General features: G+C 38.6%; 1 protein-coding gene across 1 annotated transcript; it reads left to right on the top strand.

Annotated features, from left to right (window-relative positions):
- Positions 1-41,548: 41,548 nt before the first annotated feature.
- Zdhhc15 (zinc finger DHHC-type palmitoyltransferase 15) lies at positions 41,549-133,879 on the top strand. Its single transcript, XM_036175518.1, has 12 exons — positions 41,549-41,949; positions 60,240-60,266; positions 78,859-78,953; positions 85,777-85,897; positions 97,598-97,667; positions 99,257-99,289; positions 100,028-100,148; positions 105,011-105,143; positions 107,086-107,212; positions 110,375-110,478; positions 126,046-126,122; positions 129,716-133,879. The coding sequence occupies exons 1-11, from the start codon at positions 41,814-41,816 to the stop codon at positions 126,090-126,092; spliced, it is 1,014 nt and encodes a 337-aa protein (XP_036031411.1). The 5' UTR covers positions 41,549-41,813; the 3' UTR covers positions 126,093-126,122; positions 129,716-133,879.
- Positions 133,880-144,179: the final 10,300 nt, after the last annotated feature.

Here is a 144,179-nt window from a genome sequence, read left to right as displayed (position 1 = left end):
GTATTACATACACATGTATTATTACACTGAATGTCATTATATGTAGAATACATGTTCATAAAAATACTTTTTGAATGAGAACTTTCCCTAAAACAACTTGTGATTCCACAATTGTGGGGCATTTGCTGTGTCCTTAAATAAAATTTGCATATTCTCTTATTGGCTCCTTTAATTTGGTCTTTTTGTCTTCCATAATTATGTCCTTCCAGTCCATGATCACATCTAATCCTTGACATGAGGAATTTATGTCTTCCCTGAACTGACAATTTTATCACTTTCCTCCTGCACTGAAGGCTGTATTTCTCATAAGGTTTTTGTCATTGGCACAATATCTGACAATTATATGACTATGGATTGGGGGAACACCAAAGGGCAGAGTATATTAGACACTTTTCTCAATGCTATGATAAACTATCTGACAAAGCAAGTCAAGGAAAAGGTAGCTTATTTTAGCTCACAATTCAAGAGCACCGCCTATCATGGTAAAGAATCAAGAGGTTACATTGCATTCAAGGTCAGGAAGTGGGGGAGGGAGGATGGGTGCTGGTACTCTGCTGGCTTCCTCCTTTTGTGTTTGATCTGGGACAAAGGAGCCACTCACATTAGGGTCTGTGCTCCCACCTCCATTAACCCAAAGTAGAATCCCCCTTGCAGATATGTTCAGAGATTTATCTCCTAGGTGATTGTAGATCTTGTCAAGTTGATAATATTAGCCATCACACATGAGTTGTATTATTTGTTCAAATGAACATCTTGTAGATATAAAATATTGTAGTGCACAGAGACATGAGATACTTTGATTTTCATTTCACAGAGAAAATGTTGAAAGTAGACATGTTAAGAAATTTGTTCACAGATAACCAGTTTTTGATGGCAAAAGGAGGACCAGGATATAGGACAGTTAGACTTCCAGTGTAGCAGTCTCACTATTCTCTGGGGTTGTTCATTATACCAGAGAGAGATAAATAATATGGGTTCAAAAACAGAAACCAACACCATTTCTATTAATCAGTTCCCCTAGGAACTTGGTCTAATATAAACAGGGGGAGACTGACAGAAGCTCCACCACTCCTACCATCCCTGACATCCAATTCAAACCCTTTTCTTTGATCCTTTTCTACAGTCATATTGAATAGCTTTCTAGACCAGCAATTTCTTCCAAGACCACCAGATATTTCCCTTGTTTTCTCAATGATTTTCACTACAGGAAGTTAAATAATTCAGAACTGTGCCATAAGCATAAGCTTTTGATTGAGAAACTTTCCTTGTGCTAAATAATATACTAAGCTTTCACTAGTGAGTGTTCAATGTTTTTCAGAAAACAGTAGCACCACTAGCACACACCAGACATCCTCATATTTCTGCCCTCTGTCTGGTGCTCATTCTTTTGGGGGAAGGGCAGATTCCTCACTAGAAAGATCTTACCAAGTCTTTCAGTCCAACCTCAAATGTTACATGTCTCCCAGTATTAATAACCTCCAGATCAATTAAAGTCTGTTAAGTTTTGTCTCTGCTATTGGCTCCTAATGTGTCCTATACCATTTTCTTTACTCGATATTAAAAAATCCACACATTTTCTTGAACTTTGCAGACCTTCTATTTCTACAACCTTTGCACATGCCAAACCATACTGGAAAGTATATTATGTCTTTTCTCCTGTTGCCTGTGCAATAATTATTCATGGTTTAGGTTTCAGATTGGATGACACTTCCTTGAAGAAGCCTACATTGAAATACAAATCCTGATCAGGTGTCCCTTTTATGAGTTTCCAGTAAACGCAGTGTAAACATTCCACTTTTCTGATAACACAGATCATACTACATTACATTTTCAATTTCCTGTAGTTCCCACTAGAGTATATGATCCCTGAAAAAAAAAAAAGATTCTGCCCAGCATTTTCAACATCTTACATAGTGCCTAGATGGAATATGTAGGCTGTTTTAAAATAAATTAATGGTCAGAAAGACTGATAAATACGTGATAGAACTGTAGATGACAGTATAGTATTACAAACTCTTTATTTTGATCTATTTGAATCTTTAGTAAGTTTATTCAGAGCAGACCTTTCACACTCAGGACTTCACATTTGCATTCTATCTTTGATATATAAGATTATCTTGCCCAATTTTCCTATAGTTCACTGACTGGGACTTCTCTATCAGAAGACATTGGAATTCTTTATTGTCCACATTCTGAATAACCCAGAGCATTCAACAGTCAGAATCCTAGAAGGCTGATATAAGAATAGGAGCATGAGAGGGGATGTAGGTGGTGTTTGGGGGGGTGGACTAGTGAGGCTTAAAAATTAACAAAGCAGTGAACACCAGAATAACTTCTAAATCATGGATTAACCTTTAAGACCTGTCATGTGAATTCTAGCCTAGTCCAGTGTGTGATGTGGTTTGAAGTCAGAATATAAAGAAAGTGGAAAAGTCTGAAGACAGTTCTTTGTGGAATGGATAAGAGAACTTCTCAGGAAAGTGTGCTAGATCAGAAGACTTAGCTTTCCACAATGACCTGAAAAGAAGTGTCGGAGAGTTTGCCTACATCACACACACTTTAGAAGTTTAACTAAAAGTACAATCAGGATACTATGGCACTGATATTAGGAGCCATGGATGATTTAATATTATTTCTACATAGGAAATGTACCCAGCTGACTATGGGTCAGTATATGGGTTATATAGAAGAATGGAGTATGATTCAAACCTTATTAGAGAATGTGGACAACTTGCTGACTAGAGGCCAGTCAGGCAGAAATGTTTTGAGCTTAAAGGCTCCCCAATGTGTCTTTACTTATTTTCTTTGGAACATTTGGAGAATCAAAAGACACAAAGCCTAGATTAATGTGTGTTAATGTATATGGTCCAGTAAAGAGAGAAAAGAGAATAATGACCCACATTGACTATTCCCGAGACACCTCATTAGCTAGAACTTACTATATACACCAGACTGGTGATTCAAAGTAGGGGAGTAAAGAGATCTCATAGGATTATGAGTTTCAGAACGAATTTCCAAGTTTCTTCATGTTTATAGTCAAGGAAAAATGCACACTTGCCCTTTTTATACATTTATTTCCTTGGTGATAGAAAACAAAAAGCAGTGAAAAAATTGAAAAGCAGCATTTGGACTTATTATAGAGCTCTCATGTTCATGGTCCTTTGTGGGAGTCTACAAAGATTCCAACTTGTGCTTTGACTCAAGGTCAGAGAGTCAGAGTTTATGTTGCTCTCCAAGGCTGCATAATAGGGTACAAAGGTATGGTTACCAGGTGTGTTATACTTCAAGACCTAATCACAAGATGCTTTGCTGTGGGGCATGGTTACCAGGTGTTTTGAAGGTTGTACACTGTGGTTTGATCTTCAAAGGGAGAGGTCTTTTACCTCTCCCCTTGCTAGTGTATTAAAGGCCCATTAGAAATAAACTCAAGGCTGTTGGGCATTATTGACCCAGGGCCCTCCCAGAACTATCCTGTGTTTCTGTCTTTTTCTTCATCTATATTTCTATCTATCATTTCCCAGTTTCTCACTGCCCCCTTCAAGGGACCTTCTGATAGGTTGGGGCTGAACCCCAGCACTGGGCCCCAGCAGTCCTTGAAATCAGTAATGATAGGAAGAAGCCAAATTTGAATGATGCTTGGAATCCTGGACTAAATATTATGTTACAGAAATGGGCAGGGGAAAGCAGGTCCTTGTCTTGGAAGAGCATTTCACTGAGGTTGAGGACACAAATTGTCACTCATGGATGACTACAGTAAACAATAGGGAAAGTAAATCCAGCCTGACTCTGGAGAGGTCTTTTTCCCTTTAGCCCTATTCTATAGGACTTAATAGACATTTGGAATATTTATATAAAAAAGAATTTGAACTTAAAGAATAAGCAAATTTGAAAAATATCCAGTCAAATAATGAAACACCTGGAAATGGGCTTTTTTCCCCCCAAATGTAAAAGGACAAGTTTATTTAATACACTGCAAGGGAGCAGAGGGCACAGCAATGCTAAAATTGCCTGCAGCAACTGGTCGAATTAATTGCCTGTACCAAAGCCATGGATTGTGGTTGCATTTTTAAAATGTCATTGTGAATATTCATTGTGAATGTGCTGTGTTACATGGGAATATTTTCGTGTTTTAAAATAAAGATTTATTTTATTTTGGGGTTGGAGAGATGGCTCTGTTGTTAAGCACTTGCTGTTTTTGCAGAGGATACAGGTTGGATTCCTAGCACCCACATGGTGGCTCATAACCATCTATCTGATATGCATACAGTACACAAAAATGTGTACTGGCAAAAACACTCATACACACAATAAAAATAAATATTTTATTTTTAATGGTGTGTGTGTGTGTGTGTGTGTGTGTGTGTGTGTGTGTGTGTGTGTTTGTCTCTGTGTGGATATGGGAACATGGTGATTTCAAGTGTCCACAGAGGTCAGAAGATGACATCAGATCCCCTGGAGCTGGAGTTGCTGACAGTTGTGAGTCACCAGACTTGGATGCTGTGAACAGAACTTGTGTCCTCTGCAAAGAGCAATATGCGCTCTTAACAACTGAGCCATCTTTCCAGCCACATAAGGCCATTTTCATAAAGGAATATAGTACATATTGAGCATATTCCCCCATACATCCATACTCTCCCCTAACCTGTTCTTCTAGTACTATTTGTTCCCCTAGACAGTTTTCTTCTATTTTCACATCATATATATTTATATAAAGTCTAAGATCCACAAATAAAAGAAAACATATTTGTCTGAGACTGTCATAATTTGATTAATATGATTATCTTCATTTACATCAATTTTCCTGAAAATAACATAATTTCATTCTTTATAATGACTGACAAAGTTTCCATCACACACACACACACACACACACACACACACACACACACACGAGAGAGAGAGAGAGAGAATATATCATATCATATCATATCATATCATATCATATCATATAGCCATTCCTCTGTTGAAGAACACTTCCATTGGTTCTGTGCATTACAGATGTACAAAGTGCAGCAATACATATTGATGTGCAAGGATCTCTGTGATATGTTGGAGTCATTTGGGTAAATTTTCTGGAGTGGTACATGTAGGTTCTGTGATAGATCTATTTTTTTTTATCTGTTTGGGACAGCTCCACTGTTGTAGTGGAGCTCACTAGTTAATAGTCCCTCCAGCAGTATACAAAGGCTCTTTTTTGTCCTTTGTTTAACACATAATTTAGAAATTATGCTAGGGCTTGATGCTTTATTAGTGTTCAAGCCTCACTGGTCCACAAGCTTTTTTTTTTTCTAGGATCACCATCTACCTCCCCTCTCAAACACCTGTGCTTACATCAGCCTCTATGCTGATCAGTTTTGTTGTCAATTTGACAGAGGCTAGGATCATCTGGGAAGAGGGAAACTCAATTGAGAAAACACCTCCATAAGATTGTCCTATAGGCAAGTCTTTGGGGAATTTTCTTGATTAATGATTGATGTGGAAGTGATACCCCTGGGCAAGTGGTTCTGAAAGTATAAGGAGTAAGAAAGATAAATATGAACAGTTCCTTGCTCAACCATCATCAGAGAGGCTTCCTCTTGCAGCAGATAGAAACAAATACACTCTGACATTACACAGAGAGTGTGAGTGCTTGGAACACTTAGCCCTAAGTGGGATGCCTCCATCAAATCCCTCCCCTCGGGGCTCAGAAAATCCCACAAAAGAGGTAGAAAGAATGTAAGATACAGAGGGGACAGAGGACACCAAGAAAACAAGGCCCTCTAAATCAACATGACCAAAGCTCATAGGAACTCATAGAGACTGAGGCAGCATGCATAGGGCCTGCACAGGTCTGCACTAGGTCCTCTGCATATATATTATGAGCTGTAAAATATAATAAAGCATTTCTTCTTCAAATTGATAGTGATACTAGATAGATAGATAGATAGATAGATAGATAGATAGATAGATAGATAGAAGTGTGTGTGTGTTAAAATGGAGTCACCCTATAATGTGGCAGCAATGCAGTACTAGAAACCATAGGCTAATAAATAAGCCCAGTGCAAAAAATGGGTTACTTCTTTTGGAGTTGCTAGCCAGTGATGTCCCATAGACATTACAGGTTATTTCCATGCTCTTGGTTACCCTCCAGAGTTTAATAAGACCCTGTTGCTGGAAAAAAAATACATACTTGAGTCACAGAACATGTAGAAATCAAGCTGGTGCCCATCTAAAAGCTTCATTTTGTTAATTTTGTACTGTTTATTATTTTCCTGTTCCTTATTTGTTTAACTGCTGTTAGAGTATGGTTCATTCCTTCTTATAGCCTGATGATCTTTCTCTCTAATCTGAAGAATTCCTCCCAGTATCTTCTATAGAGCTGGCTTTTTGGTCATAAATTCCTTTAGCCTGCTTTTACCATGAAAAGTTTTCTTTCTCCTTCAATTATGACAGATGGTTTTGCTGATTTACTGATATTAGGTTGGGTTGGCAGCTGTCTCTTAGAACTTGAAATGCATCATCCCAAGACCTCTTAGCCCTTCATGTTTCTGTTGAGAAACCTATCTACTGCTATTCTGATCAAGCTGTCTTTACATATGACTTAGTGTTTGTCTCCTGCAGCTTTCAATATATTTTATTTGTTTTGTATATTTAGTGTTATAACTGTAATGTGACAAGGGGGATTTCTTTTCTGATTTTATCTGTTTGGTGTTCTAAATGCCTACTATATCTGAATGATTATCTCTTTTCTTAGATTTGGAGATTTTTATTCTACAGATTTACTAAAAATGGTTTTTGTCTTTAACATGGATTTCTCCTTTTATGCCCACAATCCACACATTTGCTCTCTTCATAGTATTCTACAGCATGTTCTGTTCATACTTTATTAGTTTATCTTTGCCAGTGTGTGAATGTTTCAATTAATCTACTTTGTCTTCAAGCCCTGCTTTTATGTTTTTTCTTATTCCAGTCTATTGTGTATCTTTCTATTTGACTTACTGAAATTTTCATTTTTCATTTCCAATATTTCAGTTTTGTTTAATAGCTGAGTATTTATCTTTTTACTGAATCCCATTTTCATGTCCTATATTGACTTCCATATTTTATTAAATTTGATCTCTTGGAATTTATTCAGGAGTTTGTCCATGTTCCTTGTGATTTCTTTACACACACTTTTAATCATTCTTTTCAATTCTTGCCTGAGATTTCATCTAATTCACTCATTATTGTGGGATTAGTAATTATTAATGGAGTCATGTTAACTTAGTTTTTCATGTTTCTTGTGTTTTTTTGCATTGGGACTTGTGTAATTCAGGTTAGGCCATTTTCGGATTTTTTAAATTATTCTTTTTCTATTTTTATTTAATCTTTTACTATTTAAGTTTGATTTTTGACAATTTGATGCAAGTACATAATGCATTCTGATTAGTCTCACCTTCAACTCTATAATCTCCCTCCCACTCCTACCAATCACCCCTCTTCCTTCAAACCTTTTTCCTATATTCGTGCTATTTGTCATGTTTTGTGAACAAATGATTTTTAATCAGGTCTACCTGTGTGACTACAGATATGAAATTATCCACTGGAGACTGGTGTGTTCACCAGTAGATAAACAACTGAACACAATTACTGCTGCTCCCAAGAATCCATCTATAGAGCAAATCCTAATTGGTCTTAATAATAAAATCCCAGAGCCAGTTATCGGGGTAAATGCTGAAAGATCAGAGAGACAAAGGAGCCAGCCACAGCCATCTCTTACCTCGCCAACTCCTCAGCCTGAAAGGGTGAGCTCCTGTCTCCTCCCACCTTATATTCCTCTCTCTGCTCAGTCATATCACTTCCTATGTCCACCTCCCTAGTACTGGGATTAAAGGCATGAGATCCCAAGTGTTGGGATTAAAGGTGTGTGTCACCACTGCCTAGCCTCTATGGTTAACTAGTGGCTAGCTCCACACTCTGATCTCCAGGCAAGCTTTTATTTGTTGGAGCACAAACAAATATCACAAAATCCATCCATATTTAACAATTCAGCAGGGCTATAGGGCCCCAGAAGCCCTTCCCTGCTCCACGATTAACTGTTGACTGGTTCAGTCTTGTATAGCACCAATACTGACAAACACAGCTGCTATGAGATCATGACTCCAGTGCTGCATCATATCCTGAAGATAGCATTTTACATACCTTCTTTTATTTTTTGGCTCTTGCATTTTTTTCACTCCCTCTTCTGTGAAGTCCCATGAGGAACAAAGAGGATAATATAAATACCTTCTTTAGAACTGAACACTCAACTGTCAATTATTCTCAGTACCTTGAGCATCTGAGTCTCTGCATCACCACTGTTGCCTGCAAAGAAGACTCTCCAACTTAGTCTGAAAGTAACATTTGTCTGTAAGTATAAGCATAAATATTTAGAGGGAAGTTTGATATTATGTAAATTTAGCTAAACAAAAGTAGTAAGCCTACCACTAGGGCCTATGATTTTTCTAGCTGTGGGTTTTCTTTTTAACCCAGTTTACAGTGCCAGGGATGAATTCCCCCCTCTATGTAGTATGCCTCAAGTTCAGTCAGAGAGCAGTTGGTTACTCCCTCTAATGGTTGTGATTGCACCAGTGGGCACATATTCCCCCCTCCCCCACCTCGGGGCTGAGGATCGAACCCAGGGTCTTGCACTTGCTAGGCAAGCACTCTACCACTGAGCTAAATCCTCAACCAGTGGGCACATCTTTCCTGGTAGGTTGATATTGTAGTTATTAGGGTTCATAGATGAGTAGGACTGTTGATATCTTTTATCCCTCAGTACCATGTGTAGCAGTCACTATGAAAGCTAGCCAGGCAAGAAGCTTCTAGTTCACTTGGAGATTCAAGCATCTTTATTCTTTCAGTAGAATTGTTTGCAGAGGTCATAAGGGACAAAGTTATCATAGGCTAGAGGTGTAATTTTTCTCTGAAATATTGATGTTTGGTTCACCAGGCTCAACACCTGGGACTACCCTGAAAGTAGAATACTGTCTGCCAAAGCACTAGTAAAGTATAGGCCCACTGTGAACATATAGTCATAGTCAGATAACAGTCACCACTTAAACCCCAATCATTTTAAGAAGAAAGGAAATCTGATAGTACTAAGATACTATTATGGAGTTCATATCCCCTGAGACAAAGACCATAGACTCAATTTGAATTATAACAAGTTAAATTCATTAAAGCTACTAGCAGAACAATAATCTCTGAGCCAAACAAGATTGCTGTGCAATGGGGAAAGATGGTAAGGGAAGGATTTTTAAAGGCCAAAAGACCCCCAGAAGACCTTGAGTATCTGTACAAGAAAGCCAAGAGCGGTTCTGCTCTGCCAAGATCAGGTAGTCAAGGCAACCTCAAAATAGTCCTTGAATGTCTGCATAAGCAGGTTACAGAAAACACAAAGCAGCTAGTCATATCATAACAAGTAGATGGTCATGGCTGTATATTTCTGGGTGGGAGGTCACTGAGTCAGGGTCACTGGGAATTAATCTTCCAGGGACTGGAGTCAGAGGCAAATGGCTAGTGGGTACTAAAATGGATGCCTAAAGTGCAGTTTCTTCTGTCATCACATTCCACACTGGCTCCAGATGATATGAATCGAATCATCAATTCACATTCATATAGGGGAAAATGTGGGAGACCAGCTCTTACCTATCAAAGGGTTCTTGGGAGAAGAGAGAGGAATGAAGAAAAATTAAATATAGGAGGAGACAACAAGAAAGATAGAGACACAGGATAGCTTCAGGAGGGCCCTGGGTCTACACCCAGCTGCCTCGAGATTTATTCTATTGGGTTTTTTATACACTGCCAAGGGCAGAGGCAAAAAACCTCCCCCTTTCAAAATCAAAGCACAACATACAGTCAAGTGTAGACCCTTCAAAACATCTTGTAAATATGCCCATGGCCAAATCATCCCATTATGCAGCCCTGCTGTGTAAAGCAAGCTCAGATTCTCTGACCTTGAGTAAGGTCTTACAAGGGAGTCTCTGCCCCTGTCACAGGAAAAAGTTGATATCTTATACTGTGTGTGTGTGTGTGTGTGTGTGTGTGTGTGTGTGTGTGTAAGTAGACAGTTTATTATACAAGGGCCTACGGTGACATCCAGAAGTAACAGGAGAGGATTTTAGTCCATTACATTCCCTATTGTCTCTAGGAGAATAACTTGAATTGAATTTTAGCACCCCTTGTATCTATAATGTTTGACATAGACATTTACAAATGAGCATTAGGCTACCTAAAGCAGAGAGACAGAGAAAATAAACATTTGCTCAACCATGAAGTAAGTCATAAAATCAGATACCAGCCCCCAATTTGAATAACGCTTTTAGTAAGTGCTTGTAACTCTATTTTAAAGGTATTTGTAATACTGAAGGAGCCTGGAGGCTGGCATGAGCTTTGGTGTACTAGTAGGTATCATAGACAGATATTTGTCCCTTTTGCTAGAAAGAAGGGAAGTGACTCCTTTTGGTAGAGGGGAACTAGTTTCCTCTGGATCTAACATCCCAGCCTTTTGTTAATGGTAAGGGACAATATAGTCTCTTTTGTAACTTCTCAGCTGAAATAGGATGTCATTGTCAGAGCCCAGGAATGCTGGAATGCTGGTCAAAGGCAGGGAGGGGGCAATGTACATTTGGTTTGCTGTCTAGGTTCTAATGGACCACCTGGAGCTAGAGAAGGGCGATAGATCTGGAGCAGTCTGAAATACTAATCTGAAGCAGATGCTCAAACTAGTAGGAAATTCCATCAGAGGCATCTGGTTTATATCTGTTTTCCAGCAAGTTCAAGGATTGCTGAAGGACTACCTGAGGTGGGTGTTTGGAGCATTTCACAATCTTTAGTTGATTGGCAATCTGCTAGGATAGTTATAGACTAAGGACAGAAGGTAAAGTTGAGGAGCTCAGGGGAAAATCTTTATCTTGGGTGTACATTTGAAACTTCTAGGCCTATGGTCCTGGTAGTTGGGGCCATGGAAGAAGTCTCAAGACCAGCAGAAGAAAAGCACCCACCCTCAGGAACAGGCAATAGGTGGGGAGGCTGCGTCTGGGCACTGACATGGAAGGAGGAACTTGTCTGGAATCTGTTTGATCTGCGACAGGTTGATATAAGTCACAACTCCCTGAAGCTTACATGAATTTTTTTAAGTTTACGAAAGACACAAAAGTTTTAGATATATATTAGCATTGCCATTGTTTGTAATCTGGACGGAAAGCCTCACTATATAAAAAGCAGTTAATAAGTGTTTGTAAACAGCTGGGGTAGACTCATGCCTTTGAGTAAGGCTTAGGGACCCAAAAGTTGATTCCTCTGTCCAGAAGGCTGGATGTATACAGATTGAACAGAGATGCTTTCGGCATAATGAGAAACACTTTTAAGTCTGTATTTTGAAAACAACCAAAGAAAATTTAAAATTGTGAGCTTGTGACTATGATAATAGTAGTCAGTGCTTTACCAGAGTTTGATTAATAGCTCCTCAGAACTCCAATGATTAATGTTAAAACTCTGAACTTTTAGGGCTGGAGAAATGGCTTAGAGGTTAAGAGCACTGGCTGCTCTTCCAGAGGTCCTGAGTTCAATTCCCAGCAACCACATGGTGACTCACAACCATCTGTAATGAGATCTGGCGCCCTCTTCTGGTATGCAGGAATACATACAGGCAAAATATTGTATACAAAATAAATAAATAAATCTTAAAAAAAAACTCTGAACTTTTGAAGTCTTTTTTTACAGTTAGTGTTATTAATATTTTAATTGTTTTACCCTGTTCTTATTTACAAAACACACACACACAGAACACATGTTCACACCATGACATAACATCACAGAATACAATATTTTGAATTTCACTGTTTCCACTTAACAATGTACTATTTCCCCACATTAAAATATTTTTTAAATGTTTCAACAGCTCCCTGATGTGTTAACATAACAATAGCATAGTGAGAGGGAATAATATAAAATATTTTTTACTTTTAATATACCTTAAGTTATTTTATCAGATATTTACAACTTGAATTTAAAAACCTGAAATCGCTTCCTTCAGACCCTTATAACTTATTTAAGCTTTTATATCCTCAGATCTTTATAACTTGCATACTAAATCATTTTCCTAGATGCTCATAATTTTTATAAACTCCAAATATTTTTATCAACTGTTTACCATAAGACATAGGTGCTTGATTGAGAGCAGTCATTGAAAAGAAAGGTTTTTTTTAAAATAAAAGAATAGTAAAAGTTACCTTGAAACCTGTTATGTGAATTTGTCTCTTAGTGAAAAGCATGTCAGTAAGGTAAACTGTATGTGTCTGCCTCTTTAGCAGGAAACCTAGTAGCTCTACAAAAAGCAAGTCCTTATGTTTGTGTATGAAATGGGCTGACCAGGCAGCTGCAACTAGGGGGCAGCAGAGCGTCCTGGGTGTGACAGAGCTACAGTTAGCCATCAACATCGTCAGATATTTGAGGATAAATTAGAGCAAAAAGTATAATCCAAAAGGCCTGTATGTCGATTAAAAGGCTACAGATACAGTTACCCTAGGCTCCTCCATGGCGATCTTGATGGTTTTCTTGGAGGGCAGAGGACAGGGTGGTGTCAGTCTTCAGCTGTCACACAGGAGAGCATCAGCTCTTGTACTGTCACACTGGGCAATATCAGTCTTCAGATGCCATGCCCACCAGGTCTGAGAGACTTTTCTGTGGATGAGGAAGTTGAGATACTAGTCTAGCTTGGTGAGGCAAAGGGACAGTCAATTCTCCAGTGTCCTGCTTGTCCATAGTTTGGAGAGGGACCTGGCAGTGGGTGAGGCACGGGGCAGTTCTTTTCCCAGTGGTTACCATTACTGCAATTCGCATGGAGTCTGTTGTTCCCGGCAGTCTTCTTTGGAGGAGACCTAAAGGCTGCCGCTAGGAGCTAGCAGTTTTATCTATCACAGGAAGCTTTTTCTTGAATATTTTAAATCTCATATTCAGCAGGTTGCTGAGGAGTTTGGGGGCCATTATTTAATTTATTAAGTATACCTTTTTTTGTTTGTTTGTTTTTCGAGACAGGGTTTCTCTGTGTAGCTTTGCGCCTTTCCTGGAACTCACTTGGTAGCCCAGGCTGGCCTCGAACTCACAGAGATCCACCTGCCTCTGCCTCCCGAGTGCTGGGATTAAAGGCGTGCGCCACCACTGCCCACATGGCGGCTCACAACTGTCTGTAATTCTAGTTCCAGAGGATCTGGCACCTTCACACCAATGCACATAAAATTAAATTTAAAAAATATTTTTTAAAAAAAGTATACCTTATTTTAAACAAATTTGTTTTTAGTTACTTGCTTTAGGCTTAACCTTGAAAATATATGTAGAAGACTATAGAAAGGGAACTATAAATTGGTTTCTTCCTCCAAGCTTGTTTCTGTAAATGAATTACATTTGTACTTAGCATGACTATAAGCATAGTTTTGAGCACGTTAACAAATGTGATCATTTATAAGGTGACTGACCATTAACTTGCATGTTTTAGTTATCTTTAACAATTTACAAGTTAGTAGCTTTTACAGGATTAGAATGTTATACTTTTATCTCTATTAAATTCTAGCCTTAAAAATTCCAATTTTTAAACTGAAGTCCTTTTAGTATCAAAATAAAACTTTAAATAATAAATGCAGTCCATAGAGAGACTGGGAATCTTTAAAAAAAAAAGCATAAACACAGTCCACAGAGATATTGGGACCCTTACTTTTCTTGATTCTTCTATATAATCAACATTACAGAATATTACAGATTGTTTACTCAAACAGCTGAAGTTTAAGAACGTTAGCAAAGACAAGGAGGCTAGACATAGATCTTTAAGTCAGTATTAACTGAGTAGACCTTATGAATTCATAAACTTTATTCATCAAATCTATTTTATTTATTAAACATACATTGTTTTTAATCTATTTTTTTTATTTTTAGGACAAAAATCATCACATAAAAATCCATTCTAATCCAAAATATCTTGGAGACTGTTGTTGCCACCTTAGTCTAAAAAGGAGATAACCAGAGTTGATTTCAGGATACATATAAGCATGCAGTTGCAAATTAAGACTACCTATGTGTAGATTTCTAACTATTAACATTTTTGTTACAAGTTTTAAGCTAACATTTTGCTTGGAATTTTAAAGGCTATCCTGTGGGCCCCCACCATGATCTTATAGACCCTGAGCGAAAGGAAGTTTACATTTCAGCAAGAACTTTGGATATCTATTGAATGGGGGAACATTTTGTAAACAAGAACCAAGAAATGGGGAACAAGTCAAGGGCTAGACAGCTGTAATTACATCTACACATCTTAATTTTTATATCAGGGGGCTAGAGAAATGCCTCAGTGTTTAAGAACATTGACTGCTCTTTCAGAGGACCCAGGTTCAATACCCAGCAACCACATAATAGCTCACAACTATCTGTAGCTCCAATTCTGGGGTCCAACACCCTCACACAGATATACATACAAGCAAAACACTAATGTATATAAAATAAATCATTAAAAATTAAAAAAAATATATAAGTCCTTTTGATTAAAAAGATTTAGATAACATGAGACACAATAGTAAAAAAGAATACCATTTTTTGTGAGAAAGTTTTCCTAAAGAATATGTTATCCAGTCTCTGGAGCTTTTAATATATATATGCTTTTCCATTGCTGTATAGGTGGATGACTTCACTATTCTTAGCTTTTAGCCTGTAAGCCCATAGTTTTTTTTTACAGCCTAATTGCATACAACCAGCTAGGAGGAGTGACTAGATGCTTAGCTGAAGGTCTAATGACCTTTTCTATCTCCTTCCTTTTTTAAAGAAATATTAACTTTTAATAAGCATAGATCTGATTATTTTAAGCAGGCATATCAAGAGTTATTACTGAAAGATTTTAGATGGAAGGTATTGTTTTATTTTATAACCACTTTGTGTGTGTCTGCAGATGGAGGCAGATAACCTGAAAAAGCTTAAGTATTTTTCTTATAAAGTCATCAAACTGCAGAATAATGTATCTGTAACCTAGAGGACGTTAAACAGAAAAGTATAAAAACGAGTTCTCTATGAGAACTCAGAAAATGTTAGCATCAGGTCGCTGGTTTTTTGTTTGGTTTGTTGATTTTTGTTGTTTTACAAATTTTTAACCACATTTAATAAGCTTATAAAGCAAAAGTCTTACAAATCTTGAGATAACTTTATATTTTAGCCAATGTTTTAGAGTTAAATTAAAACCAAGAAAAGTAGTATGAGATAAGCAGCAGTAATTCCTATTGAAATAGTCAAACTTTTTAGCTGTTTTAGAGCACACAGTGTCTTTTCCTGCGCTGTTTTCCTGGCCTTTCCCTATCAGACTCAGGTGGTCTGTCCAAACCAACACAGAGATGTAGCTAAAGTTTTTCTCTCCAGGTTCTGTCAAGCCCCGGCAGTCCTGTAGTCCACTTATAAAATAAACACACAGACGCTTATATTATTTAAACTGCTTGGCCATTAGCTCAGGCCTACCATTGTCTAGCTCTTACTCTTATACTCAGCCCATTTCTGTTCATCTATATGTCGCCACGTATTCCCTGGCTTTACCTGCTGCCTTTACATGATGCTCCCTGGATGGCAGGCTGGCGTCTCTTCCTCTCCGCCTTCCTGTTCTCTCAATTTTTCTCTCTGCTAGTCCCGCCTATACTTCCTGCCTGGCTACTGGCCAATCAGTGTTTTATTTATCAATCAATCATCCACAGCACAGAGATTTTGAAAAAGGCTTTTAAACAGGCATGCTTGAGGCAAGAAAAGGGAACTATAACCTAGCTTCAGAGCCAGCTTTTTTGCTTGTTTGTCTGTTTTTGTTTTTGTTTTTTTGAGACAGAGTTTCTCTGTGTAGCCCTGGCTGTCTGTATACTCTGTAGATCAGGCAGGACTCAAACTCAGAGATCTACCTGCCTCTGCCTCCTGAGTGCTGGGATTAGCTGACTTTTTAATAAAGTAGGAACAGCATAAAACAAAACAATATTTCAATATTATCCAGACCCAAAAGACACATGAATCCCTGCAAAACCAAACCCAGTGATCAGAGGGAGAGACCAGAGCAAGCAGAAATCAAAGAAGGTGTAGGCCAGCTACAGCAGGTCAGTGAGCAGCAGACAGCCGAACAGGGGACTTACAGTGTCCAGGAGGGCTGCACACCAGAGAGGAGGGGGTAGGTGGAGGTGAGAGGGATGTCTGCATCACCCCAGCCTAGCAGCACAAAGGGTGGTGCCAGCTAGAGTTCTATGGTCAGAAACAGGAGCCAGCTGGGAGATAAAACAAGCAAGTACAAAACATCCTTCAGAAACAGAGAAAGGAGAAAGGATCACAAACAGAAGAGCTTAGAGAAATGTCTGGGAAAACCAGAAGAACTCAGACATTTGGTGGCCACCTTCATTCATACACCAAAATCAGAAGGACAGTAGGATGTCTCCTCTGCCCCAGTAACTAGATGTACGATCACATCTGATCTCCCCTTTGTCTCTCCAAGTATCCAGAAGCTTCAGAAGCATATTGACCAGCAATTCTTACTTTTGTTTTGCTTTCAATTTGAAAATGTGTTGAGGTTGTAATCTGGGCTTATCAACTGTGTTTTGGACTTGTTCCCACTTGGAGCCTATTCCTGACCAATAATTTGTAGCAGCTGTGATCTTGGTATCCTTAGGGCACATAAATTCTGCCTTGGATTTTCTCCCACGAGCCTATCCTAGACCTCTGGCCCTGACTCTGGGGTCTCCCAGGGATCTCACTGGGGTCTCCAAATGTTGAGTTTGTGATCCCTGGGAAAAGACCATAGACTCAATCTGAATTATAATTAGTTAAATTTACTAGAGCTGCTATCAGAACAATAATCTCTGAGCCAAATTTGAGATAAGTGTGCAAAGGGGTGAGGGAAGGATTTATAGAGCCAAAAACCCCAAGAAGACCTTGAGTATCTGCACAAGAAAGCCAAGAGCTTTCTGATCTGTGTTATGATCTGCCAAGACTAGGTAGTCAAGGTGACGTCAAAATAGTCCTTGACTGTCTGCATAAGCAGGTTACAGAAGCCAAAAAAGCAGTTAGTCATATCACAACAGGTCGACAGTCATGTTTGTACATTTCTGTGTTGGGGTAACTGAGTCATTGAGAACTTATCTTACAGGGACTGGAGTCACAGACAAATGGCTAATGGGTACTAAGATGGATGCCTAGCATAAAATGGGGTTTCTTTAGTCATCACAATATTACCTACTGTGTGTATGAGTGGAAGGGGAAAATGTAGAGTAAGATGAAATGATACGTATTGGGTTGATAGACAAAATGTAGAAAAGAGAAATGTAATTAGAAGGGTGGGACAGTAGGAACAAGGTATGGAGACAATGTGGTTCTGACAAAAAGAAGAATAAAAATAGAGAGATAAAGGAATGCAATCAGACAATCAGAAACACTCCCAGCTCTCAGGAGGGACATAGAAGTCCCACGAATTAGGCCAACCTATAGTCTTTGGGAAAGCCTTTGAAAAGGAAATGAAAAGAAAAAGAATAGAGAAACTAGGTAAGAGAACAAAGGGAAGAAGGAAAGAGAGAAAGAACAAGCAAGAGAGAGGAGATAACAGAGTAGGACAGTGCTGTCTGGACAAGCTGACATTGAGTATTGAACAGAGAAGGAACAAATGTGAAAGGTAAGAGGTGAATGTGGTTTAGAATCTGAGTATAGTCTTTCCTGCTTGTTGGGACCAATCTCAACTTTCAGTATTCCTTCCCAGACACCCAGATGCCTGTCAAACCTCTGGACAATCTTTTGCCAGGTTGGGTCACAGATGCTGGTCCTGTCAATGATAGTCCCTCCATGGGTTGAGTTAAATGTGCTGATCACACCTCTAAGGTGTGGTTATAAATAGCAGACCTGCCCCTGGTGGTCCTTCCCATGCCTAGCATGTAACTTGGAAACTGTATCCGTATTCCCCTCCAGACTCTGGCTCCAACCAAGTTCCTTCCTTGATAAATACTGTGCAGTTATGATGCAGTTGATTCCCTGAATCTTTCTGGCAATATTTCAGCACATGGTCTGAATTTCACAAGGAGTCTGGGGCCACCAAACACCAACTCTTCTGTTTTTTTTTTTTTTTAATGGCATCTTGAAGCTGCTCTCATCTGGTGTAGAAAAAGGTTTTTTCTTATGCTTCTCTTTCCTCTGCTCCTGCTACATGCAACTTTTGTCTCCTTTTCTCCCCTTCTTTCTATTTGAAATGTCTGTCACTGAGAGTACAGTCAATTTTCTGAGACTCTGTCTTAAGTGTGGTTCTGGTTACTCCCTCTCACTGAGAAGGAGAAGCTCCCTGGACTTCTCCAACATGTCCAAAACAGAATCTGTAAGTTCTATTTGCTATCTGTGTGCCACAGACTCACCTCGTAAAGTAACCTTTGAAACATTAAATAATACCTTGATGCCAATAACCTAAGAAAACTTAGGACCACTTCTGATTGTGTGTATATTTGCTCAAGTGGTCTTTGGCTTTTTGTTTGAAGATTCCCATTGTGATGGTTGGAAGCAGTACAGTTAATGAATACAAAACCCAGAACCTGAAAGTCCTGGGAAAGTTTCTAGAATAGTCCTCTATTCATAGGTTTCACATTCCCAGTGTAATCCTTGATAGTGCCTCATCTAAATCTTAACATTCTCCCAAGTGACTGACATGACAGCAATCACTCTGTCCCTCAATCTTCAAGGTTTCATCATCTCCAGAGAAAATCACTTGTCTAGTACATAATCTTATTCAGTCACTTAATAAATTTATTTAGTGAATATATGTTTAGTGTATGCTGGGCCAGGCAGTTTTCTTGGCTTTAGAGAAAATTACTACTTTTCAACTTCTCTTCTTTAACATAAACTTTACAAAATAAATCTTGATTAAAAAGGCAAGGATCACCAAAGTCTGACTCTGAATTGTTTTCTAGCACAGAAAAGGTCTCTCCAGTATATTCTAGCTACAGCAGACTCTGAAACTCTAGTTTCCATCTTTAACATACCTACAGAAACTATTTATAGATAAGTTTACCTAGTCTCCTAGCATTTCTCTGTACAGATTCATTACTAACTCCCACACACTGTTCTAAGGCCTTTACATAATTAACACATTTAACTATAACAAATTATTATTATTATTGTATCTCCACTTTACATATGATGAAACTGAAGCTCAGAGAAATAACATTTCTAAATATCTAGGTGGTGGAGCTTGATTTAAGCCCAAGACGCTTAGCTTTAAAACTTTTTTCTTAATGGATTCAAGATTCCAGCTCAAGCCTCTAGCCTAAAGTCATGGTCTTCTACATTCAAAGTTTGCTCAATTCTTACTTTTCCCTGAAGGCTTCCATAGAAGCCATGAACTAAAATGCATTTCCTTTGTCTCTCCTCTCACTAAATGATCTCTACTTATCACCTCCATGCCCCCTCCCTTCTGTCCTTTCCTTTATTGTGAACTCATGAAAAATATCTATGTATTAAATGTATCTCAAACAGTTTTGAAGTTCTCTCTTCTGCTTTTTCCTCTTAGTTGTTTAGAATGGACACATTTGCTCTTTAATATGCAAGGCACAAAACACCCCATATGCTTCTTGATAACCTATCATCTCTGCTGTTGTCTCTGAAGGCCAGTCTCATTCACTTATTTACTTATTTGTACCAAGTCCTCTATTATACCATTTTGATAACTTCATCTCTGGCACTCACATCTAGATTCTTTTCAGTCCTTTTAAATGTCTTTATGTAAAATAGGAAAGATTCAAACTGTGCATTTACAGGCACAGAAATCTCCAGTCATATAAGATGCTCCATTTCATGTACCAAGGGTTGGTAAAATTTTTTGGTAAAGTGCTCAAACAGGAGATACCACAGATTGTAGGCCATAGTCTCTATTGTAGCTATCTAATGCTTGTCATAACACAAAAGCATCTTTAGACAATAGATAAATTAATGGGTCTGCTATGTCCCTTGACACTTTATAAAATTAGCAATGAGGTAGATTTGGTTTATTGGCTTTTTTTGGTCCACTATTAATAGACATAGCCTTTATTCAGCAAAACTATCTATTTCCTCCTAGATTCCTGGTATGTGCTTGAGTCTTAACCATTCTTCCTTTCTCCTCACACCTGTGAACTAACTCTAATGGAAAGGAAATCTTAGTTTAGTTCGACAGTCCATCAGTCCTGCTCATTTTCTAGCTCTGATACAAATAAGCACAGAGCTCCATATTAAGATAAACTAAGAAAGAGTTACCAAAAGGGTCACACAAGATACTTACAATGAGACATGAGGTCTACTAGGAAGATATTTGCTTCCAATTGGCTGTGAGGGAGTTGGTAACAAGATAGTATTTAACAATAGGTAAATGAGATTAAAAGTTAAAAGTAACAATCATTATAGCTGCAGGTAACATGGAAAAGAGAAGAAAATTGAAGAGAATTAGTCAAGTCAGAAGCCTCTACTAGAAGATGTTTCTTTTTACTTAAAAAACCTGCATTCAAGGAGTCATGGCCTCTAATGAGGTTGCACAACATAACATTCATAAGCTTGGACCATGGAGTTAGCTGCCTGAGATTTGAGTACCCAGACATTCTCTTTCTGTGTGAATGCAAGCAAGTCAATGTCAAGGTTTTGTATCTCAAAATAATTCTACAATCTGAGAGGTTTTGACACTGGACAAATAGTGCGCACAAAGCACATTCAAATGAAGCCTACCATATGTTAAGCAGTCCACGTGTGTCAAGTATTACTGTGGGTATCTGGCACATAGCCAGCATTAGCAGAATTCTCAGGTGGTTACAAATCTGAAAACTTTGACATAGCTAGTTCTGTCATTCTGTCCCAGGGCCTGCATTCCAGAACTTCCATTCTGACACAAGATAGAGTAGTTGCTAACAAATTTATTCAAAGGCCCAATGTGCTACATTTTTATGCAATTTGCAATTTATCTACAACAGAGAACAGAAAAATGCTTTCAAATAAAAAAACGTAGTAGCGATGTATTTTCTTCTGCCAATCAAATTAGTGTCTAATTCCTGCAAATTTGATAATAATGTCTAAAAATATCCAGTCTACATTAGGCAGCTCCTGTTCTCAGTCTTTTTGGCTCACTTTTAGGTGCTTTCTATCTTTCGATTACAATATTTCCTGTTCATTTTTACTCCATTACCTATCCTTCATTCTTTTCAGAGTGCTCTTTATACAAATGGTATCTCAGTACACTTTTTATCATCCAACTTACTAACTTTGGTTTCTTCCTCACTGCCAAATAAAAAAAAATCCCAAGTTGTTCTTCTGGGAATTCAAGGTACATTAACATTCTGGTTTCTTTCCATTATTTTTAGGCTAGTTAAATTCATACTTTATTAATGTTTATACTAATTTGTTTATTCTTTCCATTAGAATAAAATGGCATTTTAGGAATACAGTTCTATGACTCTACCTAGGCACAGATTCATATAATCAGTACAACAGTTATTAGAAAGGACAATTACATAATCTGAAAATATTCCTTCATCCTACTACTTTGTAATTATGCTCTAATCACTACCCTTAAGCTCTGGTAACCACTGCTATATTCTTTAATTCTTTAATTTTATATTATAAAATGTTATTTATTATTTTTAAATTACGTGCACATGTAGATGGGGGTTATGTACATGTGGATACCTTCCAGGTCCAAAAGAGAACATTGGATCCCCTGGTGCAAGGGTTACAGGTGATTGGGAGCCATCTGATATAGATGCTAGCAACTGAACTCAGGTCCTCTTGAAGAGCCTTGAGCTCTTAACCATTACACCATCTCTTCAATCCCATTTCAGTCCTTTTAAGAAGGACAAACAAACAGAATAATACTCTATCGGACATTTCAAGACTGGTTTTAAAAATACAGCACAATGCCTTTGGGAATTGTTCAATTACTTATATCTATAGTTCATTCCCATTTATTGCTGAACAATATTCTATAGTATGCATCACTATACTTTGTTTAGCCACTAATTTATTAAAGGGTTTCCACATTCTTGTCACTTTTTAGTTAATATGAAAAAAATCACTATGAACTTTCACATACAATTTAATGTTGGAGCATACATTTTCATTTATATGATATAAATGTCCCCAAACTCAATTTCTATGTCCTATGGTTTCTTAATCCATTTTCTTTTACTATAAAAGAAAACCACAACACTGATAACTTAGGATGAATGGAAGTTTACTTGGCTCATGGTTTAAGAGACTGAGACATTCAAAAGAATGGCACTCACATCTTATGAATACCTTTGTGCCTTCCTAACATGTTTCCTAACATGTTGGAATAATAAGAATCATGTAAAAGACATACAGAGAAAAAATATCAGGCTGTGCTTATCCTTTTTTCCCTTTAAATCAGGAACTCTCTCCTTCAATAACTAACCCAGTCCTGTGATGATGACATTAATCCATTCACCAGAACAGAGCCTCTTGGCCTAATCAGCAGTTAAAGGTCATACCTTTCAACACTGTTAGAATGACAATTAAATTTCAACATGAGTTTTTGAGAGGGGTTCAAAGTACAGCACACAGTAATTGCATGTTTAGTTTTTAAAGAAACTTCCAAACTGTCAAGAAGAAGGCAGCTATAGGCCATCAAAGGCCAGCCAAAAAATAATAATAGTGTAGGTTCATTCCAAAAGGAAAATTAATGAGGATTCCAGAAAGAACTTGACAGTAGAACATTTAAGAATGTATAAAAACAAAAGCATACAGATTTTCTTTCTTAAGCTGGATCTGCAGTCCAGGAAACAGAATAGTAATGTCCCTTCACTGCCTTCTAAAAAGTGACTATCAAAACGTGAAGTCTTAGTATCCCAAGAGGGCAATTCTGCCAATGTTTAGCATTGGGGGTGGTCAAAATGATTGTAAAATTGGGTTCTTCTCTTTGTAATGGAAGAGATGTGAAGAAAAATTCATAGTAGAGTCTTAAAAGCAAAGACTTTCCAAATTTACTAGGATAGTGCCTCTGGCTATTTCACTGACTTCCAGTCTCCTACTACTGGCTGAGCTCTATAAGAACATGGATATAAAAACATGATACTGTGATGGCAAATTTAAAGGATTTCTACTACATTCAAATATTTCTATAAGTATTTGAGTCATTTCTAATAATAAAGGAAAAATGGTGTTTAAATGGATAAAGTTCCAGAGTAGAGAAGCAATGGTGTAATAGATAAACATGGGTACTAACAGACAAGGGATGATATACCTAACACATAAAGTGAGATGATATTTTGTTTGTGCTTTAACAAATAAATCTTGCCTGGAGATCAGAGTTGGGAGCTAGTCACTAGAGGCCAAGCAGTGGTGGCACACACCTTTAATCCCAGCAATTGGGAGAAGGAAACAGGAAGTGACATGGCTGGGTGGAGAGAGGAAGTGATAAGGCAGGGTGGAGATAGGAGCTGGGCCCTTTCAGGCTGAAGATTCTGTAGAGGTAAGAAGTCTCTCTAGTGGCTGGCTCCTTTACTGATCTTTCAGCATTTATGCCGATATTTGGCTCCAGATTTTTATTATTAAGACCAATTAGAATTCATGCTACAATAAAGAACTCCTAAGAACTGAACAAATATAACAAAAAATCCAATAGAATAGTTAGGGAAAGGTATAAATAAATAATTCACAAAAGCCTATCCTCAAGCATGAAAAGATGTTCAAGCACATTCAAAATTTTGAAAATGCAAAGTAAAAAAATATATAGAGACACCATTTCTCACCTATCAGACTGGCAAAAAATATGACAACACATTCAGAGGCTGTGAGGAAATAGGCACACTCATACCCTGATGGCAGCAAGGCACACTGCCGCAGTCTTCAGGCAGTAAGTTGAAAAACGTAATAAATCCATGCCTGCCCTTACTTCTTAAAAAGTAACAGTTTTATATGGATATGACTCATACACCATACAATTTGACCATTGCAATATCATTTTGTAAATTCAGAGTAACTTGCACAGCACTACAGTCAAGTTTAGAACATCTCATTGTCCTTCCCCTAGTAACTCCACACATACTAATGGCCATTCCTCATTCCTCCTTATACTTCTGCCCAGTCTTAGCCTTAGACAACCACTAACATCTATTTTGGGTCTCTCCATAGCAAAGAGGCATATATGAAGATAGGATTGAACATTCAAGGAAATCATGAAAAGGATGCAGGGACTGCACAGGTCGTGAAATTGAGAAATCAGGCTATGTTTAATGAAATCCCCAAAGGCAGAGAAGCTCTAATTGACATCTGAGTGAAAAGTAAATCACACTCTTGATTTTAGACCAATTACAGCAACTACTGCCTCTCCATCAACCTTGAGGAATTGAAGAGCCTGAAATAATGGTCCTCGAGCTGTTTGTTGAGCAATATGATTGCACAGAAAATCTCAAAAATTACTCAGAAATATACTGAGAATTCCTCAAAATAATCGAGCAAGTTGAGAATTCTGGAGTTGCTGTTGTTACTGATAGTTTCTTCAACATCCTTTCCCAATGACCACACCATAAATGGTCCAGAGGAAGCAAGAGCTATAGAAGTGAAACTTCCTAGTATTGGCCTACCCAGATCCAACCATTCACTCCAGCCAACTCCTCCTCTTTTTTGTTCCCTCAGAATAAAATTATCATTTCAAATAAAATGCAACTCCATTAGTTACACGATAAATTCGGAACCAAATAGTTCTGTGAGAGCACAGAAAACCATACCATATCTTCCCCATGTCCAATCTGGACATATATCAATATATATACATGCCCAGAAAGGTATATCCTGAAATACCTTTCTCTTTTGATTTGCTCTATTTTGTAAAGTGTTTTATCCTTTGGTTATTGTGTAATTATATCTTTATAATCTCAAAAAATAAAAAAATTAAAAAGAGCCAGTGAGTAAATATCAGCTACCTCTCTAACATATTTGCACTGTGTGCCTACTTCTCAAAAAGGGCTGGCATGGTTAAAGGCAACAACTCAATGTGACAAAAAGAAACTAATTTTCAACGCAGGGATACATTACCTTGAAGGGTTCCTAACCTCATAGATCTAAAACCGTAACACTTTAGGATATCAAAAAAAACCCCAGTGTATTCTAATTGAGGTAGATTCCCTTTTAAAATACTGTAATGTTTCTTTTTCCTGTAATCTTGGAGTCAAAACAGGACCTAAATGTCTGGAAGTAACAGAAGAATCTTATCATGAGCGATTATCTGACCTGGGAACAACCTTATCATCAATATAAGTTCTAAGATAGAGAAAGAATGGTACATATTAATGAGTTAATACAGCAGCCCTGAAATTGCTCTCCTTAGAAGGGCATGATTATAAAGTTGGCTGTTGGCTGACATCTTGAGGACTTGGTTCTTGGAATACTCCCAGGCAACAGTTAACTGATTAGAGGAGCACACTGGGAATAGACTAGCTGCACAAGCAGTGTGGTTTATGCTGAACACCTGCCTTCCTTCTGGGAGTCTGGCATTTCGGTATGAACTAGGCAGAGCATTTATGTAATTAGTCACTAATAAAAAGCTGGGGTGCTGACTTTCTAATAGGCTTCCATGGTAGAAAACAGTTTGCATGTGTTGCTGCATTTTCACTGCTGGAGGAAAGTGTACTTTGCATAATCCTTCATAAAGGAAAGGAAGCACACAAAGCCTGTACAGGGAGTTCTCCAGAATCTAGCTGTGTTTTATTTCCCCTAAGATCCAACTTCACTAAGCCATTACAATAACTTGTATCCAGCAATAAAATGTTATGCTGAGTCCTGTGAGTCTAGCAAATAACCAAACCTATGGGTTGTCTTGGGGAATCTCTGACATAAGATACTTATTCACCTAGTCACTAACAGTTAAACCCATTATTCAATGAGCATTCTATGTCCTAGACAGAGTATCTTGAACTTCAGGAATGTGGTTCTGGCATACTATCTTAAAGAACTAGTATAGTCTTTTCAAAACTCTGAAAGTGACTGGTAAGTACAAAATTCATTATGTAGCAAATATATAATGTGTACATATTATACATCAGCAATGGTAATTTCAGAATGGCAGACTTGAAAGGCTCAAAGTACTACTCATCCTATCCTAACAACTAAATTCTTTATGAAATTTTATTTCACTGGACTTCATGAAAAAAAAAAAAAAAAAACATTTCAGGGCTGGATACTGATGGCACATCCCTTTAATCCCAGCACTCTGGAGGCAGAGGCAGGTGTATCTCTGTGAGTTGGAGGCCAGCCTGGTGTAAAGAGCAAGTTCCAGAACAGCCAAGACACAGAGAAACCTTATCTCAAAAACCCAACCCCCCCCCCCCAAAAAAAAACCCCAAAAGACAAGAAACAAAAACTATTTCATTGGAATTTCTCCTTCCTAAAGGTATAACACTATATTGGGAGTAGTACAACTCTCATAGATGATCTGATTTGGTTAAGAGATGTAGCTCAGTGGTAGAGCACATATCTACCATGTGGCAAGCCCTGGTTCCAATCTCAGCACTGAAAAAAATTATGTTTGTCTCTTTTTGTGGACTTTCACAACTAGCACTGCCACTTAATGTTCAAAAAGTAGTTTTCTATTTCTATGAACATAAAAAGCTGAAATTGATCAAGATTTCAAATACAGCTTCTGAAAAGCATTCTTCAGAGCACTCTATATTCTGCCTATATGCAGGTCCTATACATGTGAACCAATAGGTAAAGCAAAAATTGTGTTTTAAGTTCTGGAAACTCATCTGCAACGTTATAACTCCTTAAACAAAATGATTAGCTCTATTTTGCCACACTGATTTTGTTTACATTAATGTACTATACTATTTACCCAAATTGTGATTCCGAATAATGTCTTTCATTTCTATAATTTCTCCATTCTTGTAAGTAATACTATAATACTGTGATAGGACTCACAGTACTCAGAAAAGGTGCATACAGTCCAGTCAATAAGATCTACAAAACAGTTTGCTGAGCAGTTCCAGGGGAAATATAAGTGTGACATACTGTCTTCTCTTTCAGACATCACCATTATCTAACCGTGCAAATAATGTCCTTGACCACTGAAGGCAATGACAGCCTTCTGAGTTCCAATTGCTTCCCACTCAAGCAGTTTTAATATCTCTTCCAGTATATGCATCAAAGTCACCATATATCTCTCCATCTGCCGGGGAAACTTCATATGAGGAATCAAGATAAACAGTGAAAGAATTATTTGACTCCTACTTATACCAATAATATAATGCTTGGTAAAATTGGATAGGCATTAACTAGAAGAGCCGTTGTGGTAGTTTTCCTTCCACCATAACACACAGAATATGACAGAATTTTCCCTCAAGTAAATCTAACAGCAGTGTGCCCCTAATACACAAAAGGGCAAGATCTGTTCTCCCCTTGCTCCTTGGCTGTCTCTGACCTAAAAACTACATTGTCTGATTTATATAGAACCAAGCTGCAAACAATAGCCAGTATTTTAATAATTATCTCCAAGCTGCCTCACTGCTTGTATTTGTAAGAATACTCTCATTCTCATATTTCTCCACACATTCCAGTTGCTGATACTGATTCCAATCCTTTGCATTTGTTCTTTCTCCTACCCTTTAATCTCCTTGGCTCTCAGTTCCGGCTCTGTGCCTCAGATTCAAAGTCCTGCCTCTAGCCCCTTTGATTTGGAATAACCTTCACTAAATTCCTTCTCTTTCTTATCCACTATTTCCCCCTACATTTATGGCACATCTTGTTCTCAAGTTCTTGCACCCCAAGGTACATTTGATGAGAATTTTGTCCCCACCTCAAGCACAACATAATAAACTAGGATTTATCCCTGGGATCCAAGAATGGTTTGGTATAATTCAATAAATGTGACAATAAATTCAATAAATGCATTAACAATGAAGATAAAAATAATATAATAATCTCAATAAACACACAAAATGTTTCCATATATATATATATATAGCATTGTTCATGATTTTAAAAACTCAACAAATTAGCTATAGAAAAATATGCCTCCATATAAGAAAGGCTCTAATTAAACAGACATAATTAACATCATATTTACATCATATTAACATCATTGGAACCAGAAATAAGACAGGAATCCCTATTCTCATCAATTCTGTTCTATATAGTACTAAGAGTTACAGTCAAATCATGAAGGCAAGAAGAAGCGATAAGAAGCATTCAAAGAGCAATAAAATCCTGTCTTCAGCTACCATGATTTGATAAGTTAAAAACCTACAATGAATGTTCTCAAAATTGTTGGAACTAAGAATTCCAGCACTTGGGAGGTTGGAGGAGGACTGCCTTGAGTTCAAGGCCTCTGTGGGTTATATAGTGAGTACCAGCTCAGCTAGGCCTGTAGAAGAACCTATGAAAGAATACATAAATAGATGCATATATGTAAACAAATAATAAAAATCTAATTCTGCAAATTTTCAGGACATGAAATTAACATAAAAATCAGTTGTATGTTTATGTGCTTGCAATGAACCAGCTAAAACAGAAAACAATCCCATTTATAACAACATGAAAATAAAATACTTAAGAATAGCAACCAAGGACATGAGAAAAAAAACAGAAACTGAGAAAGAAACTAAACAAATAAATGATATGTCCTATGTCTGAAAATTATAAAAACGAATATTGCTAAAACAGCTATCCTACCTCAGAAGATCTATAGGTTCAATGTAGCCACTAAAAATTGCATTTTATATGTGCATTCTCAAAAATTATCCCTGAACACACAGAAAAATGTAGCTCTTACCCCTCATCAAAGAAGCATGTACAATGCAGCTCTTCCACTTAAGGCTCAGGGGACGTTGGGGAAGAAGGGAAGAAAGAGTGCAAGATCCAGAGGACGAGGATATCTGTTGCAAAATGGTATCTTCGAGGCATGACAGGGAAACTGTGAAATCTCAACAGTATAGTAACCTAAATAAGACATCCATAATGATAATACCAGTTGACATGACAACACATTTGTGGGGATCTCAAGAGCCCTACCCTAGATGAACAGCTACAGTCATTTAATGGCTGCCAAGAGCCGAGAATCAATCTTCTCCAGGGAAGAGGTTACACAATCTCAAATGGTCACCCTTAAACACATACATATATGAACAACACTAAATAGACTCATAGACTCAAGTGTGTGTGTGTGTGTGTGTGTGTGTGTGTGTGTGTGTGTGTGTTATAGCACACATGTGGCATTCAGAGTATAACTTGTGAGAGTTAGCCCTCATGTTCTACCATAACAATAGTAATTATAAAGGTCGTGAATTTGAGAAGGAGTCGGGGGAGGGTATGGATGGGAACTGGAAGGGGTAGAAATGATGTGAATATAGTACCTGTAGGAGATTCCTGAAAATTAAAAAACAAAAAACCCTGCTCCAGTGACATGCTTGCCTGCCTACTGCTATGCTCCCTGCCACGATGGCTGTGGGGGGCCAGCCCCCACCTTCCCCCCCCCCCGGGGGGGGGTATTCTTGAGGAGTGAGGGATAAGAGATTTAGATAGACATATAGAGGGGAGAGAAACAGATAGAAACACAGGATAGCCCTGGGAGGGTCTGGATCCTTATTCACCAGCTCCTTCTGTCTCTTCTAAAGGGCTTTTTAAAGGAATGCCAAGGGGCAGGGCAAAAGACCTTGCTAGATCAAAGCATACCGCACATCCAAGTGCAGACCCTTCCACACTCCTGTTAACCATGCACGTGGGCAAGCAATTCTCTAATGCAGCTCTGCTGGGTAAAGCAAGCTCAGATCTCACTAGGAAACCTTTGTGGGACTCCACAGATCACCATGGACTAACCCTCTGAAAGTGTAAGCAAGCCCCCAATTAAATGCTTTGGTTTTTTGTTTTTTTTTTTTTTAAATTAAAAGACATGAAGTTGAGGAAGAACAGGGGAGTTGGAAGGGGATGTGCAGTGTAGATAGGATCATAGTTCATTGTATACATGCATGAAATTTTCAAAATAAATTTTTAAAACAAAAATTACCAATGCAGAATAGGAATGTTAAACCAAATTCATATAGAAGCATAAGACTCAAAACAACCAAAACAATCACAAAAAAGCAGGAAAAATCATGAGCTCATAGTTTCTAGTTTCAAATTGATCACAAAACTACATAGATCAAAACAGCCATGCAGACCAATGGAACAAGAAAGAATCCAGAAACAAACTCATATATATATATATATATATAAAATCTCTCACAAGCATACTAAAAGTACATAATATGGAAAGGAGAGTCTTTTTCCATAAATCATAATGAGGAAATTCAATATCCACATGCATGAACCAGGAAACTATTCACAAGCATCAACTCAAGTGCAATACAGGCTTCACCACAATGAAACTATGCAACTCCTAGAAAAGGCTCCTAGAAAATTGGCTTTGTATAGAACATCAAAAGTAGAGGGAATAACAGGAAAATAAACAGGTGAAATTATAGCAAACAAAAAATGTTCTGAATAATAAAGGAAATGAAACTGTAGAAATGGTTCAATGCATAAAGACCAAGCCTGATGACCTGAGTTCCATTCCTGGAACCCATATAGTGAAGGGAGAAAACTGAATCTGGTAAGTTGTCCTCTGACTTCTACATGTGTATGCACATGTACACACACACACACACACACACACACACACACACACACACACCAGCAAATAAATGTTAAAAAGGAAATTATCAATAGAATGGAAAAAGCAACCTATAGAAAGAGAGATAATAGCCCAGCACTTGGGAGGCAGAGGCAGGTGGATCTCTTTGAGTTCGATGCCAGCCTGGGCTACAAAGCGAGTTCCAGGACAGGCACCAAAACTACACAGAGAAACCCTGTCTTGAAAAGCCAGAGAGAGGAGAGAGAGAGAGAGAGAGAGAGAGAGAGAGAGAGAGAGAGAGAGAATATTTGAAAAACATTTATCTGATAAGGCATTGATAATTAAAAAATAAAAGTAACTACAATTACTACATTATCTAAAAATCAATTGTTACATTTAAAAATGGCAGACTAGAATAGAATCTTTTTTCCAAAGAAAATTTACAAATTAGGCTTGGAGAGATGGCTCAGTGGTTAAGCATGCATACTGCTCTTGCACAGCACCTGAGTTCAGTTCCCATCACCCAAAGTTAGTCAGCTCACAAGCACCTGTGATTCCACATCCAGGGGATTCAACATCCTCATCTGGGCTCTGTCCACAGCTGCAGTCATGTGTACTGCCCTATCCCTGACACGCATACACCTAATTAAAAGTAAAAGAAATCTTTTAAAAACATATAAACAACAAATTGGGACACAAAAAGGCGCTCTGTATCACTAATAGTCATGGAAATGCAAATCAAACCATAAAGAGATATCACCTCATACAGGTGGAGGAGGATGGCCCTGAGATCTCAGGGTGAGGGGTTTTTAAAGGGAAAAACCACAAGCAGTGTGGTACAAGCTTTGGCATCATATGATTGGGAGAGTGTGTGTACACTTTGAATTTATTGGTTGGTGGGTTATAGTTATCATTTTTGGGCAGGCCTGAACAAGTCCCAGGCTTTGTCCTTGAGCTGCCATGGGGGCTGGCTGGCCTTGCACATACTGACTGTGGGGGCTGACTCAGTGGTTCAGGCTCTGTCCTTGAGCTTCCATGGAGCCTGGCTGGCCTCATGTTCACACTGACCCATGCATGTAGCTCTAAGTTGGTGAGGGGCCCCAGACAGTAAACAACTGGCTGAACCTTGAGCGGTCAGAGTACGTGCAAACAGGGAGCTACTGCAAGGACCATGTCTTTTGTTCACGGCCCTCCCAGAAGCTGCTTGCTCAAGTCTCAGGAAAGTGAAATTGAGGACTGATCTCTGAGAGAAGACTGAACAGCCTGTTAGGGCATCTGCTTGGTCCTTTCAAAAGCAGCTTAATGAAGAGTTTCTTTTGGCTCACCATTTGAGGGTACAGTCCATTATGGAGGGGAGGGCATGGTGACAGCAGCTTGGATTGCTTGTTCACATTGCACCTGCAGTCATGAAGAAAAGAGCCAGCTATCTTCCTCCATTTAGTCCAGTGTCCCACCCAGTTCAAGGAATTGCGCTGCTCACAATAGGTGGATTTTCCCATCTCAATGAACCTAATCAAGATAATCCCTCACAAATGTGCCTGAGGGCTTGTCTCCCAGGTAATTCTAGAAACTGTCAAGTTGATAATCAGCATTACATAGACAAATTTCTTGAAGGATACAACCTGCCAAAATTCTCACAAGAAATACAATTTGAATAAATCTATATTAATTAAAGAAATTCAATAAAAAATTGATAACATTTAAAACAACACTGGGACCAGATGAGTTCACTGATAAATTCTACAAAATATTTAAGGAAGGCATTGTATTTAACTCTCTATGATAGCTTTAAAATTCAGTCATAATAATTCCTAATTTATTCCACGAGGCTACCAGCTACATAATACTAAAATCAGAAGAGCTTTTTTCTTAAAAAAATTATGTCTCTCCTAAACCTAAATATGAAAATCCTTCATAAAATATTACCATGTTGAACTTCATAAAGTATAAAAACAATTATACACTTCAATAACATGAGATAATTCTGATATGCAAGGCTGAGAAAACATTTAACTATCAACTAAATTAATTCAACACATTGATAGATAGGCTGAGGAAAAAATTTGCACAATTGTATCAACAGATGAAGAAAATGCATTTGATAAAAATTCAATATCTATTCATTATGGAGAAAAAACACAAAAAGTAGGAATAGAGAACTTCCTTAATTTGATAGGATTATCTACTCCAAAATCTACACATTATATTAATAAGGAAAAATCTTTCCCAATAAGAAAAACATATTACATTAATAAGGAACTAAAAAATTTTCCCAATAAAAAATAATAGAAAAAAAATCAAAATACTGTACACTAATTGAGAATGATGTAATAAAACTGTCCTTGTTCAAATATGACATAATTATCTACATAGAAAATCTGAATGAATCAGCAAAATTAGAATAAGTAAGTATTGCAAAGCCAAAGGACTCAAAGTTAATATACAAAAGTCAAGTTAAAAACACAATACTAAACTTGTGGAGGTGCACACCTTTAATCCCAGCACTCCGGAGGCAGAGGTAGGTGGATCTCTGAATTTGAGGCCAGGTTGGTCTACAGAGCGAGTTCCAGGACAGCCAGGACTACACAGAGAAACCCTGCCTCAAACAACAACAACAACAACAACCTCACAATACTGTTAACCTTAGTGTTTTCCAAAATGAAATATTTAAGTATAAATCTAATAAAGTATATAAATGTATACACACTCTACATGAAAACCCTAAAACTGATGGAAAAAGCAAATTAGAACTAAATAAATGAAGAGGTATCACCATGTTCATATAAGAGACTAAGATGTCAGTCATTGCCAATTAAATCTATGCATTAAATGTGTTCTCAATCAAAACTGCAGCAAATTATTGAAAGGTATAAAAAGCAGTTATAAAGTTTAGAGAGACCCAGAATAGCCAAGACAATATTGAAGACCTGAAGTGGAGAAGACCCACTTTGGAAGAAAGACACTATCTAGCATCAAGACTTTCTCTGAAGCTACAGTAAGCAAGACAGGGTAGCACTGGCCAAAGAAGAGACTGAACAATTGAGCAGACCAAAGGACTCATATACAGGCTCACAAATATTGTCAACTGTTCTTGAACCAAAGAGTAAATACAATACAATGGAGAAAAGATTGTCTTTTTAACAAATGGAGCTAGAACAACAGGATACCGGTCCACATAAAAATGGTTCTATACATAAATCTTACAGAGTTCATAAAACATCAATGTTTGTTGCAGCGCTAGTCACAGTAGCTAAGTTATGAAGCCAATCTCAGTGTCTGTAAACAGAGAAATGGATAAAGTGTGGTATACATATACAGTGAAATTTTAATCAGTTATAAAGAAGAATGAAGTTTTTCCATTTGCAAGAAAATGGATGCAATTAGAAATACTAAAATTAAATGAATTTAGTCTCAAAAAACAAACTTTTTTTTCTCATTTGTAAATCTTAAATCCACAAAGATACAAAAAAATCATGTGACGTGAAAAGAGAAGCAAAACTGTCTAATGGAATGAAGGAAATAATGAAAGGAGTGAAGGGTGATAAAGGGTACGTGGGTATGAGAAGAAATGTGTGGAATATATATTTATATGGAAATGTCCTTATTAAATACTCCAAACAAATAAGAAAACTACTAGGTAACTCAATAAGAAAGTTCACAAACACAACATACACATAAAAATATGAAGAAATGCCTCCATTCAGAAGATCAGAACTTCTCAAATACTGAGCTCAAAGATGCTGAAACTGGTAAAGTGCTGCTTGAAGATTTCAAAAGTTTACTCATAAAAATGATCATTGACCTTGGAGAAGATATAAATGTGTACATGAATTCAATCTAAGACCTGGGGCAGAAAGTCAGCAATAGAGAAGAAAAAGTCAACAAAATCAGAATTATGCACAATAAATCCTGTAGCATGGAAGAAAAATTAAGCAAAGAAAAAGTTTTTTGAGACAGTCAATTAGCTTGAACTGTTTGGGAGGCACCCAGCCTGTGGGACCAGGACCTGTCCTTAGTGCATGAGCTGGCTGTTTGGAACCTTGGGCTTACACAGGGACACTTTGCTCAGCCTGGAAGGAGGGGACTGGACCTGCCTGTACTGAATCCACCAGGTTTAAATGAATCCCCAGGAGAGTCTTGGCCCTAGAGGAGATGGGAATAGGGCCTGGGCTGAGGGGGAGGGAGGAGGCGGGAGGAGGGAGGACAGGGGAATCCGTGGCTGATGTGTAAAATTAAATTAAATTATAAAAGAAAAAAAGAAAAAGTTTTTCACTGGAAAAAAGAAAGGTTAAAAATGAAAACCTCAATGAATCAAATTTAAATTAAAGTAGAGAGCATCACCAAAAGATTTGAACAAACTGAAGGAAGAATATGAAAGATAGAGAACAAAATCAACAAAATACTACATTTTACTCTAGACGACCAAGAAACCAAACTAAATAACCACACCAATTATATATAGGAAAGAGCAAAGATAAAAAAAATAAAGGCACAGAAATCATAGCAGAAAATTTAGAGAAAAAAATGGAAAACCAAACACAATATACATTTGGAAACTCAAATGTACATTAACAGTGAAGAATTTCTCATAGTCAAGATGTCAAAAGTACAAATGAGAGAAATAGTACTCATGTCTTTAAAGGGTAAATGCCAACTTGCCTACAAAGACAAACATGAGGATGACACCCAATCTTTCATTAGAAAAAAAAAATTGGAATGAAATATTTTGAGCCTTACAAGGAAATAATGGATCATTGAGGTGATTGATCATTCATCAGGGGAGGGAGATGAATCAGAACACAGTATAATGACACACATGTATTAGAAATCTGCTAGCTACACATGTAACAGGAGTAATAATCTAGAATATATAAAAAGCTCAAGTTGGGCAATGGCGGTGCACGTCTTTAATTCCAGCACCTGGGAGGCAGGCGCAGGCAGATCTCTGAGTTCGAGGCCAGCCTGGTCTGCAGAGTGAGCTTCAGGACAGAAAGGGCTACACTGAGAAACTCTATCTCAAAACAAAACAAAACCAAAAACCAAAAACCAAAAAGCTTAAAAAAAACCCCTAGGGGTTAGGGATTTAGCTCAGTGGTAGAGCACTAAGGGGTTCGATCCTTAGCTAAAAAAAAAAAAAAAAAAAAAAAAAAAAAAAAAAAAAAAAAAAAAAACCTAGACATCAAATGACCCAATCAATAAATGAGCTAGTGAAATCAACAGTCATCAAAAAATTAATTACAAATAGCCATTAAATATAAAAGGAATTAACACTTCTTATACTATTCTATAAAATAGAAAAGAAGGAAACATTACTAAGTTCATTTTGTAAAGTCAGTATTACTATAGCACCAAAGCCAAAAAAACACCCAACAAAAAAGAGACTTACAGACCAATTTCCCTGATGAACACAGATGAACAAAATTCTCAACAAAATACTTGCAAGTCAAATAAAGGAACACATCCTCAAGATCCCCAAACAACCATTATTCTTGGTTGTTCAAAGAAGCCTTTAGTTACAGGACTCACTTTGGATACAGGCTGGAACCTAGCTGAAAGCTTCCTCCATACTGGCTAGCATTCATAGTACTGGATAGTGTTTTGCAGACTGCTGTTGGGGGAAAGTTATAAATAGTCTTACCCAGCTATGGATCCTGTGTGCTGCAACACTGACCTGTCAGAAAAGATATTCCTATGGATACAATAGTGACATTGGTGTTCAGAAATCAATTTTTCTGACTGTATTGAGGGAAAATACATATCTGATACCATAAACCTGGTCAAAAGTCTATAGATAGGGAGGTAACAGGCTGTAGTGTGGCTGCACTCCTGCTGAGCTACTCCAGAGAGTAGCACCTAGCCCTAATCCATCCTTTGTTTAACCCATACCCTTTGTTTCTCTTATCGCCCTATGTGAATCTTGTCTCAGAGGCTCAAAAGATCAAAGGCCTATGCAAAACTTGGTTCAGGAAACCCAGAAAACCGGGGTACCTGAGAAATCGAGGAATTTGCACTTGGCATTGTACTTTGGGAGCTCCTTTCAGGTTGTTTTGAGCACAGGGAAGTCAACTGGCTAAACTGTAAATAGAGAAGAAATAAAAAATGCCCTGGGCGAAGGGAAAGGGCTTCAATCCTTTGAGGCTGGACCCCCCACCAGCTGAGAAAGGCTAAACTCATTCCTTTTTTTTTTTTTTTTAATTCAAACTCATTCTTAAGATGCCTCTGAATCTTTACACTGATCTGCAAGAACCCACACTCCCATGCCATGACAGTTGGAGACACTGTAGGGAGGCATCTACTACTGAATATTTTGTTAAATAGACATGCAGTCAAACTAATGTCAAAATATTTACATGTATGCCTATAGACTAGTGTTTCTCTCAGCCTTGGTCAGAAAAGCCTTTTTTAAAAATAGTGTACAATAGTTAAAGCAGATGCTCATAATTTGTCCAAATGCTGACAATAAGCAACAGGACATCTATACCATTCTCTCTCAGGAAACACTGAAGCAGAGGGGTTGGAAGGACTGTACAAGCCAGAGACTGAGGAATGTCATGAAACAGTGTCTTCTGGAAATGATAGGGATAGCTATTACAACCATGAACACATGGCAGCTCTGAGCACATGCTCACACTTGCTAAAAATGGAAAAGTAGGAGACAGACCAGTTGGAAAGAAGAAGTAGGTTAGTAGATGTTGAGGGATAAGAGAAACTAATGAGGGTCGGAATGATCATAATACATGATACAAATAAGAAATTGTCAAAAATAAGAAAATTCAAAATGTTCAACAACCCTTAGCTATAAGGAAAGTGCAAATTAAAACTACACTAAGATTCTACCCTACTCAATTCAAAGTGCCTACCATAAAAGAAAGTTCTGGTGAGACTATGGATAAAAGGAAACACAGATAGTTGGCAGGAATGTAAATTGGTCCAGCCCCTATGGAAGCCTATATTGATATCCCTCAAAAACTGAAAATAGAATTCCCTCCCATATAAGCCAGCTATACCCCCTCCTGGGTAGACAACCAAAGGACTCTAAGGAAACACTTGACCATCCTTTTGCATTACAATACTATTCACTACAGTGAAGTTATGGAATCAAGGTTGGGAAGATGGGTCATCCAGGGACGCTTTTGACTCAACTCTGTGAGTTCAGGTTGTTGAACCTGTTTCGCTAAACCCCCAGAGACCACCAAGGAGCTGGTTTCCGATGCAAGTACATAAGGGTCCTTTTATCCGCACGGCAGATGGAAGGAACCGTGTAGAGGGTTTTTATAGGAAAAAACCACAAGCCGGGAATTGGCAACTTGGGATTGGATAGAAGGGACAAGGTGATTTTTTTTTTGAAACTATTGGTCTAGACTTTGGGTGCGAAACCACATTTGAAACCATTGGGTTAGACTTTTGGTGGGGAACCACAACCCACTGAACAGGATTATCTGGACTGCTCAGCAGGATTATCTGGAAATCTTCAAGGGCCATAAACAGCAGACAGGATGTCTGCAGGAGAATACTGCTCTGTATCCATTCCAGTTGTCATGGCACATTCCTGAGCCTGTAAAGTTCAGTCTAGGCCTTCACAAGATCCTCAGAACACAGAAAACCCAGGTATGGAGATAACCAGAAGATGGCAAGATGGGAGGTGGAGACAGCCTTGTAGCTCACTTTCCAGCTAGCCTAGCCTACTTGATGATGTTCCAGGCCAACAAGAGATCCAGTCTTAAATAGAAAATGGAAGGTGCCTGAGGAATGACATCTGAGGTTGTCCTTCAAAGTCCACCCACATGCATGTGTGCGCCCACATACAGATATGAACACATAAGGAATCTGCCCCGGTATCAACCCACAGATTAATAAACAAAGAAAATGTGGTCTATATATACAAATGGAATTTTATTCGTTCACGAAGAGTGAAACAATTCCGTTTGCTAAAAAGACTGACAAAACTGGAAATAAGAGAAACGAAACCATGTGTATAAAGATAATGCCACATGCTTTTCCTCATTAGTAGATCCTAGAATTCCTTGTTGTTGTATAAATTAAAGTGAGGAAATCAGGAGAAGATAATATAGTCAAAGTACATTATGTCCTTGGAAGAAACTGTCTCTATGAAATATAACAGTGTGTCCAATTAGTATACATGAATAAATAGAGTAGGACCCGGGAGATGGCTCAGCAGGTAAAAACACATGCAGCCAAACCTGGCAACCTGAGTTTGATTTCCATATGATGTCCTAATGGAAAAAGAGAATGACTTCTGTATATTGCTCTCTGACCTCCACACACGTTGTATGGTATGTACACATGCACACATGTACATTCATACACACATACTAAATAAATGCAACTTTTAAAAAAATTTGAGGAACGGTCTCAAGTATGAATTCCCATGCCTCCTGCCTTCACCTGCTAAGTGTTAGGATTACACTCACGTGCCACCATGCTCATCAATAACTTAAAAATAAAACAGGAGGAAGCCACTGGAAAATGATTACGTCCTTGTGAATGAGATTAGTATTAAAGTAAGAGACACTCCCACCCCAGGAACTTCCCAGATACTTCATGTGAGGACAGTGAATTAATTGGAAACAGGTTTTCATGAGACACTAAATTGGCTGGCACCTTGATCTCCAGGCCTTCTCAGCCACCACTGTGCTTTACGGCTCAGTCTAAAAAGGAAGGAAAACAAACAGCAGAACAAGTCAGTGGTCTATATGTGGTCCATGAACATGCTTTGCTAAACCTTGCAATATATTCTGGAACTTGGTTTGTCTCTCTGGTTCTTAGTCATACATGCTCATCTGCATGTGAACTCTATCATAGGTCCTCACCCCCAAACTATTTGATTATAGTGCCCAGGCAACCCCAGAAAATGAAAATCTAGATAAAGCTCACCATGACAAAAAAAAGAAAAGTTTTCAATTTCTCTACTCAACCTACTCCTCTCACCATGGCCTCTGTGGTGGTGCCAGGCAACATTGTTCTAGTCAATGAAGTAATAAAACTGGTAGTTTAGCATTGACTTATCTCACTCCTCACTTGTTACAAGTGACTAACAAATTATATTGCTTATTCCTCCCAAACAGTTCCATGTGCCTCTTCTTCCTCTCCTCATCCCCTGCTTGTGCACATGCATGCACACACGCACGCATGCACGCACGCACGCATGCACGCATGCACACATGCACACTACAGGTGCAGGTGCTTACAGAGATCAGAAGAGAACATCAAAGCTCCAGGAGATACAGTTACAGGGAGGTAGGAGGCACCTGATGTGTGTACCAGGAACCAAATTCTGGAAGAGCTACAAGCACTCATAACCATGTAAGCACAGAGCCTGCTCTCCAACCCCTAATGCTCAAACTTGTTGTAGAATATTAGTTTAAGATATGTTACATTTGTTTCTGCTGTGGAACATTTGTAATGATGTGAAGATGTGTTGCTTTATTTTATGTTGCATTTGTTTAACTCTGTGAAGTTGTGTTACTTTGCCTGTCTAAAACACTTAATGGTCTAATAAAGAGCTGAACAGCCAATAGCGAGGCAAGAGAAAAGATAGGTGGGGCTGATAGACAGAGAGAATATATATGGAGAAATCTAGGAGAAAAAGAAGAAAGAGCAAGAGAACAAAGGAGAGAAGGATGATGCAGGGGCCAGCCTCCCAGCTACACAGCCAGTCACAAAGTAAGAATGAAAGTATGATATATAGAAGAAAAGGAAAAAGCCCAGAGGCAAAAGGTAGATGGGATAATTGAAGTTAAGGAAAGCTGGCATTATTGCATGGATAACCATACATTTAAAACACCAAACCTTCGAAAACCTCTTGCTCCTACACAGCAGTCCCACAGAATGTAAGTCAAAGCGGGTCTCAGCAAAATTATCTCTTCATGTACTAGTCCTTTGGAAATTATTTAAACAACGAGTGTGAAATACATGAATGCCTACCTACTATACTTCCTTTATTGTACTTGTATCAAAAACAACAACCTGTTGCCTTGGTGAGCTTGGTGGCAGTCTCATTTTGCCATTTTTTATTTATACTAAAGTTGACCTAAGAGAAAGCACCTACTCCAAAAATATTTGCTGAATGAAATAGCCTCCTAGTTGGTCTCCCTGCCCCAGGCCATCTTCTTTTCAGAAGTCCTGCCTTGCTTTACAAAAATACCACTGTGACATCACTCCATTGGCCCTAAACCTTTGCTGACTGTTCATCCTCTCCTTTACATAATAGTGTTTCCAGTTTCTGACAGGGCACACAGGAGCCTTCATAGAGGAGCTTCAGCCTCATTCCCACTCTGTCCTTTTCGCATAAACTCTCTGCAAGGTACACCAGATGTTCTTGGAACACATTGGAATTGTCATTGTGCCGTGCCTTTTCAAACACGTTTCTGGTTTGAAAGGTCATCCATCCTCTTCTGCCTGAAAAATGCCTTCATTAATAAAGCTTAAACAGCACTACCTTTATAGCTTTCTCTGAGCACAGAATCACTGTGGCCCTCGCTTGATTTCTGCACCATTGTGTTTATTGTGAAAATATACTAAGCTAATTCTGCAGGGAGGACAGAAAGGGAGGAAGGAGTGCCCTGTCAAGGGACTTACCCCAGCAGCGACTGCGGCACTACGTGTTAAGCATACTGTTCAGGCAGCAGTGAGAGGTTGGGATTGGATGACCTTTAATTCATGAGATGCTACTGTGCTGTGCGCATCTTTCACCCAGTTCTGTGTACTTGTGTGTCTGGGGGTTGAGACAGCAGAGAAAAGGAGAGACAGGGGAAGGAAAAGAGGGGAAAACGGAATTGAGAAGGTGGACGCAGTGCAGTAAGGGCAGATGGGCGGATCCACATTTCTTAGGCTTTACTGTTTTGCAGAAGTCCAGCCCTGCAAGCTGAGAAGAGCAAGGGGTTGGGGGTGGGGTGAAAAGGTGGAAAGGGGAGGGACTGGAGTCCCTCGGAGCCCGCCGGCCTGGACTGCCTGGCGACCACCTTCTGCCCCACCACGGCCGGTTCCTCCAGCCGTGACTCACGCCTACTGTGCCAGGCGGGGCGCGCTGGGCAGCGCAGCCCCACAGGTGGCAGCGGCTCGGGGACGGTTCCCGCCAGGCTAGGCAGTGGAGCGCCGCACAGCGCGCCTTCCCGCCTCCCAGCCGCCGCCCAGGCAGTTCCCGGCGGGCGCCAGCAGGCCTGCTCGGTCGATCTTCGAGCCGAAGATGCGGCGGGGCTGGAAGATGGCTCTGTCTGGGGGGCTGCGGTGTTGCCGCCGGGTACTGTCCTGGGTGCCAGTGCTCGTTATTGTCCTCGTCGTTCTCTGGTCCTACTATGCCTACGTCTTTGAACTCTGCCTGGGTAAGTGGGTCTGGGCACATAAAGTGGGGAAATTATGCTCCAGCATAAATCATCTGCTCTATCCTTCTCACTGATGTGCCCAGTGCGCTCAGCCCTCACTCTGCGGTTTTCCTTTCGCCAGTCTCCAACCTTGGGCTGCTCACAGTATCTCCCATGCGCCTTCCCACGAGGGTCCCACCACGTCGCCATTGCCCCTCCTCTGGGTTTTCTTATTTCTTTGCCCTACCCACGATAATTTCCTGGCTCTTCCCACTAGGACACCCCCCCCCCCCCCGCGCGCGCGCTTTCTCATACAGGGTAACCACTTAGGCTGCACTTTCTCCTTCTGAGCCCACCCAACCAGTTGAGGAAGCACCGTACCCTGTGTCCTTAAAGTGCCCGCTCCACCAATGCATCCAACTAAGAGTCTCACCATTTTCCCCTTCTACTAGGATTCCTTCCTTACTGGGGATTCCCTACTAGTAATCCAAAAATATTTCCTGTACTCTCATATTAGCTCGCCTTTTCTCCACACTGGGGCCCATACTTTCTCTCTGCAATCCTCACACACAGGCTGACATGTTTCACATCTCCACCCACTTATGATCCTCTCACATCAGAACATTGTGTTTTATTTCACTTTTCACACAGTGAAATCCCTCCATCCTTTCCCCGCGATCCCAGAGTGCACGCGTGTGTGCGTGCACACACAACACACACAGAGAGACAGAGACAGAGGAGAGAGAGAGAGAGAGATGCTTCAGATGTTCACCTTCTTAGGACTGCAGGATGCTCTGTTCTATCTCACATTTAACACAGTGATAATAAACTTTTCTCGTTCTTTCCCTGTGGGCTTTCCTCATTTCCAGAATTTTCAGACTTCTAGTGGTGTGGGGGTTCTACAAAACACTTTCTTCTCATATTAGAGCTCCTAATTGTACCACATTGGGGTGCCCTCCAGCCTCTTCCCTTTCCACTTTGGGAAGCGTTCAACTCCTTCCCATTAAAGGGCCCACATTATTTTTTGACACGTCGCACTAGTGACCTGCTTTGTCATATTATGATCATGTCTCATCCACTATAATCTCATACTAGAATGTTCTCTTTATACTACCGAGTCCCTACACTCGCTACCACATCCCACTGAAGAGCCACTCCTCTTTTTTCTTTTTTTCTTTTTTCTTCTTGTTTGTTTGTTTTGTTTTGTTTTGCTTTTTTTTGAGACAGGGTTTCTCTGTGTAGCCTTGTGCCTTTCCTGGAACTCACTTTGTAGCGCAGGCTAGCCTCGAACTCACAGAGATCCGCCTGGCTCTGTCTCCTGAATGCTGGGATTAAAGGCGTGCGCCACCACCACCGGGCTGCCACTCCTTTTCTAATCCCGATTTACCCTTGTTATCTTTTCTGAGAACCGCCCCCCCCCCCAGTGTTTTTCCACTGTCCCCACCACATTGTTTCTGGTGTTGGTCATTGTTCCCTCTAGGAGTGCACCTGCCCCTGCCTTCTCAGGCCTGGGAAATTCAGCTCTTGCTGAAGTTTGTAACACTTTCTGCCCTTTCCAATGGGAATATCACTTCCTGTTTCATCTTCGTAGACCACTTCTTTTAACGATGCTACTCTTTTCTTCTGTCCTGGCCTGCCACACCAAGAATCACTGTAGTCCCTTACTTAGAATATGGTTCTCACCATATGTCTTGTGCTTTCAAACTCAGAATTCTACATTATTTCACACCACAAAATCCAGGACCCTTCCTTGTATTTACCAGGCCCCTGAACTTAGATTCTCATGGCCCCCAGTCCTCTGTCTATTAAATATGGCCTTCTAAGATTCTCATAAACTCAATTAGTTCTCATATATATCCTGTCTCAACAGAAATTTCTTACAAGCCATTGAAGAGTCCCCATATCTTTCCAAATGAGATCCCATTAATACCTATTAACTTTTCAGTACTAGAATCCCATTACCAGCAGCACCCATACACGTGTGACCTGCAATACCCCCATTCATTCAATGTGGGGTTCTCATTGCCCCCCCCCCCCTAGTAGTATTCCTCCTTGTTCCACCAGACATCTCCTCAAATTTGCCTTCCCATGACTCATTTATTGCCTCATATCTTAACTTCTCACCTTAAATATTACAGTTATTGTGCCACTTTTCAGGCCCAGGACCCAACTACACTTACAATCTCCTTCTCTTACATATTTGGCAAAACTACACTCTACCCCTACACAGATTTGGGTGAAGTAGGGAGGCAAGAAATGACCCTGTTTTTCTGATAGAAACCTCCCTTCTCGTCAACTCTATACATCAAGGTTTGGCTTTTTTTCTGGCCTGCTTAACAGTGTTATAGAAATACAGAAAAGACTTTTAAAAATAAATTTTGTTTGTTGCTTTCATGGATAGATAGTCTGTTTTCCCTTTCTCAGTCTGATATTAAGGTATACTAAGTAGACTATACAGTGACTGGGAAGTTGTCCTGTTCTCAGACTGCTTTTGCTTTTTTGAATGATTAACTAAAGGATCAAAAGTTCAGCTCCATTGTTATTGTATGTACACTGTTCCTAGAAACAAAGCCACACTGTAAACACCATTAAACCTACTTTAAAGGCCTTTAGTACTGACTTACATGAGTTCACCAAGAAATCATGTTAAAAATCAGTAATGATGAGAGTTAACTCTTACATAGTACTTACTTTGTGCCAGGAGAAAAAAAAAAGTTCTCATTACTGTAGCTATATTAACAGTCCATACATCACCTCATTTAATCCTCAAAGCTATATAGGGTAGGTACCATTATTATCCCCGCTGTGCAGATATGTAAACTGAGTCAACAAACTGAGGTAAAACCAAGAATCAATGTAAATAGTCAGGTGTGGTGGCATACACTTGTAGTCTCAGTATTTGTGAAATAGAGGCAGGAGGATCAGGAGTCGAAGAACATCCTCAGCTACATGGAAAGTTTGAAGCCAGGCTGGGCTACATAAGACCTGTCTTATACCCCACCCCACACAAAAAAATCAGTGCATATAATTAGCTTGCTATAAGTTCTTAGTCATGTCATACTAAAAGCTGCAAGAAAGCTTAGGGCTTCTTTTGCTATAGTAAACACACTTGCACAGAACTTGCCATATGCCAGGCTTAATTTCTGATTGAGCACACACACACACACACACACACACACACACACACACACACACACACAGAGTATTCTTAACTTTTATGAGTTACATACTGTCATTATGCCCAGTTTGGAGACAAGTAAACTGAGGAATGGACTGATTACATAGTTTATCTGAGATTATAGAGCTAGTAAATTTTTAAACTTGGCTGGCAACACAGGCAGTATGGCCCCTCAGTCTATGCTAGCGAACATGCTGGTTCCTCTGAACTAGCACAGAGGTCAAAACTTGTAACCAATAGGCCCGGTATAACCTGAAAATGTGTTTTATTTGGCTCAGACAGTGGGTTTTGTTTGGTTTGGTATCAGTTACCATTATTTAAACGAGGCTAAGCCCAGCAAAGATTCTCAATCTGATATAGGAGGATCACATGAGCCTAGAAGTTCAAAACAAGCCTCTGTAACATATAGAACCCGTCTCAAAAAAAAAAAAAATCAGCAAAATAAGTGGCCTTGACTCCTGTGTCTGGCTCCACCATTATTCTGTGATGTCATCTTCACTTTACAATATTAAATGTTTTCTAAAATTTTAAATTGTGTATGTGTGTGTGTGTGTGTGTGTGTGTGTGTGTGTGTGTGTGTGTGGTGTTTGGAGGGATGTGCCACAGTATGAAGTGGAAGTCAGAGGAAGTGCAGGGCTTGATTATTTCCTTCCAATGTATGAAATCTGGGGATTGAACTCCGCCCTCAGACTTGGTGGCAAATGCCCTTGGTGAAATTGAGTCCTCTTGCTGGTCCTTCATTTTACAATCTTTTAACAAATGTATGACCTGGATTTCAGACATGTTGAGTCAAAATTTCCTAAAGTTATGTTTAGTATATAATTGAGAACTGGAAGTCTAGCCTGCCTGATCAAAAAAGCCATCCCTTTACCAATATAAAAAACAAACAAACCAGTAGATTATGGTTTTGATATGCCCTAAAAAATAATATTAAAGAACTAACTTCCTTCTAAAAAAACCCATCTCTCCTAAATATCAGGCTATAACTGAAACTAAAGGTGATCATTTTGTACTTTTATTTTATAATATTTTTAATTACAAAATAGTTACATCATTTCCTCCTTCCCTTTCTTCCCTCCAACCCCTCCCATGTACCTTCTTGCACTGTCTCAAACACACACACACACACACACACACAAACACATTACAACCTCGTCACTCTGTATCACATAGTTGTATGTATATCTGATTTCAGGGCTGTCCATTTGGTATTGCATAACCAACTAATGAGCTCCTCCCTGGGAAGACCATTTCCCCTGCTCTCAGCATTCCTTCCTTGTCTGTAGTTCTTTGTCTAGGGTCCAGGCCCCAGGAGATCTCCCCCTTCCATATTAGCATGTCTATTGTTGTCACCCTTGTTCTGGTCTTGTTGATAAGGATGTGTGGTTGTAGGACACATAATCTCACAGCAAACTTCCTATTCTCTGGCTGTTCCAGTCTTTCCACCCTCTCTTCTGTAATGATTTCTGAGCCTTGGGTGCAGGAATTGGTGTTGTAGGTATATCAGTTGGACTATAATTTTTTTTAATTAATTCTACTTTTACAAGCTGGAAGACTTAGGATAGATCATGTAATCTCTTTCAACCTCAGTTGTTTTCCTATGTAATTTACTAGTATGGTTGTTTATTAATACCACAAACACTTGCTCAGTAGTTACTACACACCAAGCATTGCTATTGTAAAGTTTAAATAATGTGATGCCTGAAAAGCATGAACTATAGTTTACAACACATTGTAAGAGTGTGTTAGATGTCAACTTACTACATTAATAAGAATATAAAGTATTCTACTTCCTTCAAGAAAAGAAGCTTACGTTTTTTGTATTGACCATTAATGTGTTTATTTGCCTTTTGTGTCAAACATTTTTAAAGCCTTGAAAAGTTTCAAGCTTGAAAATAAGACTTGATCTTAAAACCATCCCTTTCCCCCTTTGAATTTCAAATAGATAGTCATGAAGGATTTACAGTCAATTTCCCCCATAGGCTTACATATTTAATAAGAAAGAAAATAATAGTATCCATTTTATTAAGGTGTTATATGACAAAAGACAATCATTTTAAAATATTCAGTCATTTAGTACATTTACAATGTTGTGAAGCCATTACTTAAATGTAAGCCCCACATTATTATTGTTACCCCAAAAGAAAACCATGTAGACATTAAAAAATAACTCAATTTTCTATAAGGGTGTGGTACCTGGTAGTCCAACGACCCAGTGGGTACCCATGAGTGTGAGGGTAGCAAAAATTAGAGTCAGTGGGTTATTTAATAAAAGGATATTAAATTAGGATGATGGGGATGTATCTGGGAGGAGCTAAAGAGACATAACTCCCTGTTCCCTTTACCTCCAGTCCCTGTCAACCACTCATCTATATTCTATAATCTCTCTCTGTCACTCTGTTTCTCTCTGTCTCTGTTTCTCTCTGTCTCTGTCTCTCTGTCTCTGTGTGTGTGTGTGTGTGTGTGTGTGTGTGTGTATGTGTGTGTGTGTGTGTGTGTGTGTTTGTGTGTCTGTGTCTGTGTCCTTTTGTATCTGGCTTTTTTCAAATAACATTATGTTTCCAAAATCCACCTATGTTGCAACATCTAACAGTAAAGCATTCCTTTAATAGACCAATAATATTTTATTCTATGTCTTTGCCAGAGTTTGTCTATATATCTGTTCAAGGACATTTGGGATGTTTTCACCTTTCTTTCTGTTCTGAACAAGGCTGCTATGAACAATTGTATAGATATGATTTTATATACATATGTGTGTGTATTCCAGTTTTAAAATATATATTCTAGAGAGAAAGATGGGAATAATTGAACCGTGTGGTAACTTTTTGAGGAACCTCTAAACTGTTTTTCAATGTAACTAAACCATTTTACATTTCTACTAACAATGAAAGAGAAAGGGTTTCAATTTATGTGCATCATCACCAAATATCTTTTTCCATTAAAGAATGACTTACCTTGGTATAGTGTGTAACACAGTATCTGTTTGTGGCTTGATTTGCATTTTCTAAATAAGTAAACCTGTTGAGCATATTTTAGTCATTTGGCCAATTTTATATCTTCTTTGAAAAATATCTATACAGACTGAGCAGATTGTATTTATGTATTTAGGAATACACACAAACACATGCATGTAACTACAATTAATGGAAAAAGAAGCCATGAATTTGAAAGAGAGCAAGGGATGGGCATATTTGGAGGAAAGAAAGAGAAGAGGGAAATGATATAATTATAATCTCGAAAAATAAAGGACATATTAAAAAAGAAAAATATTGCCGGGCAGTGGTGGCGCACACCTTTAATCCCAGCACTCAGGAGGTAGAGGCAGGTGGATCTCTGTGAGTTCGAGGCCAGCCTGGTCTACAGAGTGAGTTCCAGGCTAGTCAGGACTGTTTCACAGAGAAACCCTGTCTCGAAAAACTAAAAAAGAAAAAGAAAAATATTCAATTTTTCCCATTTAAAAAAAGTGTCTTCATTTTCTTTCCTAAAAATGTCTTAGTATACAAACTGAGTTTCATTCTAGTATCTTCATATTTGTCTATAATTGTACCTTGTGCATAGTCACCTACATTGTCCTCTCTTGTCCTCTCTCTTGCTTGTTGCCTTCCTCTCTCCAAAAAGTCCCTCTTCTGCTTTTGTGTCATATACATACATACATACATACATACATACATACATACATACATATGTACGTACATACATGTGTGTGTGAGATATTTGCCTCATCACTCCCTCTTCCTTGCCTTCTGATCCCTTCTTCTCTCCCCCTGTACTTTCCTTCTCCATCCATGTAGATTTCCTATTCTTATGTAGATATCTTTGTTTTAATTCTAGAGTTGTCAAAGGAGAGAAAACATGCTAATTTTCTTCCTGAATCTACCCAAGTAGTCTGTTTTCATGCCTTCTATATGCATATATACATATGTAATCTGTAAGCACATGTAACTGATTCCACATATGAGAGAAAACATGGGGTATCTCTTTTCTCCCATTTCCACCTTTGTTTCCCCTGCATACTCCCTTTGATTTCTGTATCATATATAAGCAGAAATAGAAATACTGTTAAGTGTAGATATTGCGTATGAGTGAAATGTGTAGCTTTCTGATTCTAGCTTAATTCACTTAATATGATGATTTCAAGTTCCATCAGTTTCTCTGAAAACAACGTCCTTTCATTGTTTAAGTGAGATGTGCTAAAAATAGCAATTTTCGTGTGCAGTAAGATAGGTTCAAAAGCACAGACTTAAAAACTAACATCTGCAATGACATACAACCATGGATATATTTATTCAGATTTCACTTTGGTTCATTAAAGGACTAGACAGCTTGACTTAGTACTCCCCGTGCTTACACAACTTATTATAGAGATCTCCTAAACATTGATTCAGATGGAAATGGAAATGAAAACAGTTTCCTGGGAATTTTACCCCATGACAATAATAACCCCAAAGTTAACAAATGGCTATTCATGCCTTAGACAATGGAGATGGCTTATTTCACAAACTGGTGCTCAGCGACTGAGGTGAGTCCAAATGGTAATGTCTCAAAGGTGGAGAGAAATGATTACACCCAAATCTAAAGAGACCAATGTAAACTCAGGCAAAATAATCACTCTTGCCACCAGAGGCACGAACAAGCAAACAAGCAGACAGACTAAGCAGCAAGAGCACTCCTTCTGAGATGTAGTACAGGAGGCTAGTGTGAGGCTTGAGGAAGAGTTAGCTACTTGTCATGACAGGTGCCAGGTTTTCCTCAGGATCTTATCCATGGTGTTGGCTCTTCATGGGTAGCTTCTTCGGTCACTTTCTGTAAAGTGGTCTTTCCTGGATACCAAGAAGGCCTGTGTTACCTGAACTTCTGAGGTTCTTGTTCTGGCTGAAGCCTACCAAAGCTGTTGCCAGAACCTGTAGGCTCAGCTTCTCGTTGCTTTTCTGAAAACCAAAAGAAACAGATTAGCAGAGAAGACAGATTTTATTAAGCCTGGACCTGAGGGAACAAGGATAGACATTCCATCTCAGAGATAGCCTTCTTTTTGATTTCTAGTCTTTTGAAGAATTTCTGAACTGGTTTCTATAGTGGCTGCACTGGTTTACATTCCAACCAGTGATGTATGCATTTTTTTTTTCCCCCAGAATTCTTGTGAGCATTTGTTGGTATTTCCTTCCTTGCTGATACCCATTCTGCCAAAAGTCAGATGGACTTACAAAGTGGTTTAAATGTACATTTCTGTGGAGGCTAAGATATTTGAACACTTTTGAAATTATTTATTGATCTTTTTTTATTTCTTGTTTTGAGAACTATGTATTAAGTTTTCTGTCACATTTTTGATTGCATGATTTGGAGTTTTTGAGTCTGGCCTTGAACTCAGAGATCTGCACCTGACTCTGCCTCACGAGTGTGGGATTAAAGGCATACACCACCACACCTGGCTGTAGCAGTCTTTTCATATGCTTAGTTTATTCCTGGGTACTTTAAATTTTTGAAGCTGTTGTGAATGGAATCATTTGCCTTCTTTCCTATTTGTATCTCCTTTATTCTTTCTCTTGCCTTACTGTTCCGTCTAAGAAGTCAAGCACAATATCAACTAAGAGTGGAGAAAATAGGCACTCTTTTCTCATTTTAAAAGAAACACTTTCAAATTTTACCCCATTTAGTATTACACTGGCTATAGGTTTGTTGTATTATATTGAGGAATTTTCCTTCTATTCATAGTTTTTCTGGGGACTGTCATGAAAGCACACTGAATTTGTGAAAGGCCTTTCCATCATTTATTGATGTGATCATGATATTTATGGCCCTGGGTGTATTTATGCTGTGTATTACTCTTATTGGTTTGTATATGTTGCATCATCCTTTTATTAAGAATTTTTGTGTTCTGTTCCTTAGGTAAGTTCAGTGAGGGTGTGGGGGAGGGGTGTGATCTAGTTTTGTTACTAAGGTAATGGTAACATAATGAGATTGAGATTGGTAGGGTTTCTCCCTTTCCTATTTTATGGAGTAGTTTGAGCGTCATTGTTAATAGTTGATAGTTCATCTTTAAAGATCTGGCAGAACTTGGTGGTAAATGTGTCTTATCCTGTGCTTTTCTTTGTTAGAAGATTCTATTACTGTTTTAATCTCTTCTTATTCTAGATGTTTATATTCTTTATATATTATTGTTTTCAAATCTCTAGTTAATACTCCAACAATTTGGTTTCGTTGTGACATTTCACAAGTATGTCAGTACACTGTCTTTGTCCCTTGGCCACCCTCCCTGTACTCTCAATCTCTTACTCCTCTTGCATTCATGTCATCTTATTACAACCTATTGTTAGCTCCCTCCCTGTCCCTTTAGATTTCACTGTCCTCTCTCTTTGTCCTTGTTCTACTTTATGTCCTGCATACATATGTTGTTGTTGTTGTTTCCCTGAGACAGGATCTCATTATGTAGCTGTGCCTGTCCTGGATCTCGCTCTGTAGACCAGGCTGGCCCCAAACTCTCAGAGATCCACCTACTTCAGCCTCCTAAATGCTTGGATAAAAGAAGTGTGCCACTATGCCCAGATCCCACATATATATGTATACAGGAGTTCAAATCTAGATTCTGCATGTAAAAGAAAACATGCAACATTTGTCTTTCTTAGTTGGCTAGTTTCACTGAACATAATCATCTCCAGTTCATCTGTTTCCTATGAATATTTGTTTCTCTCTCTCTCTCTTTTATAGCTATTTGATTTCCATTTATCGGTTGATGGCACCTTTGGAAATGAGATTTTCTTTCTCTGGAATCTGTTATTGCCTGTTGAGTTGCTTCCTTCTTAATTACTTTACTAACTGTATTAGTTACATTTCTATTACTGTGAAAAACACCATGACCAAGGCAACTTAGAAGGAAAGGTTTATTTGGGCTTATGGTGGGGACCATGGCAGCAAACAGCAGAATACCAAGAGTTCACATTTTGATCTACAAGCAGGAAGTAGAGAGAGTGAACTGGAAATGGCACAAGTCATTTAACTCTCAAAGCCCACCCCCAGTGTCATTCTCCTCCAACAAGATCACATCTCCATAGCCTCCCCAACAACATCACCAACTGGGGACCAGGCATTCAAACCATCATACAAACCTATTTAAAGACTATATTCTTTGTCACGCATGGTCTATCAATTCTCTGTTCCTTAAATAGTGTTCAGCTAGTGGGGTAAGGGTTCCTAAAAAAGTTTACAGCCAGCACAGAAATGACCCATAAGAGGCAAGAAGGAAATCTGGCCCATTGTGACTGAGTTAACTGGTGTTGGATCAAACTTCTAGAGTCTGACACTAGGCAGTTTATTTTAGGCATATTCAAGCACAGCACAATTTTGGGAAAAAAGTTTCCTAATGATAACTGAATCCTGTGTGTACGTACAACAAAGCTTAAGACATGTTTACATTGAAACTCTTTGCAAAGTGCCATATGATTTCTTCCATGAAGATGGGTTCTGTTAACTCAGAAACAATGCTCAAGATAAGAGTCTATGGAGAATGACTGAGGTAAACATAACAGCCCAGGGGGTCAGGAGTGGCTTGGCTCTAAGATAACACAGAAATGACCTAGGCTGTTATAAAGTACAAGTGACATCTCTCAGAAGGATGAGTTTAAGGACTGGGAAACAATGCTCCAGATCTAGGGAGGAAGAGTCTGGGATAAACAAACATAATAGTCTGGAGGACTTCGGTGAAGCCTGGCCCTACAGATAGCAAAAGATTACCCGGTCATAAACTACATCCTTCCCCAGCATTCCATGTGGAAGGAACACAGGCAAACATCTACTTCCTTTGAAGAGATAAGCCTGCATGTTTAACTTTCCTGGTTTCCCTGGTGCTTATCTGTGTGCACAAGGACCTTGTACTCTCTACATAGTAGTTAAGCAGAGATTTTGTGGGTGCCTGGAGTAAAATATATATATTTGGAAAAGTGTTACGTCTCAGGCTTTGTGTTGGAATTTCCTTCAGCCATCATTAACTCAGCTGTTTACAACTATACCTAAGCTCTCTCTTCCTGTTGTTCACTTTCTGAAGTCCATCTGGAAGGAAAATCTTGGAGTTTTTGCAGGCCTTTTAAAGAACAGGCATCACATTTTGAATGTCTGCCTGCCCTTCTCGTTTCTGTGGTCCACATGGTAGCACTTAATTATCCTCATTCCACCGTCTGTTTTGTCGACCTTCTCTTGACCTAGCATCGAAAAGAGCAAAGTCGATGGGTGAGAGAAGATCACTTGTCAGTACTGGAATGAGACATGATTCATGTGCAGAAGGCAGAAGTCAAATAGGGATTAAAAGCTGCACATTAGCATCTCTTAGTTCAACACATGAAAAATAATGATGATAATGATGATGATGATGATGAAGAGGAGAGTGGGGAGGAACAGCAGCAGCAGAATGGTGAACAATGGCCACCAGCCTAGGGGAGGAGTGAGCTCTGTATTACAAATATTTGAATACATGGCAGAAGAGAAGGCACTCAGACATGAGTTTGACAATGAACTTGATTTTAAAAGTATTTTTACACCTGAAATTCTTTGTTTCCCTCTTTTAAATTTATTATATTTGTGTTTTACACATCAGCCATAGGTTCCCCTGTCCTCCCCCCTCCTGTCCCTATCCCCACCTTCCCCCCATCCCCTCCCCTCCATTCCCATCCATCTTCTCCAGGGCCAAGACTCCCCTGGGGATTCAGCTCAACCTGGTAGGTTCAGTACAGGCAGGTCCAGTCCCCTCCTTCCAGACTGAGCAAAGTGTCCCTATGTAAGCCCAAGGTTCCAAACAGCCAGCTCATGCACTAAGGACAGGTCCGGGTCCCACTGCCTGGGTGTCTCCCAAACAGATCAAGCTATTCAATTGTCTCACTTATCCAGAGGGCCTGATCCAGCTGGGGGCTCCACAGCCGTTGGCTCATAATTTATGTGCTTCCATTCGTTTGGCTATTTGTCCCTGTGATTTTTGCAATCTTGGATTCAACAATTCATGCTCTTACAGTCCCTCCTCTTTCTCGACAATTGGACTCCTGGAGCTCCGCCTGGGGCCTGGCCAAGGCTCTCTGCATCCACTTCCATCAGTTATTGGATGAGAGTTCCAGCACGACTGTTACACCTGAAATTCTTTAAAGAGCTAATCAATATAAGGGAAAAATCCTTTCTTGCAAAATTTCCAGTTGAGAGTTACAAACTTTTGATGAGAATATACCATATTTTAAAAGATCATGACATTTATTTTCACAGTTCTGAATTTTTCTTTATTTTTTAACACCATCTTTTGCATTATTAAAGAAAGAGACTAAAATATTCCGGTCAAAATTGAAATGAAGATGTTGTAAGAGTCATCTGAAACTTTTGCAAAATGAATCTCTTATGAGGAATCTCTTGGGTAAATGTACAGTTAGCTAATTCTATGACGAACTTGCTGTGCATGGTGATAAATGATGTGGTGATACCTGTTGCTTCTTCCATTTTAATTCACTACTAGGGAAGTAAAGGACTAGAGTTACCATTGAATAGCTTTTTATTGTCATTTCTCTTACATATTTACTGAATGTAACTAGACACAAAGACGGAAGTGGAGTACACGGGGCTTAATGGGGTAATCAACAAGTGAAGTAGAGAAAACATGGAAGACACTATATGGCATGACTGTCACATAGAAACAATAATAGTCATGAAACTTAAAATTTTGAAGGAATAAAGCTAAAAAGTACAAATGAAATTTATTTTAATGATTTATTAATCCAACATATGAAAATATTTCCATTTCAACATATCCATATAAAATTATTAATAATTAATAAGTATTTTTATTCATTTTTATATTCCATTTTCTGAAGCTAGTTTCTTTTTATTGAAATTTTTTTCTGGCAATGTATTTGGGTCAGTTTCCCTTCCGCCAATTTCTCCCAAATTCCCTACTTTTTCACCCCTCCCCCTTCACACCCTTTCCTTCTCTCTTTTGAAAACAAACAGGCAAACAAATGGGAAAAAAACTACAAATAAACCCAAAAAAGACACACACATACACACCAAAACCCGTTAAAAGCCCCAAATTGGAAAACATACAAGCAAAAGAAGAATCAGACTAAAATGCTATTGAGCTTGTTTTGTTCTGGCTGTCTACTTCCTTCAGCACCTGGATTGTATAGTCTCATCTCATTACATGGTAAGAGTCTTGCAGTTACTTTAAGCTGCTGTGCTCTGTCTGGAATTCTTCTGTATATACATTGCCTCATCCCAGTACCAACAAGTGATCTTCCCTCACCCACAGTCTTGGAGCAAATGGCCAAACAAATGAGAATTGGGGCCTCCAATTAACTTAACAGCAATTATGCATAAAGAATTCACAAATCTGTTTACCTGGACTTAAACAGAATGTAACATATATAAGCATTAAACATTGCATGGTGCCTCACTAATATGTACAACTTTGTTTATGAGTTTCACTTAAAAAGAAATAAGTAAATGAAAGCAAGAACATTCAGCCTGATGTACTAAAGAACAGGTACTCTTCATTCATGTTAGTCTCCAAGCAACTCAGCCTTTATTCACTTCATTTTTTAAATTTTTTACTTTTTTAGGGTGTGTTTGTATATGTGTGTGTTTGTGTGTGCTGTGTGTGCACTCATGCACATATTTGTGCACATGCCCATGGAGGCTAGAACATGTTGAATCCCCCTGGAACTGGTGTTACAGGCAGCTGCAGGCTGTGTGACCTGAGTACTTGGAACTAAACCAAAGCTGCAAGCTCTTTTGACCACTGAGCCATCTTACCCTACTTCATTTGAAAGAGATGTAATTAGCCCAGTTGGCATGTACAAAAGTCATGAAGTCCCAGGTTGACTCACCAACACTTCTTATTTACATTTCATTTGTAGTGTCAGAATATATGCCAATTTAATGAATTGGTTTTATTTTAATTTTAACTTTTTTGCGAATTTTGTATGTGAGTACACTATATTTACATCTTTTTTTACCTCTCCCTCTGACCCTCCAGCTCTTCCTGTGTTCCCTTCCCACACCCTCTATAATTCATGACCACTTCTATAATTATTGCTGTTAGGTACACAAAAAAACAAAAACAAAACAGTTGTGGAATATTAGTTGAAGATGTATTCCATTAGTTTATACTGTGGAATATTTAATGATGCAAAGATGTGTTGCATTCTTTTATGTTGCATTTGTTTAACTCTGTGAAGCTGTGTTACTGTGCCTGTCTAAAACACCTGATTGGCCTAAGCAAGAGAGAAATAGGCAGGGCTGGCAGGCAGAAAGAATAAATAGAAGGAGAGAGAGAAAAGAAAGGAGTGAGAAAGGGAGGAGAGGAGGACGCCAGGGGCCAGCCACACAGCCAGCCATAGAGTAAAAAGTAAAGCAAAGTATATAGACTAGAGAAAAATAAAAGCCCAGAGGCAATTGGTAGATGGGATAATTTAAGAAAAGCTGGCTAGAAATAAGCCAAGCTAAGGCCAGGCATTCATAAGTAAAAATAAGTCCTCCTGTATTTATCTGGGAGCTGGGTGACAGGCCCTCAAATATCAAAGAACAAAAAGAACCAACTACAAATAATGAGTCCAATTAGTGTTGCCTTCATGTACATGTGTATGTGTTAGGACTGACTGCCTAGGACTGGGAATTCTATCAGGGGTTCATCCCTGAAGAAAACAAATTCACTCTCTGTTAGCAGCTATTGACTGCTTGCAGCTCTTCATCTAGGTGTGCGACCTTGTGAAATTTTCCTCTGCCATATCTCCATGTCAGCTGAAACCATGTTGAGAGTGTATGGGTGCAGCTCCCCAGTCACGTCAGGAAGATGCTCTCTCTCAGCCATTTTTCTGATCCTCTGGGTCTTACAGTCTTAGTGCCCTCTCTTCTACAATGATCCCTGAACCTTAGGTGTGGGGTTCTATTGTAGATGTTCCAGCTAGAGGTGAGCATTCAACAGTCAGTTGTTCTCTGCTTTTTGGTCAGTTGTGGATCTCTGTAGTAACCCCTCTCTGCTGAAAGCAAAAAGCTCCATTGATGAGTGATGTGAGATGCACTCATCTATGAGTAGGACGCTAATCTTGAAGCTTTATTGATGTAGGAAAGTGGTACTAGTAGGTTCCCTTCTAGGGTTAGGACTTCTGTAGCCACAGTAACAGGAACGAGCTACCTCCTACTGAATGGGCCTTAAGTCCAATTAGACAACTGTTTGTTAATCCTCAAACATGAGTGCCATTTTTGCATCATTGGGATATCTTGTCAGTTCCGTCATTGTTTTAGTTCTCAGGTTTGATAGCTGAGAAAGACTGTTAATTTTTCTTCCTAGGTAGTTTGTGTAGCACCTTCTGATATGTTGAGAGCTAGCCAAAGTGCATGGTGTCTTCAGCAATAGGGCCATACTTTCAAGCTGTATGAGGTAGTTAAGGGAAATGACAATAACCTGTGTTGTTTTGAAGGCTCTCCTGACACTTCAGTTTTTGTTAGATACTCTGTGGCTCCTGGGAGCGCATTATCACTCCCATGTGTGGTAACTCTATCTCAAAAAGAATATACATATATGTCACATATTCAATATATATATTGGTTTTTCAAGACATGGTTTCTCTGTATATTCCTGGCTGTCCTGAAACTTGCTCTGTAGACCAGGCTGGCCTCGAACTCACACAGAACCACCTGCCTCTGCCTCCCAAGTGCTGGGAATAAAGGTGTGCGCCACCACCACCCAGCATATAATGTATTTTTAAGTAAGCTTATAAAATAATGTGTTTCCCTATGGCTTTTTCAAACATCCTTAGTGTTCTTTATCTCTCCTTTCTCTCTCTCCCTCTGTGTCACCCCCGCCCCCGTTTTCTCCACTCACCCCTCATTAGCACCTGTGCTGAACTCTCTCTCTAGTACTCCTCCCTTCCTCAACGGTCTATTTTACTTTCTTGGTTTTTTGTTACTCAAGTTATGTATGCAACTCTGAATTTTTCAGAACTAGGAACAAGAATTAAAAGAGCATGCAGTATTTGTCTCTCTGCTTCTGGGTTACCTCACTCAGTATATTTTCCAGTTCCCTCCATTTCCCTGTAAATTGCATGATTTCATTTTTCTTTTCAGCTGAATGGAATTCTATATTATATCTATTATTAGAAAAAGAGGAAATCAAGTTATCAGCTTTTTAACACAGACCAAATTTATCATTAAAAAACTCCATTCAAATGATCATTCAAAGAATAATTTAAACACACATACACACACACATCTGTGTGTAAAGGGAAGGAAAATGTTGTTCAAATTTTAGATGGTCTTTTAATAAAAAACCCAGGGCCAGATATTGGGGTGAAAGCTGAAAGATCAGAGAAGCAGAGCAAGCCACAGCCAACCTCACCTGGCCAACTCCTCAACTGATCCTGTTTCCATGAATCCTCTGACTGAAAGCCTGTAGTCCTCACACAAAAGGGTTTCAGCTGACTGCTTTAGTTCCTGTTTCCTCTCGCCTTATACCTTTCTCCACCCTGCTGTCACTTCCTGGGATTAAAGGCGTGTTTGCTTCCCAGTACTGGGATTAAAGGTGTGTGCCACCACTGTCTGGCTGCTATGCCTAATCTAGTGGCTGGCTCTGTCCTCTGATCCCCAGGCAAGCTTTATTTGAGTACACAATGTATCAGCACAGGAACAAGTATGACGGATGAAAGAACTGAAGAAATAGCACCTAAGATATATTTTCACTCACTGTTTTCACTCCATTTCTCCCACTCTCAACTGTTCTGACCAGATAGACAGACAGACAGACAGACAGACAGATTGATTTAAAACTGGAGTTCACCAGGTGGCAGTGGCACATGCCTTTCATCCCAGCACTCAGGAGGCGGAGTCCTCCCCATCAATCACTAATTAAGAAAATGACCTACAGGCTTGTCTACTGCCCTATCCTAAGTAAGTATTTTCTCAATGGAGAGTCCTTCTTCCCAAATGACTCTAGCTTATATCAAGTTGACAGAAAACTAGTCAGCACGAATGTGGGTGACAGTTGTGTGGCTTGATCTGTTTGTGGGGTCCCTGGCAGCAGGACCAGGACTTATCCCAGGTGCATGAACTGACTTTTTGGAGCCCATTCCCTGTGGTGGGATACCTTGCTCAGCCTTGATACAATGGGGAGGGGCTAGGCTCTCCTTCAACTTGGTATGTCAGACTTTGTTGACTACCATGGGAGGCCTTACCCACTCTGAGGAGTGGATGGGGGTAGAGTGGGAGGGAGGTGAGGAGGTGGGAGAAGGGGAGGGAGGGGGAACTGGGGTTGGTATGTAAAATGAAATAAATATATATATATATATATATATATATATTTAATAAAACAAAAACAAAACTATTCAGCATAGTAAGTCAAGCAGGCTAAGCTATGAGATTCAGTAAGATAGATGTCTTAGCATGATTTTCTTTCCCTTTATGTAGCTGTGGTGATCTTTAACATAACCCCTGTGCTTCCACCTCCTGGGCTCTGAGATTGCAGGCATGCAGCACCATTCCCAGTTTTGTGTGGTGCTGGGGCACACATTTTACCAGTTGTCCTAGGTCCCTAGTACAGCACTTTAAGTTTAAAGATCTTTTCAACAGTGGCTTAATTGGGATGTAACTTCATCATCACTTGAGGGACATCTGTAATAACTCCCTAATTTATCAGCTTTTAAGTGTTATTTATCTCATATTATTTGACTTGTTGGGCCTTTTAAAGGTTATTTCTAAATTTGTTAAATGAGTGATGTTTAAAAGAATGTTACATTATTTTGTGAAAGATTTGTGCTCATGAATCCCATGGCATGAGTGGGAGTCAGTTTTCCTTCCACCATATGAGGCCTGGGGATCAAACTCAGGTTTTCAGGCTTGGCAGCAAGCACCTTTAACCACTGAACCATCTCAACAGACTATGAATTCTAAATTACTAAAGATTTAAGAGAAGGAAGCTAGCAGAGGATGGAATTTAATCCTCCTTTCCATCCTTCATCTTAGGATTCTGGTTTTCTAAAATACCATTGTTGACTTGTTCAAAATACAATGCCGTGGAAAAATTAACTAGACAACACATTTTAAAATATCACTTCTCTCTCTCTCTCTCTCTCTCTCTCTCTCTCTCTCTCTCTCTCTCTCTCTCTCTCTCTTCTCTCCACAGTGACTGTTTTGAGCCCAGCAGAAAAAGGTAAGTGTATATTGTGAACTGTGTTGGTTAGGAATGCATCATATATCCTTTTCAAAAAGTAAATTATAAGAAGTCTATAAGCTGAGCAACTTTACAAAAAGTATGCTTTGTTCATTAGAACATTTAGGGTGATTTTTTAAAAAGGAAATTTACTTAAAAGTAGGTCAAATCATATTTTCAGTAGCCCTTTTAACTATAAGATAGCAATTAGAAATTATCAAGATTCATGGTGACATGGACATAGGTAATCACATTATCTTCCATAGTGACACCTAAGCTTTCTCTTGTTCTGCTATTATTGTCCTAGCTACCTGACCTTCTTCCCAACCCACACCCTCTTTAGATATAGGGTAAGGTTCCCACAGGACTTGACCATCACAGTTCCTATATGTTCTTGTGTTCTTGTCAACAGATCATCACCATCTTAGCTTGATCTACAATTTTTTGAAAACACTGAGGCACTTTGAATTTAAAATATTTAAGCTAATCATGAGTCTCCATGAACAATTAGCTTTACATTATTTTATCAGTAAGATCCAGAGTATGTAGAGTATACTTTATAGTGTCACTTTTAATTCTCATTTTATGCGAGTTCATTGTTCGAATTCATTGACCTGCCCAGCATTCAAGATGTGCTGTGTTACTGTTCTGCTCTGCTATTGCTCATTTTAACATGGATAACAGAGCAGTAGGAATGGGAGACAATGGACAATAGTACTTGAAAGTATGGGCTCTAGAGCCAGATGGAATTTACAGCTCAGCTCTTTTTTTTCCTAATAAAATATTTTACCCTCATCCTATTATTTGCATACATAATAGAAACAATAATACTACCTAATTTGTGAAGACATTACGAAGACAGTTTAATTGCACATAAAGCAGTTAGAACAAAGGTGAATAGAGCACATCCTAAAAGCTCAATAAACATGTACTGTTATTGTGACAGCAATAGAACACGTCTTAAGTTGCCATTTATTATTATGTATGGTTCTTAAAGGCAGAAATCATCTTGTATAAATACTAAATAATTATAAATATTTCCTGTTACAAACTTTCAAGATCAGCTGGATGGGGACTTAACTGATATTCTACCATTAGAGGCATAATAACAATGTTCTTATTATTCCAAATAATAATAATAACTTATTGTGCTGGGTATCCTGCTAATAGAAAGATGTATAATTTTATTGTCTCTTCTGATTCTAGGAGTCTTAAGTTCTTTTCCCATGACAATTCTTAAATTTATCCGCACAGTAAGCAATGGTATTAGGTTTTGCTTCTACATTCTGTAATGGGATGTAGTGGAATTTAGGAGACAGAAGGTATAGGTTGGAAATCTAGTTGTGTCGTTTGCTAGCTCTGTGACCTTCATCAGATAACTCACCTTCTTTGAACTTTAATTTCTATTAAAAAAAAATAGCCCTCTGACATCGCAAGGCTCTACTGTAAGCTAATAAATATCTGTAGCTAGTTTGCTTTGTTAGGAATCCTGACATAAAAAAGTAACAATAGAGATGTTAACACCCAACAAAGCAGACTTGCTACAGACAGTAAGCTAATGACTATCTGAGGTTCTTAATAACTGTGAATTTGTGATTTGTCTCCAACAACATTGAACCTTTAAAGTAGACTAAAATAAGTAACGCGACTGTCAGAAGGAAATGAAATCTCCAAATCACATGACTTTTCATTGTCTCCAATTTTTTTTTGTTTGCTTGTTTTTGTTTTTTCGAGACAGGGTTTCCCTGTGTAGCTTTGTGCCTTTCCTGGAGCTCACTCTGTAGCCCAAGCTGGCCTCAAACTCACAGAGATCCACCTGGCTCTGCCTCCAGAGTGCTGGGGTCTCCAAAATTTAAGAAAACTATAGTCAAACACACTGGAAAAGGTTTCTATTTTTGTCTAGTTTATGGCTCCTATACTGGGTCAAATAGTCTTCCACCTGAAACATTGGGATGTGTCCCTCTTTGTAACAGGACTTGGGGGCATGTATGTAATTATGTCAAGGTGAAGTCATACAAGACTAGGCTGAGTGTCAGTAACTTGTTGCTAAAGGAAATTTGGATATGTAGATAGAGAAAAGAGCCACAGGTAGGAGGAAGGGTGGTCCTGGTGCCTCGAATGAGTGCTGAAGATTACCTGCAACCAAAGGAAGCTAGGGGAAAGTGAAAAGGATTTGGTGCTGGAGTTCTGAGCAAAAGTACACTCCAGAACTGTGGGGGAATACGTTTCTGTTTTGTAAAGCACCCAGGTTTAGTTTCCTAAAGCCCTAGGAACTAATAGAGTGAATGGTAAATTTCAAATTTCAAAATTCTCTTAACGGTGCTTTAGAAATTAGGAGAGTAACAGTAACAGATAAGTAAGACTTTGGTGCCAGACCTATCTGGGATTAGTTGACTTTGCCACTTACCATATGCATGACATGGGGAAATTAAGCTAAGTTTCACTTTCCTCCTTTGTAAAATGGAGATAACACTTACCTTCTGTGGATATTTTGAGCAAATATTGTAGCATAGTGCCTGGTACACGATAAATAACAGTAGTAGTAGGTACTATTACCATCTGATAATGATACTTGCTGATACTAACATTAGAAAGAAACTGAAAGGTTCTTCTAACAAGTATGACATATTCCAGATCTATAATTTCTCATGATTACACTTATGAATAGATGGTCAAAGTTCATGTATTCATATTGAAGGACAGTTGAGATCCAAAGAAATAAAATATTTTACTTGGTCATATTGATTCTTATAGAAAAAGAATAGAGGCTAAAGTCCAGGTCGTCTGAAGTACATATCACAATGTACTGTATCTAACTTTGGTGATTCAGGACTCCAAAAAATTTTAAAAGTGTAACACCCTATCTTTTATACTAAAATATGATAATAATATGTTTATTTTGCTTTTATAAGTATATTGTAAAGATGATCTTCCTCAGCATGATACTATGTTAAAGATCTTGATGGCAGAAATTTTCCCTTTGTTGACCCTGAAATGAGGATTGTCTCAGTTAGGGTTTCTATTGCTTCAAATAAACACCATGACCAAAAAGCAAGTTGAGGAGGAAAGAGTTTATTTGGCTTGCACTTCCACAGCACTGTTGTTCATCACTGAAGGAAGACAGGACAGGAACTCAAACAGGGCAAGATTCTGGAGGCAGGAGTTGATGCAGAGCCCATGAAGGGGTGCTGCTTACTGGCTTGTTACCCATGGCTTACTCAGCCTGCTGCTTATAAAACCCAGGACCAGCAGCCCAGGGATGACTCTAGCCACCCACCATTGCCTGCCTGACACTCCTCCATCAATCACTAATTGAGAAAAAGCCCTAAGATAGATCCCATGGAGGCATTTCCTCAACTGAGGCTCCTTCCTCTCTGATGACTCCAGCTTGTGCCAAGTTGACACACAAAACTAGCCAGTATAAGGATCAGGGATGAGCTAACAATTGGAAATTTAATGAGAACCAGGAATGAGGTGAGGCTAAAAATAAACTTAAGAATGACATGGGCATCAGACATGATCCATCATTCAGTCCAAATATAATTAAGAGTAATACAGTGCTCACAGTTGCTCATCTTCCCAAAAGGCCATTAATCATTGTAAACAAAAGTTCAGCTCATCCTCTGCAGATTCATTAGATTTTTGATGGTTTACATTCTAAATTCTCTGGGTTCTTCCTTAAAGTTAAATGATTGTAATTACTTACCTTCTCAGGAATTGATGTACTTTATAAATATTAAAGCTATTATGAACTTGATAAGTGGTGTCTAGCTCCCTGTACTCCAGATTGTAACTTTATTTGGAGTTATTATGTTCAAATGAGATCACTGGAGTGGACTCCAGGTCAGTATGATTGGAGTTTGGATACGGATGGGTGTAGAAGGATGACCGTATTAAAGACAGAGGAAGAAGATGGCTGTGTACATGCCAAGGAAGAGGCCTGAGACAGAAGCAACACCTTTGATTCCTTATCTTGGCTAGTCTCCAGAATTGTGAGAAAACAAGTTTCTATTGTTTAAGGCACTTAGTCTGTAGTAAGATATAGCATGAATCTTAAATGGTCTTATTAATAAAATCAAACCTGGAGCCAGGTATTGGGGTCAATGCTGGAAGATCAGAGAAGCAGAACAAGCCACAGCTTCCTCACTTCACCAGTTCCTCAGCTGATCCTGTTTCCTCAGACTGGAAGCCTCTGAGTCCTCATCCAAATGGATCTCAGCTGAACTGCTGCTCAAAAGCCTAAAAGCTTAACCAGCCAAATGCTTCTAGTTTCTGGTCCTCATGCCTTATATACCTTTCTGCTTTCTGCTATCACTTCCTGGGATTGAAGGGTCACTTTCTGGGATTAAAGGTGTGAGTCACCATGCCTGATTGTTTCCAGTATGGCCTTGAACTCACAGAGATCCAGATGGATCTCTGCCTTTGGAATGCTAGGATTAAAGGCGTGTGCTACCAGTGCCTATCCTCTGTGTTTAATATTGTGGCTGTCCTATTCTCTGACCCCAGATAAGTTTATTAGCGAGCACAATATTTCGGGGAACACAATACTACCACAATAAGTACTTTATTGTGGCCTAAAAAAATGATACAAGAGCTTAATCATATGTCTTGAAAATCCAGAGAATAGAAATACCTGTTTTGTGTTAGCCTCACCTTAATTTACAACTGATATATTAAAAATATGCCAGGATTTTAAGAGAGAGCTAAGATAAATGACCCTCAGCTACAGTAAGATCTTTTATGGTCTTTTCCAGATTGTATAGGAAATCTTTAGTATGGTTTTGAGCAATTATCTCTGTGCTATTAGTCTTTTCTTTATTGTTTAATGTTTTATTTACTTATTCAAGACAGTCTTGGTTTGTAGCCCCTGCTGCCCTGGAATGTACAACCCTCCTGCCTCAGCCTCTCAAGTGTTGAGATCTTCAGTTATAAACCACTACACCCAGCAAACTGCATTTCTTTATGGCTTTGAGGATTAAATCCAGGACATGACAGGAAAGAACTCTGCCACTGAACTATGTCCCCAGCCAGTGATTTTTTTCTTTTTTCTTTTTTTTTGAAACAGGACTTCTCTGTGTGACAGCTCTGGCTATCCTGGAACTCCCTCTGTAGACCAGGCTGGCCTTGAACTCTTTAAGATTCACCTACCTTCCCAGTGCTGGGATTAAAGGTGTGCTCCACCACTTCGAAGCCAGTGTTCTTAATGATGCATGATTTTTGAAAGAGGCATGTTATGTATCTGCTCAATGCTTGATAGCTGTAATATATAAGAAATACTTTAAAAAAAGCAAAGCCTCAAATAAAATCAATTTGAAAATGGGAAATAGATCTAAATAGACATTTTCCCAAAGAAGACAGCCAAATGGTCATTGGGTACATTTTGTAAAGCTCAACGTGACTATTAGGGAAAACGAAAATGAAAATAAAACCAAAATGAAATTATTTCACTCCAATAAGAATTGCTGCTGTCTTCTTAAGGAGACAAAAAGAGGCTGTAGAGCACTGGCTGGTCTTTAGTTTGATATGTACTCTTATACGTTTTCCCCTTACACTTAGAAATAGAAGTATAAATGGATATATGTGTGTAGTCTTGACTTTTTTAAATTGGGTAACACTGTACCTATTATTCTATGACTTAGTTTTTTACTTACCAGTTTCTTCTCCCTAGTAATACATGCAAGTATTTTTAAAAACTTTTTATTGATTCTTTGTGGATTTCACATCATGCACCCCGATTCCATTCATCTCCCCCATCCCTTCATATCTGCCCTCTGCCCTTGTAACTCCCCCAAATAAAATAAAATTTAAAAGAAAGAAATCTTGTCGTAGAAGCTGTAGTGTGACATAGTGAGTCATGAAGGAAACCCTTTCGTCCATACAGCTTGCAAGTGCATTGCAAAGAGTCTTTGGTCTGCTTCGATGGTTTCTGCTACACCACCAATACTGGACCCACACTGGGATTCCTGTTGGACATCCTGTTGTTGCCTTGTGTCATGAAGATCCTGTAGCTTTGGATCTGCAGAACCAGCCTTTTCATATGCTCTAGCAGTTCATAGATGGAGTGGATGTTTAGGTGGGCCATCTCATAGCCCTGGTTCTGGGCCTGGGTGGTAGCTGAGTTGGTCAGCCCACCAGCTCTCCCCTATCCTCACCAGCAGGGGGCGCTCTCCAGCACTGCCCTGGCTAGTTCACCCTGTGCAGCAAGGAGCAAGAGACAGGGCCAGTTCTCCTGCTCTCATGCCTTCAGGGCTGATTCACCTGCACCCACACCACCAGGGCCATTTCTACTATGCTGCCCAGTCGAGAGTCAGGGTCTGCTGCAGCTGGTGAGGGGCAGGACCAGCTCTCCCACTCTCATGACTCCAGGGCCAGCTGTCATGCCTGCCACAGTGGGCAAAGGGGTGAGGGGAGTCATTTCTCCCTTGCTCGTGCCACTGCATGGCAGATGAGGGGTGGGGCCAGCTCTCACAGCCTTAGGGCTGGCTCTACTGTGCTGCCCAGTCAAGGTGCAGGGGCAGCTCTCCGGAGTTCTGCAGCCAGTGAGGGGATGGGACCAACTCGGTGCAGCCCTTGGATATCAACATGGTCCCAGGAGGCAGTCCAGATCAGAGACATCCTCATGACCTTTAGTGGTGACATTAACACAGACTCTTGCTGCTGTTTGGCCACAGACCCAGACATGGCCCTTAGAGGCAGCATGGGCTGGGACTTCACCATGGCCTCAGGTGGCTCCACAGGCTACTCACATCAGGCTGTTCCTTTCCACCTTGTGTCTCCTGATCCATCTCTCTTCATAGCGCTCAAGCTGTTCCATTTCTCTTTCTCTCCCATCTCTCCACCCCATACTTGTACATTGTAGCAGCTCATGCTGCAAGCAGAATCTCTGGGTGTTTTCTTCCTGCCCACTCTGTGTGTTGGCCGCCAGGCCCCTGGGAGTCTTCAAGTGTTTGTCCAACCCTAGAGCTTCCGAAGAAAATAAATCTCTGGGCAAAGTTAGACATCACACATTAAAACTGGAGTTCAACACAGAGTTATCCAGTCTCAAGGTTGAACCATCATCACAACCAACTGGAGAGATTAGCAGGTAGGCTACTGATGAAAAGTCAACACAGCAGGACATGACCAGGCAGTTGTGGGTCTCTGTTCTGCAGGCACTGCTCTTCTTCCTGGGCAAGGATGCGGCTCTGGGAGTCACAGTGAGTCGTATAGTGGTCGGTTTTCTCAAAGGAGGAAGGCACAGGCCCACTAGCACTTGTGTTTGTTACTGGCTCTATTGATGAGCAGTGTAATTCACCTTTTTCCAAGGAGCAAGAACAGTGACCACTGTTCTCCAGTTCTGTCTCCCTTCATAGCACACAAAACTACCCGCCTTCCATGTCTTCACCACCTATTTGCTCACTTCTTTCCCTTCCATCACTCAGTCACCTACTTATTCACTTCCCACAGCACTGTGTTGTCTTTGCTCTTCCCGGAGTGCCCAGGCAGAAGGCGTGACTAGATTCCCTGCACGTGTTTTCAATGATCTTTAGAGTAATACTTAATATGGATCTGTGATTCATTTGTTAAATACCCCCACAAGGAACTTAAAAATTAAACTTTATTGTTTTTCTCTATCACAACAAACACTAGAACCTCTGAAAGTACAAACAATATAGAAATGTTTGAAGTAGAAGGCATAAGACCTTAGTAATAATAGCAGGATTAAGGCTGGAACAAGGTTCAGCATTGTCTATTGTAGACCTAATACATTTAAAAGTTATATATTTTAAAATGTTTATGTGTGCGTGTGTGTGTGTGTGTGTGTGTGTGTGTGTGTGTGTGTGTGTGTTGCGAGGTGATGCACATGTTCCACAGCTCACATGTGGAAGTCAGAAGACAATGTGCAGGAGTTAATTCTCTTTTTTCACCATGTAAAGAGAGCAGGCAGGGATCAAACTCAGGTCATCAGGCTTGGTAGCAAGTACCTTTACCCACTGAGCCATCACATTGGCCCTTGCATATATTTCAAGGTAATTTTGGCCCTTGACATTTGGACATGTCTCTTGATTAGAGACATCTAAGTGTACCTAATTTCTAAAGCCTTGATTTCCTTATGCTTTGGCTCTTCTCTTCCTAGTCTGGAACTATTATATGCTCATGCCTTCTGAACATGCCCCTGTAATTATCTCCACTTACATGAGATTGCTTTCTGATGAAGGTATATATTGATTCAAGATGATGAATGTGGCTGGGCATGATGGTGCACACCTTTAATCCCAGTACTCAGTACTCAGGAGACAGAGTTCAAGGCCAGCCTCTTTTGCATAGTGAATTTCAGGTCAATCGGGGCTATATAGAGATTCTATCTCAACAAAAAAAAAAAAAAAAAAAAGAGAAGAGAAGAAAAAAAGAAACCATCTCATCAAAATAATGAGAGACAGAGAGACAGAGAGACAGAGAGACAAGTTGCCACAGTAAACCCAATGCTTCCCACCCTGGCCTGTGCACCCCTCAACACTGCTTGCAATTCTACAGTCTAGAGTGCTCAACATTTTTGAATATAGCTATTGAAAAAAATAAAAATATTAGTCTGGGAAATTAGAGTTGTTTTTTATTTTGCTTAATGTCAGAAAAGCTATGATTAAAAAATTCAAGAAAAAGCCTCATTTTTAGATCTCTTTGCTTTCTGGTTTTGTCAGGTTTATTGAGATATGATTTATGAAAACTGGGAGGAAGCAATTTTAAGTATTCAGGTTAATGACCTTTGACAAATATGGATAATGATGTAAACACCACCATAATTAAAAATATAAAATATTAACATTATTTCTCATTATTACATCTGCCCCATTAGCAAACAGTTCTCTCATCCATACCTCTGTACCACTTATTTTCCTTTTTGTCCCTTATAGTTTTATTTTTTTCATAATGTCATATAAATTGAATCATACAGTGTATAACCTTTTATATGTGACTTCGTAGTAGTATACAGTTTTAGGATTCCTCCACGTCACTGCACACATGAATAGTTTCTTGCTTTTGATTGTCAGTTAATGGTGCACATTGCAGTTGTACTACAATTTGGGCTTTCGTTCACTGGTTTAGGTGCATTTGGATTCTTTCCAGTTCTGAGCTACTTTGAATGAAGCTGAGCAAAATATACATGTATAGGGCTGAGGACATAACTCAGTGGTAGAGTGCTTGGCTGCCATGTGCTAAAATTTCCAGAACCAATTTTTTTAAGTGAAAGAAATATATATGCCTTTGTGGAAATGTGTCTTTATTTCACTTGGTAAATACTAAGGAGCAGGATTTGGGGCTCATGTATCCTGTTTAACTGGATAAAGAGCTGTCAAAGTGTTTACATCCATGTTCTGCCCTCTTTGTTTCCCTACCAGTGTATATGGCAATGCTGGTTGCTCTAAATCCTTGCTGTCACTGTTACTCATTTGTAGCTTTATTTTTATCCTTCATACTGTGTCTGAAGCAATGTCTCCTTGTGACTCTAACTTGTAGCTCTGTAATGACTACAGATGCCAAGCATCTTTCATGACTCATTGCCATCTAACTCTTCTTTGGGGAAGTATCTGGTTAAGTCTTTTGCCCATTTCATTGAGTTGTGAAACATTTAGTGTAGGTACAGGCCTCAGTTTTTTAAACAAATCTCTTTTTCTTTCCATGCAGCAAAATTAAGATCAATAGGAGGGTGTTGCCAGGAAACATTTTTCTGTATAAAAATAAGTCTGACAGAATATTCCAGCAATAAGTGCACTGACCCCCCTAGGAGTTGATTGATTCCATATTACTTCAAATATTGAAACAAAAGCTAGACAGCTGGTTATTAAGGGTGTTGTAAAGCAGGTGTGCGTGTCTTCTAGACTATTATGCCAAATAACATCCCAAATGCCTTAAAACTTTGACATTTTATGATATTAAAATCAAGTCAGCATCATGTTACTGAGATAGATTTATAGGTTGAATCAACCAAATATAATATATTCGAAGGGAGCCAGCCTCTGCTTGGTAGTAAGTGCTCCTGTCACTTCCCCAGCCAGAGAGAATCGATTCATAAATCCAGCCACCATATAGACAACAGGTAAGCTGCTTCCCTTTCAAGTCTGCTGTGAACATTCCTAACAGCGTGGAATCAACAGGATCCCTTAACTCAATTTGTACATACAGACTAATGATATCCCAGTTATCTCTTTTGAGCTATGAGGGAAGCCAAATACTGTTACCAAAAAGATTAGCCCCCGTTTACTTCTATATACCCAACATGAATGACTCAATGAGATATTGGCTAGACATCAAGTAGAGGACTACAAACAATTTTCTTCATTTTTAACAAACCCATGGTGTCTCTGCCCCCTAAAGTCTTATGTAATTTTTATTACCATTTCTTAGAATATAAACCACCAAGAGTTAAGAAAAAAAGGAGAATAAATGGTTTAATAAGTTATTCAAATATGTCAGATGTATGCATGCATTTTAAAAAATTAGTACTCATAAAAACTTTGTGAGACAAGCATTTTTGTGTATATTATAAATGTTGTTTATTGATACATTTAAACATATTTTGTACGTATTACATACATGTGTATTTGTATGTACATATTATGGCTAACTGGCTTCTCAAGAATACATAATTTGGAGGGAATGCTTTGTTTTGTGGTATATGTGTCTTATGGGTATATATGTATGTGGCTGTGGGCACATGCGTACCACAGCACACACGTTGGCATCAGAGGACAAATCTCAACTGCTGATCCTCACCTTTCCACATTGTTGAGACAGGGTCTCTTATGCTTCATTAACCATGCTTTAGCTAGTGGAATGGAGAGATTCCTCAGTGATAAAGAGCACTTGCTGCTATTACAGAGTGCTCAGGTTTGGTTCCCAGAACCCATATTTTGTCACTCACAGTAACTCCAGTTCTAGATGATCTCTTCTGGCCTCTGGGGGCGTCTACATGCATGTGGTGCACCTACATACATATACTTGAGCACATACATACATGTAAAATGAAATAAATCTTTAAAAAGAAACAGACTAGATTGCCCATGAACTGCTGGATGTCCTGTCTTAATCTCCCATACTGTAGGCATGCTGGGATTATAGGCATTTGTACTTGGGCAACTGCATTGGACCTCATTGTCAAGCACATTACCCACTGAGTCATCTCCCCAGTGCCCTTTTGTTTGATATTCGTTTTGCTTCTGGGAAAGAAACTCAGGGCCTTGAACAAGCCAGGCAAGGGCTCTGCTATAGAGCATCACCCCCACCCCAAGTATACACTGTTATTAAATTGTAACATGAATCTTAAAAGGTCTTATTAATAAAAAAAAAAACAACCCAGAGCCAGATATTGGAGTGAAAGCTGAAAGATCAGAGGAATAGAACCATCCAGCCACAAGTACTTACCGCTAGGAAATCCTCAGCCCAAGAGAGCTACTTCCTGTATACTCACACCTTATATACCTTTCTGTGCTCTGCCATCTTACTTTCTGTCTCTGCCCAGCTCTATCACTTCCTGTCTACTAGTGCTGGGATTAAAGGCATGTGCCACCACACCTGGCTCTGTTCCCAATGTGGCCTTGAACTCTCAGAGATCCAGATGAATCTCTGCCTCCTGAATGCTAGGATTAAAGGTGTGTGATACCATTGCCTGACTTAAATATAGCGGCTGGCTTTGTCCTCTGATCCCAAGGCAAGCTTTATTTGTTAGAGCACAAATAAAATATCACCACATATATCACAATATCACAAAGCCAGAGTACAAACCAATCGTCTGACTCCAAATCCATTATGATTTACCTGATACCTCAGTGCCAGATCTCTTTAACACAGAAAAAAAAACTGAAAAGGGGTATAGATTAGTTAGTTAGTTTTGATCTGACACAATTATCTGACAAAGGTAAATTAAAGAAGGATTTATTTCAGCCCATAAGTTGTTACAATCCATCATTTGGGGGAAGCATATTAGTGGAAGTATGAGGCAGCTAGTTACATTGCATTGATAATCAAGAAACAGATATAAATACTGGACCTCAATTGACTTATTTTCATTTTTTATTCAGTCTGGGACCCTAGTCCACAATATGGTACCTTCCACATATAGGATAGATTTTCTTTCTTCAGTTAAAACTCTCTGGAAACAGCCTCACAGATACACCCAACAGTGTGTCTCCTAGGCGATTCCAAATTCGAACACGTTGACAAAGATTAATACTATAATTCTCATCCATAAATGTATGTATTCTTTTGGCATTATGTACCAACTCCTAATGCATAGGAACCATAAAGCTCCTTGGAACTTGAAAATGCTAACATTCAGGATATTGGTATAGTTCAGTGGTTAAGTACTCTCCTAGTATATGTACAGTGCAAAGAGAGTGATCTAGTTCATGCCAACTAAAATGAAGCTCCATTTTGCATAATGGATGGTAAATTCATAATGTAATCTTCAAGAACTGGTAACATAGGTGGGGACCAGAGAGATTGTTCAGTGTTTAAGATTGCTTGCTGTTTATGTGGAGGACCCAGGTTCAATACCCACCACCCACTTGGTGGCTCACAACCACCAACTGTAAGTGCAGTTCCTGGAGATGAGATGTTTCCTTCTGGCCTCCTCAGGCACAGCACACATGTGGTGAACATACACATAAAATGAATTAATTTATAAACATAAATTAAATCTTTTTAGAAACTTTAAAAAGAGTTGGTAACAACCAGCTTTATAAAAAGTTTATATAAATTGATGAGCAGTAGATGCCTAGTGGGCAATTAGTATACTTTGGATGAAAGCCTAACTTTTGAAGTTGACATTAATAAGAAAGAAACTATGCTTTTCAAAATATAACGCCACATGCCACCAGAATGTTATACCACTATCAGAGAAACTCCTAGGGGTTAATTAGCTAAACCCTGGAACCAACTGATAAAAATTCAGATGCTAGGGTTAGATAAATCATGGAAATAACATGTGAGTAAGTCTTCAATTTTCATCAAATGTTCTCAGAACCTTGGACAAAAACTGTGGGTCTCTTTCCTCAGTCCCCTTCAACTCTCTGCCACACAAGCCCCGGCTCTGCTGGAGTTCCCACGGCAGTGCAAGTGAAGTGAGGAGTGTCAGGAGCAGCACCTCATCGTTAAGTGTTCCCCTCAAAGGAGCTCTAACTGCCTAGCTGGCAAATTTCCCCTCATCATAATCGGAGAACTTCTCTCCCGAGCCAAAATGGAGATTTTAATAAGGACTCTCAATGGCTAGATCTACGGCTGCTGTTCCTATTTGAATTACAGTGCATAATTGCAAGATACTCCTCTCTCCCAATTTTCCCTCACTACCAACACAAATGCTTTTAGTCATCAACTGGTTTGAAAGATGTTACAGAAAATAATCTCTTTTTAAACTAAAGAGCCTCTAACAATAGCTTTTAAAGAAGAAAAAAGAAAAGGTATGTTAGATAGTTGCCACAGTAACAGCCTTGGCATTTGTGTCTGGGAATGTGTAGGGAAGCTGCTTCACTTTCTCACTTTCTTGCCCCTCTTGCTGCACTCACAACAGTCTATAACATCCATTTCTAAGCCTACAGGAATGTATGCAAAAGTCTCCACCTCCCCCCCCCACACACACACATTTCCCACTGCCTCCTGAGAGCAAAACAGCAAAAGCGGCCTACCATCCAAAGATGTTGCTAATAACAACTTTGTAAAGCTCCTTCCAGCATGTCATTTTAGCTTGCATGATTTTTATCAAGGTGTTTATGAGGCATTATTTTAGGGAAAGTACTTAAGTAGTCATTCTCATTTCAGAAGCTATTCCATAATGGGCTGCCCACATTACAACACAGTGATGAAATGCAGAACAACTGCGTGCTTAGAGGAATTTTTTCCTTTGGCATTTGGCCTTGTTCTGGTCATCTTGCAAACCCCTGCATCTGGTGAAAGGAAAGAAAAAAGGCACTTGAAAGACTTGGGGTTTTCATGTTGTAACCCCAACTCCAGTAGCTTCTGATGCTCCACAACTAATCACTGCCAGATAAGCGAAGGCTCCACTGTGCCTGTTTTCTGAAGGTTAAAAAAAAAAGATGTTTTTCCATTTCATTTCAATGTCAGTGAGTAGTGACAGCTCAGGGTTACAGTTCATAAGCTATTTGATTTCTCTAGTGATTTGAAACCTCACTGGAGCATCATATTTTAAAAAGATTCAGTGTCCCTGTGGTTTACAAGGATGGTTATTCTAGACACAAAAATTAATTATACAAAAGTATGCCTACCAGGTGTGGTGACTTGTGTCTGTAATTCCAACACTTGTGAGATGGGAAAATTGAAAAGACCACTCTTGGCTACATAGTGAGTTTCAGGCCAGCTTGAACTACAATGTGAGAACCTGTCTCAAGGAATATCCAAGGAGAGAAGGGCACAGGGGAGAAATATGCTGCATGTTTTTAATGCAGGAAGAACTAGATTGCCACATATTTGAGAGCAAAGCTGGGGGCATTGTCTATACAGAGGAATGCACAAACATGAAACTCATGAGTTCTCTCTGTATTTCAAGAAGAGTCACTTCAAAGCATTGGCAGAGATAAAGTTCTTGTCTGCCAGGAATGTTGGAGCAATCTTCCTCCTTGAAATGGTAGGCTGGACAACAGATGGCCTAAAGGCACTGTTTTCCTCATTCTTCAGAACGACCTGAGGGTGGGTTGCTAAATTCTTGGGCTCTAAAAGTCAGATACTGTTTCAGTCTTTAGGAAAGGATATAGAGTGCATTTTTGTTATTTTTTTTAATGTAGTGAGTGCATGTGTGTGTGTGTGTGTGTTCACACACATGTGCCACACTGAGAATGTGGATATTGGGAGACAGCCTATAGGAGTTGGTTCTCCTCTACCACCTGGGTCCTAGGGATCCAATTCAAGACATTAGACTTGATAGATGCCTTTATCCACTGTGCCATCTCAACTCCCCTGCACACTGAAATTTGCTGTATGCTGCCCTAAGGAAAGGAGCTCGGAACTGGAAATGAGTAAACCTTGATTCTGATTCCATTGCTTCCACACCCTCCATAGGTAATCACTTACCTTCTCTGGACCTCAGGTATATCAAATTGAGAAGGCTGAACTGCACGGTTGGTATAGTCTCCTCCAACTCTGTAAGACTGTTACAAAATCTATAGAATATGGCCTACTTTATAAATCTACTGAATAACCATGACTTTGATATTTAGCCTCATGACCTCTCATTTTATATCTATCAAAACAAATCCACACCATATACATCATTGGCTAGAGGAATGAGATGCAGCTGTTTCCAGTTCCACAGCACAGCCAAGTATTAATGTGTAATAGAACTTGGGCCAAGTTAAAGTACCACATTTTCCATCTCAATCATTTGGAATAAAAGCTATGATAAATACCCTTAGGATACTTGCATCCATTCATGTAACCAAACTGATTGAATCTCATTACCATTGAAGTGCATGGTGACAATATAAACATAAAATTATCTTATTCTGATGCCTTTAAAACCAGAGTCCATACTCCCATTCCATTCTGAATTAACTTGAATGAATGCATCCCTTCTCCCTAAGAAAGGAACAAAATCATAATGCAAAGAATAACATATTAAGGAGAATATTTTAAAGTCTTGAGAAAGATAAAAATTATGAGAATTCTTTACAAAAGCTGTACTGTGAAGAGAGCACTCTCATTTATTAGTGATAAGAACATAAATAAAATTGTAAGTTTTAGTAATGGAAATTTGACGATATCTGTGGAGCCCAGTTTGAAGATCTACAAAACAGCTCCTGTAGCTAAGGCTTGGGGAACATTGCAGATGACAGGGCAGAAAGATGATAAGAGCCAGAGGACCAGGGAGTTTCATATGAGATTGTGTCTCCTGGTAATATCACAGAAGCTATACCCATAATGCCTCACTAGCATGAATCTTTAAAAATGAGCTGAACAAGGACAACAACTGACATGCCCAAGTGGACAGGGGAAAGCCCAGGAGGCCTCACGCCTACACGAAGAGCTGCAGCCAACTAAGGAATACTGAGACCAGGAGAAATAGTCTTCTCCATGGAAAAGCACACCAGTTGGTCACCCAGTACCAAATGATCAGCCCTGAGAGCATGCATACAAGTGACATTCTACACACTGAACAGTTATAGTCAGGAATATATGCATGTAACAACAATTAATGAAAAGGGGACCATGAATTGAAAGAGAGCAAGGAAGGGCATATGGTTTGGTGGGAGAAAGAGGAAAGTGCAAATTAATTATATTATAAGAATTAAAAGAAACAATCAGAAAAAGGCATACCTTTTGACCTGACAATTCCAATTGAGGAAATTGATTCTACAGATTTTTTGTTTTGTTTTTGTTTTTTGAGACAGGGTTCCTCTGTCTCCCTGGCTGCCCTGCAACTCACTATGTAGACCAGGCTGGCCTCAAACTCAGAGATCCACCTGCATCTGCCTCCCAAGTACTTGGATTAAAGGTGTGCGCCACCACTACCACCACCACCACCACTCAATTGATTCTACAGATGTTCTTTATACATGTGCTGATAACATGTATATAAAATATTAATGGAACCACTATTTGTATTAGCAAGAGAGAGCAAAATTGAAATTTATAATAAACACAGTCTGCTTCAATAGATTATATCTTCGCAACAGAATCCAATCCAATTTTTTATTGTTTGAGAATTTTATAATGTATACAATGTGTTTTGATAAAATCTGCCTCCTACTCCCTCCCCTCCAATTTTTTCTTCCTTCTTCATGTACTCTTTACCTGTGTGCTCATGTGTGTAGGACCACCAGTTGGAACATGAACAGGTCCACCAGGGACCATATTACTGAAGAAAACTGACTTCTGCTCTCTCAGCAGCCACCAACTGTCAGTAGCCCCCTCAGCTAGGGGGTGGGACCTGTTGGACCTCTTCCCAGTACATGCTGGCATTTTGGATGGCTTAATCATGTGCATGTCTTATGCAACCACAGCCTCTGTGAGTTCTCCTATTAAACAGCCCTTGTTGTGTTCAGAAAACAGTGTTTTGGAGAAGTCCTCCCCAACCTCTTGCTCTTACAATGTTTTTGCATGCCCCCCCCCCACCATGACAGTCCCTTAGCCTTGACAGGAAGGGGTGTATGATATAGATGTCACATTTAGGGCTGATCACTCCACTGAGACTTCTTAAGAAAATGAGAAAGTTCACTCTTTTCAAGTTTTATAAAGTGAAATAATCTCCAAATAAAGCAAGCAATAAAGAAATACATTACAAAACACTGTGTACAGACTACTTCTCTGTATGTGGCAAAGTACACTGGGTTATTTTAGAAACATAAAATCTGAAGTCATGGCTTATAACATTGGTTGTTTACAGAGAATGTAACTGAAAAAGACAACGATTTCACTATATGCTTTACCTCAAATTTTGAACCACTTGAATATTTAACTTTTCACAAGAAAGACAAAATTTTAGAAGTCATAGAGATAGATGTTATGTTTATTGTGTGCATGTATTTATATAAACATTTGAATGTGAGAAAATCTAGAATGATTCACATCCTTGACATGAACAGTTAAGAAGTGTGATGTACGTGTGGAGTACATATTTGTCTTTTACTCTGTGTTTCTTGAATTTTAAAATGAGATTTTATAATCTCACACCTAAAAGGTCTTGTATTAAGGGGCTTGGACTGAAAGAGTAGATATATGTGAGGCTGAACCTTGTTGACTTGGTCTTGAATCACATCATTCTCTTGAGTCTTTTTAACGGACTTGCACTAAAGTGACTTTCCATCTTGTAACCAGCTCTGTGGAGAATACCAACCCTGAGCTGTAGAAAAGGCAAAAATAGAAGACAGGTAGTGGAGAGTCATGTGTGCATCTGTCTCAAAGGCACAGCTTTTGCTTCCGAACCATATAGTCAATGAAGCTACTGAGAAGAACTTTGGATTTATTTAATGCTGGACTACATCACAGACTGTGTGACCTTGATTAATGAGCTATCTATCTTGGACAGATAAATTACCTGCCTTATGCCATTATCTTTCTCAACAAAGTTACTGAGAAAATAAAGTGAGGTGACATATATAAAAATATGTTTGGGGCTGGCCAGATGGCTCAGTAGGTAAAGATGCTTTGCATTCTGTCCCTGGAACCAATATGGTAGGAGGAGAGGACTGACTCTCAAGTTATCCTCTGAATGCCTCATGTGTGTCATAGCGCACACGCACACACAGAGGCTTAATTAATTCTTTTGAAAAAGCATGTTGTAAACTCTAGTGAAGTGGAAATTGTATCATAGCATTTGACAGAGATAAAATAGTGTCTCATATATTGTCATAAAGGGCAGTTCTTCTCTTTACTTGAAGAATCACATGACAGCTTTAAAAGGATATGATTTCCAGAAAGTCTCTGGTTCAAAATTTGGTGTTCTGCATGGGAAAATAGTAGCAATCAACATTTCATAGTAATACTAGAGAATATTATACTAGTGTAATACTAGTAGTAATAGGAGAAAAAGATAGACACTTGTCACTTAGTTTTGGTTTTTTGAACTCTGAAAAATGGATTAAAAGTTTAAATTTTTTTTTAATTTCAGTTATCTACCTCATACTCTATCATGCCATTTTTGTGTTCTTTGCATGGACCTACTGGAAGTCTATCTTTACACTCCCACAGCAGCCAAACCAGAAGGTAAGAATATTTGTTGCTTCACAAAATTAAGAACAAAAGAATCTAAAGATACCAACAAAATAAGAAGAGGACAAAAGGAGAAACAAATAACCTTCCCATTCAAAAGAAACTCAGGCTGTTTTGACTTTGGGTTTTTTTTTCCAAACAAGCTCTCACTGTCTTGCCCAAGATGGCCTTGAACTCCTAGCCTCCAGTGATCCTACCTCACCTCTCCCGAATAGCTGGGACGGTAGTGGTACACCACCTAGTCCAGCTAAGGATAAACTGAAAGGGATTCACTCCAAGGAATGGAGGGTAGAATTGGCTGTTGAAGGAGTTTGTGAATTCACAGCCTTGGGGATCTTTAAGACTAGGAAATCAATATCTGCAGTAGAGATCTGATTAAAACAAGAAGCCACATTGATTCTGAGACCTTATCTAATTCAATTCTATGAAACTAGAAGGCGAATCTAAGAAAAATTCAGTAGTTAATCCAACACGTTTTAGCTGTGTTCTCTTGAATCCATGTGTTTCTTGCAATATTTGAAAGAGTCAGAAAAATGATCATCTCAGGTATTTTATTGTCCATAACTGCTTTTAAAACAAATTAGATTTGAAGTAGAAAGAAACAATGGGAGAGATCTTACAAAAAATATTAACATGAGAAAAAATACTCTTCTAAATTGTCTCCTTCATGGCCAAAATATTACAAAATAAAAAAAAAAATTTTTAAAGATTTATTTATTTATTATGTATACAGTGTTCTGTCTGCATGTATGTCTGCCGGCCAGAAGAGGGTACCAGATCTCATTATAGATGGTTGTGAGCCACCATGTGGTTGCTGGGAATTGAACTCAGGACCTCTGGAAGAGCAGTCAGTGCTCTTAACCTCTGAGCCATCTCTCCAGCCCCCAAAATAAAAAATTTAAAGCACAGAGAAAGACAGCAATACAGAAAGAAAATAATGAGCAAAATAGCAAGTATCTTTTCTACTGAATGCTTAAAATATAAATGCATTAATTTATCCCCTTAAAAGGCTGAGTTTTCTGGACATGGTTGCTGCTCATGTAATCCCAGAATTCTAGAGGCTGAGTCAGGAGGGTTGCCACAAATATGAGGCCAGCCTGGGCTAGAGAGTGAGACTTTATCTCAAACAATAATAAAATAAATAACACTTAAAACATTATGGGACAAGGTGCAGTGTCATACACCTTTAATACCAGCACTCTAAAGGCAGAGGTAGATAGCTCTCTGTGAACTTGAGTCCAGCATGCTCTACATAGAGAGTTCCACAACTAGAGTTACGTAATGAGACCATTTCAAGAAAACATGTTATAAAAGCCTGAGCCTAATAAACTAGATTAAGATAATATATGTTTGATCTGTCTATAATAGAGTTAACATTAGTAAAAAAGACATGAATAGGTTGACAATAAATCATTTCTATTTGACTTCAGAGGGAAGAAAGGTGGGGAAGGAGGAAAGAGAGGGACTGGGGTTGTGGCTCAGATACAGTGCATGTGTGAGGCTCTGTGATCCATCATAGTACAAATATTTTTAAGAGAGTTAAGTCAAACATAAGAGAAGAAGAAATACAACATATATTGATAAAAAGGTCAATGTACTAAATATGGGTCTGTGGTAGAGCATTTGACAAGCGGGTTGTTGAATTCGATCTTGAGCACCACAAAAAAGGGTCAGTTCATCAATATGTTAAAGGTATTTTTAAAATGAACCTGAAAAATAGAAGCAAAACCTGGGAAAATTCAGTTCTGCAATATTGGTTAAAAAGACATCAGTTCTACATTTTCAATGGTGCATAGAATAAGTATACATACAGAAGATTGAAGGATCTGAAAAGACATATATAAAGCAATCTACCCCCAAACAGCAGAATATACATTTTTCCAAATTGCATATAGAACACTTTCCAGTATAGACAATCTATAATTAGGCCATCAAAGAAGTTAATACATTTAAAACATTGAAACCATACAAAGTATTTTCTCTAAGTACAGTGGGATAAAGCTAGAAATTTGCAAATTGAGGAAATTAAGTACTCTCATTTATTAATTCTTGCATTTTGATTGTATTTACTCCCACCCCAACTCCTTCCAAATCGAATCTCCTTCCCTACCCACCCAACTTTGTGTCCTCATACTTTCTCATACTTAGAAAAATAACAGCACTGGGTCCATTTGTGCTGCCCATGTAATACGCTTTAGTGCTTGGGCATCCACTAGAAGGTGGGTGACCTACCAGCAGCCACACCCTTAAAGAAAACTGATTTTTCCCTCTCTCAGAAAGCTATCAATTGCCTATATCTCCTCAGCTGGGATGTTGTCTGGCTTGAGATTGCATAGTCTTGTGTATGCTATAAGAGCTGTGAGTTCATATGTGCAATGACCTGTTGTATGTGAAAAAATAGTGCTTTAATGTGTACGTCTACTAGCACTGGCTCTTACAATCTCTCTGCCTTCTCTTTGGTGATCCCTGAGCCTTGGGAGAAGAGGGTGTAATATAGGTATCCCATTTAGGGCTGAGAATTCTGCCGTTTCTTATTCTCTGTACCTTGGTCATTAAGCACACTCTGAACCAATTGATCAAGTAAGAAATCACAGGAAAAATTAAAAATACTTTGATAGGAATGAAAATGAGACATGGCATAATAAAAATTATAAGATGCTATAAGCAGTGCTCTTAGAAAAATTTATAGTTGCAAACACATTTAAAGGAATAAATGTCTCATAATCTATTTTGATGCTTTAGAGAAAAGTAGAAAGCCAAACTTCAAAAAGAAAGAAAGGAAAGAAAATTTACAGAAGGTGAATAAACTAAATAGTAAGAAGACCACTCAAAGCATAAAAGAAAGTATTTTCATACATCTGTTGTGTCCAGTGCTCATAATACATAAAGAATTCTCATAATTCAGCAACTAAAGATAACCCAATTGTAAAATACAGAAAGGTCTTAAATAGATATTTCTTCTCCAAAGTATATATACAATTTTCTGTTAGAGGCATGAAAAAATCCATGAGCACCACTACTAATCTAAGGAGATACAAATCTAGACAGCAAAACCAGCAAGAAGGCAACCGTTAAGTGAATGTACAAATGAATGAATGAAAAATAGCATATATTGGTGAGGATGCAAACAATTCACAATTCTTCCAAATTTGACTAGGAATATAAAATTGTAGATTGTAGTTGGTTTTTTTTTTTTTTTCTTTTTCTTTTTTTTTCTTTTTTTACTCTTTGGGGGCCTACCACCCAGCTTCCAAATAAATACACGAAGACTTATTCTTACTTATGAATGCCCAGCCTTAGCTTGGCTTGTTTCTAGCCAGCTTTTCTAACTTAAATTATCTCATTTCTCTTTAACTATGTTTTGCTTCTGGGCTTTTTACCTTTCTTTAAACTATGTATCTTTCTTTCCTTCTTACTCTGTGTATCTCTGTGTCTGGCCCCTGGTATCCTCCTCTCCTTCTTTTCTTGCTCCTTAATCCTTCTCTTCCCAGATTTCTCCTCCTATTTATTCTCTCTGCCTAGCAGCCCCACCTATCCCTCTCCTGCCTAGCTACGACCATTCAGCTCTTTATTAGACAAGTCAGGTGTTTTTAAGGTAGGTAAAGAAACACAGCTTTACAAAGTTAAACAAATGCAATATAAAAGAATGCAACACATCTTTTCATCATTAAACAAATATTCCACAGCATAAATGAATGTAACACATCTTAAACTAATATTCCACAGCAGTAGATATACTATGTAAAACAGCTATGCTTTTCCTCATAAGGTTAAATATGGAGTTATCGTGTGACACAAAAGTTCCATTCATGGGTATATACTCAAAATATTTAAAAAGCAAGCATTCAAGTAAATATTTATTTTGAAATCTTTGTTGCAGCAGTACGTACTATAGGCAAAAGATTGAAACAACCCAAATATTCATCAGTGGAAAAAATAGACGGGGGAAGTATTATATGTCTGCATTGTATATCTGTATGTCTGTATATACATTGTATATGCACACATGCCAGAATACCATTGGCCATAGATGGGAATGCAGTACTGACATATGATATAACATAGATGAACCTTGCACAATATGGTAATTGAAAGACACAAAACACCAAAGGCCATATTGTTTTGAAGGCAAATTCATAGAGGTCCATACAGCAGATACTGGTTGTAGTCTGCCTAGTGATGAATCAAGAACAACAGCTTACTAAGTAAAAGATTTCCTCTTGGGGCAATGAAATGTTTTGGAACTAGGTAGTTTTGTTTGTATCACAGTACGAGGGCGCTAAATGCCACTATATTTGTTCACTATTAAATGTACCTTAGAAATAAAATACCATGTTATATTAATTTGAGCTTAATAAAAATCAAACATCCCCTTCATGTTGTGTATGAAAGCTTTTAGGTCAGTAGAAAGGCTAAGTAGTTAAGAATTTTGTAGACCTAAACTTGATGAAATAATGTTAGGTTTTAATCAAGTACTGCAAATGTCTAATGCTTATGACTACATTTTTATCATTTTCAATTTGTGAAAAAGGAAGGAGAGTTCTTTGGGTCTACTTAATAGCCACAATATTAATTTCTGTAATACTCACAACATTCCAATCTGTCACCAGTTGACTCATCCAAAATGCATTTATTAGCTCACTGCTTCATAATCCTTAATAAGGCTTAATTAGTGCCAGAAATATACTATCTGTGCCAGATGTCATGTTCTAAAGTATTTGTTGAGTGACCACAATGTGTTTGTCACATCTAAATAGAAACAACTCTTCTTATGCCCTTCAAGTAGCACAGGGTCCCATGAGAAAGCCAGTCACAAGGATACCTCAAAAATTAAAGCACTGCCACAAGGCACTACTTTGAATTATCAAAATTTAAATGAAAATCTAAAAATTTTATACTTTCATGTTAGTATAATTGTACTTGTAAAAACAAAACAACCAGATTGATTGTAAACAATTTACATGTTTAAGACATTCTTGGTAGGTTGTACCTACTTAGTACATAGCAAAACTCAGGGCTAAGAATTAAATGCTTGTAAATGTACCATATTTATTGTGACGGCCTCAGATGTCCCCTATGCCTTTCCACATATCCTCAGGAGGACATTTAATTTTCACTCTGATTAGAATGACATGACAATATAAAATGCACCATAGGTATAATTCTGTTTTTAATTTGCTTTTTTAAAACATTTATTTACTGTGTGTGTGTGTGTGTGTGTGTGTGTGTGTGTGTGCGCACACCTAGTCTGAGCATGCTTGTATATGACTTTTGGCATATACAAGTACATGTTTCACCCACACACATTTATTTGTCTTGGCTATGTAACTAGGAGTGAAATTGCTAGGTCATAGTGCAGACATGCATTTAACTTTAGATAGTACATAAGTTTTCCAAACTGCATGTATAAATCCACACTCCTACCAAGATCTTCTTTCTCTCAAAATGACTGAAAGAAAGGTACATATCATTAGAAAAAATACAAAAGAGTAGAATCTATAATATATAAAAGTTTGCCACAATCCATCATAAAGAGATAATAACCTAATTTTTTTCTCATTTTTGTAAGTTGTTGGAGAATTTCATCCAATTTTTATCCTATTTACCATCTCCCACATTCCTCTCAGATCCATCGTCCCTGACCTAACCACCCATTCACTCATGTCCTCCTTTTTCTTTAAACCTATCAAGTATAGTTTGTGTTACTCACACACTCTTGGATGTGTGGCCTTCACTGGAGCATGGCCAACCTACCAGAGACCTCATCCTCAAAGGAAACTGACTGAAAATCTAATTATTTTAGTGAACAAAATTCTCAAATAGGTATTACAAGAGAATACCCCAAACAGCCCAATGAAGTCATGAAAAGATGTTCATGATCACTAGTACCTGTGAAAGTACTGAGTGAAAGCACAATAAGGAACAACATGGTAAGTTAAAATTCAAGTGACTAGCAATATCAAGTAGACTTAAAAGATTAGTTAGAGTTCGAAATGATACTTTGAGTTACTTGTTATTACCCAGCAACTCTGCATCAATCTTCTGAACTAAGTCCTATTTTCTTTATTTTACAGGGATCAAGAAAATGTCTTAATTTTCCTAAGTGATTTTCTGTTTTATGTCCATGATAAGGTTTAAACCAGAAATTCCCACCATAGGTCCTTTCCTTTTTCACCTCTGTCTGCCCTTTTGTGTAGACTAAAGAAAACTTTTCAAATCTATATCCTTTGAAAAAAAATAATTGGGCTATCTTAGGCAAGATTAGCAAAATGGAGCATTAAATTGGCAAAAATTATGTATCAACTAGTGAGGATATTCGAATTTCTACCAATTTGCAAAATTATAATTATGCAGGCAATATCACAAGCCATTTCATCCAGCTTTTCTGAAAGTGTCATCAGCATTACGAACCTATGAAAAAGCAATTGGCACTCAATAAACCTGACTACTCATCGATGAGATCCTAGCAGCAATGTATTACACAACTGTGTATACCATGATGCGTGGTATAATAGAGTGGAAATGGTATAAGTCTTGGAATAACATGAAATGCATTTGGGACCAGCTTTGCTGTTTATGAGTTGATTGAGTACAACTGTGAACAAGATACTTAATCTGTCTAAGCATTATGTTTTTTTCATTATTTAAAAAAGAACACCACCTATTTCATAAGATACTTAGCCAAAGCAATGTATAAGATAAATTGGTATTTGGAGTTCAGGGGCAGATAATAAATATTTTCATTTAGATAGTTATGGTTTCTTTGAATCCTTTCTGGGGACCTGAGAAGGTAAAGCCTTGCCTATTGTGCTTCCAGTTCCACTTGTCCTATACAGACAAGGAGCGCTATGAAAATGAAGAGAGACCTGAGGTCCAGAAGCAGATGCTTGTGGATATGGCCAAGAAGCTACCAGTGTACACAAGAACTGGGAGTGGAGGTGAGTTCATCATCTCTATCGGAGAGTAAGCTAGCAGGAATGTAGGGAGCAATGAGTCATCTGTGTGGTCAGGCTAACGTCCTTTTCCTCCCGTCTTCTCAAACTCACATTTCATTAGGAAAAAATTCTACCACCTATCAAAGTTGGGAGAATTGTAAGTAACTGTCATAGCTTGGTGGGTTCTACCACTAACATTTTTATTATACTGCTTTATCATATTCCTGTCCTTATATCCAACCCTCTGTCTGTTTTTCATTGGATCATCTTATTTTTTTCTGATTCATTTAAAACAAATTTCTGACTCAAATAAAAACATCAATACATAGCCACCTAAATATGTATTCTTTTGTGAGTAAAATTTGTATATGAAACATGCAAAAATCTTAAGTGTACAGTTCAACATGTTTTGAAAAATATACACAGTTGGGGTTGGGGATTTAGCTCAGTGGTAGAGTGCTTGCCTAGCAAGCGCAAAGCCCTGGGTTCGGTCCTCAGCTCTGAAAATATATATATATATATATATATATATATATATATATATATATATATATACACACAGTTATAATCAAAGCTGCTAAAAAAATTACCATCACTTCAAGAAGGTTCTGCCATACCCCTTCCTATATATATATACAATGATTATTCTGATAGTTTTGCCTGCTCTAGAATTTTGTATAAGTGGAATCAATTGTGTACCCTTTTAGTCAGCATAATATTTGTGATATTCATTCATATTGTTGTGTATTTCATTCTTTGTATTGCTTAGTAGTATTACATCATATGAATATAACAGCTTGTTTATCTCCTTAGTGGTTGATACACATTTGTGTTGTTTCCAGTACTTTAGCCAGTATGAATTAGTTTGCTGTAAATGTCATAGTAATAATGAATGAAGATGTATCACCATTTCTGTGGTTACATACCCTTTGTGGAGTTTTACTCTGGCATTTCATTTGGATAAATGGAACAGTCGTTGCAGAGATGGTTCTCCACCTTTGAAAGTTTGAACACCGAGGTTCTGCTGCTGCATCATGCTTTGGAAAGGCTGCTTTCAGACACAGATTCATTTCTTCACCACTTGTTTATGCAGCAATATGACAGACAAGGAAATTTTAATTAGATAACATTAAAGACTTAGTGTTAATTTTGTGAGAGAGGCAATGTTATAGTACTTATTATTTTTCAAAGTATTCATACATACTAAAATGTCTGTGGTTCTTTCAATATTTGCTTTAAATGATGAAGTAAGAGAGCCAGTGGAAGAAACATAATGAAGAAAAATGGCACATTATTGAACTTGTTGAATCTGGGTATTGATACTTGTGGTTCATTGTACTCCTAACCCTATTTCAGTGGGTTTTTGGAAATAGTGATGATTAATTTTGATTGTCAACTTAATTGAGTTAAGAAAAGCATAGAGTAGAGTGTGGTGGTACACATCTTTAATCCTAGCACTTGGAAGGCAGAGGCAGGTGAATCTCTCTGAATTTGAGGCTAGCATGGTCTACAGAACAAGTTCCAAGCCAGCCAGGAGTACATAGTGAGACTAACTTGAAAAAAAAGGAGGGGGCAGGGAAAGGCACATTAATATTAATGAGGTGCACCTTTGGCGTGACTCAGGGGGCTCTTACAGACCTGTTCTGAATGTGAATAACACAATCCTATGAGCTGGTGTCCCAGACTGAATAAAAAGAGAAAGCCACTGTGGAATTCCTCTTTCTCTGTCCCCTGGCCCACCCACCATCACAGCCATGTCTTCCCTTCTTTGATGGACTATATCCTTTTAAGCCATAATCTATCCTAAATCTATCTTTCCTCAAGTTGTTTTATCCAGGTATTTTATCACATAGACAAGGAAAGTAGCTAATCAAAAACTTCCATTTTTAAGTGAATAATATGTGTGAGACACTGGTACAAGTAATAGGAATACAGAATTAGATAGGCCAGATCTTTTATGGAGTAGAAATTCTTTTTTTATTAAATTACATCATTTCCCCTTTTTCCATTCCTCCCTCTAACCATTCTCATGCAACCCCTCGCTTTCTCTCAAATTCGTGACTTTTCTTTAATTGTTTATGTGTGTGTGTGTGTGTGTGTGTGTGTGTGTGTGTGTGTGTGTGTGTCCCTAAATATGTAAATACAAAAAGCTCATTCCATGTAATGGTACTTGTGTGTGTATGACTTCAGGGCTGACTACTTGGCATCGAATAGCCAATTGGTGTTTCCTTTCCTGGGGGAGATTGTTTCTCCTATTCGCAGCACTCCTTAGTTGCCTATAGTTCTTTGCCTAGGGTTGAGGCTCCATGAAATTTCCTCCTTCCATGTTAGCATGCTGTCCTTGTTCGGGTTTTGTTTAGGCAGTCCCGTTGATGAGATTTCATGGACATAGCTGCTCTGACATTTCTAAGAGACACACAGTCTCACAGCAGACTTCCTTTTCCTCTGCATTACAGTCTTTCTGCCACCTCTTCTGTGAAGTCCCCTGAGCTTTAGGAGCAGGAATTGTATTAGAGATGTATCCATTGGGACTGGACTCCACTGCTCTGCATTTTGATCAGTTGTGCTTTTCTGTAATGCTCTCTGTCTGCTACACAGAGATGTTTTGTTGATGAGGGTTGAGAACTATGCAAATCTATGGGTATAAGAATAAATATTTAGGATGTAGCTCAGGACTATGCTGGTTTAGTAAAGTGGAAGTTTGTAGGTTCTCCTTCATGATCCATGATGTCACCAGCCCTGAGTTGGTGGGTAGGTTCCCAGTACCATGATTTCCCTCTTGTTGAGCAGGTCTTAAGTTTAATTAGGGAGCTACTGGTTACTGCCAAGGTATGCATGCCACTACTGCACCCTTAGGATTTTTATGGCATGCTGGTCATTATTGTAGTTCGTAGATGTCATAGCAGACTAGGACTCTTGATTACTTCCCTCCCTTGGAAACTTGCATGGTACCTTCTGATACCATGAAAGCTGGTCTTCAGGCAGGAGGAAGAGACTTTCAGGTCAGAACCAGCTTGAATCTTCCGAGTCCTATATCCGAAGTATATGGCTTCTTCAGCAATAGGGACTTACCTTAAACCCCTGGGAGGCAACTAAGGGCAAGATCAATAGCCTGTATGTTTGGGGAGTCTCTTGGACAACTCTGACCAACAACTCAAAAGAGGGCTTCTTATGCTTAGCAATGAAGTTTTTAGTAGGTAATCTATGGCTCTATGGGTGCATTATATGCCCAGGTGGAAGATTTTTCATTTAAACCCTATACATATATATACACGTTTACATATATATTTCTATGTATTATATGTAATGTTAGGTAAATAGATAATAATATAATTCTTTATGACTTTTTCAGACAACCTTAATATCATTTTACCCTCCTGCCTCTCTCTCCTTCTGTATTGACCTCCTTCCTTATTAGAATTATGTTGGCTGTGACTTTCTCATATAGCTTTTATTATGCTCTTGTATATTCCCTCTAGTCCTACCCTCTCTGGGACTTTTATCATGAAGAAATGTTAGAATTTGTCAAAGACCTTTTCTTCATCTAATGAAATGATAATGTGATTTTTATTTTTAAGTCCACTTATGTGGTTTATCACATTTATTGACTTGTGTATATTATACCATACCTTCATCTGGAGGATAAAATCAACTTGGTCAGGGTGGGTAATCTCTCTGATGTATGTCTGTGTTCTGTTTGCAAATATTTTATTTATGATTTTTGAATCTGCATTCATCAGGGAATTTGGCCTGTAGTTTTTTTGTTGTGCCTTTACTTAGGTTTTGTTTTGTTTTTGTTTTTCGAGACAGGGTTTCTCTAAGTAGCTTTGAGCCTTTCCTGGAACTCACTTGGTAAGCCAGGTTGGCCTCGAACTCACAGAGATCCACGTGCCTCTGCCTCCCGAGTGCTGGGATTAAAGGCGTGTACCACCACCGCCCAGCTACTTAGTATTTTTTGTTGTTGTTTGTTTGTTTGTTTTGTTTGTTTGTTTGTTTTTTGGAGCAAGCACTCTACCACTGAGCTAAACCCCCAACCCCTTAGTTTTTATAATATATAAATACTGGCTTCCTAATGGGGGAATGTCTTTCTGTATACTGTGAAAATATGTTGCTCTTGTGGGTTAATAAATAAAGCCATTTGGCCTATGGCAAGGCAGCTTAGAGGCAGGTGGAAAATCCAAACAGATAGACAGGAAGAGAAAAGGAGAGGCAAAGCAGATGCCAGCTGCCACCAAAGAAACAACATGCCAGAAGACTGGTAAGCCACAGCCACGTGGCAACTTATAGATGAATAGAAATGGATTAATTTAAGATATAAGAGCTAGCTAGCAAGAAAATTGAGCCATAGGTCATGGCCATGCAGTTTGTAATTGATGTAAGTCTCTGTGTGTTTACTTGGGTCTGAGCGGTTGCAGGACCAGGTGGGACACAGGAATTTCATTTTATTTTATTAAGAAAATTTTTTCATTCATTTTACACACCAATCAAAGGTCCCCCTCTTCCCTCCTCCCATCCCACCTAGCCTCCTCCTCCAAACCTACCCCCACTCCTGCCCACAAGAAGGCAAGGCCTCCCATGGGGAGATACATTCAGTAGATGTAAGCCCAAGCCCTTCCCCCTGCCACAGGGCTGTAAGAGGGGGACACAGGAATTTTACAAATGGCTGTGGGACGTTGGTGCCAGGCAAGACCAGGAAAACTTCTAGCTACAGCTTCCTAAAAGGAGCTTCTTTCTGTTTATCTTTTAAAAATATTTTTAAAAATACTGGCTATGGATCTTTGAAAATCTGGTAGAATTCTACTGTGAATCCTTCTAGGTCTGGATGTTTTTTTAAGTCAGAAGGCTTGCTATTACTGTTTCAATCTCCTTGTTTATTATAGATCTGTTTAGGTTGTTGATCTCTTCTTGATTTAATTTTGGTAATTTAGATGAATCAAGAAATTCATCCTTTTATTTAAAATTTCCTAACTTAATGGAATACAGGTTTTTTTAAGTATTCCTTTATAATATTCTGAATTTATTTGTGTATATTATACTTTTTCCCTGTTTGTTTCTAATTTGGGTCATATCTTTCTTCCTTTTGATTAGTTGGACCAAGGGTCTGTCAATCTTGTCTATGTTCTCAAAGAACCAGCTCTTAGATTCATTGATTCTTTTTGTAATTTTTGCTTTTATTTTATTAATTTCTGCTCTAAATTTTATTATCTCTACATAGACTAGGTTTGGGTTTGGTTTGTTCTTGTTTTTCCAAATGTGTGAGTTGTATCAGCAAGTCATTTCTTTGTGTTCTTTCTGAATTTTTTAAATTGGGGTTTCCTTTTATTTTTATAAAGATTTTTTAATATAGTCACTTAGAGCTACAAATTTTCCTTTTAAGGTTACTTTTTAAGTGTCTCAGAGGTTTTTATGTTGTGTTTTCATTTTCATTTAGTCCAAGGAATTTTTTTTTCTTTCTCCATTGGCCCACTCTTTCAGTACTGAGTTGTTTAATCTCTGTGAGTTTGTGTATTTACTAGAGGTTTGTTTGCTGTCAATTTGAAGTTTTCTTGTATTATGGTTAGATAAGATACATGAAGTTTATTCAGTCTTTATGAATTAGTTAAGATATGTTTTGTGCTTTGTGATGTGATCTGTTTTAGAGAGGTTTCCATGGGCTGCTGAATAGAATGTATATCCTCTGGTGTTTGGGTAGATATCTGTTAAGTGCATTTAATATATGACTAATTCTGTGTCTTTAATTTCAGTAGTATGCTTTTTATGAAATTAGATGTACCAGAATTTGTTGGGGACATACTTAAGGTAGTAATATCTTCTTGTTTAATTGTTCCTTTGATTAAACTGAGATGCCCTTTTTTCTAACTTCTGATGAGTTTTAGTTGAAAGTCTATTTCGTCAGCTATCAGGATGCAATGCTTGCTTGCTTCCTGGTCCCATTTCATTGAAGTACTTTTGTTCATCCTTTCCTTTTCCATTGGTGCCTATCTTTAAAGCTACGATGAGTTTCTTTAAAACAACAGAAAGATAGATTTTGTTTCTTGATCCATTCAGCCAGCATATGTCTTTTGATTGGAGAATTGAGGCCATTGATATTTAAAGTTTTTATTGAAAGATGTGTGTTGATTGCAACCATTGTGTTTTTGTTTCTTTGTTGTTATTTGTGTTCTAAGTGGTACTTCATGTTTCCATAATTACAGCTTTGTTTGTTTTCTTTCTATAGTCTCTTGGCTATGTTTATTCTTCAGCTGAAGAACTGCTTCCTGTATTTTATTTAGGGTTAGTCTGCTGGTTATAAAAATTTTGTGGCTCTTTGTATCATGTGAAGTTTTTCTTTTTTCCTTCAACTATGACAGATAATTTTTCTGGGTACATTAGTCTAGGTTGACAGTCAAGGTCCTTTAGAACTTGGAATGCATTGCTCCAAGCACTTCTAGCTTTCAGAGTTTCCATGGAGAAATCAGCTATTGTTCTCATGGGCTTCCCTGACATGTGTCTTGTGTCTTTTCTCTTGCAGCTTTCCATATTCTTTCTTTGTTCTGTATGCTTAGTATTTTAACTATGATATGCCGTGGGGATAGTTTTTCTGGTCTTGTCAATTTGGTGTTCTGTGTACTTCTTGTATCTGTATGGGTATGTTTTTCCTTAGTTTGGGGGTTTTATTCTATGACCTTATTGAAGATCCTTCTATGCCATTGACGATATTCTTCTCCCTCATCCATTCCATGGGTGTGAGAAGGGGATTTGGAGGGAATGATCAAGTAGACTCCCCTGGCTAGTCTCTGGCAGAAGATTGCAGCACTTGGCTGGGAAGAGAGGTTGGATATAGTTCTTGGGGCTTATGGTTTGTGGGCGGTGAAATCAGGGCTGTCCCAAATAGGCCTAGACACTGGATGTGGGGCCCAGGATAGATCTGGGGATATGGGGATGCTTAGGCAAACTCACCTGGCTAGACCCTAGACCCTGTGCAAGTTTTGCAGGGCCTGGCTGGGAGGAAAGGCTAGATGGGCACATGAGGGGTCTATAGGTTGGTGATAGATGACACAAGTCCTGGCAAGAGCCTAGAGGTTGGGGGTGGCTCAAGCCACATTGACTAGAATAGGCCAGGGCATTGGGTGTGGGACCCAGGCTCCATTTGGAGGTTGGGGAGTATGTGAAGGGATGGATCTGATGAACTCAGGTGGCTAGACTCTGGGTGGGTAGAGACATTGGTTGGGTGTGGAAATTCTTATCAAAACCATATAGAAAAGTATATAATTTTAAGTAGTAGTATAGAAAATATGATTTAAAAACAGAGAATTTGAACTAATGCATATGTGGTAAATTATACTCAGAGATATATTTTGTTTAATTTCTAATGTCTTATTTTTTTATTATCGAGAGAGACTAATTGTTCATATTTATGGGGCACAATATGGTATTTGAAACAAATATACAGTGTGTAATAGTAAATCAGAATAATTAGAATTTTCATCTTCTTAAGCATTTATCATTTTTTTGTACATTGAGAAACTTTCAGTTCCTTTCTTCACATTCTTTATAAAATACACAACAAATCACTGCAACCCTCTTATGCTATGGAGCATTAGAAATTATTCCTCCTGCTGTGACTGTGTTTTGATGCCCATTATCCATCACATAACCTTTTTGTGATGGTTTGAATAAGATATCCCTTGTAGTCTTGAGAATTTGAATATTTGATCCCCAGTCGGTGGTGCTGTCTGGGAAGGCTGAAGAGATGTGTCCTTGCTGGAGGAAGTATGTCCCTGAAGTTTGTTGTCTCTGCTTCAGTCTAGTGGTTGAAAACACATGCCTTTTGCTCCACCATCATGGACTCTAACCTTTTGGAACCATAAGCCCAAAAGAACTCTTCAATTGATCATAGTGTTCTATTGAAGCAATAGAAAAGTATCTATGCACCCCTTCTATCCTGCTCCCACAACTCTGCCTCACTTCTAGTGACTACTGTTCTACATTCTTCATCGATGAACATTTTTAATTTCCACATGGAGACAAGAATGTGTAGTACTTAACCTTCCTAATCTTCAACCTTAGTGCAGAATCTCTATTTATACTTCATTAAATTTCACCCATATCTAACTTTATATTCCTTCCAACATGGCCCTATATCTTTAATATCTGTTCCCATACATTTCCTCTGGATTTATGTGTTTATATCACAAAACTCAAGTAGTTCTTTTCAGATGTATTGTACATCCTCATGGGTCACACTGTGCACCTCACCTTTATGTGCATGCTGATGCTTTGGTCTAATTGTAGATCTAGAGTCAAAGAAGAGTGAGTCCTTGAGAGAATCAGCATTGTATTGTATGGTAGTCACAGTTTCCTGGTGCATCCCTTCATTCAGGGATGGAAAAGCTAACGTCATTGATAATGAAGAGGCTGCTTCCCCCTGGTAATAGGGAAGCATCTTCCTCTGGCAAAGAAGAGTCAACAGAATTTAGGAGCTTGATATCCCTGGCTTCAACAGGTCTTCTCACAGAATCCTACTGTTTCACACTCAGTGCCCCCAGTTTAGCAGTTAACATCCTACAAGACCAGGAGTTCAACTTGCATTGTAATTTAAGTGGTCTCAAGATGAAATTCTGTATTTGATTTTCACTAATCCCTGTTCTGTGGCTATGAGATAAGCATCTCCTTCAGGAGAAGCATAGACACTTTCAGGTCATTTATATAGTACGTGCACAGGAAATTTGAAACCCATATCTCATCCCTTTCTTTCATTACTTTCCCAGTGCTGTTAGGAGCAACAAGCCAACCTCATATTTGTCAGTTTTCTTAAAATGTTCAAAAATATATATACAATCACCTATCTCCTTGCTTCTTTTGGTGACTGATAGCATTTATTGGAGATACTTTACACATCCTCACTGCCAGAGCATGTCATGGATTACCAGAACCCTTTTTAATACTGAAATGTAATAATTAGTTTAATTTAATTAAATCATATTTTAAAAATTTAGTTTGAATAACACAAGCAGCCCACTTGCAGAAAGTCAAACTGGAGACAAATTCAAAAAATCATTTCAATTTTTTCCCCTCTAGAATCAGTCTCAGTACCAAAAGCTATATTACTTATGGTACTCTGAAGAAAGATAACCAGTAGATTAGATAAGATAGAAAGATGACTAGATGATAGATAGATAGATAGATAGATAGATAGATAGATAGATAGATAGATAGATAGATGATAGATATATACATGATAGATAGATAGATAGAATTTAATTCAGGCAACTACAAAAGCTGAAAACTCCTACTATCCACATATGAAAGCTGCAGTCCCAGAAAAGGTGATAGTATAACTCCAGTTTGAGGTAAAAGGCCTAAGCATGAGGAAAACCAAGAGTGTACATCCTAGGCTAAATCCAAAACCTTGAGAACTAGAGGGCTGATGATGTAATTTTCAGTTCATGTCTGAAGACCTGAGGAAAAAGGAATCCAAATTGCTTAAGATCTAGTCAAAGAGAAGCAGGAAAATAATGTCCCAGCTAATGCAGTCAGGAAGAGAGCAGAATCTCCCTTTCTCTGCCCCCCCTTTTCCTATTAAAGTCCTCATAATCCCAGCACTCAGGAGGCAGAGGCAGGTGGATATTTGTGAGTTGGAGGCCAGCCTGGTCTACAGAGCTAGTCCAAGACAGACTCCAAAGCTACAGAGAAACCCTGTCTCGAAAAACAAAACAATGAAGCCAACCTACACTGCAGATGATCTGCTTTTTTAAAATTTTTTTATTTTTATTTTTATTTTTTTTTGGTTTTTCGAGACAGGGTTTCTCTGTGCAGTTTGCTCCTTTCCTGGAACTCAACGCCCGGTGATGATCTGCTTTTCTGACTCTACCAATTCAAAGGCCACTTTCCTCTGGAAATACCCTCATAGACACACAGATATAAATCTTATTCAAATATGTGGGCACCCAATTTCTTGGTTCATTTCTCTGTTGCTGTGATAAAACATTGACCAAAAGCTACTCAGAGAGGAAAGGGTTTATTTCATCTTACACTTTTAGGTAACATTCCATCACTTAGGGAGTCAAGGCAGTGACTCAACATAGGAACACAAACATAGATACCCAGTTGTCTTCTCTGTCGCTAAGATAAAACACTGTACAGAAGCAACTTGACTCAAGGCAGGAACCCAAGCAGAGACCTTGGAGGAATGCTACTTACTGGATTGCTCTCCATGGCTTGCTCAGCATGCTTTCTTTATAACCCAGGACTAGTGCCCAAGGATGGCACCATCTACAATAGCTGGGCCCTCACACATCTATCATCAGTCAAGAAAATACTCCACAGACATGCCCACAGGCCAATCTAATGGAAGTCATTTCTCAGCTCAGGTTCCCTCTTCCCAGTTGATTCCAGTTTGTATGCAGCTGACAGAAACTAACCAGCACACCAATTAAGTGGACAAAACTAGCTATCAAGCCATTCAAAGAGCACAGAGATAATCACTAAAGACATAAAGAACTGTAAAGGCCACGAGATAGGCAATTTTACAAGGGCATAGAAGTAGCCTATGTCACTAGAGCATAGAGAATAGACAGTGGTACAAAGGATGTTTGAAAAGTTAGGCAGAGGCCTCAAGCTATGATACAGAATTTGGATTTTATTCTTGACATCTTGGAACTTCACTGAGTGTCAAGTAGATAATAATATGATTTGATTTACTTTTTAATAAATCATCTAGCAACTCTGTATATTAAGTACTGTATGGAAGCAACAATGAAGGGCGAATGATCAATTATAGAACTATTGCAGGCATATACTGAGAAATGATACGCTGTTTTTCTTCCTCTCCTTCCCTTCCCCCATTCACACGTACACACAAACACTCATTAGCAGAAATGAACACAGGATTCTGCTGAATTTGCAGCCTATTATGTTACATCACTTATATGTGCCTAATGCACACTTTAGATAGAATTATTATATTTCTCAAATTATCTGTACTTTTAGGTTTTAGACAGTAACAATACTATTATACAATTATACATAGCAGCACTGTATCAGTAAATGTAGAGAAAACTGAGAAGAATAATAAATGCCTTTAATTGGGAAAGAAAGAAAGGAAGGAGGAAGAGGATTCACATATATATGTATGAATAGAACCTAAAACTAAGAAGTCAGAAAAACAACTGTCTAGGTTAGAGCCCTGCCATTCATTTGCTGTGTCATGGGCTTGATCATGGCACTTGATGTGGCACGGGTTTCTATTTCTTTATCTGTAAAATGAGAAATTCAACAAATTGTTCTAGCTAAAATGTCTCTTCTGTCCTCCAAATTATCCTGAGAACCACATTCTTTATCATGTAGGAATTGTATCTATCTTATACAATCTAACCTCTGGAAATAGGAGATTCTTATTTTGAGAGAGGAAAGTTGAAATAAACAGACTAAATGAATTTGCAGATCACTGAAACAGTTGATAGTAGTTAGTTTATAATACAAAACCTTGTGGTCAGTTATCCAACTATGAAACTTTCCTCCTCCTTAAAGGTGCTCTTAAGACTGGTCCAACACACACACACAAATTGCCTGCCACAATTTGCTATCTTTTTCCCTTTTGCTTGGTAGCTTGAGATACATAAGACATTCTGTAGTCTGTAACAACGTATATCCACAAACTAGTAAACGGTAGGGTCTTATATTGACCCTGCACTCTCACTAACTACCTTCTGTTTCCTATAGCTGTACGGTTCTGTGACCGGTGCCATCTAATCAAGCCAGACCGCTGCCATCACTGTTCTGTCTGTGCTATGTAAGTGACAACTATACTTTCTCTGGGCTGATGCTGGCCACTGATGGTTGCCTAGACAACAAAATGACTGATCCTCACATGTAACCATGCCTAGATAAGAGCATTTCTTTTCAGGCATAATGAACACATGCCAAACACTTTCACAGGGGTGATAATCATTCCAGTCTAAAAATAGAAAACTAATACTGCATTTTCAAAAGAAACATTTTGTTTAAATGATTTCAGATTTATAGATTTATTGTGAAGAGCGTTCTCATATGTCCAACACCCACTTTCCCCTATTATAAATATGTTCCATTAGTATGATGTATTTGTAAAATTATTAAACCAATAACAGGACATTTGTTTTTCTTTGTATTCTATTGTAATATAGCTTAATTATAGAATGTGAAATATTCTATTAGTGAACCTTCATGTAATTTACAGCTTTTGCTATTTAAACCAATGCTATATAAATATCTTTGTCTAGATGTCATTATATATATATATATGTATATATACATTATATATATATATATATATATATATATATATATATGTTGGATGATTTATATATAACTTTTAAGTAGAATATACTTTTTAGATATCCTCACTTTCCCCCTAATACTCTTTTTCTGTTCCAAGATTCCATCCAGTATAGCACATTCCATTAAGTGGTCATGTCTCTATAGGTCCTCTAATCCATGACAATTTCTCAGACTTTACTTGGCTTTGATAACCTTTACAGTTTGGAGGATTAAGGATCAGATGATTTACACATTCTTCTTTAGTTAACATTTGTTCACTCTTTCCTCATGATCATTATAATAGAGGAATGTGGAGCAGACCATGGAGCTGAAGTACTATTCTCATTACATGGTATCAAGGATACATATAAACCTGACTTTTAACTACAGTGTTAATATTGAACATCTCTCTCAACTGATGTTTGTCAGGTGTTTCCAATGTAAAATTATTCTGTCCTCTTCTCATTTCTGAATTATACTCTTTGGATGGAAGTCACTGTACATAACTCCACACTGAAGTAATAGGAAGTTATAATTCCTCTCCCTGAAGGGAAATATATGCATAAATTATTTGGAATACATCTGTGTTAGGAGATGTGTCCCTTCTGCCACACTTACTTGTTTATTCATTGTTTGAATCAATGCAGAGGAAGAGATACTTATTTTCTATTTTGTGTTATTAACCAACATTGTATTTTATTTTGTCTCTCAAATTGTTCCAGGTTTGTAAAAACCCATTTTTGTGTTAAGTGCCTATTCCACCCATATTTCTCTTACCTTTGATTCAAACACGGGCATGCATTTCCCTTGTATTATTCTCGATCCTCTGGAGTCCCCTATCTCTTCCAGGATTGTATTTCTAGAGTTGTCACTTGCTGCAAGCATAATCCCAGAACGTTGCTGTGACGTGATCATCCCAGGAGTAATTTAGGAGGCAGTAATTTTGGAGTAACCATAGTGGAAGTCTGTAGATAGTTTTGCTGGAACCATGTAAAAATACTGCTAACACATTGAATTCAATTTTGAAGTGTTTCTTCATTTCCGTAGCCACACTTATCACACTGTATTTTGTCCTCTTTGCAGGTGTGTTTTAAAAATGGACCATCACTGCCCATGGTATGTCCTTTTGATTAATTTCTATCCTCTAAAAGGGTCAGAGTTGTTTAATATACCTACTTTCCTAAGCAGAGTTGCAACATGTCCATTTTTTGCTGCCATAATTCAATGTACTTTGTACTTAGACACACACACCCCGGGAGGGGGGGGGATAACATTTTAAAACAAGGATGAAAATATCAGTAAAGGTATGGTAGTGAGTTCCCTGAGGTCACAAAGCTAATAGTCTCCTGTCAGTTAACTTTAGCAATTGAGCACAGTAATGAAATACAGCACAAGTATTTCTCTTCTTCAACATCATGCAATTTGTTTCTGTTTATAGCTGACTTGATTTTGAAATGTTAGAGATAGTTAAGTTCAGCGATTCTTCTATAAAAGTTGGGTGTCTGACCTAAAAAAACCAATGTGGAATCACCCAATTATAAAGAGAGCGCACCAAAGTGCAGCTACTAACATGTTTTTAGCAATGAAAATCTAGGTTTGCTTGGGTGTTTCAGGAGCCATTCTAAAGCTATTAGGTCGTTCAGGTGACTCTGTGCTGGTAAATAAAAAGAGAAACAAGTGAGGTGTGAACTTGTTTTTACAGTCTGTTTCTATTAAGGAACCTCTGTGTCTGTTGGGTGTCTACACGACATGTAATGAAGCAGCAGGAATCATGTGCCTCCTTTCGTTAGTCCACTTAAGTGTGTTCTCAGTCAATAGGTCCTGATTTCAAATTAGTTTTCTCTTCTTTTTTAGGGTTAATAACTGCATTGGATTTTCCAACTACAAATTTTTCCTTCAATTCTTAGCTTATTCCGTTCTCTATTGCCTGTACATTGCGACAACAGTCTTCAGCTATTTCATCAAATACTGGAGAGTAAGTTTTTAAAAATTCTGATTGGTTCCCCCCAAAGTAAATGCATAGTCGCTCTAATGAAGCATTCCTTACACTATATCCATTTGCATTTTGAAATACCTACTAATGAAGTTATCGGAAGGCAAGGCAGTAAAAACTAGTTTTCCATGTTGAATATTCTGAAGTTTAAGAAACTGTTGAGCAAAGATTCCAGTTTAAAAAAGTTTTGTGTCATCTGTGACTATCTTGCTAATGCTCAGGGAGAGTAACCTCTCTGCTGACCCACTCTTTAAAATCTATGTCTGTGGTTGAGTTTTAAAAAACCTTTCTTACCAGCTATATATTTGAAAAATAGTGTTGAAACTAATTACAAATCAATAGTTTCTTAAAGCAAGAGAGAGGAAAGAGAGAGAGTTAACGAATTAGGAAATACTTAGTAATTTCACATTTAAATGGGAGCTGCAAAGTTTTTGTTGGGAAGAAACAGAATCTGACTTGCACAAAAGCACAAAATGAAACAAGGAGTCTCTTTTGCACTTTATGGGGGGTGGCTTTTAAAGTTTTCTGAGACAGGGTTTCTCTGTATAGCCCTGGCTGTTCTGGAACTCTCTCTGTAGACCAGTCTGGCCTGTCTCTGTCTTGAGTGTTGGGACTGACTAAAGGCATCTGCCAGCACACCCACCCTCTCTTTTGAAAATGTCTGACAAACGGTGGGTTGGGAATTGAGAGAAGCAGGGCTAATACTGGCTAAGATCCAACGAAATAGATATTGATTCTAATAATTATCACAAAATCTCAAAAACAAAAAGCAACTTACTTTCATCTTTCTCCTACTTGGAGATATCAGTCATATCCCATCTGTTTTAAAAGATAAAGGTAGATTTTCCATTTGAATATGTATATAGGTAAAATATCAAGAAATATGTCCTTTGTCAACTTCAGCCAGTTAGACTCTCAAAGAAATCCCTTTCCTCTACTATTGTACAGTTATGAAGGTATCCACAGTGAGAGTTGTCTAAGCTGATGTGAATAGGAAAACACAAATGTGAGCAGAGCTACTGGTTATTACTTTAGAAAATTTGCAAGAGCCTTATATAACAGGGATATCCCATCTAAGCTGGAGCAGTAAACCAGCAGGGAAAGAACAAAATCACATGGTCAGAATACAAATTAGAAGGAACTAGAGAAAAGAAAAAGACAAGGCACTGAGAGGCTAAGTAGCTAAAAATATTTAAATTATGAATCAGTGCTTTATTCCTAGTAGTATATAAAATGATACTTTCTATTCAACTTGATTAATCAGTTCAGATATTTAATAGCTGTAAGAATCAGGAGCTACATAATGGATATCAAAATCCCTAATTCAAACAAACTACAAGCAGAATGATGAGGTGTTCTCATGCATTTTCTTCAAATAGGAAATATTTCACCAAGCTACACTTCTTGATATCTCTTCTTTGGCCCCTTTCCACAGCACAAGATCTATTCCCTATTCCTCAGGTTTCCATGACCTATTTGGCATTCCATCTGCATGCTGAGCTACTTCTATAAATATGAAGAAAATCTGCTGCATCCAATCAGCAGGGAAGTGTGAGCCTTGATCTTTCTTACATACCTTTCTTGATCCTTAACACAGTGGGCTACCATTTAATTGTGACTCTTTACCTTTATCACAAAGTAAACAACATTGTATTTCACACATTTTGCCTTAGCTTCCCTAGCCAGCCCATAATCAAATACCAAAACTGAAGCCCACTGCTGTATGCTTTACTTCACTGTTAAAAGATGAGAACTGAATATAAATTCATCACAAGAAATGTGCCGGAAGCACAAGCAAATCCACGACGAGCATGGCCTTGTTCTTTTCCTATCCCTCCATTGTTTCTCCTCCTCACTAACCTAGCTTATGCCTGTCATTTGAGAGGGCATGAGGCCTGTCACAGCTTGTCCTTATACTGAAAAGGGCATTGACAGTTGGGGAAATGGTTCTTTGCAGTCTCTCTGGCCTTAGGACCGCATTAGTATGGCTTAGGGATTGATGGCTTTCTGAGTTTAAATTGATCCTCTTTTTAAAATAAAAAGTAAATACTGCCATATATTTTTAAAGCCATATCAAAGAAACAAGTTGTGCTCCCAGGAACAGCAACATCTATTGTATGATACCTTATGTTTCTTGAAGTATTTTTAGATCTATGATTTCATCTGATCCTCACTGCAACCCTGTGAAGTAGCCAAAGCAAAAACTATTTGTCACATTCAAAGATGACAAAAGTAAGGTTTACAGCAGTTAAGTGACATGTCAAGATCACCTGGCTTGTAAATTTCGAAGGGAGAACTTGAACATAATTCTGCCCCTAAGCCTCTGTGATCTTACATGTACTGTGCTTATGATGGTTCTGCTATAGATAGGCTTGAACTCTTTTAGAATAAAGGATTCAGAAGACCATCGCATCATTTCTTGCCTTTCAGTATTAAACAAATTCTGCTCTCAATGGAGAGATTAATCTTTGCCTTTTGCAAAATTAACAATGCACACCTACCGTGCTAGGCTATGGACCTCTTTACAAAGGTGACAAATTCCTATTTTAGAAACATAGTAATTATTATTTTACAAATGTTCATCTGAACTGTCTCTGTTGATCATTGCTCTGAGGGGTTTAGCTTGGTTATCTCCTGGAAACGCATTTTTGAACATAGGGCTGCTTGCACAAGAGAAGTTGATATTGTGAACCCTATCAAAGAACAACACAGCAGATATTCTAAAGCAGACAGATGAGTTCTGAAAGAGGGATGAGGAAAGGCTGGGGGCACAGCTACATAAGATGTGAGCAGACTTTCCTAACAACCTCACTTGCTCAGCCATTTCCTATTGCCCATTTTAATGTCAAAAAAATAAAAGCAATGTAAATTCTAAGAACTTTAAACACATGCTCAGAAAGTAGAGATCATGAAATCAAAGTCTCAGTGAAGGTGAGAAGCACTACATAGTACTATTTGATATCTTACCTAAGAACAGCAAAAACAAAAACAAAAATAGAAGGAAAAAATAACTATGAATCAAAACAACCATGAACCAAACCAATCCAATTTGGTGCTTAGGTAAATATTTCATGGAGGGAATATTTCAAGATGGAGAGATTCAGATAAAGGCTCCTAAAAGTTGAAGTCCTTAAGGCAGCTGTTTCCTGTAGTGTTCTGCCCTGTGCAAACCTCACCCCCCCCCCCCCCCCCCCCCCCCCCCCCCCCCCCCCCCGGCTGAGAGCATCTGATGCGCTTGCTTCCCCTTATCTTTACACTGCAAACATATCCGGCCTGGAAGAGGTCTAGCATTTCCTTATGTAGAAATGAATAAAAATAGCCTATAAGGAAAAAAGGAAATCTATAGTGTTTGAACTTAGCAAGTGTTGCCTAGCACTGACCTTCTGTAGCTGCAGTAGAATAGGATCGTGTGGAAGTTGAGTTTCACTTCACTTACGAATCGCTTTAACTTTATCACTGGAGGGCATCTGGAAATATTTCAAGCCAATTCGTCATGCCAAAACAATGGTCATTAAGGGAAAGGAGGAAATAAGCCATAATCATTCCTCCAGATGTTCATTCTAAAATTCAAAATGCTTTCCAAGGTTCTTTTCTGAAGACAAAATGTCATGTTATGCATGCTATAGAACTTTAGAATATTCCTTCTTCTATAGAATTGCATATCAAATATAAGCTGGTGCCACATGGAAAATATGTCCAAGTTAACTATAACAATCTTTAACTTCCTACTTTTACAATTACCTGTAAAATCCTGCTTGATCTTTACTGTCCCAACAGCTACTCCACAGGATGTAGTATAACAGCACATTCTACATCAGCTGTTAAAAAAACATAAAATTTTCAACAGCTTTTAATTCAGGTCATGACTTCAGGTAAGACATTTCTTATATTCACCAGTCTTCCATTTTCAACACACATATGGCCAGAGAAACATGATGTATAAAGAATACTAGTATAAAGAGCTGGAGAAATGACTCAGTAATTAAGAGCACTGACTGCCCTTGCAAGGGACCCAGATTCAGTTCTCAGCTCCCACATGGCAGTTCACAGCCATCTACAACCCCAGTTCCACGGGATCGTATGCCCTCTTCTGGCCTCTGTGGGCTCCAGACAAACATGTAGTACACAGACATACATGAGGGCAACACACACACACACACACACACACACACACACACACACACACACTACAGCAAATATTTAAAAATAGCTCTTTCTCGTATGAGGTTTTATTAAAAAAATAAAAGAATTCTATTATAGCCACCCTCAGACAATAGGATGAACAGAATTAACCTTATGATTCCCTAGACAGTGATTCGTAATTCTCAAGCTAAATGGAATATGGGCTTCACACCAATTATAACCTGAGCATGCATATCCATTTCATATTATTCTATTCTAATTATTACATTTTAAACTTTGTAAGCTAAGAACATACCTATAATAAGATATGATGATCAACAATTTTGTAAAAATAAAGAAGTAATAATCAGGACCTGCAAGTGGCTTGCCAGACCAAAGCACTTGCCAACAAGTCTGCCAAGTTGAGTTCAATACCTTGAGTCTGCATAGCAGAGGGAGAGGACTGACTTCACAAGTTATCTTCTGACCTCCATACCTGCACATTTTGGCATGTGCATACACACACATACACACACACACACACACACACACACACACACACACACACACAGAGTAAATGTATGTAATAAAATTTAAGCTTACAAAATCTGTTTTTAAAATTGGAGCTGGATTTTTCATGTGAAAAACTACTAATTTCTATAGCAAAAGTAGCCCGCCATTCCCAGTTTAATGTTTTGTTTTGTTTCTTGTTTCTTTTCCAGGGGGAACTGCCCAGTGTTCGCTCTAAGTTCCATGTCCTCTTTCTCCTCTTTGTGGCCTGCATGTTTTTGGTGAGCCTTGTGATTCTCTTTGGTTACCACTGTTGGCTTGTCAGCAGAAACAAAACTACCTTAGGTAAGACTGAATGTTAAGACTGGAAAATGCATATTAGTGTATGTTACTGTGCCCTACTGGCTGTGCCCTAAGGAGAAAAACTAATAGTAAAGTATTTTAGTTTTAGTGACACCCATTTGCCTCCAAACTGAGACAGATGGAAATACATTTTCCTAAACTGGAAAATAGTGAACAAAGCTTAGGGACTACACAGAGCATTCCTGAATCAAATGCCATAGAGCACCCAAAATGACCATAGTTCTTATAGCGCACATTGGGCAATACATCCCCAAACTCACATGTCTGACTTCTAAAAAGTATTCACATGAATAAATGAATTTCAGAAGGAAGAAGAAACACTAAATAATGACAATATAATTGATGACGCACATCCCAAAACAGAGTCCTTAGAAATAGTCCAAATGAATAACAAAAATGAATGCAAAAATCCAGGCCATCAAGATTTCTCAGCATGTAAGGGTGCTTGCCAGGAGCCTGATAAACCTGAGTTCAAGCTCCAAAACCCACATGGTAGAAAAAGAGAATTGATTCCCATGAGTTGTCCTCTGACTTCCACACTCACACCATGACATGCATACATAGGTGTGCGCACATAAACACACACAAAATATATAAATTTTAAAATGGAAATTTATCTTTATAAAGAATCAAATGGGCCAGGCGGTGGTGGCTCATGCCTTTAATCCCAGCACTCGGGAGGCAGAGGCAGGCGGATCTCTGTGAGTTCGAGGCCAGTCTGGTCTACAAAGCAAGTTCCAGGAAAGGTGCAAAGCTACACAGAGAAACCCTGTCTCGAAAAACCAAAAAACAAACAATAACAAGAATCAAATGAGGATATAAAAGGACCATACAAATGAGATATGCATATTAAATCTGCAGAAAATTAGGACACTAAATTAATTGTTCTTTTTTGCTGTCAATTAGTACTCTTAAGCTTATTATTATATACAGAACGAAGGGATATATATATATATATATCTCAATAATTACTTCATCTATGGTGACTGTTTACATGGTCTATAAGTCAGTACACAAGGAATAAGAAGAAAGTGTTCAAGTGTTAAACGCTCAACTAGGATGGATTAGATTCGAGAGGAATTTAGTGTAAAAGCCACTGCACTTTAAGAATTCATTTGCTAGGGAAGTCTTTGCACCCATTTTTCTAAATCAAATATATGTGTAGCACTTAGTACTTAGAGTAGTAAATTAGCACATTTGGTTGAGATAGCTACAAAAGTAGAAAAGTACTAAAAGCTTCATGATAACAGGGTCTGAAAACAAAGGACAAATGGGAAATGGTGAGATGCAGCCAGAGCCCAACAGTGAAAGTGTTTGCTTAATGGGATAAATGTGTGTCTAAAAATAATATGCACTAATGTGGCCCAATTCCTCATAGTCTTTGAGGTGATTACAGTTCACCCGTTGACATTTCATCTGGAGTAAAACTAGGTTTTTTACATTGGAGGTTTCATTGTGAACATCTTCATTGCTGAAATGTTTCAAAACCAAATCAATGTCATTACCATCTCTTATGTGTCATTACTTTGGTCTCAGATCTACAGATGGAGACCATTTGGCTGTTGTTGCCACTTTGATTCAAATAAAGTACATTTAAATCTAGTCCTGCACTCCTTAAATTCAGCAGTCCAAAGACATGCCCCTTGTGAATGCTGTATTATTTTTGTCATTGTGTATTTACCCTGCCTTAAAAAATAAGAGTACAAATTCCTCATTTTCAATAACAATTTTACTTTTTATTAAATAATTAAACTGAGTTTTACTAGGTAATTTAGTGATAATTAAGAATGTGTATCTATGCTAAAACAGCAAAAAGATATCATAAATGCAGGCCATGCTTTTGGAGAGATGTAAAATCACTATAGTGATGAAATGTATTCCTTTCTTTCTCTTCCTCTTTTACAACTCTTCTGGACTGTCTTAGAAGCCTTTTGCACTCCAGTATTTACAAGTGGACCAGAGAAAAATGGGTTTAACCTTGGCTTCATCAAGAATATCAAGCAGGTGTTTGGTGATAATAAGAAGTTCTGGTTAATACCTATTGGGTCCAGGTAGGTAATTATTACCACTGAAAGCAGCTAATGCTGAGCCGTGCATTAAAGCAGCAAATTTATTTTTGAATGATTTTATTTGAGAGTTTCACACATTTATGATGAATTTTAATAACTTTCACACTCCACCCCCCTCGCTCATGCCCTCCTCTCTCCTGTTGGAACCCTTCTTCTCAACAAGTGTTCTACTTTCCCATCTTTTCGTGGTTCTCACTCACTTAAATGGGAGCAAGGACAATTTTTCAGTGGCTCCACCACTGAAGAAAACAATACTCCTTCCCCCAACAACTGTTAATTACCGATAGTCCCACAGAGAGGGATAGGACCTTCTAAGTTCATCCCCTATCTATGATGAAGTGGTAATGGGTTTAATATTGCACAAGTCTTGTATAGATAGCCATACTTTCAGTGAGTTCATGGGTGTAATGGCCGTGTCATGTTCAGAAGATAGCTTTCTCTACCCTCTAGCTCTGACCTCCTTCCTACCATTTCTTCCATGATGTTCCCTAAGCTTTGGAGGGGTAATAGAGCTGTCTAATTTAGGGCGCAGTATGCTGCCATCACTTATTCTCACCCTCTTTACCAGTTATGGGTTTTTGCATTAACTACGTCCCATCTCAGAAGAAGCTTCTCTGATGAAGGCTGAGCATTCTCAATACCAAATTAGACTCAATTTATTTTTTCCTTTTAATTAAGAAATATTTTATCCATTTTACACACCAATCACAGATCCCCCTCTTCCCTCCTCCCACCCCTCCAGCCTTCCTCCCCAACCCACCCCTCATTCCCTCCTACAAGAAGGTAAGGTCTCCCATGGAGAGTCAGCAGAGCCTGGTCCATTCAATAGAGGCAGGTCAAGACAAGGTCTCACTATGTATCCCTGGTTGGTCTGGACTCACTATGTAGACCAAACTGGCCATGAACTTATTGCAATCCTCCTGATTCGTCTCCTTCACTATTACATTAAAGGCATGTGTCACCATAGCCATCTGTAAATGCAGATTTGGTATCAGTCTAGTAGTACAATATTCCCCAAGTTTCTCACTTCTGTTTGTATAAAGACAAATGAACAAATGAACAAATAAATACTTTCATGATTTGTTTGTAGAAAGGAAAACTGGCACCAATTTTTAGTAAATTTGATAATACATATTAAAAACATAATAATAAATATATCAGCTGGGTGGTGGTAATGCATGCCTTTAATCCCAGCACTTGGGAGGCAGAGGCAGGTGGATCTCTGTGAGTTCCAGGAAAGGCTCCAAAGCTACACACAACACACACACACACACACACACACACACACACACACACACACACACACACAGAATAAACATATCCATTATCCTAGTGGTTATATTTCTTGGGATGTACCCTAAAAATAGAGAATAAACTATACACAAAATGTTCTTCACAGTCTGGGCATGGTAATTCATACTTGTAACTTCAACATTTGGAAGCTTAAGGAAAGAAAATCATGAATTTGACATCAGCCTTTGTCTACAGAGGGAGTTCCAGGACAGCCAGGGCTACACAGAGAAACCCTGTCTCAAAAAAAATGTATAGAGCTAGACTTCTATCCTCTGAGTGACTTTGTGACCTCAATGAAACCACCACAAACCACAGGAGCTCTAGAGCGGAGAATGTCTCAACCTTTTTATATCCTTTATGTTCACAGCAATATATTAATATTCTCTTGTTGGAAAAAAAAACTTTGCTGGAGTCAGGTAATAATGAAGGTTAAATTTTCTCCTTCCCTCCCTTGCTGTATCAATACTTCCTCTATGCTAGTTAATGTTTTATAGGGTTGTTTGTTAAAGGTGGGGTATAGTCAACTCTTCTAGCTATAAATGCCAAGACAAAATTTGTCAATGGTAACATTGATTAATAACTGTTAGCAGGAATTAGCTATATATACTCTGATCACACACTGAGACACATAGATATTCAAACTCCATAACCACATCACTCTAGTATAAAACAAAACCAAAAATCAAAGCCCATTCACTTACATAATTAGTATTCTACCATTTTCTGAAGGGCACTATTAATAAAATCTATAAACTTTTTATTGGCAGCATTCAAAAACAGGAGAAAAAGTATATATAGTATCAAATAAATAACATAAAAGTCATTCAAAATTAAAGTCAGAATGCATTTAGCTATATAGACTCAATTGTTGAAACTGTAATAGTATCTTGTTAGGGCCACCATGATTCACGCCATAGTCTCCTATCTGTGAGTGGCCAGAAATTAATTAGGGGAATGTTCTAGATTACCATAGAGATCCACAAAGTAGCCTCACATGTAGATAATTGTCCCTAAAATCTACACTGCAGAGATACCTTGCCATTTCTCCTTCCTATTCTATGTTACAAGTCAAATAAGTAACAGGGTGTAGGAGCATCACCCTTCACAGCAGCTCTTCCCACTGTATTTAGTGATTGTGAGTCTTCTCATGTCACTTGAAAATTTAGACTCAGAACAGTTTGATAATGGGATATAAGTGGAGCTATGATAGTTAAATGATATTTATGAAACTGTATATGCATATTACTATATTGGGCATTGTGGAAAGCAAGTTAAAGAATGCTTACAAACAAAAATAGTCAGCGTTGATACAGGCAAACAAGACATGGAAATGGAGAGTAATTCAGCAAGTAGATGATAATATTTGGATGATGATAAGAGCTTATTTGATCATGGCTGTAGACAAAAGAACTAAGAATCCCCAAGTCTTGTGGTGTATAGCTCAGTGGTAGAATCCGTAAAACAACACAACTCCAAAGCCATGATTATAATTCACTTCTAAGAAGATTATTACTGTCTCAAAAGTTTATAGTAGACAGACATGATGACACACACCCATATCCCAGCCCCGAGGATACTGAGACAGGAAAGTACAAGTTCTGGATCAGCCTAGGCCACAAAATAAGACCTTGCCTGAGCTGGTGAGATGGTTCAGTAGATAGAAATGTGCTTAGCACCAAACCTAACAACCTGAATTAAATCCCCAGGATCCACATGGTGAAAGAGGAGAACTTATTTCCATATTGTCGCTCTCTCGCTCTCTCTCACCCCTCCCTCCTTCTGTGTGTGATTGAATTGGAGTAAAAGAAAGTTTGTGTCAGCTGTAAACTCGATACCTTTCCTTCCCACCAGCCCTGGTGATGGACACTCCTTCCCTATGAGGTCAATAAATGAGTCACAGAACCCACTGCTGGCAAATGAAGAACCCTGGGAAGACAACGAGGATGACAATCGAGGTGAGTAGGCTCAGAAGAAACCCTTTTCTCTGCATGGCACACTCAACACTACATGATCTAGCTTAATAAAACCATGCAGAGGCAGGCAGTGGTGGCTCATGCCTTTAATCCACTCAGGAAGTAGAGGCAGGTGGATCTCTGTAAGGTCAAGGCCAGTCTAGTCTACAGAGAGAGTTCCAGGATAGTCAGGGCTGTTACACAAAGAAACCCTGTCTCAAGGAAAAAAATATCCAAAGAGGTTTTTATAAGAATGACAACTTCATGAGTGCCCTCTGGGTTGAGGAGGATAAGTATGGCCAGATTTGCTTAACCAATATGGGTGGCTAAGGTCGCTATGTTAAGCAATGTTCTCTAGAAGAACAGAACCAATAAAATATATGTGTATGTTACATATTATAAAGAGGATTTACTAGAATGGCTTATATGACAGGGCCTGGGCCGTCCAATGATGGCCATCCATATGATGGAGATGTGGGAGATCCCAGTAGCTGCTCAGTCCACAAAGCTGAAAGCTCAGCAGTCCCAGGCTGGTGCTGGAAGCCTGAAGATCCCTGCAGAGTCTCTGGTGTTGAGTCCACATGGGAGGGACAAGGAAGCTGCAGGCTGATGTCAAGGGAGGATGGAAGCAGCAGTGATAGATGTTCTCACTCAGAAGGAAGAGAGTGTAGTCGGGTAACACTGCTGCACATCTTTGCAGCTGGGCCGCCCCTTCAGAAGGTGCCATCCATTTTGAGAGCAAGTCTTCCCTCCTCAGCGCATCATCTCTGCAAACACCTTCCCAGATGTACCCAGAAGAAGGTGGTTCTAAATTCCATCAAGTTGACAAATAAGACAAAGCAGTGGATCTGAAGAGAAAGCTCAGCAGATAAAGTACTTGTCACACAGTATGAGAATTGGGAGTTCAGATCCCCAGATCCAGTAAAAGCCAGGTGGGCTGGTTTGTGACCCACCTATAATCCCAGTGCAGGAGGCAGAGACAGGAAATATCTGGAGTGAGCTGGCTAGAAAGATTAGCAGAAACATTGAGGTCCAGGTTCCGTGAGAGATCCTGCATCAATATATATGGTAGAGAGTGATCAAGAAGGACACTGAACATCAGTCTCTGCCCTACACACAGGCATACACTCCTGCACACACATGCACTTTCACAATGCATACATGCATACCCACTTTAATACATACATACACATCCAAAAAGAACTCACCTTTACAGAGGCATTAGATGGGAGCTTAAGGAGTTCTTTACCAGCTTCAATATACCATGACTTCCAACTCTACAGATAAATCAGGGGACATAATGAACAGTACTGTGATATGAGTAAACAATCTTTCCACATAATCACTCATGGTATTTTACTTGACTGCAAAGTTTTACTTCCATCAATGGGCAACAGTTCATCTTTCTCTACACTTCTTCATTTTGGTTCGGTTTTCTTTAAAATCATATACACTTTAGAATGGTATAAATACACTACAAAGTGAAAGGTGTGTAGGAGCAAACTTGTACATGCCTCTAATAAGGGCAAAGGAAAAATTTCAAAAGAGAACTTTGCCCTCCCAATTTCTTCCATCAGATCACTGGGTCATCTTGAGACATTTTAGGACGTTCTAAAGATAATATTCTTTTGTCATACATTTTTCTATTCTTTGTCTCTATCTGCTGTGTCTTCCATCTTTGCAAATGTCATTGATACCAGCCATCAGAGAGTAGATTTTAACAATCGTTGAAATAGAGCAGTAGCCGACAGCAATTTTCAAGTTGGGAATTTTAATAGTCACCATGAAGTGAACCTGGAGTAAATAAAGCTGAATGAAGACATGAGAATCTTTCAAGTGAGGGCCAGATTCTAAACGTTCGCACAGTTACATTATCCAGGCCTGGGTTCTCTCCCTGAAAATACTATCTTAAAAGAAAGCATGTTTGGGGTTGAAAAATGTCAAATCAGCCCTAAGCTTATAATTACAAAAGAAGATAATTCTTTTTTAATTTTTTTTATTCATATTACATGCCAATCACAGATTCCCCCCTCATCCCTCCTCCTGCTCCCCCGACCCCCACTTCCCTAACCTGTTCTACCCCTCAGCCCCTCCCCCAACAGAACAAGTTCTCCCATAGTGGGAACAGCTAATCCTGGTGCATTCAACTGAGGTAGGACCAAGCCCCTCTCCGCTTTCTCAGGGTGGAGCAAGCTATCCAACCACAGGTAATGGGATCCAGAAAGCCAGCTCATGCACCAGGGATAGATCTTGATCCTATTGCCAGGGCCCCTCAAACAGACCAAGCTACACAACTGACAACTGTCTCCCTGCAAAGGGTCTAGTCCAGTCCCATGCAGGTTCCACAGCTGTCAACCTAAATTTCGTGAGTTCCTATGAGCTTGGTTCAGTTGTCTCTGTAGATTTCCCCATCATGAGCTACACACACACACACACACACACACACACACACACACACACACACACACCCTCTTGCTCCTATAATCCCTTTTCCCTTTGTTCAACTGGACACCCAGAGCTTGGCCTGGTGATTGGTTGTGGATCTCTGCATCTGCTCCCAACAGTTACTGGATGAAGGCTCTATGATGACAGTTAGGATATTCACCAATCCGATTACCAGGGTAGGCCTCCTCAACTGAAGAATGGATAAAAAAAAAAACGTGGTACATATACACAATGGAGTATTATTCAGCTGTTAAAAAAAAAAAACAAGGACATCATGAAATTTGCAGGCAAATGGATGGAACTAGAAAATATCCAGAGTGAGGTAACCCAGACTCAGAAACACAACTATGGTATGTACTCACTCATAAATGATGTAAATCAAAGGATAATCAGACTACAATCCACAGCTCCAGAGTAGCTAGGAAACAAGGAGAATCCTAAGAGGGATGCATGGATCACTTTGGAAGGGGAAACAGAGGAGATCCTGATGGATAAACCGGGGATGAGGTGGGTGGGCAATAGAGGGGAGGGGATGAGGGATGAGAATATGAGGGAATGGGATGGATGATCTGGGGAAGGGATGGAGTAGGAGAGCAATGAAAGAGATATCTTGATAGAGGGAGATATTATGGGGATATTAGGGAAAAGCCTGGTCCTAGGGAAATTCCCAGGAATCCATAAGGATGACCCCATGATTAGACTACTAGCAATACTGATGAGGGTGCTTGAAGAAGGTAATTCTTGCCCAGCCAAATAATTTCTCACACACACACACACACACACACACACACACACACACACACACACACACACACACTTCTTCTACTCCCCTGCTTACTATGAGAAGCTGGCTATGTTTTGATGTGCCATCTTCCTGCCATTAGTCCCTCTGAACAGACATTAACTTTTAGCAATCTCAGAAGATGGGAATTCTTATTTTGGTATTGACTCTTTCCAACAGAAATTAAAAACATACCTAATCTCAAAGTTGCTTGAAATAATTCCATAATAAAAAACAGTTCATATGTGAGCCTTATATTGTCAAGCAGAACACTTAAAAGATATATATAGTGCCATATCACATGGAAATTACTTTGGAGGGGATCAAGTAGATGGCTCAGTTGGTAAAGTGCTTTCCACATAAGCATGAAAACCTGAGTTCCAATCTCCAGCATCCACCTAAAAACACATTTTACTTGATTATGTGGACGTAGGTGTGCTAACCATAGTGTTTGCACAGAAATCAGAAACTGCCATGAATTTGGTTCTCTTTCCACTTTGGCATGAGTTCCAGGGGTTGTACACAGGTCGCCTGGTTTGTACCACTGTCTTTACCCACCAAACCATCTCCCCACCTGAGACATTACCTTTTTAAAGCAGCCTCTAATTCTGGTCTTTTTCAAAAATATTCGGTTATACTTTTTTATATATTTTCATCCTTTGACTTTAATAATCATGTTGTATAGACACTAATATTTTATAATTAATGAAAGTGAGGATGGGAGATATTAACTAACTCATCCAATATCACATAACATGAATCAGAAGGTGCTTGGAATCAAATGAAGTTATTCTGATTCTAAATCCTGAGATTTTTGCAATATCATGGTATGTCTGTCTTTTGGAAGAATAAATATGAGACATGGTGCTGTGTTTTAGTGCCATCTTGTTATCTGAAGTATCCAACTTATTCTAAAGTCAGAAAATACACCACAGACCACAAGCCTCTTTAACTTTCTAAAGACCACTATGGCAACTTACATAAATGATATTTGAACCCATTCTTATGTCTAAGAACTTTATTATATAATGGTACTTTTCTGTAGTACAAGTTTTCAAGCTGCACTGTTTGTTCGGTTAACTGTGTGTTATCCTCAGTCTTCTGTGTGTGGTCATATACAAACTGTGTATTTTTTTTTTAACAATGCTTTAATCAATTCCTTGGATTTTTTTTCTTATTTTAGTTTTTCAAGACAAGGTTTCCCTGTGTAGCCCTGGCTGTCCTGGTCCTGGAACTCACTCTGTAGACCAGGCTAGGCTTGAACTCAGAGATCCACCTGTCTCTACCTCCCAAGTGCTGGGATTAAAGGCATGTATCACGACCACCCAGAAAATTCTTTGATAATTTCATGCAGTGTATTTTAAGAACACTTACCCCCAGTTCCATAATGGCCCTATCTACCCTCCTATCCTTTCCTACCTAACTTTGAGTCCATGTTCTTTTAACAATTACATTCCAAGAAAGGTGCTGTAAGTTAAAATTACATTTTAGTTCCCTTTACAAATTATGCCAGGATTAATTACTAACCAATAATATAGTGTTTGCTATACATTATATATTTATTAATAGCATAATGTAAAATACTCAATGTATAAATGTATAAAATAATAAAATCCGGCAACAGCAACTTGGTAAGTGAAAGATGTTAAAGCCAGGAAAAGTTTATCTTCTTTGAAATCCCTACCCTAATTCATACAGGAAAGTACTAGGTTCAAAAGACACATGGGTGAAATCAAAGCATTTAAATAGGTTTCTCTGGAGAGGGGTTTTAAAATAAAGTATTTAATTAATGCACAAATACACAGAAGATGCACAAATGAGTATGCATATCTGTGTAGTTTTCTGCAAAGATTAAACAGGCATCTTTGAAAAAGATTGTTGAGAGACTTGGAGCTGCATTTTAGCTTTTTGAGGAAGTGATCCAGAAATGTCTGTTACATTACTGCTTTTTCTCATTATAAAATTTCCCCTAGCTTACATTAAAAAATTAGAGATGACAATAAAAGTCTTTATACTAATCTGTTCCAAATGGAACCATTTCCTCCAAATTGGATGGATGGCGTCTACAGCGCTGCCTATTGTGTCATGAATGATAAAGTGGGCAAACCACTGTAAGGCAGCACCAACCTGAGTGTAAAAATGATATTGAAAACACTCCGTGGCTTTCTCAAAGGACGGAAGTCTAACCTCTTAGTAGTTTCTGATGGAACTGATTTCTTAATATGTTTTTTCTTTATGGCTCTGGTGCCTTTCCAAATGTTCTCTGTTCTTTGTTCGTTTCAGTAAGTAACAAAGCCTGTGCCATTTTCCAACACTCGCCTTTTCACATTAGTAGCTGAGCACTTTGAGCATGAATGTTTGTTGGAGGTGCCGCATCTGTGGAAATTCAGGGAAAATAGCTCCAATCAATATTCTGTAGATAGTGAAGTTAACGAAGATGTTGGCAGAGACTTCAGCAGCAGAGCTATAGTTGTTTCTACCTGTGAAGTCCAATAGTTTTCTGTCACTGTAAGAAAATATCTGAGATAATCAACTTTTAAAGAGAACAGGTATATGGAAGGCTCCACTCTATGATCATTTGGTTCTATTGCTTTAGACTGCTAACAAGGACATCTATAATGATGGCAGTCTGTCATTGAGAAATACCACTCCCTTCATAGCCCTGAAGCAAAATAAAGAGTAATGAACTGGGACCCACATACTCCCTCAAAGGTATGCCCCACCCAGTAACCTAAAAACTTCCCAATGGGCCTCAGCTCTATAAGATTCTGGCACCTCCCCATAGTGCCACCCTATGGGCTAAGACTTTTAGCACATGACCCTTTAGGGGACATTAAAGATTCAAACTATAGCACAAAAGAATAAGTTACTTTGTCATTTTTACTGTAAAAATGTGAGGTATTCAAAACAATGCTTTGCACACATGCATGCAGTGGCGTGGTGATTGTAGCATACATCATCCCCAAACACCGTTGTGCTGCATGGTCTAGTAGTGTGCATGCTGCCCTTTCAGTCTCCACATTTCTCTCTACACTGGCCACTCTGTGCTTCGGTCTATACCTCTTCATGCCATCTCACCTTCCGCTCCTCGGGCAACTGCTGTTCCATTCTGTTGGCATATATGTGACTCCTTTTTCAAATTCCTCCCTGCCAGAAAGATCATCCAGTACTGTTTTTCTGTGTCGGCCTTAATGGAATCCATTTTAATCCATTTTGTTGTAAATGGGAGAAGTCATTTCTGTCTTAAAGATGAATAATAATATGGAGTGTGTGTGTGTGTGTGTGTGTGTGTGTGTGTGTGTGTGTGTGTTCCATTTTGAATTTTTAAAGAAACCTCTATAGCAGTTGTAACAATTTGCATTCCAAGCAACAAGGAATGGAGGTAGCCTTTTCTCTACATTCGCACCAATAGTCTTTATTTTTGACATATTTGTGGGTCTGGGAGTAAATATAGGGTCATGGCCATGCTAGGCAAGCATTCTGCCACTGAAGTATACCATAGCCCTGTTGTTTGACTTTTTCTATGTGCTTTTGTTTTTTTAAACTTTTTTATTCATTTTAGATACCAACCACAGATTCCCCTCTCATCCTTCCTCCTGTTTCCCCTCCCCCCTCCACCCCTCATCCCCTCCTCCAACAAGGTAAGTTCTCCCATAGGGCGACAGCTCAGCCTGGTACATTCAGTTGAGGCAGCCCTTCCCCACTGCGCCAAGGCTGTACAAGGCATCCCACCATAGGTGGAGCAAGCTATCCAACCATAGGTAATGAGATCCAGAAAGCCGACTCATGCACCAGGGGTAGATCCTGATCCCACTGCCAGGGACCCTGCAAACAGACCCAGCTACACAACTGTCTCCTGTATGCAGAGGGTCTAGTCCAGTTCCATGCAGGTTCCACAGCTGTTGGTCTAAAGTTCTTGAGTTCCTTTGAGCTTGGTTCAGTTGTGTTTATAGATTTCCCCATCATGATCTTGACACCCCTTGCTCACGTAATTCCACTTCCCTCCCTTCAACTGGACTCCTGGAGCTTAGCCTGGTGCTTGGCTGTGGATCTCTGCATCTGCTTCCATCAGTTACTGGAGGAAGGCTCTATGATAACAGCTAGGATATTCACCAATCCGATTACCAGGGTAGACCTGTTCAGGCACCCTCTCCTTATTGCTAATAATCTAATCTTGTGGATTCCCTAGCACCAGGGTTCTCCCTTACCTCATAATGGCTCCCTCTATCAAGGTATCTCTTTCATTGCTCTCCCTCTCTGTCCCTCCCCTAGTTCGACCATTGAGCATGACTTTTTTTATAACAGCCATCCTAACAGATATGAGGTGGCCTCGCATGGTGCTTTTGATTTTCATGCTCATGACCATTAAGGATTTTAGCACTTTTTCAAATACTTGTGTCATCTTGGGGAAAATGTCTATTTATATAGTTGAATCATTTTAAGTTCAGATATTTGTTGGCATTGGTTACTGGTCTGAATTTCTTAATACAGTTTGCTTATTGAATACTTGTCAGATTTGTGGTTCACAGTTATTTTCTCCTGTTCTATAGGTTGCTTTTCCATTTTGTTGTTACTTTTGCTGTGAACAGGCTTTTTGGTTTGATAAACTCCCTTTTATGTATTGTTTATTTGTTTCTAGTGTCATATTTAAAAATAATTATTAAGACATTTCCCGCTGGGCGGTGGTGGCACAAGCCTTTAATTCCAGCACTTGGGAGGCAGAGCCAGGCAGATCTCTGTGAGTTAGAGGCCAGCCTGGTCTGCAAAGCTAGTTCCAGGAAAGGCGCAAAGCTACACAGAGGAACCCTGTCTCGAAAAACAAAACAAAACAAAACAAAAAGACATTTCCCCTGTGATTTTTTTTGTAGTAGTTTTATAATTCCAGATATAGTTATGACACCCTGTTTAAAAGAATTGATAGTATATGCTTAGAATTCTTTCTGGACTGTTCTTTTGTTCCATTGTCCTATGTGTCTGCCTTTATGTGAGTTCTATTTTGTTTTTTATTATCATTGGTTTGTAATACAGTTTAAGATGCAGTAGTATGATGCCTTCAATTTTGTTTATCTTTATTAGGATTTTCTGGCCTTTTATGATCTTTTGTAGTTCTTTATAATTTTTTATTTATGCAAAAAACCCATTGTAATATTGATCTAGATTGTGTTAAATATATAAGTTAATTTTGGTAGCATGAACATGTTAACCATGTTGATTCTTCCAAATTATGAACACAAGATATATTTCCATTTATTTGTGTCCTCCTCAGTTTCTATTGTCATTTTTTATAGGGTTTTGTATGTGTCTTCTACTTTCTTGGTTAAGTTTATTCTATCTCTCTGTTGAGCTTGGGCACTTTAGAGTATGAGGGAATACAGGCAAAATGAAACTGTCCTTCTTCCTTTGGGTTGCTTCTTTAACAGTATGACTACAGCTTTTAATTGGATTCATGAGCTCTTACAGCGTTATTTTAATTAATGGCTGGATTCCAAATGTTTGCTCTTTGTGGGAGGAAAGAAGGCCAAGATCTCTTACTTCACCATCTGGCTAAAATCACCTGGAAATAACTCTTAGATTAGCATCCATGATTGACTAATGGTATTAGCTGCTCTAGAAATGTTCTTAGAAATATTTTGAAAGAAATCAGAATTCAACCTATTTGTTAGGAAGATTTACTCTGAAGATCTTCCACAGAGGTTTCCTTTCAAAGTTGCAAATAAGCAACTTCACATGACCTGTAGTTTCCATGTTGGGGTGCTTGCTCTCAGAAAAACCTAAAATGAATTACATAGTGTGTATTGTGATGGATCATCTAACATCTTCCTTAACCCTGCCTCCATAAAGTTGCTATCCTAGGTATGGATTTTCCAGGGTCTTAGGAAGTGAATCGCCTAAGTCCTGAGTAGTGCTGAACCTGTGAGGCTTCTTCAGAGCCTAGGCATAAGCCTCAAGTTGTTCCAGGGTTTATAAGAACTTCCAAGTTCCTATTTTCTATGCTAAATCTAAACAAATAGTAATTGGCCTTTGCCTAGACCCTCAAATTTCAGTCTTCAAAACCAGATTAGGTATTAAACTCAATTTTGACTTTGATAATGAGTTAGTATTTGCCAATTGTAATTACATGGTTTGTATCCATTAGGCCTAGTTTTTTTTATTTCCTAGTAAAGAAGATAAATCTAGTTCAAAAGGACTTGTCGCACAGGTCTTCCATGATTCTGCTGGAGAATCCAATAGAGAGCTCCAGGCCAAGGAACATGGTAATTCTGCACTCTAATCAATGCACTAACTGTAATAAGAAAAAATATTTCCAAAGAATCCATCAGTAAAAAACCCAAATTTTCCTTAAAACTGATTCTTAACTCTAACTAACAAGACTAGGAATGAAACTTTAATTTCATTTGATAACTTTTACTTAAAGTTATATACTCAGGGTATTTTTATTAAGTGAAAAAAGCCTATAGTATGAAACCAAAAATTTGCTTGAATCTGCAACTATAACTTTCTGGTGTTAATGATCAATACTTGGATCAATCTATCTCCTGCCTTCCAATTGTTGAACAGTTATCTCAAAAAGAATGGATTTTTGTCCCCAGTATATGAAGTGTTTCACATATAGGCTCTCAGGAATAAGTCAACCAAGTCCTGAATGGTCTTGAGTCTTTCTAATTTCCCAGTCCTTTGCTTGTACAAACTTTCTTTATATGATATCCATTAGTACTGCTCAAAGTAGAGCATGTTTCTGACTGACTTGTTTTTAATCTTTTAGTTCCTACTATGATGATAAGTCCTCTGTTGGAAAGAATAGCAAAAGAAAATAAACTAGCATGTGTTGAAAGTGTCCTGAAGTTGGAACATTGGATTTGTAATGTCATTAAATACTATCTCATCTTTGTACTGAAGGGTCTTGTAATATTGGAGTGAGATAAGATACATACATGAGAAGTTTCCCACCAAAACACAATACAGAGTGTTATTGACCAAGTGAGTAGATTATTATATCAAGTCAGCAGGTAAATTGGCATCAAATTGGACGAACCCATAAAGACCAAAAATCTTTATTCTATCAGTGGTCAGGAACTACTGAAAATTTTTGGTCAGAAGAGTTATGTGAGGAAACTGTTTTCTTCAGAAGATGATGAAGTGATACTCCTAAAAAATATGTCGTCATCCTATAGCAGAAATTGTTCTAAAGCCTGGACTTTCTAAGAGGACTGGTGAGAGCCCTTCTCTTCATCAGAACTCAAACTCTCCAAGCACTCTGTATACAAGAGCTCTAGTTCAGAGACAAGAGATCTTTTGATCAAGAGCTGTGTTACTTGGAAGATGCCTCTCTGGTGAATTTCTGTTCAGTCATCTTCCAGGCAGAGATAGCCATTGACTCTTGCTTGAAGAAAACATTACTTCACCACTTACCTCTTCAGGTCTAACTGTACCTATCTGGTCATGCCTGTAGACCTTTAAACATCACCATAGAAGGTGGATATAGTCTCATAAAATCCATGCAATCTTCCTAAAAAAAAATCTACTTTCTTCAAACAGTCAGTATTTGATATGTGGAGTCAAATGGGAATTCTGGACACATTGATGTATACTAACACCTTCGAAATTAGTCTTCACATGACTCATATCCTTATTATATAGATATTTGGTATGGCTAGGTAAGTAGATCTTTTCCAGCAGGATATTTTGTTTCTCATTCTTACATGCAAGAGGCATTGTGATTCTAGGGTAGGATGTCTGTATAGCTGATGAGGAATACTACAGAAAAAAAGCAGAGTGAAGAAGAAACTAATATTCCTTCCATTTATTTGGAAGATAAGACATTATAAAAATTTGCTTAAAATTACAGATATTACAATACAATACTTTTCTGAGCATGGTGGAGAATGCTTATAAACACAATACTCTGTAGGCTGAGACAGGAAGATTGCAAGTTTAAGACTGTCCTGGGCTACACAATGAATCAATCTCTCTCTCTCTCTCTCTGTCTCTCTCTCTGTCTCTCTCTCTCTCTCTCTCTCTCTCTCACACACACACACACACACACACACACACACACACACACACACACTGTTTTATGAACTATATGTTATTGACTAAATAAGCAGAATAATGAAATTTGTGCTATAATAAATAAAGATAAGGGGGTGGGAGGAGGGAAGAAGGGGATCTGTGCATAGTATGTGTAGTGAGTAGAAAATTTCTTAATAAAGAATTTTTTTAAAAGATAGGAGTGATTTTCTATGGGTTATCTAAACAGGTAAAGCTTCATAATATATAGAGAATTCAAACTATCTAACACCAGCAAGAAGAAAACAACCTAGTTACAGTTACAGTAAAGAGTTTTGGCAGTTGGGTACTAGATAAGAATTCACTGAAGTCAGAGACTTACCATCTGCCTGTTACATGTCAGGTGACTTATAGTCTCTCTCACATTTAATAATCATAGTCAATTTTGTGAGTTGGAAATATTCAGTAACCCATTTTATAGATGAAAATGAAACTCAGGTTCAGATGAACTCAATGTCACACAGCAGAGTAATAGATCCTGTCTCCAAATCACATTCTTAATTACTGCACCACTCAACACCTCTCCCTTTTTTCCATCCAGTTTATACATTTTAAGGATTCATTTAGAAAAAACACTACCTATGCCTCATTTGCCAGAAATAGAAGGATGAAGAAACATGAGCAAAGTTCTGGCATGGGAAACAGTTCCCAGTTGTTTGTTTCAATGTGTGACTTTTGGAAAAGTCCCTTCTCTCTGGACCTCAGTTTCAATTCCATTCTCTCCAGGCTCTCTTCAGCTCTGAGCCCACCTGATACTGAGGGATCAAAAGTTAAGCTGAATAACAGAACTGAAATTTCTTTTGCCAAATAGTTTCTAGCTCCCTTTTTACAAGAATGCTATTATGTACTAAAGGCCATGGTAAACTTACAATAGTAACATAGCTTCCTTATTCGGGGGCCAAATTTCTTTCTCTGCATATTCTCTCTATACTTACTTGCTTTCTCCTTACCATCTCTACCTAGTATTTTGACTATTGGCCTCCAAACAACATCTTGTTATGCTTGTTATTTTCCTTTTCTGAAGAGTTGAAGTAACTATATTGATAAAGGGGGAAGTAGTACTAGTGATACATAGAGGGAAGAAGCACAACACAAGAAATGTTATAAGACTACTAGGAAGAAATAAATGACAGATAGGTAACAGGTACGAGTCATAATGGAGGTAACATGGTAGAGGATTTGGTATCAGTTAGTATTGATATAATGAAAGAAACATTTTAGAAAGCTCAGTGGAGCACTGGTACACAGAATGAATTGGAGTTTTGAAATAAGAAATGGGAAAAGGAGCAGAAAGCTGGGCATGTGTCATAATAGCTTCATGGCAGGCAGTAACTACAGAAAGGGAGAAAAAAGATCAAGGCTAAGAGCCCTTTATATAGCTAGGGATAGTCCACTGGCTAGAGATATGTGGGAGTTATTTGTGTAGACATGGCATTTCAAGCAATGCAAGGTAGAGGAGATGATCAAGTAAAAGAATAAAACTAGAGAGAGGAAATAAAGTGCATTGAAATACATCTGTGTGGACAAGGAAATGGTGAAAGAGAAAGTAGAGGGCCCTGGTTAGAATGTCAGAAAACAAAGCTCAGGAGAGACTACCCAATGATACTGTCAGTGCCCACCTCTACTTTACAATTGAAAACACTGAGGCTGGAGGAAATGGATAATATGATGTGACATGAGTAATATGTCAGGAAGCAATCATGACTCAAGCCCCTGGATTCTCTACATTGTACTCTTTCCCTACTCTATTAATTTCTGAGAACTAGTGGCTAAAACTACACACACACACACACAGACACACACACACACACACACACACACACACACAGACACACACACACACACAAAACCAAGTCGCTTCATAGAGTAAGGGTTCACGTGGTGGATTTTAAGGAAAGCGGGGAGAGATCTTGGATAATATAAGAAAACTAAGCTGAGCAGTAAGACTGAATTGGCATGCATTTGATTGGATAATAGGGAAATCACTACTGCATAAGCAGCAAGCGGAGGGGGGGGGGGGGAAGCAGTGTAGGTACAGATTATAGGAGGCATTGAATTGACTTATTAAATCCTGTTATTTGTTTTCTATTATGCAGAACACAATTCTTTGAAGTTTCTGCCTTTATTCAATTCATTCTTCACCTATGCAGTCTTAGCTTAATCTCACACTGGGAAGAATGCCATGAAGGAAACTGAAAATCAGTGCCCACAAGAGCATAGTTTTAATTCAAATAATTGTTTGGTGGGAGTGTTGGGCCAAATCTGACTGTGAGTCACTCTGGGGGAAAAAAAGAAAAGAAAAGAAACCCACTCAGCAAAATCCTACAGATCAACTTCTCAAAGATGTTCCAAACACACCTAAAATGTATCAAGGCAGCCGGCTATCAGCTGTAGTGAGCTGATAGTGAGCATTGAGAGTTTGTTAGCATCCCTTCTCAGGAGCAACAAGATCAGCACAGTTTTTGCACTTAAAAATTGTTATTGCTGCTATCGATTGCTGTCTCAGGACGTTTGTGACATACGTTTGAGGACTTGCTACCTATATTTCCCTTGGTTTTTACAAATGAGCTGTTCTCCAGCCCTTGCTAAAGACTGGGCTGCTCTGTCCCATTTAAGTTCTGACTTAACTCTCCCCTGAAGCTAGCTAAGCATGGTGGTCCTTACCTGTTAGACCAGCACGTGGGATGCAGATGCAGGAGGGCTGCGAATTCACAGCAAAACCTTCCAGAGAGAAAAGGGGAGGGGGAGAGGGAGAGAGGGAGACAGAGACAGAGAGAGACATAGAGAGACAGAGAGATGAAAGAATATTGAGATTCTAGAGAAGACAGAACCTTGCATTCACAACAGTGTCGTGATTCCAAAGACATTTTTAGAACCACTTTTGTTTTGTTTTCTGCTATTGCTGGAGGAAACTGCCATGGCTCTGAAGTCAGTCTGATTAACTCCGTAGCATGAGTTTGCCAGCCTGCCGTGACAAAAGTAGCCTACCATGGCTAGTTAGCCTCAGTCTTCAGAGGCCTCACTTTGGGGAGCACTTTGAATGGCAAACTGGTTTCATAAAAGAAAATTTACTAGATGCTGTAAGGGATGACCACTATGAACATTTTTATCTCAAAATGCCAGGTACATTGTTATGCTGGGAGTGTGAAGGAAGTGTTTACCTGTACATTAAGCAAGGTGATTCAGAATGTATTTTCCACTTCTAAAAAGCTAGAGGTCATAAATGAAATGTTTGTACCGTAAATGGTGTTTCTTATTAATCCCCAAACCCCTTATTTTCTAGATCCCTCATTCCTTTTCAGAAACACACCAACACCTAAAATACTATAATAGTGCTCTCAATTATGTGCAATGGAACAACAGTGAGATGTAATTTTGCGAGTAACAAGAGCCACAACTCTTCATTAAAGACAGCTATTTAAATCCAATACTAGCCAGTATTATGGGTCAGATTATGCTGATAAATAAAATATTCTTAGTAGTGCAGCAGACCAAGCAGCTCTTGGCATGTGAATGCCTGAGCTTAGAAAGGTTTCTGTGTAGAAAACCAGTCTTTGGAGCTCTGTAGATGTTGTCCACCTGCAGGGATTGAACAAAAATGTTACTAAACAAATATCCATCCATATAAGACATTTGATTATCACTTTGGTCCATTTCCTGTTAATACGAAAAGTTATTGAGCTGGGCTTGGTGGAGCCTTTAATCCCAGCACTTGGGAAGCAGAGGCAGGTGGATCTCTGTGAGTTCGAGGCCAGCCTGGTCTACAAAGCGAGTTCCAGGAAAGGCGCAAAGCTACACAGAGAAACTCTGCCTCGAAAAACAAACAAACAAACAAACAAACAAACAAACAAAACAAAACAAACAAACAAAAAAGTTATCAGAGGCTATGTACTTTATGAAGTAGTTTGGGAACCTCCCAATTCTGGTGGCTGGAGGGTTGAAACAATATGGTGACAGTGTCACAGCAGAGCCTCCCATACACACACCTGCATCACAACTCGGTGCACCATCAGAAAGATGGCTGCTGCAGAAAGGGCCAAACACTGGGGGAAGCTTTGTTTTCTAACAATCTTCTCATATAAGAATTATCGTGGGTTTCATAAGTGCTGCAGTATTGCTTCTGAGGCTAGTTCTCCCAGTGACCTAAGTACCTTCTGCTAGACCCCCTTTCTGAACATTTCCACCACTCAGTGCTACCACACCAGGGACCAAGCAGCACAAACCTCTGAGGGACACATGGAGCACATAGCATTCACCTGTACTTCTCAATCTTACAGATTACCCAGAAGGCTCATCGTCGCTGGCTGTCGAGACAGAAACGTAGCAGTTTTCATGTTTTCTGCATCTCCAACAGGTCAGTACTCTGAAGGGGGCACATTTAGTGCCCCCTGGTCTAAGAAGCAGTCTTGGGAGCAGAACTAGAAAAGGAGTTTGTCCTCATTCTGGTGAGCAAGGTGTTAAAGTCTTCACCCTCGTCGCACACAGAAGTTCTGTGCATAATTTCTTGGTGCAATGTACTGAAAAAGATGCCTTTATTCCCTGCAAACTCACACGTACTTCACTTGTGCTAATAGACCCCAGGGGATCCAAAAACAGCCAAATATCCTGTACAGGTTATTTACTTTCACACTGTGAATTATAAACCTTGTCGCGGTGCATTCCGGGTCTCTGAAACAATACAGATTACAAATAAGTTCTTTGTGCCTGACTCCATTATGTCTGCTAATAACCTACTCTTACCCACCAACAGACAAAGAGCAGCCTCCCTGTACTCCCACCCTCCTAAATGCTACTAACTTGTTATCAGTGGATTCTCTTTGGCCTGTTGAAAAGCTGAACAGCCTTCTCTTTGTGACACAAGGAAATAAGACCAGTGCAATTCTGTATTAAAAGGAGACTTAGTTACAGAGAATCATGGTACTCACAGCTCTGAACTGGTAGGACATCACTTCTTTTCCCATGAAAATGCTAGCAGTTCCTCAGAAGCCTCTTAATCGGTTTATGAGTTCTCCTGTCTTCAATCCTTTCCCTGCACAACTCTGCTCTGTACTGATACAAGGAAAGGTACTATACAAGACCTTGTCTGAGCCAGCTAGTTTGCTAAGTACTTCCATCAACTCTACAAGGTGACTGTCACAATTCATATTTTCTTATGAGAAAACCACTTAACTGAGCTCACACAGCTATCAAGTGGCTCACCTAAAATTGCAACCCAGGGCTGCGAGGCTTCGCTTGGAACGCTGCATTTAAAGGCCTGATGGACCCTTGACCATGCAGCTTCAATTATAACTAAAGGTTAAAATAGAGAACGGTTAAGTCTGTTTTCTTATTCAAACCCTTGATGAAATGTTTGGTATTTTGGTAAGGCAACTTGTAGTATCCAGCAATATCTACATTTCAGTTATCTAGGATGCTTCTTCTTTATTTTAGCATGTGTCTAAAGGTAGTCTGAAATGCTAGTATTTTGGTATATTAATTGTTTAGTGAAAAAGTGTTACTGAAGGACACACTTAGGAATAGCGGGATATAAGCATACTTAGTATAGAAATGTGTGAGACTTTCCTTGTGCTAGGAGTTTTGTGACTCACTAAGTGAGGCAGCAGTTGTAGTCACCCTTTGGATTTGTTTGACCATCATATCCTTTCTTGTCATCTCCTACTCAAGGCGTAGGACCTTGCCCTCATGGCAGTACATGTTAAGATTTTTAATATGCTAAGGCATATTGTGCATCTCCCTAAGTGTGGTAAGATATTTCCCAAATTTACATGACCATGTAATTCCCCCTGACCTTTCATGAACATCCTGAAGGAATATTAAACCATAGAATGTATTGCTTGTACTTCTTCAGGGAAGCAAAATTGCCTCTAAGCAATAACTTTTCCAGGGAACACTATCCAAATAAATTGGGCAATTGGTTTTATGAGAACAAAGACATGTTTTGATAATAATATAAGAACGTTTGAGGGAACAGTGGGAGAAATATTTTAAAATTTGTCAAGAAGCTGGGTGTAGTGGTACACACCATTAATTCAAGCACCCGGGAGACAGAGGTATCCATATTGAGTTCCAGGACAGTAAGGGCTATGAAGACTTTTTAAGGTATATAGAATAGTGACTACAATTATATTTGTAAAATCTCCAATCTGAAATCAACTTAAATATCTATCCACAAAATAATTGAAAATATTATACGTGTCCAAAACTATAGTTTTGTATATATTTTCCTTTATTTTATTTTGAAGAACGTTTTAATTAAAGGATGAAATGAATATCCATGTTTGTAGCTTAGAATTAACAAACATTGGGGCTGAATAAGTGGCTCAGTGGTTAAGAACACTGGCTACTTTTTTTTTTTTTTTTTTTTTTTGGTTTTTTTCAAGACAGGGTTTCTCTGTGTAGCTTTGCACCTTTCCTGGAACTCGCTTTGGAGACCAGGCTGGCCTCAAACTCACAGAGATCCGCCTGCCTCTGCCTCCCAAGTGCTGGAATTAAAGGCGTGCACCACCACTGCCCGGCTCCTGGCTACTTTCCCAGAGAACCCAGACTCAGTTCCCAGCAACCACATGGTGGCTCACAACCAACTCTCACTCCAGTTCCAGGAGATTTGGCCTCTATTTGCACTGTGTATGCACGGTATACAGGCAGACATACCTGCAGGCAAAACCCCACACACATAAAATAAAAGGAAAATCTCAAAAACGGAATTAACAAACACTAACTTTTTACTCTGTTTCAGTTTTGTATATAAAAAAAGAAAATATTTCCATAATCTTTACACAAAGACTCACTGATTCTACATATTTCCTTCAAATTGAAAGGACAAATGTGGGAAAACGATTTGCAAAATATGCAGCATACAGAAATTAACATCCTTAATTTAATAATTTCTTGCAAATCATTAAGGAAAGGAAAACACACAAGTTAGAAAATGGATAAAAGATGTAACAATACAATCAATAAAATTAATAAATAAATTAGAAAATTATTTAATTTCACTGTAAAGTATAAATTAACAAATTATAATTACCAGTTTTTGTCTACTAAATCTGCCAGGTTTTATGAATTATACTACCTAGTGTTGGCAAAGACACACTGAAACATGTATTCATATTCATTGTTGATATGTTTAAATTCATATATCACTCATTTGTGTGAAGGCAAGTTGGTGACATATCTAAAAGCCTTAATATATTCATAATATTTCATCTGATAACTAACTGCATTTGGGGAGTATATTTAGACAAATTAATCAGAAATCTATACAATTATTTATCTATTTATTATAATATCAGAATTTTTAAAATAGAACTAAGTATATACTAATAGGAGCTTGATGAAACAAACCATTCCAACATTCTAATAAATTTTTACTAAAAATGTTAAGAATATTATACAATGATTAAAATGTCATTTTAAAGACCAATTGACAGGATTATGTAAAATACTGTATGAATGAAGTTATTTGTGTGTTTATGTGTGTGTGTGGTGGTATAGACTGAATCTAACTTTTAAGGTTTTATCCATCTTTTCATTACCAGGAATAAGGCTATGAATGCTGTCCTGGAAAAGAAGCCAATTGGAATCATTTTCATAGGACAGAATCCAGAAGCAAAATTACTAATATAAATATATTTTTGTTTTGTTAAATGTTTAATTACTATTTGTTTGTTTGATTGGGGGTGAGGTTTTGGCATGCCATGGCAAAGGGGTGTCAGAAAACAGCTTGCAGTAACCATTTTTCTCCTTCCACCATGTGGGTTCAGGGTATTGAACTCAGGTCATCAGGCTTGGTAGCAAGTGCCTTGACCCTCTGGGCCATCTTTGTCTTTTTAAAACATATTTTCATAAAATGATTTTAATGGATACAAATTATTATGAACTGGGTGCCACTATGCAATTATTCATAGTTGTTCAACTCACCTGTAAATTTCTGCTTTTTATCCCCAGGAACCACCATATCCCATGAGGCTTACAGACTTCAATGTTGAGAACCACTCTAATCCTCAAAATAAGTCATCAAGTTGGATAGAAAGCTTCACAGTTTGGGTGTTCCATCAAATACGTGCTGTGCAGATGTTTCAGGACTTCACAAATTGACTTTGCTGACTGAACTCATTTTGGAAACAATTGCTTCAAGCCAGTTTTTCTTTCTTACCCTCCCCCAATCCATGAAAGCCTAAGTATAAAATATATATCTTTATATTCATCTCGTTGGGTAAAAAGGAATTCAGAAGATTACCATGGAGTCTAATTCCCCCATGAAAGACTATTAATCATGTCTCTCTGCAGGGTCTTTCTGGTATTGAGGGGAGTCAGCATGTGTTTGCGGCTTATGTTCATGGGCATATATAAACATGTGTATGTGCTACAGAATTCTGTCAAAAATCAAGGTTTAAAAACTGAGGATTGTATTTAATCATGCTTTTCACCTAAATAGCAATTTAAATATTTGATGAACTCTGAACAAACCCTATATCATGTAGCTGAAATTTAATGAGATTAGACTGTGACCAAGGTCCTGTTGAGAATTGAACAATGTAAAACCCGCCCTGTCCCAGAAGTTTCTGAAAGCACCACAGCTAATAGGGAAGAGCAGATCAGACTCCCATTTTAGTAAGCATAACAATTAGCATTTGAAGGGCACGCATGATGCTGCGTGCCTGTCATCCCAGCACTTGGGAAGCAGAGGAGGAAGACTCCTGCCAGGTCAAGACCAGCCTGGTCATTCTACACAGTGAGTTCCAGGCCACCTTGGGTTACATAAGGAAACTCTGTCTTGAAAAAGACAAACAAAAAAGAGAATTACTTTCTTAAAAAGTTGTAATGCCAGGCTATGGTTAAAATATCTATTTTAGTCATTTCTCTGCTATGTAGCTTTATTTTAGCCTTTGTAAATTACTTTTATAATGGTAGAAATACTATAAGCCTACGTTATGGACCATCCATTTTATAAAAAGATTTTAAGGGTGATTTTCAGGTATAATTATAATTCTGTTGAAGAAGGTAAAGTTTCAGATATGACACTAGTGTGAGGATTAGCTAAAGGTCTATGTTTTCACAACAGGAGTTAATGTACAGAGTTAACTGAACAGTGATGTTGCAGTCCTCCTTTTTTAAGCTTCGGTGGCAGCTCAGCCATTAAGAGAGTTTACATCCATTTCCCCACTTATTTATAACCAGCCTTCCTTTCAGTCCTAGTGCCTGGATCAATGAGTTGGACACTAATGCTGCTTCTTTATAATAATAGTACCTAAGAGTATTGATGTTTTTCATTTTTCAGCCAGCACTCTAGTGCACAGCTGCTGACAATAAAAGCCCCAACTCTTAACAGAGATCAGTGGGAGTTACAGGCATCTCACAGTTATCAAGGAATTGAACTCCTTAAGAGATAGTTGGGTTTACTAAATTATTCTCTCTAAAATGTCTCTGAGTGAAAAAGAGTTGCCTGGCACAAACAAATCTGTGTTGGGGTGCCAGTGCAACTGAGAAGGGAAACAATCCAGTTATTTAAAGCAACAACCAAATGGGTCCATTTGGACCCCCTAGGTCATTTTAGCCAAGGTGAAACATTTAGCATCAAATAAATAGATTGTCCTCTGCATTTCATTTGAGAGAATACAGGCCATGAATACGTCTATTAGGGCGAGGGCCTAGGGACTGCTTCTAAGATTCACAGATTAAGGAGCAACCTAGAGCATGCTGGGTTCATTGTGAACATTTATGCTTTTACATGGGAAGAGCTTTCCCTTTCCATGCTCCTTCCGAAGCACCTCTCTTGTCTAGGTTTCCCTTAGAAGCATATTTGGCCATCCACATGGCTCTATGATCCACAGGCCTTGCCTTCTAGTACCTTTCTCTAAAAGGTGCAAACAGCACTTCCCAGCAAGTCGGCATCAAAGCAACCTTCCCTGACTCCACCTGTCATCTCTGCTAAGGGCCAGAAGCTGCTGGCTATGATGCAAAGTCAAGAAGGCATCGGGAAGTTCTCTGTAGAATGTATCAGCTAGCATTCAGCCCACACGGAGATCGTGTCACAAAGGACAAGGTTAGTAAACAACAGGGGAGTAGTGGAAGCTCAGGTTAATGCAAACTGATTTGTTCAGTGTCTTAAGACTTAAGCTGTCTCCAAAAGGCCAAATACACCAGGGGTTTCTCTGGGTGCTTGGAGAAAGAAGAAACCCTATTCTTGTTTTAATATCTTGATCCCATTAGTTTATAGACTTTGATTATATCCCTATACATAGATTCTTTGTGTACTAATTGCTGTATATAGGCACCTAAGTGGTTAGTTATTGATCAAGAAGACAGGTTTGTTTTATAATCAGCACACCCTGACCTCACTCGTTTGCTTCTTTTCCTTGGAACCCTGCCCAACAACTTCTGTGGGATCTCACCCCCCAATCTTTGGTACTCTTCTTCCACAGTTGGAAAATGGAGCTACTTGTTAATATCCCACAGTTGAAAGGTGCTATGTAACTCCCTAGTGCTCTTACATATTTTTATTTGCAGGACTGGAATGAAAAGTTTTACCATTACAGTATTTCTGAGCAAACAAATGTGCTCCATTCTTTCCTTCCACACTCTCAGTGCAGAATATTTTCTTGCAGCGCTTAGAGCATTTTGTTAATCTTCTTCCATTTGTTCCAACAATGTCCTTGGAAAGAGGCAGAATGGAAATTATTTTCCAACAATTAAAGATAAAGGAAATAAAGTGCCATCCAAAAGCACATAGATATTGTGGACAGCCCACTGTTCAAGAGACTTGACTGTCTAGTGCAGAAATTACCATAGACCACCTTAGAACACCGAGAGCAAAGAGAACAGAATCACATTGCAAAAGAATCCCTCTGTCTCCAAAATCTTGAAGTTTGTGATCAAGACAGCTCTTTCTTTTAATACAATATGTGCCTCTTCCCCTCACTGGCCCTGTAGGACTTATGTATTTCGCATTAGGTGGCATCAGCCAGTGCCATGATCTCCTGTGGCACCCAGACAGCCTGATCTCAGGGTTCACTTTTCCAGCGAAAACGATGTGCCAAATTGCAGTGTAGGCATTTATGTTAATGGGTATTGAAGCACAGTCCTGGCAGGTATGTTTTAAGAAGACTGTGTATACTTTACTGCAATATACAACCTAAGAGTTAACCAGGCTGCATTGGCAGGAATGTAATAATCACTCATAGTCTGTCCCTTTCATCTGTTCGTCACACATATCTACATGTGTGTACATTTACATGGACATGAATGCACACCCTTCTTTTAAGGCAGACTGTTAGGTCACTAGAGCAAATATTTTACAGGGATGACTCTGCTCTCTCCTTTTTAATAAAGTCCAAAAATCACAGGAAGTGAACATTTCATTTATCTGGTCTAAAGTATCTGCTGTCAGAGTAGCTGAGAGACTCAGTTGGGCCAAAAGACATGCAGAGACACAGAGGACATCTAACAAGATTATCTGACCCTATTCCAAGTTCCATGTTCGCATAAAATTCATGCACTCTGTCCAGTCAGGAGGAAATAGTTGACAATGTATGCTACATTTGCATTTCTTTAAGCATACCTGTAATATAGCATATTATATTGTAGCCTTTGCATGTGGGTATTATGTAATATAGTAAAGAGTGGGTGGCTCTTACCAGCATGCAACCCTTGACTTGTTTACTTTCCCAAAAAGGCTAAGGCTGTATCCTGCACAGTGTTCAAGACCATTAAGTGTATTCTTTGGAGCAGCCTAGTTAACATCCATCAACAGAATGAGTTAAAACACAGTGAATTCAATCTATCAGGATATAGGTTTTGGGTAGGGGATTGTTAAAAGAATAATAAAATAAGATGCATTCAAAGAATAATTGCTTTCAGCCCACTGTCTCAATGAGCAAAGGAACACAGCAGGAGGCCTGAAATTGGGTCTTGATAATGGATGAAATGTATTGGAGAGCCAGAGAAGGAAAGACACTGGGGACTGCAACAGTTAAGCTCAACTTGCCATCAGTCTGCTCCCAGTGACTGTATAGAGCATTCTTAAAACCATGTGTCTTGCTGCAGAAATACTGAAAAATGCTGCTCCTCTTTATCTTCCTATGTCCTTTATTAAAACTATATACATAAATTTGTTGTGTCTTTCCTGTTATCATAATTTGTAAACGAATATTGGTAAAGGCTAGAGCTTCAGGCCACTCTGATGGCAGGTTCTGTACATCTCATTTCCCAGAGAAACAGTAGTTTACTCACTCCCAGGTGGGTTGGTAGGTGTGGCATATAGACTCCTCTGTAACATCTCATCTTGTGAACACCCCCTCCTACACTTTCAGTGTTTTCTTTTACATGAGTAGAGCTGAGAAATTAATGGTAATGGCTTTTTGATAGAACACTGACCAGGCTAATGGCACTTAATCGTGTTCGGCTTCTGCTCAGCCTCACACGCCTTCTGTCTTTTACTTTGCCATTATGATAGTGAAAAAAAGAAAGAAAAGTCTTGCTTTATGTGTCTAAACATGCCCTCGAGTCTGATTTGCTTTTATCATACTGAGAACTGTGTTTACTGGTCTCCAAAAGTACATCACCTGAAGGAAAAAAAATGCAATAGTCCTGAGAGAAAACTGTAGTAGCCCACTTGCCCCTAAACCACACGTTATATACTTAGAGAACTATTTAAAACTGGCATCATCAAGTAAGCTCTTTGAAAGTTTTCCTTAAGGGCTGACAAGGTGGCTCATTTGGTAAAGTGTCTGAGGAGGAGGACCTGAGTTCAGATCCCCAGCACCCATGTAAAAAGTCAGGTGTGTAACTGCAGGATGTCCATGACTCCAGGCAACAGCAGGATGTCCCACAGGAGTTTCTGTTAGGGTTCAATGATGATGATGTGCCAGAGGGCTTGAATCAGACCAATGACTCATTGCAATGAATTTGCGGGTGGGGCTGATTGGACAAAAGGGTCTACTTCGTGACACAGCACAGCTCCCGATGCCACTAGGATGAAGGAAGAGGTGTTACAAAGACAGAGGAGTGAGGTGGGGGCGTTGTTTGTTTTGTTTTCAGTTCATTTTGGGGGGTTCTTTTAGGGGACATGCTGCAGGGGTGAGGGGTGGATAGGAGGGACTGGGAGGTGAGCAGGATTGGGGTAAATGATGTGAAATTCCTAAAGAATCAATAAAGAATTATGGGGTTTTTTAAAGCCAGGTGTAGTGGTGGTACATGCCTATAATCTCAACACTAAGGAAGCAAAGACAAGAGGATTCCCCCACTCCAAGGCTTGCTGGCCAGCCAACCTCAAGAAAGCAGTGAGCTACAGGTCTAATGAGAGAGCCTGTCTGAAAAGCAAGGGACAAAGTGAGTGGAGACATCTGACATTGTCCTCTGATTTCCACACTCACAAGAACTCACACATAGAAATGAGAGTTCCATCACTAAATGCAGCTTTTGCACAAAAGGTCCTTTACAGAAAGAATGGAAATCCCCTCCCTCCAATAAGCCAATAAAGAAACGGAGAGCGCAGCCAGCTGAAGTTTGGTAGCCTGTCTGACTAAATAAAAATGGTGAACTGGAACCACTTGGGAGAGGCCCAACCTGAACAGGTCAGGCTCAACAGAAACTACTTTTTTAAATTTAGATATGGTCTTTAAAAATGTATTTATTTTGTTCTAGGTAAAGACCTTAAAAATCTTGGCTGAAAATGCCATTTGACAGATCACAATACAGCAGCTACAAACGGTTTTAATTCGCATCACAATGTACTGGAAACAAAGGAAAACAAGTTTCTTTCTAGATTAAAAAAGACGTAAGGGAAGCCTCTATATAAGAATATTATTTAAGTTAAGGTTGTTACCAAGGAAATTTAAGGCATAGACATTCAAAAGAAACATAGATATAAATAAAGATGTAAATATGTAGAATGCTTTATATAGGAACATGTAAACATATCAGTATGCACTTTCTTCATGATATAAGTAACAGAAATTTTCAAATCTAATTTTTTCACCATATGCAGTGACACTGAAAAACTAGTCAGTTTCTCTTTGAATATTAAAATACTCTTTTTTTTTTTTTTTTTGGTTTTTCGAGGCAGGGTTTCTCTGTAGCTTTGAGCCTGTCCTGGACTAGCTCTGTAGCCCAAGCTGGCCTCGAACTCACAGAAATCCACCTGCCTCTGCCTCCCAAGTGCTGGGATTACAGGCGTGCGCCACCACCGCCCGGCTAAAATACTCATTCTTGCACAGTAGCATGATTCAGTGTTTAGACTACCAATTCTAGAAGATTCAGAACTTTAGGATCGAAAACTACACATCTTAAGCAAATATTTTTGAAAATAATATTTGAATATGTTTATGGTCTTGAAAGGAAACTTCTTCATAAACTTTCATTGAAATACTCAAGTCAACTTTATGAATTAGTAGAGTCTCAGACCCAGCCTCTGACCATGTTAGCAAATAACCAAATCAATCCAGCTGTAGCATATAAAAATTTCAGTGAAGGGAAAACACAATTCACTGTACAAGCAAAGCAAGTTTTGCTGTTAGAACATCACAGAATGTAGATGACTGACAAATTAGTGAAAATGTTATTAAATTCTACTTTCCAATCCACTCTCATTTCACACATAAAACAGCCTGAACAATTAGAAAGCACTTATTAGTGTAATGTGTTTCAAAGAGACCCAATGATGCAAACCTGAAGTTGCTTTTGGGTCACAAAGAATCTGGCATGTGGCAGGGCTACCAGGTACTGGAGTTGAGTGTCCTATAAAAATGTAAAACTATTAAGGAAAAACACCAGGCAAACAATCCAAACTGAAATAGGAAGCACCAACGTTTTTAACCCTTTCCCACCAATTACTTCCTCTAAATTCAGAAGCGATTTCCTAGCTATATGTGTTTTTCAAGATATAAAAATTACAGTTTTAAGCCAGGCCTGGGTAGCTCAAGCCTGTAATCCCAGTCTTAAGCAAGGGATTGCAAGAACAAGGCCTGGTGAGATACAGAGTAAGTAAGCCTCCATAACCTAGGGTGAGTATCTTAAGCCTCTAAAGCTGGCTCCTGACGTGTGTGTGTGTGTGTGTGTGTGTGTGTGTGTGTGTGTGTGTGAATAAATGAAAAATAAATGAATGAATGAATAAACATTGTAAATAAATAATCCTTTAGATATTTACACTAAGTTGAGGGTGCTTCCATGCCTAGCCTGTAAACTGAGTGACCTGAGACAACTTCAGATTTGCATTCTGTCACTCCATCACCACCTCAGTAGGATTAGCTTAACAGGCCAGTTGAAGCACTGTTTCTTTTGTTTCTGCTTTTGGTTTTCAGGAGTCTTAGGGTCTCACAGTGTTGCCCAGGCTTGGCTCCAACTCCTGAGTTCAAGTGATCCTTCCATCTCAGAATGCTGCAGCCAGATATGATGGTACATGCCTATAATACCAGAACATTGTTTTTTAAATATTTATATTGGTCATAAACTTATGAAGTTTTCTGCTTTTTATTCACCTAAGCATTTTGGACAGCTGGAGCTATCAGAAACAACTCCATTTCATATGACTCTTTTTAAAGATATTATAGTCCTAGTTGATCACAAAAAAATGTTATTTATTACATGGAATCTTTCTACTGTGAATTGGGGTCTTCATAATAATTTTAATTTTAACTACTAAGAGCCATCATTTTTTAAAACTGTTGACAAGAAAGAAAAGAATAAGAGAGAGAAAAAAGGGACAGGGTTTGAAATCATATGAGGTTTTTTTTTTTGTGTGTGTGTATGTGTGTGTGTGTGTGTGTGTGTGTGTGTGTGTGTGTGTATTCACACATGGCTTTTTATTTATATGATTTCTGGGGACTGAACTCGGGTTCTTATGATTACATGGCAAACACTTTATCAATGGATCTATTTTCCCAGCTCAATTATTTTTAAACCTTAGCATTGATTATTTTAACCAATTTATGAGGTTATTTTAAATCTTAGCATTTTGGTGCACAGCTGTAATCCTATCACTTTGGAGGTAAAAGTGGTAGGATCTGGAGTTCAAGGTCATCCTTGGCAATATAAAAAATTCTGAGTTATATGAAAACATGTTTCAAAAATGAAAAGTTAGGGTTGGGGATTTAGCTCAGTAGTAAAGCGCTTGCCTAGCAAGTGCAAGACCCTGGGTTCGATCCTCAGCTCAAAAAAAAAAAAAAAAAAAAAAGAAAGAAAAGAAAAGAAAAGCTAATTTTAAATAGCTAAGTTTGCATTGATGGACTATGAGCAGTTAATGGGGTCTAGGGAAGGGGTGTTTCTTTTTAGTGGTATATCATTGATAAATTGCACATGTTCTAGTAAATAACCCTCTACTCATGCAAGCAAGCACAATTAAACTCACTGGCTCTAAAATGAAGACTTGTAGTGGGTAGCTGTTCCAGCTTTGACCTGGAAGTAGTACCCCTAGTGAGGCTTCCAGTAACTACCATGCCTACCTATGACCTGCCCCTGGGGCCAAGACAGGAGCCCTTAAGAATCAGGATCCAAGCCGGGCAGTGGTGGCGCACGCCTGTAATCCCAGCACTCAGGAGACAGAGTCAGGTGGATCTCTGTGAGTTCGAGGCCAGCCTGGTCTACAGAGCTAGTCCAGGACAGGCTCCAAAGCTACAGTGAAACCCTGTCTCAAAAAACCAAAAAACAAACAAACAAAAAATAATCAGGATGCAGATGTGCAGACTCTCTTTGTTCCTGGTGATCCTGAATGCTGGATGGCAGATCGAGTCAGAGTTTTCCAGAGAACCCTGCTGGACTGCACCTCACCTCTCCTGGATCCTGTAACCAACTCCTTCACTGGCTGTAAGTTACCCCAAAATAAACCTCCTTTTTAGCTACATGGAGTTGCCTTGATAAATCCCCACAATAAAGACCAAGGCAGGAAGAAGGGTTTCAGTGAGAGGGAGTGGGAAAAACTCTTAGTTTGGTCATAAATACCTTTTAGAATCTGAAAAAAGCTACAAAACTCTTCACATAAAAGTAAATATATATAGAAACACACTTTTAAAAAAATTTCATAAGCTTCCAGGTGGCTCTGAAATATTTTCATATGGTAGTTATAAATTCCTGTGCTCAGTCTGGGGGTCTTATGTCTTGGGTTAATGATAAAACATGTTCATCATGAATAAAGCACTGGGCTCAATCTCAGCAGCACAAACACAACAAAGAATTTCTACTTTAAATTATGTTCCATCTTCCCATAAGCATCAAATCAAGTAACTGTACTTGAATGTGACCCAGCATTACTACATTAGCAAACTGAGCCACCAGTTACCAATTAGTGTGAACCTAACACTGATTTTATTCTACTTTCCAAACTGGCTATTTCCATAATCCTCCACCCTCATTACCTGAGGCTCTGGAGCAGTTGGATGAGTAGCAACATGGTGGTTTCTAAGGATATCAGAGGGAAGGGCTGTGTACACAGCAGGTATTATATACTGTCCTCACTTCCAACAACAGGGAACCAAATGTTTCTCATCAAATTAAGGGAATCTTAAGATGACAGCTCTTAGAATACTTAGCACATGTCAGTGTTATTTTTAGTGACATTGACAATGGTTTTTAAATGTCAGAAATGTTTTCTTAAAGAAAAATCTTCATAGACATTGTACTCATTTTTCACTCAACAACTCCTTGTCAATTACTGGATTATGGAAGTCATATGCCTGGGATTTTAATGGCTTTTCAAATTGTATATAAATTAATACTACATGACAATGATTTTCAAAGTGGGAACCTCAAGGAACCAAACAAAAGAAGCCAAGGAAACAATCTCTGCATCTCATGTGGGCCCAGAAACAGTTCATTTTGCCACCAGCTAGAATGGAAAAATCTGAATACACACAAAGATTTTATATGGTGAATAGCAGGAGAAAGATGCTGAAGGGTGCTCTGGATCTACTCAGGAAACCCTAAAAACAAATTTTATTAGGATCAAATTATTCACAAATAATTTTATTGTGTCTCAGAACAAAACTCAAGAATATTAATGGTAACAGAAACAACTATCACCTTGCCTAGTTTAATTCACATCTGGCACAAAAGAACAACTATTAGATATTCAAAGGAGCCACAAAAATAAAACTAATAAAGAAGAATCAATCAATTTGCAGAAAAACATCCAAGTTATTATATACTCTCTAGATGGAAGAAGAAAACACAAGCACATTAGGAAGAAACATAGAAAATGAAATACTAAACTTCCAGAGTTCAAAAATCACAGAGATGAAACATGCCAGATGAGTAGAGATGCATAAAGATGTTCAGTGAACTTTATCACATAGAAACTTCTAGTTTAAAACTATACAAGAGAAAAAAGAATCATCACTGAGCTATGTGATATCTTCAAGTTCCTTACTAGAAAACACCATGAACTTCAGACACAGAGCCCAGGGATACCTGAGCTGCAACTGACCCAAAAGTCTCCTCCCTGAAGACTGGCTCTCATGGTACCAGAAAGCACCATTAAAGTTTCCAAAGAAGGGAATCAACTAATAGTCCTACCCAGTGCTGATGCCTATGAACAACAATAACCATCATGGCACCATAACCCTAAGGGCAATAGTAACATGATTATCTGGACAGTAACCAACAGCTCTATAATTGGACTTAAGATCTGCTTAACAAAAAGGAAATCATGCCTAATACTGGCGATCTAGTCAACAACTCAGAGTGAAGTCATGGATCTTGGAGGACAGCCAGTGTTTTACTAAAGCAGCACAATCCTCTAACTATATTCTAAGTATTTGTCCTTCAACCCACAGATAAGTACAGCCCTCACCCCACATCAAAGAAACTTCTCTTTGCAACAAACAAGATCATTCAGAAAACCACAACAAATCAAAATGCAGAGTTACAGAGCCCAGCCCCAACTGATATATTTACAAAACAACTCCCACCTAAGGCTCAGAGAACATTATACAAGAGGGAGTGGGAAAATCATAGGAGCCAGAGGAACAAGGAGTTTGCTGTGAATCTGTCTCCGTTAAGTCTCACCTTCATGACTGAATATGAATAGAACGAGGGTGACACCAATGGACATGCTAACATGGAAGAGGGAAAGCTCATGAAGGTTCAACTCTAGGCAATAACTATAGAAATGCTGAGAGTGGGAGAAATAAAATGAACTATAGACTGGAGAGAATCAGGGAAAGAGACAGGAAAGAAAAGCCTTCCTATGGTAGAAAGAAAATCCAGTGACTTCCAGGGCTAAGGGTCAGTAGTAGAGCATATGCATGATGCCCAGGATTCAATGTCCAGCAATATCAACCATGCCACCAAATGCACCAAAGATGAAAAAAAAAAAAAAAAAAAAGAAACAAAAAACCTATCACCAAGGTTGCAAAAATATAGACAGGAATTAGGAGAGGCTAAACTGTTGGATATAATACTTATAGATAAACAGCTTAACAAAGATATGAGGGGAAGTGACAGTGAAAAGGAGCTTTGCTAAAATTGTATCATCCAGTGGGTACTGTTTGAATACCCAAGGCTATATCCTCTGAAGAATGACATCATATGTTTTAAATTGCAGTAGAAATAGACTTCACTAAAATAGTGTAGCTGAGTTTCTAAATTACAAAACAAGTATTTCTTTTGAAAGTCCCTAATGCAGGGATATCAGTACCCAGAATTGCAATGGTTGAATGGCTTCCATGACCCATGGCTAATGTGCAAAGACTGGAAGAGGTATTTGGGTTGGTTTGGCTTTCGCTTTTATGCTTCTTTTGTTTTCCACTTAGTTTTAAGCTCATGATATTCAGGAAAATCTCTGTCGAAATAGTAACTAAACATGAACTAAAGAAGTTCACTGACCACAGGCAACAAGGAACATACAAAAAAAAAAAGTTTGTGGAAGTCGCTAAACGAAAGGACTAATTCAGAACAGAAAACTAGCAAACTCTGATGTAATGGACTGAATCACATTCTCTCCAATTCATATGCTGAAGATCTAAACCCTCAATGATAGTATATTTAGAGATAAAATCTTTAAAAATAGTAATTAAGGGGACTGAGTCTCAGCACTTGCCTAGGATGAAAAAAAGGCCCCAGATATAATCTCTAGAATTGCAATAGAAAAGAAGAAGAAAGTAAGTAACTAGGGTTAGATGAGATCAGAAGAGTGGAGCCCTAATCCAACAGAACAGCTGTGTCTGTGCACAATAGAAGACTGATGTGCCTGGTGTTGCAGGCTGTAATCTCAGCTACTTGGAAGACAAAAAGGAAACTACAAGGCCATCATGGGGAATTTAGTGAAACCCAATATCAAGATTAAACTGAAAGAGAGGTTTGGGATGAAGTTCAGTGGTTGAGTACTTGCCTGGCATGTACAATGCTCTAGGTTCAATCCCCAGTAGCAGGGGTGAGAGTGTGGGTTGTGGGATTGGGGAATATAAGACACACCATAAGAATGTGGCTCTCTCCAAGCCAGGAAGACAGATCTCAACAACAACAACAACAACAAAAAACAACCTACTTGAGTCCACTCCCTCCTTGATGATAGATTTCTCTAGAACTGAGAGAAAAATAACAGATGTTGTTTAAGAAAAACAGTCCATAGTATTCTGTCAAGGTAGCCCAGGCAATCTACTGAAGACAAGATAACAAAACTATATGTGGAAATTAAACATTATATTATTAAATGGTTCAAACAAGAAAGTATAAGGGAAATTAGATAGTATTTAAGCCATAGTCATTAGACAAATCTACTTTTGTTTTGTTTTGTTTTGTTTTTTTCAAGACAGGGTTTCCCTGTGTAGCTTTGCGCCTTTACCTGGAACTCATTCAGTAGCCCAGGCTGGCCTCGAACTCACAGAGGTCCGCCTGGTTCTGCCTCCTGAGTGCTGGGATTAAGCCACCACCACCTGGCTGAAACAAGGTACTTTTATGCATGGGTAAGAATATCTTTATAGAAAATCACAAAGAATACACAAGAAAGCTAAAGATTTCAGCACAATTACATGTGAGAACTGGTTTTGTTTCTATAAATCAACAATCAGCAATATGAAAAGAAAATAAATGAAATAATTCCATCTACAATATCACCTAAAAGAATAAATATCTTGAAATTAATTGTATCTAAGAAGGTAAAAGACTTAGCTACAGAAAAATATTAAATACTGTGCAAGGAAGTGAAGAAAATATGAACAAATGGAGAACCATCCAGTCCACGTGGATAAAGATGTCAGGATGGTGATGCTACCCAAAGTGCTCCACAGACACAATTGACTTCTATCAATATTCCAACAGTCTTTTCTACAAATATCAGTAAGCTCATCCTCACATTTATAGGGGGAGTAAGGGGTCCAAGTGGTCAAAAGAATCTTTTTTCATTTGAAGTACTGGCAACCTACCCTAGGACTTTGAGTATGTATGCTAAGCAAACAATGTACCACTAAGCTACACCTGCAGTCTCTTTAAAAATAATCCCCAAAGAGCTGAACAAATCAAGATTCACAGTTTTCAAGACTGTGCCACCATGCACAGAGCCTGCACAGATTCAAGCCAGACAGGGTCCCAGCACTGAGAGGGGAAAACGGACACAGCCTCTTACCCCTAACCTATAAGCTATCTGAAATTGACACCCATTTCAAAGGAAAAGTTCATTTTCTCCAAAAGAGTCACTGGGTAGATTAGCCACATTTAAGAGCAGGCCCAAGACCAACAGCAGATGGCCAACACAAAATAAACTCAATGGTATTTTTGTAGACTTTTTGTCTCATATTGCTTTATTTGGTCATTGTGTTTTGCCTCATTGGTCTTTTACTTGTATATTATGGTTTCCAATTTGTGTTTTAAAAAAGGTTTTCATCAGTAAATGTGACTAACAAGCCACAGAAATCAAACAGTACACTACGTACAGGTTCATAGACATATAGACAATTCAATAAAAATAAAGGTCCCCAAATAAGCCTGTTGACTTTAGACAAGTAGTCTCAGAATATCTAATACACAAGAATGAAGTCAGACATGTACATTATAGCATGTGCAAAACTAACTCAAAATGTATCAAAGATTATAAAAATATAGCCACAAAACTTTTAGAAGACACAATTGTCTACTTCAGTAGCAAAATACTTGAAAGTTTGGTATTTTACAATGAGATGTTTATTTCACTCATGGTATTAGAGGTTCAAGGGCACAGTTTTACCATCATTTCAGCTCTGGTGAGGATTTCATGATATTGGGCATCACAGTGGAGGGAGGGCATGCAAGAGGGAGAGATCACATGGCAAAGCTGGAAACAAGAGCCTGAGGAGGGCCAGCATGGTGGCGCACGCCTTTAATCCCAGCACTTGGGAGGCAAAGGCAGGTGGATCTCTGTGAGTGCAGGGCCAGCCTGGTCTACAGAGTGAGTTCCAGGACAGCCAGGACTACACAGAGAAACCCTGTCACCCTGTCTCGGAAAACT

Source organism: Onychomys torridus, chromosome X (genome assembly GCF_903995425.1).
Source record: "Onychomys torridus chromosome X, mOncTor1.1, whole genome shotgun sequence".
Lineage (NCBI taxonomy): Eukaryota > Metazoa > Chordata > Mammalia > Rodentia > Cricetidae > Onychomys > Onychomys torridus.
This window is presented reverse-complemented; position numbering and strand designations above follow the sequence as displayed.

Coding starts and splice junctions, on each gene's coding strand:
- Zdhhc15 (XM_036175518.1), top strand. CDS start 41,814: ATGCGGCGGGGCTGGAAGATGGCTCTGTCTGGGGGGCTGCGGTGTTGC. Junction 78,954..85,776: donor CACAGCAGCCAAACCAGAAG/GTAAGAATATTT, acceptor TTGTGCTTCCAG/TTCCACTTGTCCTATACAGA. Junction 97,668..99,256: donor CACTGTTCTGTCTGTGCTAT/GTAAGTGACAAC, acceptor TCCTCTTTGCAG/GTGTGTTTTAAAAATGGACC.